The 144,179-nt window shown below is 41.2% G+C and overlaps 3 protein-coding genes, 1 non-coding gene and 1 pseudogene across 11 annotated transcripts in view; 2 read left to right on the plus strand and 3 right to left on the minus strand.

The window, feature by feature from the left end:
- Positions 1 to 3,113: 3,113 nt before the first annotated feature.
- Positions 3,114 to 80,897, minus strand: ampd2 (adenosine monophosphate deaminase 2). 5 transcript variants are annotated; one of them, XM_008109428.3, is made up of 18 exons: positions 80,737 to 80,897; positions 41,083 to 41,213; positions 37,019 to 37,149; positions 36,007 to 36,075; positions 34,333 to 34,444; positions 33,444 to 33,630; positions 32,263 to 32,404; positions 30,403 to 30,492; positions 29,263 to 29,392; positions 28,354 to 28,548; positions 27,580 to 27,711; positions 25,622 to 25,785; positions 14,464 to 14,590; positions 13,551 to 13,714; positions 13,176 to 13,296; positions 12,116 to 12,289; positions 7,691 to 7,801; positions 3,114 to 6,923 (listed from the first exon to the last, which is right to left on the minus strand). In XM_008109428.3, exons 1-18 carry the CDS (start codon positions 80,744 to 80,746, stop codon positions 6,708 to 6,710), a joined length of 2,406 nt encoding a protein of 801 aa, XP_008107635.1. In that variant the 5' UTR covers positions 80,747 to 80,897; the 3' UTR covers positions 3,114 to 6,707. The 5 variants fall into 5 exon arrangements, with proteins under 5 accessions (XP_008107635.1, XP_003220280.1, XP_008107638.1 ...); XM_003220232.4 differs by lacking the exon at positions 80,737 to 80,897 and adding an exon at positions 72,356 to 72,576; XM_008109431.3 differs by lacking the exon at positions 80,737 to 80,897 and adding an exon at positions 55,310 to 55,704.
- On the plus strand, positions 9,703 to 12,083 carry LOC103278673 (vesicle transport protein SFT2B-like; annotated as a pseudogene).
- A 3,087-nt stretch (positions 80,898 to 83,984) lies between the features above and the next one.
- Positions 83,985 to 120,931, plus strand: gnat2 (G protein subunit alpha transducin 2). 4 transcript variants are annotated; one of them, XM_008109434.3, is made up of 12 exons: positions 83,985 to 85,327; positions 86,092 to 86,211; positions 87,295 to 87,358; positions 97,179 to 98,804; positions 105,675 to 105,717; positions 107,992 to 108,133; positions 110,558 to 110,715; positions 112,887 to 113,015; positions 114,425 to 114,554; positions 117,317 to 117,470; positions 118,870 to 119,076; positions 119,974 to 120,931. In XM_008109434.3, the coding sequence occupies exons 4-11, from the start codon at positions 98,687 to 98,689 to the stop codon at positions 119,058 to 119,060; spliced, it is 1,065 nt and encodes a 354-aa protein (XP_008107641.1). In that variant the 5' UTR covers positions 83,985 to 85,327; positions 86,092 to 86,211; positions 87,295 to 87,358; positions 97,179 to 98,686; the 3' UTR covers positions 119,061 to 119,076; positions 119,974 to 120,931. The 4 variants fall into 4 exon arrangements, with proteins under 4 accessions (XP_008107641.1, XP_008107642.1, XP_003220231.1 ...); XM_008109435.3 differs by having other exon boundaries at positions 98,601 to 98,804; XM_003220183.4 differs by lacking the exons at positions 83,985 to 85,327; positions 86,092 to 86,211; positions 87,295 to 87,358 and having other exon boundaries at positions 95,569 to 97,346; positions 98,601 to 98,804.
- Positions 120,932 to 121,800: 869 nt separating this feature from the next.
- gnai3 (G protein subunit alpha i3) overlaps positions 121,801 to 144,179 on the minus strand; it is a 31,848-nt gene continuing 9,469 nt past the window's right edge. The window contains exons 2-9 of the mRNA XM_003220182.4: positions 142,700 to 142,742; positions 141,931 to 142,072; positions 140,148 to 140,305; positions 137,687 to 137,815; positions 126,775 to 126,904; positions 125,698 to 125,851; positions 123,164 to 123,374; positions 121,801 to 123,076 (exon numbers count right to left, since the gene is read on the minus strand). Of these exons, the coding sequence (XP_003220230.2) occupies positions 123,184 to 123,374; positions 125,698 to 125,851; positions 126,775 to 126,904; positions 137,687 to 137,815; positions 140,148 to 140,305; positions 141,931 to 142,072; positions 142,700 to 142,742 (947 nt within the window). The 3' untranslated portion in view covers positions 121,801 to 123,076; positions 123,164 to 123,183. The remainder of the gene's footprint in view (positions 123,077 to 123,163; positions 123,375 to 125,697; positions 125,852 to 126,774; positions 126,905 to 137,686; positions 137,816 to 140,147; positions 140,306 to 141,930; positions 142,073 to 142,699; positions 142,743 to 144,179) is intronic.
- LOC134299081 (small nucleolar RNA SNORA57) lies at positions 135,656 to 135,796 on the minus strand. Its single transcript, XR_010006219.1, has one exon. It is a non-coding gene; the product is annotated as a small nucleolar RNA SNORA57 (small nucleolar RNA).

The following is a 144,179-nucleotide window of genomic DNA, read 5'->3' on the forward strand; positions in this document are numbered from 1 at the left end:
CCATCAGCGTTGCCTCTGAGAAATCCTGCAAATCTCTTGGGAAGACAGGCAGACAAATGTCAGTGTGCTGGAAAAAGCAAAGACCACTAGCATTGAAGCAATACTCCTCCACCATCAACTCCGCTGGACTGGCCACGTTGTCTGAACACCCGATCATCGTCTCCCAAAGCAATTACTATACTCCCAACTCAACAGCAGAAAATTGAATGTTGGTGGACAGAAAAAGAGATTTAAAGATGGGCTTAAAGGTAACCTTAAAAACTGTGGCATAGACACTGAGAACTGGGAAGCCCTGGCCCTAGAGTGCTCTATCTAGCTGGAGGCCAGCTGTGACCAGCAGTGCTGTGAAATTTGAAGAGGCACGAATGGAAGGTAAAAGGGAGAAGCGTGCCAAAAGGAAGGCGCATCAAACTAACCTTGACCGGGACCACCTTCCACCTGAAAACCGATGTCCTCACTGTGGAAGAACATGCGGGTCAAGAATAGGGCTCTACAATCACCCAAGTACCCACCGCCAAGACACTACACTTGGAAGGCCATAATACTCGGATAACAAGGGATTGCCTAACTAGATCAAAGTTTTGAAAATATATACCTCACAAGCTCTGAGGATGCCTGCCATAGATGTGGGCAAAACCTCAGGAAAGAATACTTCTGGAACATGGCCATGCAGCCCAGCAAACACACAAGAACACTGATTCCGGCCATGAAAGCCTTCAACAATACAACTTGGTTTCAGGTCACATGTTCAGGCTTTAAGATCTGGTCTTATCTCATTTACAGTGGCACAGTGTTGGCAATCCCAAGAGGATAGAAGATGGGGAATGCTTTGTCATTTGTGATACCGTGTTTCCCAGAAAATAAGACACTGTCTTATATTAATTTTTGCTCCCAAAGATATGCTAGGTCTTATTTTCAGGGGATGTCTTATTTTTCCATTAAGAAGAATTCACATTTATTGTTGAACCAAAAATAGAACATTATATACTGTACAGTGGTTGTCATCACAAACCAACATAACCGGACAAACTGTAAATCCTATTAAGAATTTCTTGTTACTACCATTATTTTCATGTACAACTGGTATATACATTTACCAATTCTGTATGCTCTGGTGTTCTGATTGGCAGACGCTGGGCATGCTTCCAAACAAAAACCTTGTTTTTACCTTGTCTTACTTTCAGGGGAGGCCTTATATTTAGCAATTCAGCAAAACCTCTACTAGGTCTTATTTTCTGGGGATGTCTTATTTTCGGGGAAACAAGGTACCTCACAAGAAAAGTGTAATGCATTTTGGAAGAGCAAAAAGTACTTGCAACCAATAGCACTAGTAACATTTTTTCCAGTTGTTTTCTTCATAAGATCAAGAGAACAGATCTTCACTCATGATTTCAAAGCTTCAATCAACAGTTCCAAAGAACATCAGCACTGACTCTCTAGGTCTGCTTCAGAAAACCCTGAGCACCATCTTCTGGCAGTATGGGAGCACAAGTAGGAAACTGCAACTCCCCCCCCCCTTTTTTTTTTTTTACAAACATAGAGCCTACCAAAGTTTCTTTGCTGTAAAACAAATTCTGAATACCTACTACAAAAAAGCAACATGATTGCTCCATCCTCAATGTGACATCCTTTAAAATATTTAAACATTGCTATTGTGTTACATCTTAATCATTTTTTTCTCCAGGCTAAACATACTTAGTTCCCTAAGCTACTCCATATTTTGTCAAACATGGACAAACAAAACTGTGGATACTGGTAATGCTGATAATGGTGTTCATAGAATATCTGTGCAACTGGATGAACTAAAGATCACTGTGGATAAAAAAACAGAACACATAACCCACAACACAATCCATGTATACTATTAAGTGTGAACACTGAGGTCAGTAACAGTTCTACACTCTCCAAGCCTTTGGAAGTTTTTATATACAGTTCATATTTCCTTAAACCTGCAGGTGTCATAGAATGACTGTTAACTACCATTTTATCTATGTGTCCCATTTCTTATCTATGTGTTTTCTTGGGTCAAACTCCATTAGTTCATGGTATTACTACAAATGATAGAGCAAAGTGTCTGTTATATACATAAACCTTGGTTTCATGCAGTTCTGAGCTCTCATAATAGCTTTCCTGAGTAGAACACAAGGCAAGCACAGCACTAATGACAGGACTTTTTTCTTATCCCACATTTTTAAAGGTCATTCATAAGGTTGGTTTCAATATAAGAGAATATTTTCAGTTATATTTATCGTATCAGAAGCAAAACTGAGGGTACATTTGTAATTAGTTTAAAAACACAAAGTTAAAAACTTGGCATTATACTAAACGTCTTTTGACCAGTAGCTGGCCACTTGAAGTGCCTCTGGTGTTGCTGTAAGAAGTCCTCCAATGTGCATGTGGCAGGGCTTAGACTGCATTGTAATAGGTGGTCTGTGGTTTGCTCGTCTGCACACTCGCATGTCATGGACTTCACTTTGTGGCCGTTTCTTGAGGTTGGCTCTGCATCTCATGATGCCTTCCAAGTGCCTTCCAAGCTGCCCAGTCTTCTGTGTGCCCAGGAGAGAGTCTCTCATTCAGTGATGATATATTCCAATAACCTTTCTGGGCTTTTGGGAACAAGTAACTATTTAAAGAAGCTCTTGTATCGATGACCTCTTAAGTCTAACTTCCTTCTAAATGAGAACAATATAAGATAAAGAGCGTGTAAAAAGGGACTTGCCAAATTGAAAGTTATAAATACGGCAAAGCAGTGTTATCAGTATTAGTCAAGACAAATCACTGAATGTGATGTGTCAGCTTAATATAAGTATGCGAGTGTGCGTTACAAGAAAACCTTTCCCTAATCTACAATTGTTGTGAGTATTCCCATGTGTGATACAGTATTTATATATTGTAGCACCCCTTGATTATAATTGTTCCTCACAACCAATTCCCTTCTATCCACTGGGTGGCTTTTCAGATGTTTATGGACCATAACTATCATCAGCCAGCCAACCATGCCAGGGGCATCAGAAGATAGAGTCTGAAGTCTAACAACCCCTTGGAGAGCCACAGCCTCCCCAATCCTGCAGTAAGCCAAGAAGGAGGAAAATTAATTCACTCAGAGACAATGGTTTAATTAAATAATTTTAATGATGTATCATGCTGATGCTTGATAGGATTTCTTACACCACATGTCAGCACAAACAAGCATAGAAGTCATCCAAATGACACAGAATTACCAGAATGAAAAGGATACAGTGATGGTCAGCAGGATACAAGTTCCATCGCCCACTGACAACAAAGCAAAAAATTAACAAGGCGCACATACCTTCAAGGTACCAAAGAGAAGCAAGGCAGGTTCTGGCAAGGAGGACAGAGATGGGACTGGTGCAGGGAGACAGGATGCTCTTAGCATAGAACAGTTATATTCTACTTGCTGGGCCAGACTAAAACTGTTTTTTCACAAATGACCCTTTTTGAGACCAAAACATTGTGGTTCAGATTCGTGAGGCACACCTGCTGGTTACAAGACCTTCCCACCCCAGGCTCTCCTGGTACTCAGCAAGATCTCAAACAAAAGCATAGAAATGCAGAGAAAAGATTTCCTCCCTCCCAAACCATGGAGGTGGGATGCCAGACAGACAATGACCCTGTAAAATGGGGGCTCCCACACGCATGTACGCTCTCACAAGACAATATAAAGCACACATCAATTTCAGAGGTAGAATCACACTGGAGGAAGATCTACCCTGTCTTGGCACACTCCACGCACAACTCTAAACAAGGCACTGGCTACAAGACAGATTTTGAGAATTTGGTCCACAGCAGCCTAGAGGGAGGGCACTGCAAGTTCTCTGCTTACTTTGGAGGCATTCCTCAGCATCTGTCACTGTTGTCCCCAAAAGGTTTACGAAATGCATTTTGTACTGAGTTGAAACTGCAAGGACAGACATGGTAGCGGCAAGAGGGAGGCAACCTTTAGGAAATGACTGCTGCTTTTGTTTTGGGGCTGAGTGGCACAAAGACTCTACAAAGCTAGTCTCCTACTCTAGGAGGGAATAAGGAATTCCCTATTACAGCTGATCTGAAAAGACTGGTGAGGCTTAAAAAGTTGTAAATTAGTGAATCATCTGTCCAGAAACCTGTGGACGATACTCTTAAAAGGAAAGGCCTTACACTGGCTATGAGCATTTCATTGAGCAAAACTCAACATGCAAAGCGAAGATAGTTGAGGTCTCCTGACTCCTGATCACACAGCTTCAGAAGAGGGCAGATGCTGCTGCAGGTTCCCTCTTCAGATGTATATCAGCCAACATGAGGCTTTAGTCTGCTCCTAGAACAGCAGCAACTTTGCTGGTAAGAAAACTGAAATATTTCTATGGCTTTTATTCTTGCCAAGATTGAAAGAAGATACCTGTCTATATATGCATTATTCAGGGAGAAAAAGAGACCTGACCAGAGGTTGCCTCTTCAACCTACTACAGTCAAGAAAAGAAGGTTGCCTTGGTGGCGAGTACAAGCATGACGAAGAGAGCTAGACATTCTCCCCAGTCCCAAGTGATTGGGAAGCAACCTATATTCTGATAGAGGATAGATTAGTGCAAACCATTTCCTGTAGAGACATGCATCAGGCAATAACCAGTGGCCCAAACAGAGAGGTGAGTAATCCTTCAAATTTTTTTTAAAAGGAAATAAAAGTGTTAAAAGCAGCTCCAGGGAGAAATATTCAAACAGTAGTGCTGGTATTATCATTACTCTTCCTTCTGCACCATTTATAAAAATCTCAGTTCATTTCTCCAAACTGCTACTGTCTTTTAAAACAGAAAACAACATTACAGATTTAATGCAGGCTCCTGTATTCATTGTTCTTCACATAAAAGAATTTTGGAGGAACAATTTAGATCAGGGAAATTGACTGAAACTGCTCTTCCCTAATCTAATGTCTTCCAAAGTTGTTGAACTACAGCCCCTATATTCTTATGCTGACTGTGGGATTATGGGTCCTGTATTCCAGCTGCTCTAGAAGGTGCCAATGTAGGGAAAGCTGGGTTCACATTTTCCTCCTCACTCCTCCACTGATCTGTTTAAACTGGAGCCAATGCAAATCAGAACTTGGAAATGTTACATTTTGGACTCTAATTCCCAGAATCTGCCCAGTGGTCATAACAGCTGGATGATCTTGAATCTAAAGTTCAGAAAAGTAACTTTTCAAAGTTTTGCTTTAAAGTTGGGTTTATGAAAGAAAACAAAACTCTGAAATGATCACAGGTTTTCTGCAGTAGATCCATTTTGCTCATAGCACAAAGGCAGTTTCTCTCACGTTGTATAAGCATCTTGGTTCCAAGGTTCAACTGTTGCATCTGATATAAAGGAAGCAGCCTTAACCCTTCAGTTGCAGAACCACTGTTAGCTGACATTCACAGCATTAATAAAGACATGCAACAATTTCTCATGTTACATGACTGTAGAGAATGTCAAAGAGGTTCATAAAAGAAACACAATGGTTAAAAGTGACAGATATCTGGCACACAAGTTTCTCTTTATTATAGTGAGCAAGAATAGAGGTTTGCTCCTTTCTGCTCCCAGTAATCTACCTCCTAAGGCTGGGGTTCAAAGGCTAGGGCTTTCCCTGAGCCAGAGAGACTAAAGGTTTAGAGCAGGGGCAGATAAAGTGCAGCCTGCAATCAGTTCGTGTCCTACAGGGTCGTTTTTAAGGTTGATAGAGCCTTTTAGAGACTTCCTGATCTGCTCTATCTTAATTTTATTTCCACTTATTAGAAATCATGTTTTCTACTTCTGAAGCAATTTCAGGAGCAATGTTTAGTCTTTTTCAAGGACAGAGCATCTTACGCTATTTTTGCAGGGTGATGGTGGTTCAGTGAAGGTTTTGGAGGCCAAAAATGGTCACCAGACCTTCCACCTTTGCCCACCTCTGGTTCAGGAAGTGGTAAAAGCAAGGCAAAGTCTCTTGTCTCTTGGCCATATTTCACTCACAGTGAGCGGCTTTACTGTGTGATAGGAACTGTAGTGATAGGTTATGCTGATGGCAAAAGGTTGCCTGAAAAGAAGTATTTTTACTGGCCAATAGGAAATAGTAGCTAGAAACAGCCAAGGAGAGGACATAACATAAAAATACATGTAAGTCAGCAGAATGTGGCATAAGATGCTTTAGCTTCTGACTTGACCAAATACACAGTCTCTCATTGCAAACATAACCAGGATACATGCTTACTCACTGGTGTTTTGTTTTGCCTACGTGCAAGTGTGCACACATTCTATAAGTTGTCACAGGTCCCTAGCTCAAGTTCTTCCATTACTTTTGACCTCCACTCACAAAAAACACGGCCAGATCTTCCATCCATTTGCAGAAAGTTCTTTCTCTCTCTCCCCCTTCCCTAGATCTCATTCTAGACTCCAGTGGGAGTTACGAATCATTTACAACCCATGGTCCACAGATGATCCCCTGTCCACAGACGATCTCCTGCAGTTCCACTTCATGAAGGTGAATGCAATGTAGTAGCAGCCAAGAAATGATTACCAAGTGCAAACAAAACATTAAGGCTTTTCCAGGATAAGAGAGAGAGAAGGTAACAGTATGCTTTGAAATGGAAACACAACAGGAAATTAAAAGGGTTCATGGGGCAGGAGTGGGTGGGTGTCCAAGTTCTCCTCATGCCTGCAAAACGGCTTCACCTTGGTGGAGCCAAATAGGAAATTGTAATCCTTCAGCGAGCATCCAGACTGGAGCTCATAGTCAGAGGGTCCTCCTCCTGGATGGTCTCCAACTCCTCCGTCTGCACAGCCTGAGTGATAAGAGTCAGCTCCTGGCAGAGTGTCTCGTAGCGGTAAGCCACCCGGATGTCTGGGACATTGGTGCGCCGGATATCATTGCCCTCTGGCCCCTCCTTCATGTAGTTGGGTCCAAGCCAGTAGCTCTTTACCTGGACAATAAAAGGCAGAGGCCAATCCATGATTAGAATAAGGGGAACCTTATGGTTTTTCTTGATCCGTTCAAATAGGAGAACACTCATAGAGCCCTTTAACAAACATATAAATGTCCAGCACAAGGGACTTAAAAAAAACCTTTAAAAAACAAGAAAGGCCCGGGAGTATTTCTTTCATTTTATATATAAACAACAATCCCACCTGATTTGTGACCCTTAAATACGCTCCTCCACTTCTTATTTCATTGTAAGATTTTTTTGAGGGGGAAGGACAACTATGCACCTTTCCCACTGATTCAACGTGTCCACTTTAGTTGGAACCAAAAATTGGATTAATCTCAGAAATATTTTCAGAAAATCACTACTGAAATATATATGCTTGTATGCCAAGTTTTTGCTGGCTGAGAAATCCCAAAGAGACCCTCAGTTTCAGAAGCCAGATGGGTACTACCAGTGCTTAAACTTACACAGACCCCTAACCTTACAATTTAAGAGTATTAAAAGGTGAATACAATAAATGTGAGCTCTGACAGCTTGCTGGGTGGTGAATTCACTCTAGATTTGAGTCAGAATTTTAAAGAAGCTACTGAGGGTGATGAACTTATTTTAGGGTCAGGATTCAGCACCTTGGATAGCTCCTTTAGGGCTCAAAAGTCAAAAGCTGGAGCAGATTTGATGTCCTACTGAAGTAGTAGCTCCTCCCGATTCTAATGTGGAATCAGGTTATGAAATCAATTTCTTTGAGAAATTATTCAACTTTTTACCTTGTGGGAGAAGCCACTCATAAGCACACTGTTGCGTGCAAGTTCGCACATGTCACAAGAGCTGAGCTTCCACACCTGTGTGGCAATGCTGTATTCCTCCATCAGGGGCTCCTGTAAGAGAGACATTGACCATCAGTTTGGTTAATAGATGACTTCAAATAAACACATGCAGAGTAGTAGCTAGCAGACAAAACTCCAAGCCACTTGCAAAAATGCTTTTAACTAAGTGTAGGTAGTAGTAATAATAATAATAATAATAATAATAATAATAATAATAATAATAATAATAGCTTTATTTATATTCTGCTCTCTCTCCCCGCAGGGACTCGGGAGTGGCTCACAACAATATAAAATCACAGAATATATAATAAAACAAATAAATGTTTCAAATCAAATACACAAACAATAACCAATTATAAAAAATAATCAAAACATAATAGATAGAAAAGACATCTTACATAAATAAGATAAAATACATAAATGTTATCCAGTATATCCAGTCAATACCAAAAAAGCTTTTCACATCTAAACAAAGTGAGAAAATATGTGGTCAATATAATAGATAGAAGAAGTATGACTTAACTCCCCTGGCAGTACAGCTCTAACGAAGTCAAACTCAAAAATACTCTGAGTCCCATCAGGGAGCTAGGGCAGTATATAAATAAAGTTTTTATTATTATTATTATTATTATTATTATTATTATTATTATTATTATTATTATTATAAAAATAAAGCACATTCAAAAGCTTGGAAATACTAGTTTCGGACTACCGCCTATATAAGAAATTCTGAGAACTGTAATATAACAAAAAAAAAACTCCATAATATTTCCATGCAAGCTCTGTTCAACACTTTAGGCCATATACAAACCTTGACTGTTCTACTACTGGACAGAAATGAGCCAAAAGAACAGGTCACTAGGTGGCAGCATCTATACTGTCACCATCAACATTGAAGAGTGGAGAGCAGCAGATGGTAAGTTCTGGCCCAAGTGTACAGCACATTATGTACTTGTACAAACAGCAACAAAATCTGAAAATTATATCTCCAGAGAAATGTATGTCAAGACATGAAAAAGGCAAATATGACTAAAAAGGAGAATAAATAAAATTATTTTTGGGTAACAACTGCTGAACACATTTTCTGTCCTCTTCCATAAGCCATAGGCTGACCCATGATACTCTGCTAGCGAAAATAGAGCAGCCCCCAACCTCCAAAGTCAACAAACACAGTGTTCTCAGCTGGTCAAGTGCTTTGGTTCCTGAGATAAAGCACCCCATAGTTCCCTCTCACTCTCTTGGTTATAAAATGCAATGAATAGTAAATGAAATAATAAAACATGTTTTTCTCCTTTCCTAAAACTCAAAATCAGCAGTTAAGGAGGCCATCTCACTCTGCTTTGGGCACAAAAAAAAAACCCTCAGATCTCAGAGTCAAACTCTACAAGTTATTGGGCATGAGGCATATTATGGAAAAAGCTAGACTTTAAAAAACAAAATGAAACTACGGTAGATTATAGGCACTTAATATAAAAAGGAGCTGATGCTAAATATAAACAAAGGCTGCTGAGCAATTTTTAAATTGATCTTTTCATGATTTGTGGAATGCAGGTCTGACAAGAGCTGGGGACCTATTAGTTCCAATTGAATTAGCCCTGGAAGATGAAGGCTTCTGATAATTCAAATGGAAACTGTGTAAAATTAGGCCAGTATATGTTTACTATGCAGTAAAGTATGTAGCTGGACAAACATGCCAAAGGGCTGCAGGGGGAAAAAACACATATAATAGAGGGATTGGAGCCCCCCGTAGTGCAGTGGGTTAAACCGTTGAGCTGCTGAACTTGCTGACCGAAAGGTTGCTATTAGCCCCCAGAGTCGGACACGACTAGACTTAATGTTAGGGGGAAACCTTTACCTTTACCAGAGGGTTTTGAAGAGAGACATCATATAGATTTTCCATGTCATGAAAAAGGAGGAACCCTAAATCACAGAAATGCATGCAACCCATGAAACCTCCCATTTTAAAAAAATTGTGCAACTTTCATACAATTAATGTCTGAGAACTACACAGAAAGACTCTCCCATCCTCTACACAAAACACAATTTTTACCCCCTACACTCCTTTTACACTGCAGTTCCTCTCAAAATAGTGACAGGAAATTGTCTGACCCTATTGTCATCCCTCTGTCTTTCTCACACCATCTAGCCACATGAAGAGTGTCGGTCACTTTCCCCTCCACCATAGTCCACAAGGCTTTGCGCTGCTTATGGAAGTATGGTGGTTTTGCACAGGGTGAGAGAAGATAAGCAGTGGTTCTCAACCTGTGGGTCCCCAGATGTTTTGGCCTTCAACTCCCAGAAATCCCAACAGCTGGTAAACTGGCTGGGATTTCTGAGAGTTGTAGGCCAAAAAACCTGGGGCTCCACAGGTTAAGAACCACTGAGATACAGAATAGACTCTCGTGCCCTGTTCAAAATAAAACATTAGTGCATGTTAAGCATGCATATATCAGTAACAAGAGGCTGGTCTTTGTTTTGGAGAAAACTAGGCATCATGGAAACTTGGCAGAATGCAGAGAAGAAAGAAGATTCCTCAAGATGGGCCAGAATGGCATGAACTTTATGCAATAAAATGGGCAAGCAAAGCATGGCACTGGGGCTGCAGGCAGTCTTTAAAGGCTATTTTTGAAGTATTCAACTCCTCATTGACCGATATGAACTACCACCTTAATATATATTTTTACCACACTATACTAGAGAACAGAAATGTACATTGTCAGATGTTCTAAAGAAAAGTGGAAAAAAAATAGCATGAAGGAATGGACAAGCTGAAGTGGGTATTGCGCGGGCAAGACGCGGAGGAGTCAGGCACCTTGCCCAAGGTGGTGGATGCATCTTCCTTAAGCTGGAGCACAAGACCGAAAGGTTTCATAGCTTGTTCCGCTATTTGAGTTCTTTGTTCTATTTTGAATACTGGCCTGCTATGTATTCTCAGAAAAGGACTAATCTTGTTTGCAGTATTTTATACCTTTGGAAATATCCGATCCATTAGAAGTACAATGTTCCTTATGGGACCTATGAGGCAACTGAAAAGAATGTTTGAAATGACTCGTTTGATAGCTACTATTGTTATGCTCCTCTGTCCTATATTAGCACTATATGAAGCTTTCTGGTGGCATAATAAAGGACTTGCACTAATCTTCTGTGTTTTACAGTTTTTTTTGCCTTAGCATGGTACAGCATTTCCTACATTGCATTTGCAAGGGATGCTGTGAAAAAATGTTTCACAGTATGTCTCACATAATAGGCAGTTAAACAGCTTGGCCAGCAGGATGTGTTTTATCTCCATATGCTGAGGACTGGAAGACCTGGACAACCATGTGGCCTTTGCATCAGCACACACCTGGTCAGGAGCAAACCTATTAAGTTTGCTAATCAAATCTGTGAAGCACAGGAAAATACCAAATATTATTTGACAAATTATAACAACCTTTGTGATAAGCCCCAAGCTCAACTCCATATTCCCTTTATTTGCTTGTTCAATTATGTTGTCTTGCGCAAACGTGTCCTTTTCAAATCATGCAATTTTGTTAATGGATTGGTGATTTTAATAGATGTTTTAATTAATGTTTAATTGTATGGTTTTAATTGTATCTATTTATTTTATATTTATATGTATCGGCATCAAATTGCTGCCTGCTGTAAGGCTGTCCTGAGTCCCCTTTTTAGAGTGAGAAGGGTAGAATACAAATATGTGAAATAGATAATAAATTTGCATTACAGTGGTATTAATTTTCATTGTAATGGCAGAAAAATGTTTAAATCTACTTGCTTCTATGTACAGTAGTCTCACTTATCCAACATAAACGGGCTGGCAGAAAGTTGGATAAGCGAAAATGTTGGATGATAAGGAGAGATTCAGGAAAAGCCTATTAAACATCAAATTACATTATGATTTTACAAATTAAGCACCAAAACATCATGTTTCACAACAAATCGACAGAAAAAGCAGTTCAATACACGGTAAAATTACGTAGTAATAGCTGTATTTACGAATTTAGCACCAAAACTTCACAATGTATTGAAAAATTGACTACAAAAACACTGACTACTAAAAGGCAAACTGTGTTGGCTAATACAGAAGTTTGGATAAGCAAAGGTTGGATAAGTGAGACTCTACTGTATTAGAATACACAAAACTAATCAAATGTGACTCATGGAATTTTCAGCCTTGCTAAGCAGGCTGAATTTTTTCTTCTTTGCAGGTTGTTCCCAAGCAAGTTTGAGAAATGCACAAAAGAAACCACATGTACCAGAAAGGGCCAAAAAGTGTTTTACTTGCAATAGTAGAATTATTTTATAGGTTAGATGCTATAGGAAGATGGGGACAGCACCTTTCCTTGGCTGCTACTATGTTGCACTCACCTTAGTGAAGTGGAACTGCAGAGGATCATCTGTGGATAGGGAGACCACGAGGCCCCGGGACAGGTATTCTGGCAGTGGGTTACGGTGATAGCTCAAGAACAGACTGTTGTTGCTAAGTGGAGACATGGCAATGCCAATCTGGGCCAGGTAGTAGAGGTACTGGAGCACAGGTGCCTATGGAAAAACTTGGGAGTTAGACAAGACCTCCTACAATTTTTGAGTTTCATCTGATGTAGCAGGAAGGGTACAGCAGAAATGCAAGTTTCCCCTCCTTTATCATATCCATAAGGTTCTTTCAACTTATCCAGAAATCTCATTATGATAACAATATAACCTGTAGTATTTAGACAGAACCTTCTGATTAGGTTCCCAGCTGTTGGATAGTGTCATCCTGAGTCAAGTGCATGGGGAGCTGAGGAATTTGCATCATGTTAACTGAGACCATTTGCAGATCTTGAACTACATTCCTCAGAAATCCCCAGCTACTATGGTTGGGAAATTCTGGGAGCTGTCATTTTAAAAACCACACATTTCCAAGGTCTGATCTTTGTTGTAACTATTGCTTATTCTGTCTGATATTCGCTCTCTAACATCTTATATTTAGGTCCTTATGGCCATCTTACTCTTTTCATCAGTTGGCAGGTATACGAGATGCTGGAAATGCACACACATTTAAAAATAAACAAGTCTTGTGGCACGTTAAAGACTGTTAGGTTTTCTCTAGTGTAATAATATTTATTTATTTATTTATTTATTTACAACATTTATACCCCGCCCATCTCACCCGAGGGGACTCAGGAATTGCAGACCACTTTCATGTGTGGCACTAGATTTCGGAAGCTAAGAGGGATCCTGTCTAATTAGTACATAAATAGAAGACTACTACGGAATACCAGGAGCTGTCAGCTGTATTTTAGAAGTAGGCAATGGTAAATAATCCCAGAGTATTCACTGCCTAAGAAAACCTTATGAAACTGATGAGTCGTCATAAGTTAATAGGCATATTGAAAGTACATACACACATACCATGTAGTACCACACATATTTTTCACTATCTCACCTTTCGCAGCAGGAGGCCATGCGATATGTTTTCTGTCAGCATGAAACCTGACACCAGATGATGGATGGGCCCAGCCTCCCCACAGTGGGGGCGCAGCACCAAGGTGTGGAAGCCTCTCTTCCTAGACAATGAGAGAGAGAGAAGCAAAGCTTAGTCAGTGCCATTAGCTCATAAACCATTATCTTACTGGCGGAGATAATAAAGCAATAGGATAAGAAAAGAAGAGAATCAGAACACCAAATGTGGCACCATCAGACCTCAGCATCAGATTTTCCAATATGCCACTGTCTAGCATGCTGCATGTAGAGCTAAGGAAATATGCTTTGAGAGTCCCTGAAATGCAGAATAGAGAGGGACATAAAAAGGGTAATTTACCTGCGCAGGTGATTCAGTACCACCATATTGGCGTACGTGTAATAAAGGTAGTACGAATAGGGTGGGTTGTCTTCTTCCACCCAGTTGCCTGGTAAGGGGCTATCCAAGTTGAAGATGTGGTGTTCTGGTTTGGACTCATCATCCACACTGTCAAAGCCATCTACCTGCAAGTTCAAAAAAAAAAGGAGAAAAAGAGATTGAAAAGTAGGCTCCCTTCTGGAGGAAATAGGAAACCTACTCCGTTGATCGAAGCCAGCATGGTGTTCTGAGTTGGCTGATTTTAAAGTAGATATAACTGATTTTAATGTTTGTGTATATTTATAATTATTTTATGTCCCGGCATGGAGTGATTGCTGTATATATGTTGTGCTCTGCCCTGAGTCCCCTTTGGGGTGAGAAGGGCTAAATATATGTTTTAAATAAATAAATGAATGAATAAATAAATCTGCTTCAGAGATACTTCTGAATTCTCTTGCTCCAGATATCTTTGCAGGGATATCCATCAAGACTACCAACATCATCAAAAAGAGCAACCAAATCACTTACAGTGATTATAACAGAGACATCCACAAGAAAGCAGATGTTTAAATGCTGGAAGACCTGGTATTTTAAGTGCATTCCACCTTTGCAAAGTTAGCCAAGCTACATTTGTATACTGCTCTTCTTCATTTATTTTTTTTATTCCCCGCTTTATCTCCCCCAAAGGGAACTCAAAGCAGCTTAACATAAAAACATTAGCATAACCATTTAAAATATACAAATATACGAACATTAAAGTAGGATTAAATATAAACAGTATTTAAAAATTCCCAGTTAAAAACTATTAAAACAAATTCTTCACCCTGCTCCAAATGCAACAGCCCTCCCTGCCAAATTTTGGATGATGTTCCTGGCATTTCTGTCAAACACTTACATGCTCCAAGAAGAGATGCAATTCTGGGTGGCTTGCAGGATGGATTGTAGCTTCAAAGAGAGGCAGGAAGATGTTCTCCAGCATCTCCTGGAAGTTGGCCAATTGCTTTTTTGTCTTGTATACATCACTGTTGGAAACCAAGAGATTCAAAGACAGGGATGTCATTTGCTGAGGTTCAAAAAACTGGCAACCACATTGCTCCATCCAGAAATCTCCCCTTTCACGTGTCTTTTGGAACTCCATTTCTTAGTCTCTTAAACACACACACCATTCATTCTGCTTTCATTACATTGGTAGCCTAGTGATTAACAGACACAGATAATCCTACTTCACCCATAAATTTGCTAGGACACTGGTTCTGCCTTTACCCCAACCCAAGTCTTCCATTCAATGCACCACTTTATCCATCTACCTCACCCATCGGGTTTACAATATACACTCCTCATACTTTGGCCCAGTTTGCTTAAGTTTAATTCCTGTTTTGCTTTTAAACTATGTTTTAATATGCTATTGTTACTATTTTATTGTTTTATCATGCCACTGTGTATAATTGTGTTTTTCCTTGTTGCATTTTTACCTGCTGATGACGTGTGTTATGTATGTATGTATTTTATTTTATTCCATTGTAATTACCTAGGCTTGGCCCAATGTTAGCCGCCCAGAGTCCCTTCAGGGAGATGGAGACGGGGTGCAAAAATAAAATTGTTGTTGTTGTTGTTGTTGTTGTTGTTGTTATTATTATTATTATTATTATTATTATTATTATTATTATTATTATTATTATTATTTAGCCTTCCAGATGTTTCAAACTACTGGCCCTACTGTCTGGGACTTCTAGGAGTTGAAAACCCAAACAACTGGAGATCTAAATGTGAAAAACTACTGTGCAGGCGAGTTAATGCTTAGGTAGGTAATATATATACCTCTTAGACTTAATCTCCTCTGAAATACAGGTAGATAACAAGTATGAGTACATTGCACATTAATGAAAAAAATATTAATTTCTACAAATAGTCATAAATTAACAATCACTGGGACTAACATGGGTATTTCTACTTTAGCTAGTATCACAGCAACACAGGGTAAGCTTAACATAAAGTGTTACTAGCAAATAATACAATTGAATAGTTCTGAAGATTTGGATAGTGGCATTGCCTCTAAACAACTTAAACATTCTAGGTTGTTGTGAGTTTTCTGGGCTGTATGTTCCAGAAGCATTCTCTCCTGACGTTACGCCTGCATCTATGGCAGTCATCCTAAGAGGTTGTGAGGTCTATTGGAAACAAGGAAAGTGGAGTTATATGATTATCTGTGGAATGTCCAGGGTGGGAGAAAGAACTCTTGTTTGTATGAGGCAAGTATGAATGTTGCAATTGGCCAGTTTGATTAGCACTGACTAGCCTTGCAGCTTCAAAGACTGACTGCTTCCAGCCTGGGGGAATTCTTCATTAGGAGGTGTTAACTGACCTGATTGTTTCCTGTCTGAAATTCCCTTGTTTTCAGAGTGTTGTTCTTTATTTACTGTCCTGTTTTTAGCATTTTAAAACTTAAAAGATGTGTGAAAATTTCTTCAAGGATGTACTTTAGCAATGCTGTACTACTTATTCTGGAAAAAAACCCTAAACATCATAGATTAAAAATGGCATATGAACCAGGAATATTTATTATGGAATGCAAAGAGAACATTTGTGAGATAGCTTGGATATTCTAAAGCACTCTTCCCCAAAATTTTGCCTTTGGATGTTTGGACTGGAACTTGAATCTATACTCAGTGGGTAAGAAAGAGATGATAGGGTTGTTGTCAAGGACAGAACGCCACAAGATTCAAAGTAACAGAGTTTATTAGATTACAGAACTCAAAAATGCCCGTAAAACACAAGGGCCAGGCAGTTTTTGCCTTTAGGAGCAAAAAGGGGCAAAAGTAAATGTTCAAAAGATAAACCGGATTAAACCGGAGTTTAATCCGGGTAAAAACAAACTGCTTGCTTCAGCCTGGGTATAAACGAAACGAAAGCCAAGGAACAAAAGATACAAAGAATGCAACTAATTGGCAGCAGATTCCTCTCTGCTGCCAACACTGTGCTTAGAGTAACTTGCGTCGCTCCCCCACACACACAGCAGACAGGATCTCCAACACGAGTAAATCAGCCAAGGATTGTAGCAGTTGAGTAGACCAGTTCCGTTCCGTAGATCAAAGCCAGAAGCAGACGTTTGTAGTTTTTCCAAGTCCAAGAAGGGGGGAAGACAAGCCGTGGTCAGTTCAGTCCGAGTTCTCAAAGCAGGAGATGGCGTCCGTCAAGAAGACGACGGAAGGTCAAGCTAATAAGAGTAAGCACAGGTTTGCACAAACAAATGCCCACACAATCCCTCCCGCCGTCTGACCCTGGATTCCAATCAACTTACGTCACAGCACAGGAAAGCACACAAGTCTTCAGGGAAGCGTCCCACACACACACGGATCCCAAGCGTTTGCCCAGATTACCTTGCCCAACGCAATTTGCAATTGCTCTCAAGCCCCATTTTATGCCAGTTACAAATCTTCATCACTGTCAGCTGTCCTCCTTAACCCGGGCGTTTCCTCATCACTTTCCTCGTCAGAGCTGGAACACCTCTGACTACGCCCAACAGCATCTCCAGCTGTGGATCCCGTCCCATCCCTCCAGCTAAACCATGGGTCTAATCCTGAAGGTCCCCATTCATCTTCTGTCCCATCATGGCCAGTGGCACCCACTTCCTCCCTTACCCGAGTCCAATCCATCTCATCCTCCTCTGAGCTAACCAGCCCCTCCTCCATTCTCTCCGTAAACCCTTCGAAAGACTCCTCGTCAGATGGTGCTGCAAATATGTCTCGCAGTCTTTTTCTCTCTCGCTCCTCGAGAGTATCTGACTCTCGAGGAGTCTTACGCCCACGTCTGTCAGTAACAGAGCCATGAGGCTCAATCATAACACTATCCCCTCTCACAAAGGCCTCCTCCCCCGATGGCGGAGAAGTGGCAGTGATACCCTCCGCTATAGCACCACGACGACTAGAGGTATCAAGTTTCAACAGCGAACGATGAAAGACTGGATGGACCTTTAAACTAGACGGTAAACGCAAACGAAACGCAACAGAAGAAATCTTTTTAACGATAGGAAAGGGACCCAAATACCGAGGCGCAAACTTTCCCCCAGCCTGTTTAATATGTTTGGAAGATAACCACACCAAATCCCCTTCTTCCAACTCCTCCCCTGCCTGCCTGTGGCGGTCAGCCTGAGTCTTCTGCGTTGCCTTAGCTTCCAACAGTAAGCGACGGGCAACATCATGCAATGCAGCCATTTCCGAAGAGCGGTACACAGGGTCCGAAGAGACCACATTGGTCGACGGCGCCACACCTCCCCGTGGGTGAAAACCATAAGTTAGCTCAAATGGCGTATGCTGACTAGACGTGTGCACCGCATTGTTGTAAGCAAATTCCGCCACCGGTAACCACTTTACCCAAGCCGTGGGTTGATCTAAACAAAAACAACGCAGATACTGCTCTAAGAGCCCATTAACCCGTTCCGACTGTCCATCCGTTTGCGGATGGAAAGCTGAAGACACGTTTAACTTAGTCCCCAAACACTCATGGAAGTGTTTCCAAAAGCGTGACACAAATTGCGGAGCCCTATCTGAAATAATCACCTCGGGTGCTCCGTGCAAACGATAGATGTGCTTTGTAAATAGTAAGGCCAACGTAGGGGCCGCCGGAATGGTTGAACAAGGAATAAAATGAGCCAGTTTACTAAATAAATCCACCACCACCCAAATACAAGTATAACCCCCAGACTTAGGCAAATCTGAAATAAAATCCATGGAAATGATTTGCCATGGCCTCTCCGGAACAGGTAAAGACGATAACAACCCTCTAGGGCGCCCAACAGGCGTCTTACTCTGCTGACAAACGGCGCAGCTGTCACAAAAGCGCAGAATGTCTTGCCGCATCTTTGGCCACCAGTAGCTCCTGGTGATAAGCTGTACGGTCTTGAACCTGCCAAAGTGCCCAGCCATGGGTTCGTCATGGTGGGCTCTAATCACCTCCAACCTGAGGGTCCCTACTGGTACGTAAACCTGCCCCCTACGCACCAATACCCCGTCTTGATCCTGGAGATGCGGCAGTATGGTACGGTTACCTGCAGAGAGCAGCATCAGTTGCTCCTGAGTCCACACATCATCCTTCTGAGCCTCAAGGATCTGGTCATGTAACCCAAGCTCATTATCTACAACACACAGAGAGGCAGTAGGCAAGATGGTCTGACATACTACCTGCTCATTGGTCTTAAATTCCGGCTTGCGGGATAAAGCATCGGCCCGCAAGTTTGCCTTCCCCTCCACGAACTGCACCTTGAAGTTAAACCTGGAGAAAAACAAAGCCCAGCGGATTTGACGCTGGTTTAACTTCTTTGCTGTTTGCAAGTGCTCTAAGTTCTTGTGATCAGATCTGACCACGATCTGGTGCCGTGCCCCTTCAAGCCAGTGCCGCCACACCTCAAACGCCACCTTAATCGCCAACAACTCCTTCTCCCATATGGTATAGTTCTGCTCGAAGGGTGTTAGTTGCCGCGAGTAAAATCCACAGGGACGCAAGGTCCCTGAGGAATCCTTCTGAGACAATACAGCCCCCAACGCGTAGCTAGAAGCGTCCGCTTCTACCACGAACGGTCTGTCAACATCAGGATGGGTTAGTATGTTGTCCGATTGAAAACTAGACTTTAGTTGTAGAAACGCCTCGTGAGCTTCCCGCCCCCACACAAATGGCTGTTTCTTGCGCAGAAGCTGCGTCAAAGGTACCGTGAGCTTTGCAAAATTCGGAATAAACTCCCGGTAGTAATTAGCGAAACCCAAGAACCTTTGTACATCCTTCTTAGTCTTCAGCTCCTGCCATGAGTTGACGGCGTCAACCTTATGTGGGTCCATTTTAAGTTCCCTACCTGACACTACATGACCTAGGAACTCCACTTCAGGCACATGAAAGACGCACTTGGAAGCCTTGGCGAAAAGCCCATTAGCCCGCAGTCGGTGCAGAACCTGCTTGACATGTTGACGATGTTCTTTCTCGTCCTTAGAAAAAATCAAGATATCATCCAAATAAATCACTAAAAATTGGTCAATTAGGTCCCTGAACACATCGTTCATGAACCTCTGGAATACCGCAGGAGCATTACAAAGCCCAAAAGGCATGACTCGGAACTCGTGGCATCCGAAACACGTGTTAAATGCCGTCTTCCATTCATCCCCTTCCCGTATACGGATTAAGTTATAGGCCCCCCGCAGGTCAAGCTTGGTAAAGACCTTAGCCCCTTGCACCCTTGATAACAGTTCCGAGATTAAAGGGAGCGGGTACCTATCCCGAATGGTGTATTTGTTTAGGATCCGATAGTCACAGACCAGCCTAAGTTCCCCAGTCTTTTTGGCTACAAAGAATACTGGTGCCGCAGTTGGAGAACTAGATGGGCGAATAAACCCCTTGGCTAAATTTTCATCTAGAAACTCCCGCAAAGCTTGCCTTTCCGGTACAGTCAAGGCATACAGCCTCCCTGCTGGCAGTTTCGCACCTTCTGCCAACTTGATGGCGCAATCATATGGCCTGTGCGGTGGTAATTTGTCCGCTTCTCTTTTACAAAATACATCAGAGAACTCCCCATACTCAGCAGGCACTCCCTCCATATCAGAATGAGTAACATTTAGAGTGCAACAATCCTGCCTCTTTAAGATCACTTTACGTGTTGCCCAATCTACTTGTGGGTTTACTACAGCTAGCCAATCCATCCCCAGGATCACATCATATCTAGGCAAGCTCGTAATATCCCACACAAACGTTCCCGTTACTCCCTGCACCTCCCACGTTACTGCTGAGGTTTCATGGTTAACCACCCCAGTCTCCAGCAGTCTCCCATCTGCTCCTTCCACCCACACGTCGCATGCCTTGCGCACTCTAGGAATGCCATGCTTCTTAGCAAACTCAATATCTACATAGGAGACCGTAGCCCCTGAGTCCAGCAGTGCCAAAGTAGAAACAAGTTCCCTTCCCCCAACAGATAATGTAATGGGTACGAAAACATGCTTCCTCCCCTCAGTTGACTGCTTGAGGAGCCCTAGTGCGTTGGACTCACGTCGCACTAGGGCTGGCCTTTTCCCGAAAACTGGGAAGGTTTCACATTACAATTTTTGGCAAAATGCCCAGCATTCCCACAGTACAAACACAAGCCCAGCTGCCTCCTACGGCTCTTTTCCTCTGTAGACAGCTTTTTAAAGACCCCAAGCTCCATGGGCTCTTCCCCCATCACCACAGGTGCCCTGGTTACATGCATGGGTGGCGCACACAATGCTTTTGAGTGTTTACGAGCCTCGAACCTTGCGTCTAAACGCAGCACCTTAGCTACTAAGGCGTCCCAGCTTTCAGCCGGCTCCAGGCGTGCTAATTCATCCTGGAGCATATCACTTAACCCGGCAGTAAATAAAAGCATGAATGCATTTTCCCCCCAATCCAGCTGGTGGCGATACAGGTTAAACTTATTTAAGTAATCCAAAACAGTCCCCTTTCCCTGTTTCAACCGATACAGAGCCCACCCAGCGTTCTCCGTGCGGAGAGGATCCCCAAAAGTATCAGTTAACAACTTTTTGAAATTATTCAAATTGTCCTTGACTGGGTCATTTCCCAAAATTAAATTAGTGGCCCATTGTCCTGCGGGACCGGTCAACAAACTCAAAATAAAGGCCACCTTGCTAGTGTCTGTAGGAAAAGCATGAGCACTGAGCTGAGAAAAATAAAGCTCCACTTGTGCCAAAAAGGTTGGCAACTTGCACCTGGTTCCGTCAAAGCGTTCAGGAGTCAAAACATGTCCTTTCACAGCCTGAGCTGTTTGGATAACGGTAAAAGCCGTTTGCAATTGGTCTACTTTGGCCCTTAACTCATCCATCGTCTTCCTGACGGGTTTATTGCTGCAATAAACTTTTTATGGGCGTTGGGCAATCTGTCAAGGACAGAACGCCACAAGATTCAAAGTAACAGAGTTTATTAGATTACAGAACTCAAAAATGCCCGTAAAACACAAGGGCCAGGCAGTTTTTGCCTTTAGGAGCAAAAAGGGGCAAAAGTAAATGTTCAAAAGATAAACCGGATTAAACCGGAGTTTAATCCGGGTAAAAACAAACTGCTTGCTTCAGCCTGGGTATAAACGAAACGAAAGCCAAGGAACAAAAGATACAAAGAATGCAACTAATTGGCAGCAGATTCCTCTCTGCTGCCAACACTGTGCTTAGAGTAACTTGCGTCGCTCCCCCACACACACAGCAGACAGGATCTCCAACACGAGTAAATCAGCCAAGGATTGTAGCAGTTGAGTAGACCAGTTCCGTTCCGTAGATCAAAGCCAGAAGCAGACGTTTGTAGTTTTTCCAAGTCCAAGAAGGGGGGAAGACAAGCCGTGGTCAGTTCAGTCCGAGTTCTCAAAGCAGGAGATGGCGTCCGTCAAGAAGACGACGGAAGGTCAAGCTAATAAGAGTAAGCACAGGTTTGCACAAACAAATGCCCACACAATCCCTCCCGCCGTCTGACCCTGGATTCCAATCAACTTACGTCACAGCACAGGAAAGCACACAAGTCTTCAGGGAAGCGTCCCACACACACACGGATCCCAAGCGTTTGCCCAGATTACCTTGCCCAACGCAATTTGCAATTGCTCTCAAGCCCCATTTTATGCCAGTTACAAATCTTCATCACTGTCAGCTGTCCTCCTTAACCCGGGCGTTTCCTCATCACTTTCCTCGTCAGAGCTGGAACACCTCTGACTACGCCCAACAGCATCTCCAGCTGTGGATCCCGTCCCATCCCTCCAGCTAAACCATGGGTCTAATCCTGAAGGTCCCCATTCATCTTCTGTCCCATCATGGCCAGTGGCACCCACTTCCTCCCTTACCCGAGTCCAATCCATCTCATCCTCCTCTGAGCTAACCAGCCCCTCCTCCATTCTCTCCGTAAACCCTTCGAAAGACTCCTCGTCAGATGGTGCTGCAAATATGTCTCGCAGTCTTTTTCTCTCTCGCTCCTCGAGAGTATCTGACTCTCGAGGAGTCTTACGCCCACGTCTGTCAGTAACAGAGCCATGAGGCTCAATCATAACAGTTGTAGTCCAAAACATCTGGAGGTAACTTGAGGAAGTATGTTCTAAAATAATTTATGTCATGAATATCATCAATATGTAAAGCATTTTTTTCTTCACACCTTGTACCAGGTGAAACTATCTTGCCCTGTACCCTGAAGTTTTGGGATCATGGTGAATTTCCCAGTTCTCACACAGAGATACTTAATCTTTTTTAACAGGAGACGCTAGGAGATATTGGGCATCTTCTGCACAGCTAAGTATCCCTGAACTATAGTCTAACCCTCACATTATGTTTCGGTCTGCCTCCTGTTTGTAAGTTTCCTTAAGGAAATTCTGGTTTATTCCACTTTCTTGGTCAGAAAGATCGAAGCATGTTGCAGGCCACACACAGCATTAATAAGATAAAGCCTCCTTGCTTTTGCATTGTCAACTGGGAAAAACTCCTCCCCCTTTCTCTCTTTTTATTCAAACAGAAAGGTTTCCAACACGCTTCCCTTCCCTCCCCCAACCAGTGAAACAGGTGTTCAGCTTAGAACATGCAACCCTATCAGCATTGCTTGCAAGTTGTGTTGACAGTGTAGCCGAGCAGCTAAGCTTCCAGGGTGCTCCCTCAATAAGCTGGGATTACAAACATGGCTAAAGCAAATATATGGATCTAACAACAGACAGATGAACAGGCCTTTAAATTTCACCTCAATATTTTTTATCTCCCTTGATGCTGAAAATGAAAAGGAAGCTACTTGTGGTTTTAAAACTGTGTGAGCTGAGGAATAATTGGATGTATTTCTGTAACATGCAGTTTACTTTTCAGTGATAATATAAGAGCCGCTTGTACATTCTGTTTCCTTTTCCTTATTATCAACACTATAACAACAGAAAATGCAATACTAGTCACATGTGCCTTGGAGAAACAACGTGACTTACTCCTGAGTGGGCACCTATGGCAATGTACTATTAAAGGATTACTAAAAAAAAAGAAAAGAGAAAAGGAAACACACATTCATAGACAATTCTGAGTATGTCTATTTAAAAATAATTCCCACAGATATTCAATATATTGTTGAAGGTTTTCACGGCTGGAAGCATGTGTGGTTTCTGGGCTGTATGTTCCGCCTGCACCTATGGCTGAATCCTCTTGACAATGCCAGCCACAGATGCAGGCAAAACATCAGGAGAAAATGCTGCTAGAACACAGCCACACAGCCCAGAAACCACACAGCACCCCATTCTTACAGAGTTCAGAGAGATAAGGCAAGTGTGCACAGAATGTCAGTCTGAGTGGCCTAACCTTAAGAATACCTGCTTTAATAGGACTGTTTTCTACACAGAAAGGTTTTATTTCTGTAGTAAGCATTTCCACAGGATATGGCTGATTTAACACTAGAGGAAGCTATTGTCCCGTTTATACCCTGTTTCCCTGAAAATAAGAACTCCCCAAAAAATAAGACCTAGCAGAGTTTTTGCTGAATTGCTAAATATAAGGTCTCCCCCGAAAGTAAGACCTAGCAAACTATTTGTTTGGAAGCATGCCCGGCGCCTGCCAAACAAAACACCAGAACTTGCAGGATCGGTAAATGTACATACCAGTTGTACATGGAAATAATGGTAATAATATATTAAAATGTTATATTATTTATATTTATACAGTAGTAACAAGAAATTCTTGACAGAAGTCATAGTTTGTCTGGTTTGGTTATGTTGGTTTGTGATGACAACTACTGTACAGTATATAATAAATGTTCATTTTTTTTGTTCAACAATACATGTGAATTCTTCTTCATGGAAAAATAAGACATCCTCTAAAAATAAGACCTAGCACATATTTGGGAGCAAAAAATAATATAAGACACTGTCTTATTTTCAGGGAAACACAGTAATAAAGTAGCAGTGAGTATTTTCAAATCCCTTTTTAAAGCAATGTATGCCTACTTCCCCCCCCCCCCCCCAGAAAAGCAGTAATCCCCCTCATATAACTAAAACAAAACATTTGTTATTATCTACAGACACAATAATACTTGGGCAACTGGAATACAAACAGGAAAAGAGGAAGATGAATTGATTTACATTACAGATGAAAGGTTTCACTCAAGGAAGCTGTAGCCCTGAGTTTACAAAACGTGTGTAGAATAGTTAATGATCTTAGAGCTTTTAGACTCATAATGTCACCATAAGACAAAGCTGATTTAATAGCAAGCAAGAACAACAACAAAATTGTCTGAAATTGTCATACAGGAGAAGGTCAATCATGTCATGTGCAAATTTGCATGCAGTGGTGTGCATATGAGTAGTGTCTCCCAGAAGATTAAGCTGAATCATTTCTAAAGGAAATTCACTTCATATTCTGACATTAAGGTAAAGTAAAGGTTTTCCCCTGACGTTAAGTCCAATCGTGACCGACTCTGGGGGTTGGTGCTCATCTCCATTTCTAAGCCGAAGAGCCGGCGTTGTCCGTAGACACCTCCGCCGGAGCAGTACCTATTGATCTACTCACATTTGCATGTTTTTGAACTGCTAGGTTGGCAGGAGCTGGGGCTAACAGCGGGCGCTCATTCTGCTTCCGGGATTTGAACCTGGGACCTTTCAGTCTGTAAGTTCAGCAGCTCAGCACTTTAACACACTGTGCCACCACCAGGGGCCCCGTTTACATTCAGTGTATTTATCTGAATTTAAAGGCGCGATTAAGAGTGCTTAGGCCTATTATAAAACAGACATATTTAACAGCTTCTTTAAAACTATGACTAAAATAAGAACAGATTCACAACCCTACTGACATTGAAGTCATCGCTTTGATCCGCAAGTCTATATATACCATAGCAAATTTGATCAAGAAAGCCACAGCTCTGTTTGAACAATTTAGCAGGGCTGTTGAGAACTGGGGTTTAGAAAGTCTCTCAGTCATAGGTTTGCAAGCAAGTTAAAGCTAACCTGATAATAAATAACAACAATATTCTGGAACAAGCAGTTGGACTTTTTGTGCCAGCCCAATGAAATAGGGATTTCCACCTTGTTTTCCACAATGCAGGAATGTGGTACTCACAAGAGACGTGGCACTTGTACAAGCCAGCGCACATTGTTGGAATGCACCTTGTGTGTCACAGCCCACTTGGCCAACTTGTCCCACTCATCTCGTGATCGGCCGTAGATGGAGAGACGTAGTTCTGCATTCTGGTACTTACTCTCTTCTAGGTCAGACATCACTTCCTGCCAGAAAAGAATGTCTTTGTTGGTCTTAGCAATTTTGCAGAAGAGCAAGCTTGGAAAGGAAGATAGGGCAGCAAGCATTCTTATGAAACACACACAGTGACATCTTTCATTTCTTTGCTCTGGAAACAACATGAGGTAGGAGCCATAAATCTATACAGAACCCTTTCATGTGGTATGTGTTTAAAACAAAATATTTGCTTACAACTCTCCCTTTTGGCTTCTATAACAATTAGAAGTTTATTATCATCATCATCATCATCATCATCATCATCATCATCATCTTTATTTCTATCCCACCTTTCTCCCCATGGGAAGTCTAATCAAAGGGTTGGGCACCTTTGGCCATCCAGAGTTTTTAGCCTACAAACTCCAGCGGCCTGAGTCAAGAACAGTCACTACCAAGGCAAATGCCATGTTAGGCAGATACATGAATTATTACTAGTCTACTGAATCTAAAAAGGGGTGAAGATTCTGAAATGTAGAATGTCATTGGATCTACATTCCCTCCTGACAGAAAGGCGAAACTGCACACCTATTGTGCGATGAATAAAAAAATCAGGGTGAAATTGGACTCTACTCCAAGTCTTCATTTTCTTTGTTTAAGCACAGAAACTGCTGCCAGCTGGAAATTTTGGCAGCTTAAGAATGCAAAACTCTTTCAAAAGAAACTAACAATCCCTCATAATTACAGGGTGGGATAGAGCAGGAGTGTACAAACATGCAAGACTGACCTAGTAATGGTCCCATAATCAAACCATAAACTGAAAACCATAAACCTCCAATGGTCTTTACATCTTCTTGCCCCTTTTAACTCTTACATGCCCTGCCTAAGCTTGAAAAAAACAGGAACAAAAATGCACCCATAATATGTTTACCTGGCTTACTCAGACCTAATTGAAAGCAATAGTTCCAACTAGAGTACATACACGAAATCAAATGTATTCAAATCAAATCAAAGACTAAAAACTGGGGCGAGTTACAGGGAGAGATCCACTCCCTTGTTCAAGGAGCTCCACTGGCTGCCGTTTATTTTCCGGTCCCAATTCAAGGTGCAGACCATCACCTATAAAGCCCTAAACGGTTTGGGACCCACCTACCTTCGTGACTGTATCTCCTATCATAAACCTGCCCGATCCCTTTGATCGTCAGGGGAGGCTCTCCTGTCACCACTGCCAATATCTCAGGCCCGCCTTATGGGAACAAGGGAGAGGGCCTTCTCTGCTGTGGCCCCCCGATTGTAGAACTACTGCCCGGTGAGATTAGGCAAGCCCCCACACTAGCAGCCTTTAAGAAAGACCTGAAGACATGGCTCTTCCGTTGTGCCTTTGGAGAGTAATCACTACATACATCCCTTTTGCTGCTCTCCTTCAATATTTGTCCTCCAGATCGCACCGCCACTTTATGACTCTGTCCTCTGTGGTTTTTACTCCTACTTCCTTTCTCACCTCGAGTTTTAATCTAGTGTTCATGTGGTCCGCCCATGGTTTTATTGTTCTTTTGATCTTGTTTAATGTAGTGTATATTTTTTATTGTGTTGTTTAATGTGCTATGATTTGTTGTTCTATTATATTTTGTTATATTGTATTGTTCTGGGCATAGCCCCATGTAAGCTGCCCCGAGTCCCCGTTGGGGAGATGGTGGCGGGGTATAAATAAAGTTTATTATTATTATAAAATGTGTAATTTTAAGGCTGTAGGTGGATTTATGTTTACTGGGATTAGCAACTGGATACATCACTTTGTTTTTAAGCATCTGCTCCATAATATATAGTAAGAGCAGGACATAACTCACCTTGATGATATGAGCAAAGTATTTTCCAGAAACCCTGTTGTCAGTCTTGATGAAAATCTCCCGCAGGACGGACTCACCAATAGGGTTATATTTGGCATTGAACTTGTCAAACCGATGGAAAGTATTACGGTCCTATTCAAAGAAAAAACCATTGCAGTTAGGTGACCTCAATGACAAAGAACCACTATTCTTCTACTCTTCACCTAGTATCTGCAATTACATTTAAACTACTTATCAGAAATGGCCTCCATGTGGCATTTTAGTTCTAACAAAACTGAGGTTGTTCTGGAAGTTGGACTTTTCAAGCCAAAAGGTAATGCTCAGCCTAATAAGCATCTCCAACTTTCACATCCCCGCTAAGGCAAAGGTTACTACCAGAAAATGTAGACAAAATGAGGTTAAGCTTCCTATTGAGAAAAACCTAGAGAATAGAGCAGAGGTAGGGATCATGTTGCCTTGTTGGCTGCAATTCCCAGCAGTACTGTTTTGGGTTGGTGGGACTTACAGCACCAAAGCCTCTGGAGGGCCACATGATTCCAACCCTCAACTAGAGGGAGAATTGGGAAGTAACATTCAACATGAAAGACAGGTATGTAGATGAACACGGGGAAAAATTAGTATCCAGCTTCATATGTTTTGAGGATAATGGAAAGAGTCTCCATTCTGCTAACCTCATCCTCAAATAAGTACGACATTCCCAAACAAGACAACAGCATTCAACACTATTTCAAAGGCAATGAGTTTTATTCTCTTTGACATGAGTATTTCACATACCGCATGGACATCAAGTGTGTCTACACTGAGATCATAGGCTGTGAGATTCATGGTCTCAAAGACCTCCTTTAGGGTTTGCTCCTTGCCCTTCTCCACATGAACAATCTCCTCCAGGTGCTTCTTCATTGCCCGTTTGATGAATCGCAACAGATGCTTCTGGTTCATGCAAGATGATGCATGGATGTGTGTGTCCACCTGCAAGGGGTTAATGGGTAAGCCAGAAAAAATGAGTTCATTTCTTAACTTAGCACTTGCCTTCAGATGATCTACTATCTTTCAGTCAAATCCCTCAGTCTGTAAAACTAGGATAATATTGACCGATCTTATAAGGTTTTTGAAATTTAGATGACTGGGCTTTTAAAAAAAACATTATGTAAATTGGCTACCATTTGAACATCTCCCAGGCAAGATGACATGAGACATCATAAATCTCGTGTCATCTTGGTTGGAAGATGCCCAAAAGAAACCAATTCTTAGTCAACTTGCATGAAAAAAATGAGAAAGGGAGAGAGAGAGATAGAACATTATTAAAGTTATCCCTCAGTTACCAAATAGATATTTTCATGGGCATTGCTTCTTTACGAAAAATTTTGGTACAAGAGGGAAATACCATGAAGTGAATAGAGATAGGCAAGAGAAGCTTGAACTTTTTATCCAGAACTAAATATATGAACGTGAAATTAAATAAGCAAATCCGGTCATTCCAGTAGGGATGGAATTGGTGGAGGATTCTGACAGTTATAGTTACCCAAGAGTACAATCTGTATCCTACATGATTACAACTCTTGTACTTTCATGGGCTGCAACTCTCAGAATTCCCCATGAACATGAATGCTAGGGGATACCGAGAGGCCTTTTAGATTCCAGTTCTATATGGCTCTAAACAACAGTAACAAAGAGATCTGGCACCTTCCGGATGTTGTAGAAATCACGATGCGGCACCCTCTTCTGGGCTGCCAACTCTTTCATCTCATTCAGCAAGACATGCATCTGAAACTTAGAGCTTAAATATTGCAATCGTCTATAGCAGAAGGATTTTCTGTCAATCAAATTGTGAAAAAGACAACAGGTTAAGCTTTACATGCTTCTGATCAGCCTTTCTCAACACAGGAGGACATCAATATACAGCATCAAAATCTAGTTGTGTAACTCTACCTCTATCAGTGGTCAAGTAGAAACATTTGTTTCACCCTCAACCTTTGGATAGGTGAACAGTTAGGTGCTACTTCCAAAGTCTGGGAAATTACAAGTGATGTCATAACATCATAACAAAGTATTGCGCTAGGTCAAACTACTGACCTATTAACTCAAAACAAAGACAGAATGAAGAGGGATATTAGGAAAGGAGGTATGCTCCTTATTATTAGTTAGAAATCTTGCAGTCAAAGGGGTAGCATTTATCAGTATGCAGCTAAGTATTTCACTTCTAGAAAGCAACAATTGTAAGATATACATCTCCATGCAATTATTTAATATTTTGTTAAAAAACTTGTGTGTGTGTGTGTAAAAGCTGTTGATGCAAACATAATGTCCTACTATGAAAATCAGTTTTAAATGAGACCATGTTTGAAATAAACCTGACGTGAACCAGTCAGATTAAGCATAATTCTGTTTGGAAATGGAAACTGTTAGACCTCTGGCTGAGAACTATCGCTGTACTCGGGCCCTGTTAGTCCATGTTGGCCCAACGGTCATCACTACCTACACAATCAACCTATATGGCTTTGTGAATTTTGGTTTGCTACTGTAAATCAATGTGGATGTTTTATGTTTAGGTTTTATGTCGTAATACAATTTTATTTGATTATGTTTTGTTTAATTTATTGATGTTAAGTTCTAATTTTATGTTCACATGTGGGGTTATTCTGGATTATTTTGTCGGCACGTGTTTGTTTTATTAAGACATTTAATGTTTGCCTTTTTGTATGTTGGAATCCACCCTGAGTTCCCCTGGGGAGATAGGGCCGAAAATAAATAAAATTTTTATTATTATTATTTATTTTTCTTGCCCATGCAAACCAAGAGAGCAGAAAAAACACATTTGCTTACATGGGACCATTGATGATGAGAGCCATAAGGACATTCATGTCAGCAACAAACTCTTGCAGGTCAGGGTAAGGTAAATCCAGTTCTGTGCTCCTTTAAAAAATCACCAACAGATCAAATTAAACATTGGGCACAGATGCCATCCATCTAATAGCATCCTGAAGAACACAGAAAGAAATCAGATGAGTGTCTACCTGTGTAATGTGAAATGTAAGACCAAGAGCATTCCTTTCTAAACCATATTACAAATGAAAGCTAACCTTGATTAGGTGAAATCAGGCTTTGGAAACAAGTGTTAGACTGTGATTCCCATGATCCTTTGCTACTAGTTCCTCATCTGGCTAGAGTTGCAATCTAACACTTTCTGAGGGTCTATACAATCACCACACCTGAACTTGATGATGGAAGATTTTGGCTCATTAAAACTTAACAAGATGCGCTTAATCCCCACCACCATCAAATTCAGTATTACGTTGGTTTGTATTACAACAGTTTCAAATATAAATAGCAGGAAAATTGTGTTCAATAGTGTGCCAGTTCTGGTAATGAAGGCATCTCACCTTAATCACTGGTAGAATGGAAAATGGTACAATTTTAAACTTTCATTTTCAAATGTTGTAGTAGTAATACTGGTAGTAGTAGTACCACCACTACCACCCAAAGACCAAAATAACAGCTGTCACTATTGGGGAATTAATTTTAAAACATGGTTTCAAAGTAATGGATGTGTATATGTGGAACTATTTCGATGGAGGTATGAAATCACAAGATTCAATCTTGTCCATAGCGCTTTAAAAATCTATATGCAATTACTCAAAGGGACTGTCAAAAAAGAGTCATCAATATGCTGATCACACCTCATTCTATTTTTCTTTAAATCAAAATCCATGAGCAGCTGTTAACACTGTGCCTCTGGGCTCAGCTAAGGTTGGGTGAAGCTGAGTGAACTGCCAAATTCAGACAACATCTAAATGAGGATGGTTTGGGGATCTTGTAACTAAGACACACACACTGGAGTTTCCTTTCTAGATGCAAGTCAGACACAACTAGTAATTTTTTGAATAGCCCATAGAATTAAAGTGAGTAACTAATGAATTTACATAATTCAACAAATCAAACCATTTAAATTATAAACATTAAAGACAATAAATTAATATTTCATTTCTAATGGTCAATGTTAACAAATTAATTTTCAATCCAATGGTGTGTAATGCCTCACTGAAAACGAGGAAGAAAGTTTTTATCTTTTTTTAACTGCACAATGTGTTGAATGTGTTAAGTGCATTCTCAATGTTTACACATATTTGATTGATTTGTTTATTTTGAAAATGGCAGATATTTCTGCATGCAAATAACGAACAGTCCCGATTAAAAGAGGATTTGTTCATTCAAGGCTATGTAAGTCACTGTCAATGACACCCTTTCACCAAACCGTGTTTTAAAAATGCTTCTTGAAGGTAGACAGAGACAGGGAAATATGTATGAAATGTCTACTAGTTTTTGGTAACAGCTATTCCCAGGAATCATATGCATATAAATAATCATTTACATGAAAAGTATACGCCATGTGTCTAGTTTATCATAGGCCTACATAGGTCGGCTTCCTAAAATAATAGCCTTAGACTGGGATAATTACAGAGGAAAGTTTCACTTTTGTTATGTATGTGCCATCCTTGCTTATTCAGGCAAAACATATAGGATCAACAATTGCAGGAAAAATGTCACAAAATATGCTATTAAATTGGGTATGGAAAAAAGGTAAATGCCTTATATGACAACTGATGATCTCCAAATTTCCTCCATTACTAAGGAGCATCCTCTCTTAGGAAGATTCAGAAAAGGCACACTCCCATTCCTCCTTACTTGTCTATGATGTCTTGCTTGGTGTACACATGAACCACCCCATTGACCATCTTGAGGCCAAATCCAAGATCCCCAGGCATTGATGCTGGGTCACACTTCTCATAAGGGTGCTGGTCTGTAAATGGTGGGTGTACTGGGGCATCTGCAGCACAAAAAGAAGAATGGTGGGTATTATTATTTTAACAGAAAACTGGAATAAAAATAATATCAGCAACTAATATTTGGAGCCCTCTCTTTCATCAAACCCTAAGACATAGTTTGTCAATGCAGCTTTTGCCAGAGTTAGTGACACACACAAGACAGCACTGTGGTGGCCGGAAAAAAAAGGAACACAAACATATCAAAATGTGAATATAGAATGCAAATCATCCACTAGTACACAACCCTCCCAATACATGAAAAATGCAAATTATGCAAAATCAAATGAAATATGCACACATGGCTCTTGGACGAATGAAAACAGATAAATGAATTTTCCACAAAAAATGAATTTTCTTAGCATAAAGGAAATAAGCACACTTAAGTCTTGTCCTCATCCTATATCCCTGCATCCCTCTAACAGCCAGCTCTACCAGTTCTTTGGAGCTATACAAGCTTGGAGAGATGGCATATTTGTTCCTGAAGCTAAACATTTTTCCTCCATGTTTTACTGGCTGGGGAAGCCAGGGAGCAAATTAACTTTTCTGGTGTTTGGTCCTATGTATCCTAGACTATTGACAACATAATGCATATTTCTGTGGTTTTCAGTGGTTACCAGAACTGAAAAGTTGCTCTTTTGGAATACAATTGTGTTAATACAGCAAAAAGATTCTCGAAGATGTTATCCAAAATGGAAACGTTTTCAAACTATGGTTATGATGCAGCAATGGTTCCCTAGCCTTGGTCCTCCAGATGCTTTGGATTTCAAATACTAGAACTCCTGGTTGTTGACCAAACTGGCTAGGGCTTCAGGGAGCAGGAGTGTAAAACTACTGGAGAACCAAGGTTTGGGAACCACTGTGATAGCAGATAGGAACTGCCCTGGATTATGCATTGCATCACCAAGGCCTTGACTGCCTTGCAAGTAACCAGAGACCAATATAAACACTCTTTCCCCCTTCCTTATCTGCCTCTTTAGAGTTCTCATTCACTGGATACCGGTAATGCCCCTTCTCAGCCACATGCTCAAACCACAATCATACCTGCTGCCACAGGGGTTTCTGGGATCTCCTCATACATCCTGGGAGCCAAGGGCTTTTCAGAAAGGTCTTGCAGGAAGCGAGCAGTGGTCTTGCAGAAGCTTTGCAGAGAAAACCCCATGTACTTCTCCCGGATGAATAGGGCCTTCACTACACTCTTGGCAGCATCCAGCAAGTCTGTGAAGGGAACCTGAAAGAAGCATAATGCAGGCGGGCAGTTAGATGGATCCTATCACAGCTAGCAGGCAGACTTAACAGGCTAGGAAGCCAACTGGTAGGGATAACTGGCAAGAATATGCAAACATACAAATAAGACAGAAATCATATTAATGTACACAATGATAATTGATTCCAATCAACTGGAAGCCCAGCTGACTCCTATGGAAAAAAAACATTCCACTTCAGCAAACATGTATGTACAAAATGCTGTCTGTTTCCATTCAATTTTTTTTAACTCAAAATAGGGATGAGAGAGCTCTCACCAAAGGGCTATCTGTTGATACTTGCCAAATGTTTGCAAATCCTTGGGCTACATGCAAAACCTTAGTTACTAATTGTTAGAAAGTATCTGAGGAAACGTCCCACAGAGTATCTGTGCCCTAGAGAGTACTGTACGACACAGCAGTCTGATACAGATTGAACTGCTGAAGCTCCATGGAATCCAGAAATGTATAATTTGGTGAATTTGTGCTTCCTCCTCTTAATTGTAGAGCTAGAGTTCTCTGCTAGAGAATTCTAACCCCTCACTGAACTACAGGTCTCAGGATTCTCTAAAAGCTGCAAAGTCACATGAAATCATAACAAAGTGGGATGAAACTGCTATAACTCTAATGCAGATGCACTCTCTGCCTCCAGACATCTATGAACTAGAAATAAAATAATTTAGTTTTACCCCACACGTCTCTTCTCCAGAGATAGTGACCCTCTGGAATTCCCTCTCCAGAAGTACATCTCGTTCCTTCGGGAGATGGTCCACCACGTCTTCACCCTGCTCCTTGAACAATCTGTGTGGAAAGTGGGGAAAGGGAACAGAGGGAGAGGCAAAGGAGCAAGAGGAATTGACAGGTTAGGCTCTACCCACTACCTGCCCTGCTCCAGAACGTCCTCTGTTCAAAAAAGTCACATGGAGACATCAAAGCAGGACACACTGCACACAAACACGTGCAACACAGGGGAATCAGACTCCCTCTCCCCCCGCCCCAAGCAGACTGCTTCAGATCCATGGGCTATGTACAGGAAGGGAGCACACCTGGAAGGAAGATTGCTCAGAAGTGGAGGGAATAATGATTCCGCACACCATTATCCATTATTCCTATACTATAACTTGCATCCCCATAACGGCATGCACACTTATCTCTTTAGATGGAACACAGGGGGCTATTCTGCTCTTGTGCTCTCTCCATAAACTCCCCATCCCCAAAGCACCTGGAAAAGCTGATGCTGCTTCTTACTAGTGTGATGGAAAGGCCAGGGGAAAGCAATTCAGACCACAAAGTCATGGTTGCCTGGAAGGAAAATGAAAATGCACCCCATCCAGGAGCACACCCTTGTTTTTTTCCCCTTTTCTGGTTGAACTGAGCCTAGCTGCTACTCCATGGCCCAAATCTCTTTCCCACATTATAAGAAGCAAAAGAAGACCCTTCTGGAACTTGACTGTAATGGGAGAAACAGGGACACAGAATTGTGTCAGTGGAGGTAATAAGATGGACAGAACCAGAAGTCAGGATCCCCAGAGCTTCAACTTGGTGGTGATTGAGTTAAATAGGCTGGTCCATATGTTGCCTTTCATACAATGAAATAGGTCTGGTCTGACTTAGCTGCTGGGCTTTATGATATCTGAGCTGTTCAGCTGGCTAATGAAAAGTGAAAAAGGGTGTGAATGGGGGAGAAAATATCAACACAGAGAAAAGAGACTGTCTCTATCCACTGTGGCTGCCATAAAAAGACTAAAAAAGACTCAAAAAGACAGGAATGAAATGGAGCTCAAAGCCAAAGAACAAAGGATGGTGGCCGGCAGACAAAAGTGAGCTATTCCCCACCTATTAGTGTCAAGACACTGTGGATCAAGGGCACTCTTGCCCAGCATGAAAAAGTTTTGCAGCTTCTCTACTATGTCTTTATCTCAGAAGAATTTTCCAACATGAGCACACAGCAAAATGGCAGCTAACTTTGTCCCTCCCTTTCCACATCTGTTTTCTGCTTTTGCATGCCACTGTTTCCTTCTGCAGGTGAATGTACTTTTCAGCTTTGGTATCCAGTTTCAAGCCTGCTTCTTGATAGCTTCACATGCTCCCCATACAGCTGCTTGGGAAACCAACTTTTTGACTACTGCTCTCAGAAATCCCTCCAGTTCTGAGAACTGTAGTGTAAAAAATGATTTTTTCCAAACTCAGCTCAATACCTGGATTCATGTAGATTACATTTTTCTCCATTAGCAGTCCCAGTGATCACAAGTCTGACAAGGTGTGGGGGCGGGTGTGAGGATGGGATGAAAAGTTCAGCTTGTGGGGTGTTCCCGCACCCACCACTGAGTCAAGGGCAGAGAGAGTTAATGCCAGGCACTCACTGTAAGTCAGCAGCACTGTCAATTTTCAGGAAGTCCTGTTTGGCTCTGAGTAAAATGTCGGGTTCTAGTCTGAGGACAAATGGGAAGTGGAGGCCAAGGCCGAGGTAAGGACAAACAGACGGACAGAGAAAGAGAGAGAGAGAAAGACAGGTGAGGAAATGGTGGTGGAAGAGGATGAAGAGAAAAAGAAAACACTAGTATTAATGCAGAAACCAACACCAGAAATGGCAGACACTATGTAGTAATATTCACTAGCAATAGGATCAAAGAGAATGAGTGCAAGAGGCCTGGGTCAGACATGATGACCAAACCATGGTTCAGCTATCATGATATTGATGATGTTACATCAGGACATTTTCAGTAGCCAAACCATGGTTTGGACAAGATATCTGAATTGTGTCAGATTTTTCTTATTTCTTTCTCCTCTCCAGTTCTGATCTTTAAAGGAGAGTAGGCAACAGTGGTCTTAGAGAGCTGAAGGAAACCCAGATGACAATTGTCAACTGGAAAGGTGGCTTTGTGAAGAAATCCTTCCAATGAAAACCTCAAAGCACCCAAGATGGACTGTGTACAGGACAAGCAATAGTATAAAACTAACAATCATACATACATACAAACATAATACATACACACCTGCAACTATGCCAGTGGTACATATATAGCTTTGAGTAGACCTTTTTAGCTGTATTGTTGCTTTCCTCTCACTAATTGCTACTATCAGTAGAAAGAAGGGGTTATGACCGGGGGACGGGGAATGGATACACAAAACTAGAAACTGAATGCTTATTTGGCCAACCTAGTTCCTTGATGAAACCAATGTATTCCTGTTATGATAAAAAAAAAAAGACTCTCGGCTGGTTTCTTGCCACCTCTCTAATTGCCCCAGTGCCAATGTTCATTCCATCGTTTTTGTCCTCAGATTCTTATGAAATGCTCTTTCTGTCCCTTGGGAGAATCCAGATAAGAAACCAAGAGGAGGGCAGGAGAAGACAAAAAAGCCCCAGCCACTTACTTCACATCTTGGCTGATTTGACGCTCCAGCCGCTGACGTCTCTCCTCCAGCTGCTCAATGGGACTGTCTTCAGGGAATTCATAGGGAGCACTGCGCATTTCACTATCAGCCAATGAGCGGCAGAATAACTCCTGTGGATAGAGCAGCACAGCGGTGCAGCAGTATGTGTAAATGAGTAGAAGAAGGTGGAGAAACCAAGCCTACCACAGAATACATCCTGGATATGCAACACAGGCAACTCTGGGAAGCATCCATTCTGTTGAGAAGTACAGCCGACCTTCCACATTTGCATGTTTAACATCTATGGATTTGATTATTCACATATTTGATTAATACATTTTGTTTGAGAATCTCTAGGTCCTCTAGTACAACTCTATGTCCAACTTCTGCAAATAGCTGAGTATATAGAGTCATGATGGATGACCTAGAATTCCTAGAGAGAATACCTTTTTTGGGAATCTCAAGGGTCCTCTGAGGCAATTCTATGTCAACCTCTGGCAGATGTTGACCTTAGTCATACAGGAGGACCTAGAGTATCCAAGTAAGGCATTCTCGCAAGTGAAAAAAAATTAACTTACTATTTTTCTAGTTTTGTGGGGCACTATACCCAACCCCCACAAAAGTAGAGGCCTGGGTGGATTATGAGGATGGGACATGTGCCACAACATTCTCCTATCTAGGCCAAGATTGGAAACGTTATTACATGAAAGATGTGATTACAGCTGCCATACCAGCCCACAAAAGAGTCTGAGAGTTACTCCTCTCCCACTCCCCGCAAAAAAAACAAAAAAAAAAACATTTTTCTAATCACTATATTGAAGATGGGAATTCTTGTGAAAATCGAAATCGCAGTGATCCAAATTTGCAACTTGGTGAGTTTTGTTGTTGTATTCTCATCATACAAACCATCAAAAGGTGTGTTAGTGATTAAACAACTCCAGGGACCATCCTCCCTTGCTTTCTCCTGCATGTTTCTGACAAATGGATCTGTCAACATTAAAAAGTTATGGCCGCTAAGTTATTCAACAGGCTTTTTGCCTCCCAAGAAACTGAGATGGAAATCAGGATTTCTTAATGCTTAAATATTTTGCCTCTCTTTCTAGGAACATTTCCCAGAATACAGTTTTAACCAGATACATGTTATAGATCTACTTTGTATCCACTAAAAGCAGATGTGAGCATCAGGGGGCATTTGAAATGTTGTGGAACTTTAACTCTCATCAGTTCTAGCGAGCTTAGCCAAATGGGGAGGAATTGTGAGAGTTGTGATCCAATCCCATTTAAGAACACATCCCAACACTAAAATGTAACAGTGCATGTGCAACCCAGTGAAGCAGAACTAACAAATGTTCTTGTGGCATATGGAGAGCATTTATGCACTGATGCTATTGTGGTTTTCATGGGTAAGCAATAAAATGGTCTTTTAAGATTATATTTCTAATGCTCTTTAGAGGGAAGATATGATATGATAGCAATGATCCAGAAACCCAGAAACCTTCAAATATAAAGAAGTCAAAATACACATTCTCAATGTAGCAGAAGAGAATTGCTAAATTTCATGGGTATTTTAATGAAGTACAGCAAATTCCAAAAAGAGCTGTTTTCAGAACTGGGAACAAATAACATCATTAAAATACCTCTCCCCTTGAGTCACTGCAGCAGTTTTGCAATTGGAGATTTTTATGGTAGTGAGTCTGGTGGAGGAGGGGAATTTATCATATATAAACACATGTATGAAGTGGTTCCTTCGTATCATCTGTGATTTGATTTCAAGACCCTATAGATACTAAAATCAGTCCATAGTAAAGGTAAAGGTTTCCCCCGACGTTAAGTCCAGTCGTGTCCGACTCTGGGGGTGGGTGCTCATCTCCATTTCTAAGCCGAAGAGCCGGCGTTGTCCATAGACACCTCCAAGGTCATGTGGCCGGCATGACTGCATGGAATGCCGTTACCTTCCCACTGGAGCGGTACCTATTGATCTACTCACATTTGCATGTTTTCAAACTGCCAGGTTGGCAGAAGCTGGAGCTAACAGTGGATGTTCACTCCGCTCCCCGGGTTTGAACCTGGGGCCTTTCGGTCTGCAAGTTCAGCAGCTCAGCGCTTTAACACACTGAGCCACCAGAGGCTCCGGAGGCTCAGTCCATACTTAAGTCAAATTATATACAATGGCATAATGAAATCAAAATAGGGTGCCTTTTATAAAATGGTCAAAATAAGTTTTGCTTGCTGAATTTTTAAAATATTTTCAAGTGGTAGGTGGTTGAATTTGTGGATGCAGAATCCATGGATATGGAGAGCTGGCTGTACTTCTTTTTGTGAGCTTTAAAAAGAATCCTGCTGCATCACAAGGGAAGGCACATGACAGAAACAATTTACATGTGTTTCAAAAGTTGCAAAGTGTGGGCGGAGAAAATAGCAAAGCAGGTGATGAATGCATGACAACATTCTAACAATAGTTATCTATTGTGCTTATATCCTTCCTTTCCTTTAGTGAGTACAAAGCAACACCGATGGCTTTCCTTCCCTCTTTATAGTCACAGCAACTCTATAAAGCAGATCAGACTGAAAAAGTGTGCTTGCCTAAAAATTATCCTATGGGTTTCATGACTAAGTGTGGGACTTGAATCCGGATCCTCCACATTCTAGTTCAGCTCTCTAACCACTCCTCCATATTGCTTCTTTTCTACCTTTACCTATGACTTATGTGTATCCCTGGTCTACAAAGCGAGAAGGCATTTGGACACACAGGTTCAGCCTTTTATGGTCTCTGATTGACCTCTTGTGCTACCAGTATTTGTGAAGGGACAGCAGATGCAGAAGGAATTATTTGCTGACTGCTTTTCCCTGCTGTTTGCAATGAGCCCTGAGGCATCGGCAGAAAGGATATTGTGCAAGAGACAGCGCTGTGACCTGGGAAGTGCTGAATCAGGCTTACTCTACAAGGGTTTCCCCTAATAAATCAGACAGGCAAGTCAATTACTTAGCCTCTGCTCCATCAAAAAAATGTATTTACAATTAATTCACCAGGGACCTGATTCTTGAAATCCCTGCCTGTGGTAAAGCTACATTCATTCTTGAAAAGTAACTAAAGGCAAGAAGCCAAATGTTAATGGCAGTTATTACAATGGAAGCACTTTTTAAACATAAAACTTAACAGGCAGCAGCAGAATCAATTACAAGACAACAGGAGAATCTTTGGCAATAACCCAAGACAGATACAGAGTTAAAATTTTGGATCCTTTGAGCCACTCCTATTGAGAAATTTGCTAAAGCTGTTCCTCCAAAGTAGATAAGAACCTATCCATACAAAGTCTAGCTAAAGCGCCGCTGGAATCACTCTCCTTAAGAAGGTCCAGTGCATACTTCTGCAAATGACTAATCTCCTGTTGCTGGAATTAAAATGGATTCCATCCAACTGCAACTTGGAACTCGATCTCTCACTCAACAAGATGAAAATGTGAGCGTCCCCTCTCCCACTGCCTCTAATGCTGCTCCACTAACTAACAATGCTATCTAATGCTATCACTAACTAACAACATATTTCCCAGATCCTAGCAATTTCAAAAATTATATTAAAATTAGGAATGAACAGCATTGCAGCCATAAATGTTCTTGGATTACAGTTCCTATTCGTTCTTCCTATTATAATAAATGGAGGGCCAAATAGGAGTCTGAAGGTCCAGAGCTCCACACAATTGTGAATGACACTCCCATGCTTTTGGGCCAGATTGAAGACAAAAACCACAACATGCCGGGCCTAGGTTTGGAAGCAGAACTGTCTCCAGTACTAGAAAAATCACTTGTCTAATCATCCTTCCATCGCTTGGTTTATTTATATCCTGTTCTTCTCCAGACTCAGCAATACCTTAAAACAGTCTGTGTATATAATCAGACATAAAAGAGAAGACAATAAAAGGAAATAATTAGACATAAAAGAGAAGACGATAGAGAGAGAAAAGGAAACTCGAGGCCACTGTGCATCACTCTGATGCATTAGTGCTATAGGTCTTGTCGCAAGGTTATCATATATGAAAGCCACAGTAGGGAAGGAGAAAGGGTACCTCAGCAATCTCTTTGTACTTGCCATCCATGGAGGTGCGCAAATCAACAGGGAAATGCTTCAGGCAATGAGACGGCCCTGGAAGGGAACGCGCAGGCTGCAATTGGCGGGACCGTGGCACTCCGTGGATCTCTGTGGAAATATAGACGATTATAGTCAGGGAGATAAGAGAAAGCCATTGGCAGGTGGTTCTGCCACAGAAATAGGAGGAAAGAACAGAAGTCTGGTAAAATGTAGCCTACAGAACAGCTTTGCTTCTTTATCAGAATTAAGACCTGTCCCCAAAAGTGTTCCATTTATTAGGTCTTCTTCAAAAAGAAAAGACTTCCATTTTTTTTAATTCAAGGATTGCTGAATATTACCATTCTTTGCTCCCTTCTCAGCCCACTGCATGCATTTGATAGAAGCAGTCAGTAGCTTAAGAAGATTGTATCATAATATATAATAGTCTAAGGCAGTGGTTCCCAACCTATGGGCCTCCAGGTGTTTTGTACTTCAACTCCCAGAAATCCCAGCCAGCTTACCAGATGTTAGGAACTCTGGGAGCTGAAGTCCAAAACACCTGGAGGCCCAAAGGTTGGGAACCACTGGTCTAAGGGGATCATTCTAAACCCTTTAATTCTTCTGCTTCAGAAAGTGTCACAGGAACACCAAGGATTCATGTTGAGATGTTTGGAACAATTAAAAGCACAGGGGAAAATGACTAGTGTATAAATCTCTGCCAAACACACCATTCTTGGAAGAATAATACAATTATCAAGCTTGTTCCATGAGAATCCTTTCCTTAAAGCATTTCCCATCTTTATGCACTGAAAAATATGATGCTGCTGGGACTCTAACATGGAACAGGTGGAGCAAAGTTGCTAGTTAACCTTTCAAATGAGAAGCAAAATTACTCTACTATTCAAATGTCTAATGTCTAATAACTGGAGGTAACCCTTTGGGAAGCCAGATTAATTTCATCCTGTTTCCTGGCCTCTGTAACATAGTCCAGTTCATCAATGCATGAGCTCAATTCATCAGTTACAATCACACTCAAAACAACTATGAAATTGATAGCTAGAGCATATCGGACACTCTTATCCAGTTTGCTCACACATCCCTAAAGTCCATCTCAAAAGGTCAGTCAAGCCCCACAACTATATAACAGTCATCTGTCTTTGTCATACATTCTTAGATTTGTTCTCTTAGAAATACCATGAGCTATCTTAAGCACCAACTTCCTCCGTTTGCTATTACAGCTGTTCTGATATCAGATATAAACACAATGTCCAACAGACTCTATTCTCTATCTTGTCTAAAAGTTTTCATCCTAGTGCCATAATGACAGTTCTTTCACATCACATAATTTATATTGTCAATATACAATTGTGTATTAATTTCCATATACTATATGAAACGTACAGGCATTACCTTCTTTATCCTCATAAAGCTCTATGAAGTATGATACTCCATTCCCTTTTCACATACAGGAGAAGACAGGTGAGACAGGTATTTGCCCAAATTAGTGAATTTTCAACACCAAGGTGGGATGTGAAATCAGACTTCCAGACAGACCTGCTAATTCACGTGGTTTTTCAGAGGTAGTTCTAAAAGTTACACAGCCATAAACAGAGGTGCCACTGAACTGAAGACTGGACCTCGTGTGTTCATAACTATTCATTACAAACTGGCATAACCAGAGTCAGCCCTACTATTACGTAGACAGAGGGAGTTGTCTCATTTGGTAAATACAACAACAAGGTGCTGAAGGGAAAGAATTGTTAAAGAAATTATCCGTCATTTGTACACCAAATGAGAGCAAATGCCACCCAGTTCTTTGCCTCTAGTAGAAAGCCAGTGTGGTGTAGTGTCTTGAGTGTTGGACTACAACTGGAGACCAGAATTCAACTCACTGCTCAGCCATGGAAACTCACTGAGGACCTTGGGCAAGTCATAGATTCCTAGAAAACACTTTGATAGGATCACCTTCGGATTTCCATTAAGTCGGAAACTGCCCTGAAGTCACACAACAACAAAACCATGGCTAGAACCAATGCTGGGCATCACTATTTATTCCTGGAAATCGAGACATGAAGATATTTTCAGTAGCACCTCCCTACTGAACAGACATGACAGAAACCCCCAGCACTCAAGTGGAAACAGCTCTAACGATGTATTTCTGGCAGTCCTGGGAACTGATTTTCTTAACTATAATGAGATGATTACATAATTGCAGAATATTTTGATAAATCTGTAGAAAGAAAAGGCTCAAATTTTATTCCCTTTCATAGCACATTTAAAAATGCCATATATAAAAGCTGTAAGAAATACATCCCAAGATTATGGAGAAAAATGGCCATAAAAATGATCAGGCTATGGGAATGCGCTTGGAGTTTGGGGAAGTATGGATTACAGCCCCCAGAATCCCTCATCTAGCACAACTACTGGCCAAAAAAGTAACTGCTCCAAGCTATGGATCTGGTTTCATGGGAAGGGAATGCTCTTTGTCCTGTTCACCAGCTTGAATAGTCAACTGCGCTTACTGAGCAGCACTCCAAAAGTAATCTTTCTCTGTGAAGGTTTCCATTTATAGGGCCAGAAAACCTGCCCCTTGCCACTGGCTCAACGATCCATACCTTTTGTCAACTTAGAGAGAGACCAGAAAAGGGAACAACACTTCCTTTGTTTTCCTAAAAAGAACCTGGCAAAGGCTCTTTGCCAAGGGATACAGCGTCTCTTTCTCGTTCTCTCCTTTTTTGTGACTGCAGAGTCTGACAGCAAACACGAGAGATAGATCAACCCAACCTTATGCTGAGCAGGAGATGAACTGCTCAAAGTCCATTTTTATTGGGATGACTGGCTTTCAACTCTTAGGCCTCAAGGCTTTAATGAGAGTCAACTGGTGGCAGACCAGACCTTTCTGTCATGCTGCCATGCTTAGCTTCCATGCAGAGGACAGAAGGAGCCTGCTGGGGAAATCAATAACAACCCACAGTGGCCATTCCGGCTTTTTGTTTGCTGTTGGCTGGGATTTGCTCTGACGTGGCTCTGCGGCTCTTTGGAGACACACAGGAATCTAGGGGTGAATCAACTACCTACATGCCACACAGCATGGAGGCAAAGTGAACTGTGAAAAACACAGAGCTAGAGGCAAATATTGTGCTCCCTTTCCCTGTAATTCGTGCCATCATAATTTACGGGTCAACCCACAAAATGCCTAAAAATAAAACATGGTAAACAACGTGAATGCCAGGGGTAAGGGAAAGAAAGAATGCAGAGTTGCTTAATAGATTTTTAAAAGCAGAATATAGTTCCAAGATGCTATGTGGTCATCTTATGGGTAGTAAAATGTAATACATCACACCATAAGGAATCTTTCTCAAACATACACACACACACACACACACAGATATAGCACCCTCTTTTTCTCCCAGTGAAGAACGCCAATACCTTCCTTCTTGCTGACCACAAAGTCCTAAAGAAGAACCTGCATTAAGATACTCCTTGGTACCATTTTGCGTCTTTTCAACAACCACCTGATATGTAGAAATCTTAATTCTTGAACCATTCTGCATCACTAAATATAGCTGAAAAGGCACAAAACTGCATCTGCCCATCCTGCCCATGAAAGCCATGTTCAACTTTAGCTGAAGCTCTATTAAATCTGCTGTTATTAATCTGTTATGTCAACGCCGGTGAAAACTCTAAAAGTAACCAAGACATTGAAGCTGTTTGCCTGCTCATTAAACTACTATGCTCAGATTCTGTTTGGAAGAATCTTACCTTTTTAAAAGTAGAAAGGAAGCTGAAAAATAAGTAAGAATGCCACAAAAATAATCATTAATTGCTTCCATTAAAGTATATGATAAAAAGTTGCTTGAAATGCTTTTGGTATCTCTCCAGACTGCTTCATCCAAAACAGAAAATACAGCTCCCCATTTCTCTTTATGTCTCCATAGTGGTTAAAAATAACATGATAAACCTAAGTATATGCCCTCATACTGTCATATACTGGCCACACGGGAATCCATCTTTTCTACAGTGGTCTAGTGTAGATGTTAAGAGTAAAGACCTATCCTGTTAGGTGGTTGTGAAGATGATGCGAGGCAAACAGAGCCAAGTACATTACTCTTCACTGGAAGAAAAATTGGATATACTGTATATATTTATTTAATGCTAACTAGGGGTGTGTGTGCATATGTGTGCATGTGTGTGCAAGCAATGGTAAGGGAGAAATTGAGGGATCCTGCAATCTAGAAGTTCGATTAGACCAGTGGTTCAAAACTTTGATTAGACCAGTGGTTCTCAAACTGTGAGTCCCCAGGTGTTTTGGCCTTCAACTCCCAGAAATCCTAACAGTTGGTAAACTGACTGTGATTTCTGGGAGTTGTAGGCTAAAACACAGGTGGAGAACCTCTGGATTAGAAAATGGCCAGCACTCATATCTTCACTGGGCCTATATGCAAAGAAGCCCCAGGAAAGAAGCAAAGTTATACCTACTGAGCATAAGCAACAGGAATAGATCAGAAAGAAGAAAAACTTCACAAACAGAGTTTTTTAAACAAATCTTGAGTACTTAGAATGCTATCAACAGACAACTGCATCATCTGACAACAACTAAATCTTCTGATAATATTGATTACTTTCAAAAGTCAGAAAATTATGTCAATGAGGTATCATCATGTACCTTTATCAGCATTTCATTTAAAGTCTTGGTAATCACAAACAAACATTCAGCCTAATGCCCAGAAGCATTTGTGATTAGCAAATGGAACAATCCAAGCATAACATGCCACATGCATCCTCCTCATACCTTCATGTAAACCAAGTATGAGTCAATACGTTGTGGCTATTGGAATGGGGATGGGCAAATGCAGTTCACATCAAATCAATGATCTTTAGGCCTCGGGGTAATCCTAAACCTCTCAAGGGGCCAGTCCTACCACTGATCATTGCTGACAGAATTTGGATGTTACAGAACAGCAGCAGATTGTTACTTATTTACCTTACTATTATATTTTGACTGGCAGTGATGTGGAGAGGCACTTGTCAGATGTTCTCCCTCAGTTGCCAAAAATAACTTGGCTGGCTTTGGGTACTACGCATTTTCATCTGGATGAGTCATGTTATGTGTGTATGCATCACTTGTGCTCTGTCTCAAATAGCAACCTTCTTGGGTCAGCCCTGGCTTGTCACACTTTCTCAACCAAACCTACAGGATTGATGTGGTGCTAAAAGACAAGGAGAGAAGCAACAAGGAAAAAAAGTTGATGCATATCACCCTGAATAAAAATGTCATAATCAAGAGACACTTTCTTGCCAGACCTGTTGCCCCAGAAAACATTTTTCACCCTACACCTCATGTTCACCCTTTTTAATGTCATAGCATGTGTCATAGTCTATTTTTTGGAAATGATTATATAAATATATTTCTTCATACAAATACATGGCTAACTGGCACAGCTTATTCTATATCACATAATACTTCTTGAGTAAATTTAACAAATTCCAGCTATCATTTCTAATTTCATCCACTATCATTATCTTCCCTTTCAAATTTAGACTTATTTTCTATAGCTGTAGGCCAGCTAAACCAGTACAACCTATCTGCAAATTTTGGTTTCCCTTTCTCACCTCTCTTGGCACAATTCAGAAATACTACTTCAACTGAGAATGGGTGGAGGAAACCATGAGAGCACCGAAGGCGTTTGAAGATGAGCTATTTTTTCAGTTATAGCAGGAAGAGGAAACTTGTGAACAACTACAGTTCTGGGGCTATAACTTTCATCATCCCTATCCAGCATACCTAATGCTGAGATAACACATTATTGCAATCCAAAAACAACTGGTAGGCCACATAAAATGCCCAACTATGATTCATAATTATCTCTAAACATCTCTCAGAAATACAAAGTACGGTTTAGTTTCTTCAGAGGAAAGTTCTCAAGACAACTTACATGGAGGTAAAAATCCCAAACAAGAAAATATGGAATTGTTTTATAGTGAGTCAAATCACTGGGTCTGTCTGGCTCACCACTGTCTACACCAGTGGTTCTCTCAACCTGTGAGTCCCCAGGAGTTTTGGCCTACAACTCTCAGTTGACCAGCTGTTAGGATTTCTGGGAGTTGAAGGCCAAAACATATGGAGACCCACACGTTGAGAACCACTGGTGTACACTGACTGAAAGCAGCTTCTCAGAATTTCAGAATAAGGTCTAACCCATGTCTACTTGGAAAGGGAAGGCATTAACTCTGGAATTTGATGCACACAAAGCTGCTGCTCTCATCCTGAGTCACAGCCCTTCTCCAAAGGTTCTGGGTATAAGTCCAGAGACCCTACTCTGTTTCATCTAAGGCAAAAACAATGGCTCCACTTTCCTGTCTGACCCATGCATTCAAAGATAGCAACCAGGACTCCAGTTTAGGATGAAGACACATGAGCCAAACAGTGGACTAATAGGCTAAAAGATAATTGAATGAGAAAGGTCTAAGATCTCTTTTTATCTGAGTAAAAAGGATAAGAGGGAACTAGAAGCTGTCCTCTAGCAGCAACCGTATATGCAAGCTGTCACCTCAAACATATTTTCTAGAATATCCACATGGCGTTGTTATAAAACACAGATGGACAACTGCAGTGGGACTACTTGGGGGCCACACTTCAGAAAATATTTTAGAAAATGTAACAATTATTTTATTCAGGAAAGAGAAATGGAAGTGCTTGGGGAGGAATCAACAAGGTTTCTATTGAAGGTGGTTGAGCAACGAGGATTTGAAGCAGGGATCTGATAAACTGAGATGACTCATGAAGATTTAAAGTAGGGATATGATGAAGGCAGCTGAGCAAAGAAGTTTTAAGTCAGGAATCTGATGGAGGGGTAGAGCAAAAGGATTTAAGGCAGGGTTCTGTTGAAGGGAGTTGAGCACTGAGGATTTAAAGCAGGCCTTCTGTTAAGAGGGATTGGAGGGACTAACAATATTGCTGCTTGGAACTCTGGGTGGCGGGGCCGCAAGGAAGTGAAGCAGGAACCACAATGAGGGGGTAGAAGTAGGGGGTGGGAAGATGCGGGAGCATCTTGGTTGCTGTGGCAAGCAGAGGGCTGTTTATGCCAATGTAAAGAGGGTCTCTCCACTTTTGCAGGGGAGACTTCACTTTTTTGAATGCAAGTTTTTAATTTTCACTATCGTATTACAAAGATGACATTTGATCAAAATCAAATGTGAAACAATGGGATGATTGCTTCCTCTCTTTCCCTACTCTCCCAATATCTTCTATATCTATATCTATCTATATACATATGAAGCCCCTGTGGCACAGCGGGTTAAACCATTGAGCTGCTGAACTTGCTAACTGAAAGATCAGCAGTTTGAATCTGAAGAGCAGAGTGAGCTCCCGCTGTTAGCCACAGCTTCTGCCAACCTAGCAGTTTGAAAACATGCAAATGTGAGTAGATCAATAGGTGCCGCTCTGGCAGGAAAGGAACAGTGCTCTATACAGTCATTCTGGCCCCATGACCTTGGAGGTGTCTGCAGACAACACCGGTTCTTCGGCTTAGAAATGGAGATGAGCACCAACCCCCAGAGTCAGACACAATTAGACTTAACGTCACGGAAAAACCTTTACCATTTCCTTATGTATACACAAACACTTTTGAATAATGCTTACAACAATTGCTCTCCATTATATTATTCCCTCCTCCTGACCATCCTGTTGCAGTAACCTCCCATCTCTTGCGTCAAAACATATACAACCCTATCCCTTCTTCCCAGTGAAACATTCTCCCATTCTTCCCGATACACAGTGGTTCCCAACCTTCAGTCCTTCAGTGTTTTGGACTTCAACTTCCAGATATCCCAGCCAGTTTACGAACTGTTAGGAATTGTGGGAGCTGAAATCCAAAAGCACCTGGAGGACCAAAAGCTGGGAACTAGCACAATAGTTATCTAATAATCCCAAGCAAGAATTCTAACAAAGACCAAAATAACTTTTTCCTCTTTCCTTCTTCCCACAAAATTCAGATATAGTTCCCATGCCCTGTGAGTTTTTCTTAATTTCCTCCCTGTTCATCATAACCAATTTATATACTTCCCTCATTCTAAAAACTTTCACTATCCATTTTCATTTTTCTTTCCTTTCCTTCTCCTTTAACCATAACTCTTTGTCCTACCTTCCTCCCCTTTTCTCTGGTCTTGCATTTTATTATAATAATAATAAGTTTATTTTTATATCCCGCCCCATCTCCCCAAAGGGATTCGGGGTGGCTCACATGGGGCCAAGCCCAACAACATACAATAAAATACAACAGTATAAAATACACAATATAAAATACAACAATATAAAATACATAACAATCACAATAGTATAAAATACACAATATAAAATACAACAATATAAAATACATAACAATCACAGTAGATCAATAACACAGCTTCAACAGAGTAAAAGCATGGCCATTAAAAGAGGCGATAACATGGCGCTTCAGTCCATAGTCTTGGTGGAAAGGTAATTTCAATCGTGCAGCGAATTAGGAGAGCTAATCATGGCCATCTGTGATAAGGAACAAAAGGCTGTGCTATAGGAACAGGTGAGGACTCAATCAACTGTTCACCTCAGTCGAAGGTAGCTTGAAAAAACCAAGTTTTCAAGGCTTTTCTGAAGGACATCAATGTAGGGGCTAATCTAATTTCTCTCAGGAGAGAGTACCAGAGCCGGGGGCGCCCTGGAACTCTTCTTGCATCTGGTGATTTAATAATAATAATAACTTTATTTTTATACCCCGCCTCTATCTCCCCAAAGGGGACTCAGGGCGGTTTACATGGGGCCAAGCCCGAATAAAAACAATAGCAATATAATTTAGCTCTTCTCTTCTTGCATCTGGTGATTTATCTAGTTCAAATTGTTCCTTTCGTAAAATTATTTGGGTTTTATTACTGAGTCTAGTATATATCTTCTGTCTTGAAAGTGTAGAAATATACCTCTATATACTAGATTGAAATCTTTTTCAAAGTCTACTTCCTCTCTTCTCATGAAATTTGCCATAATGTTAACCATCTGTTTGCATATATTTTCATTTGTTTTTTCTTTTATGCTTAGCTTAGTTTTCTTTTTTGTGCTTCCATAAATGTACATTAGCCCATTAAATGTTCTTTTTTCCTATTTCTCCACAACCGTTGGTCTTCCTTCTGACTCTTGTACTTTATAACCATCATTTTAATATCTGTACTCATCTTGGTAAATCATTGCTTTACTTCTTTCAGTTTTGTCTTTACTTCATCCTTAATTTCTGCTCCAATCTGGATTAATTGATCTCCCATTGCTTGGATCTCTACCAGAATTTTCTGGTGTGAATCTCCTATTTTGATTGGTACTTCAGCTGCCATTCTTCTTTTCTTCTTTTCCCTTTTCCAATGTACTAACTCTTGATCTTGTGGGGGGTTCACTTTTGAGTTCACTTGCACTTTGTCCACCCTTGTTTTAAAACAATCTGTAAGCGTCACATCTGAAATACGATACAATTATTAACTTTCCCCCACCTGGCTTTCTTAGCAATTGCAAATAATATTTACTTTTGGATTTCAGCCACCTACCATGTAATGCAACACTGAACACTTAAAATAGCTGAGGATTCACCTTAGAAACAGCTGCCTCACAGAGGTTAGGGTGGTACATTTGTATGTATGAAGAATTTTCAATATTCATTCTTTCGGAAGTGAGACTAACCAGCATTAGCAGTCTCTTCCTGAAAACCCTTGGGCACTACATCACCATTCCTGGGACCAATTTGCCCTCATAGTGCCAACTAGATTTCACAAGAACTGCAACTGTATCAGGAACTGAGGTGATATTATTATTATTATTATTATTATTATTATTATTATTATTATTATTATTATTTAATATATTTATATACCACCTTTCTCACCCCTGGGGAGACTCGAGCTGGTTTACAACATTTTAATTGCAAGAATTCAATCATAACATACATGTAATAAAAATCATAATAGCTAAACACTGACATATAACTATAAACTAAAATTATTAAAACCATTTAACACAGGCATAGGGTAAAGGTAAAGGTTTCCTCTGACGTTAAGTCTAGTTGTGTCTGACTCTGGGGTTGGTGCTCAACTCCATTTCTAAGCTGAAGAGCCGGCGTTGTCTGTAGACACCTCCAAGTTCATGTGGTCGGCAGGACTGCATAGAGCACCATTACCTTTCCGCTGAAGCGGTATCTATTATCTACTCACATTTGTATGCTTTCGAACTGCTGGGTTGACAGAAGCTGGGGCTAACAGCAGGAGCTCGCCCCATCCCCGGGATTTGAACTATGGATCTTTCGGTCAACAATTTCAGCAGCTCAGTGGTTTAATCCACTGGGGGCTCCAAACGTAGACATATACACATTTAAACACTAAGACAAAGCATTAAAAACAACCTAATATAAATATTAAAATTACATGATCCAGAAATCGTTTGCTGTGGCCATTCCGATTGTCATTGCACATATTTCCTAATTATTCTTTGCACTGATTTGTGAACCAAAAGCCTGGTCCCACAACCATGTCTTTGATACAGGAACAACTAATCCAGCCTCTATGTTTACTCAAATCCTGTGCTCATTGGAGATATTTCAGAATTTTACAAGCACTCAGAACGACAAAAGGCTGTAAAGCACCAGCGTTTGGGAATATTACTTTTTTGGGACTATAACTCCTAAATTTACCCTAATCCCAAATTAGCTTTTCCTAGCTCTGCAAAGGATCGCAGAGGAAACGTCAAGCCCTCTTCAAGCACAAGCAGCATAGAGCTGTCAAGTGTCACCTCTGATTCAGGGTGCTTCTGTCATCGATGCTCCTGGAGGCCAAGTCTCCACTGCACAGTGGTGGGAATGTGACAGGAAGAATGGCTTCCTCTGGGGTCCTGCTGTCCTCCCTCTTAGGCAAGGGCTAAAGACAGACAGGCCCCTGTGTGCCTCACTAATGACCCTCACATGTCTCCCTAATGGGCTCCCTTGTACACAGGGCAAACATTCAATTCAGTAGGAAGGAGGAGGAAAAGCAACAAAACTGAGGAACAGCCAGTCCAACTGCAAGGGAAAGACTTGTAAGCCTCGAAGTCAGCATGTGACTTTAGCTCAGGCATGGGCAAACTTCGTCCCTCCAGGTGTTTTGGACTTCAACTCCCACCATTCCTAACAGCCTCAGGCCCCTTCCTTTCCCCCCTCATCCGCTTAAGTTTGCCCATGCCTGCTTTAGATCAAGGGGACGGGTGCAGACACGTCTAGCTCCTCCAGGAGCTCCAACTGATATCTGAGCTCTATCATGCTTTCAACAAAAGTGTTTCAACATTTCTACTATGGCCATATAGAAATATGAATGCTAGGTTAGGTAAGTTGGGGAGCTTGAAAAAATAATTTTCTAAGGGTTTCTTGGGAAACAAAGGGGAAAAACATTTTTCCCCAGAAAAAATGGGTGATAAAAGTTTCCCCATTTTCCCCCTGTGCCTTCACACCCCTAGCCCATCATCAACATCTGTTTCAAGCCAAATCCTCAATGGAACAAAGTCCCTCTTACACAACAGCCAAATTTGATAGGGTGGGGAATGGAGCCTTCTCTTTGTATAGTCAAGTGATATTTATATGATAAAATTCTTCTAAGGAACTCAGTATATAGTCCTCCTTGCCATTTTTATTTAACGAAAGGTTTCTTACCCTGCTTCCCTCACTAGCCTCATTAAAATATAATTTGAAACAGTAGTTATCTTCCTGCAGGTTACACCTAGCAACCTGGGACCTAATGTGCATTAACACTGTAGAATTAGTATAGTTAGACACCACTGTGATTTGTAGTTTGGCAAGGCGCCAATAATCTGTGGCAGAGAAAACTAAAGACCCTAGAAAACTAGAATCCCCATGATTCCACATCATTGAGCCATGGAAGTTAAAATGGTGTCAAAGTGCATCCATTCCACAGTGTAGACGCACCCTTAGTCAAACTCTTGCCATATGCAGAAGTTCCTATAGTAGGATTATGATCTTATTCCTCTTAGTCGTCCCATTAGATAACTGGATTTAAAAAAGTGTTGACTTGTCATTAAACAAATAATACAACTGGTCTGCTTTGGTTGGGGCCATCTAAAGGGTTCAGGTCCAAAACTACTGGTGCTGGAATAGTCACGTGTCTATCTGGCATTGATTTCGACACCACTATCTAGGTAATCTGATTTTCCACCTCATCACAGATGCAAGAACATGGCTAATTCATATTCCCCCTCTAAACAAGATCCCCTCATATGATGTAATCATAGTTTCTTAGTACCTAAAAAGTGAAAAGCTAGACATTGTGTATTACTAAAATGCCTTATTTTTGCTGGCGGGCGGGTGGCCGGGGTGGGGCAGCATCACAGGAAAAAGTTGTGTTCCATAAATGTGAAAAGCTCAGAGTGCTTTACTGGGCGGTGTAATGAGATTTAATGACTTTGAAAGAAGAATTAGGCCCTTCCCAACAGTAATGAGTATGAAATAGTAACAGGGCAATTACCTTTTTTTAAATAGTTTTTTCATGTCAGGAGCAACTTGAGAAACTGCAAGTCGCTTCTGGTGTGAAAGAATTGGCCGTCTGCAAAGACGTTGCCCAGGGGATGCCCGGATGTTTTGATGTTTTACCATCCTTGTGGGAGGCTTCTCTCATGTCCCTGCATGGGGAGCTGGAGCTGACAGAGAGAACTCACCTGCTCTCCCCACATTCGAACCTCCAACCTGTCAATCAGCAATTCTGCCGGCACAAGGGTTTAACCCAGGGGTCCCCAAACTATTTAAACAGGGGGCCAGTTACGATCCTTTGGACCGTTGGAGGGCCGGACCGCTGGAGCAACAACAACAATAATAACAACAACAACAACAATAAAAAGAGGGTTGGAAGAGACCCTTTGGGCCATTGAGTCCAATCCCCTTGTGCCTTTGTGCACCGAAAGCACAAGCAAAGCACCCCTGACAGATGGCCACCTAGCCTCAATGTTAATAAATAATAATAATAATAATAATAATAATAATAATAATAATAATAATAATAAAGAGGGTTGGAAGAGACCCCTTGGGCCATTTAGTCCAATCCCCTTCTGCCTTTGTGGAACAAAAGCACAAGCAAAGCACCCCTGACAGATGGCCACCCAGCCTCAATGTTAACAACAACAACAACAACAACAACAACAACAATAATGGTTGTAAGAGAAGAAGAGACAGCTTGGGTCATTTAGTCCAACCCCCTTCTGCCCTTGTGCCATGGGGGCCGGATAAATAGCTTCGATGGGCCGCATCCGCCCCCGGGCCTTAGTTTGGGGACCCCTGGTTTAACCCATTGCACCACTGGGGACTCCTTTAGTATAGTTAAACTTGTTAGATTGCTAGCACCAAACGTACTATAAACCTCAATGAATCAATTATTAACGACAACAAAAAGACTAAGGATACCTTAATGATGAAAACATCCTATTATAGCTGTTGAGCACAGCCCATTTCATCAAGTTTATGCCAAATAATATTTGTTACACCTTTAACACTTTTTCCCCTACAAGAATAGTGACAGTCCACATCCTGGAAAATCAATAAGCTTTTGCCATTTATTTGCATAGTTTGTCCTTTTGTGTTGAACATTTCATGGCACCAAAACAGTAAAACAGAATGTAAGGGGGGAAATACAGTAGACGGAGACACTCTGCTCTTTGTAGATTCTGACATATTTTCCCAAGGTTAAGAATAATTCCTGGGAATAATAGGATGGGAATGCACACACCCCAAAACTGCAAACGATACTGTGGCATTTAAGAAAAACACACACACACCTTAGCATTTGTAAAACACTATAGCCTCCTCAAGTGATGAGGAGTCACTTAATGAAGCTGCAAGCACAGTTTCATGGGCCATCATAAAAAATACATTTCCCTTACCAGAGTTTTGGATACACTTCATGCAGTCAACTCAGGACAGAACTTGCCAGTTTTCCCATGCAGACTTTGGGCATTCAGCAAAGCTTGTTTTACAAGAAGTCTCTGCATGTATCCATCTCATGCCAAGAGCTTCCAACTGCAAGTCATTTAGACATGGTTCTTGCCACTCCAATTCATTAAACAATCAGAGGGCTTTGCTTATCCTTCAAGCATCTTATAACTTCTGACTAATATGAGCAGCTGCAGCTCATACCAGGGGGACGGGAAGAAAAAGGAACACTTACATTTCGAAACACTTACAGACCTGGCAATGTCAGGGCCTCCTCATTAAGCTGCCCTCTTTTCCCTCTGGAAACCGAAAATCTGAGAAGCTTATGCAAGGAGCATCCCCTATCACATCCTACTCAAGCATTGATCCAAGAACCTCAAGGGGAACACTTGGGTGGCCCAGTGCTCACAAGACGAGGGCAGTAGATGGATCAGGTAAGGGTGCCGGCTATCCCTGCTGCCGCTGCCGCCGGTATTTCATAGCCTCCTCTCTTTGAGCTGCAGTCCCACAGGATTCCAGCTCCAGAGCCGGCTTGGACTGTACCAAGTGCAGCTACATGAGAGGGGAGGAAGAGACCAGAAAATAACAGAAAATGACAGGCTTTTCCAGGAGACAGTTGGATAGCAGAGAAACCAAGGAGAGCCCAGTAGCAGAGCTAACTCCGGGTCTCAAAGGAAAGAGGAATTAACCCCTGAAGTGCCAGTCACAACTGTCACTTGCTCTTTCTGTGTGAGCGAAAGGAAGCTACGACAGAGACTTGCTCACACATCAGGATTTCCAAAAGCATACAGCACCACATACTGGTCACTGGGTTTCACTGGAAAAAGGTGAGCCTCAAACAAAAGCTGACTTTCAGCATGCATACAAACATACACATAAACACACATTGTAGGTAAGCAGACATATATTTCTCTTTCTATTATGAGCTGATAGTAATCTGAGATGTATGCAGACACAGATAACACTTGGTGAATACTCAATTCACAAAGTGTTATTCTTCACCCTGCTCAAATATTTAACAGCACTCCAGCATCATCCCAGGAGCTCTGCTCTTTCACTCATTTTTTTCTGCATGAGCTACTAAAATATTGGCTTCTTCCTGTCTTCCTCCGTGAATTCACAAAGCACATAATTCTAACCATTATGCATTACTTCTTTGGATACAGTGCAGGATAGTCTGACTTCCACATTTGATACCCAGTCTACAAATGCGGTGGCGGAGCGGGTTAAACTGCTGAGCTGCTGAACTTGCTGACCAAAATGACAGTGGATAGAAACCAGGGAGCAGGGTGAGCTCTCGCAGTTAGCCCAGCTTCTGCCAACCAGCAGTTCGAAAGCACACAAATGTGAGTAGATCAATAGGTACCGCTCCGGCACGAAGATAACAGCGCTCCATGCAGTCATGCTGGCCACATGACCTTGGAGGTGTCTACGGACAATGCCGGCTCTTCAGCTTAGAAATGGAGATGAGCACCAACCCCCAGAGTCAGACATGACTAGACTTAATGTCATGGGAAAACCTTTACCTTTACTTACAAATGCATTAAGCCAATTCTATGTTGGAACTGACTGAGTTTCAAGAACGGGCATGGAAGAACTGAAGTTGTGCTGTATGCAAAGTCAGGGCTCAGCATGAGATGAAAGTGGTAGCACTGGCCAAGGCAGATGCTCCCAGATGCATCAACAGCCCTTGGTTCATTAAGAACAAACAAGAAGCTATGCAGAGCAGCTGCTCCCTTCCTGCTCCCCCAGGAGTTAATGGAAGTGCCTGGCTCTGACTCTGCTGTCACCGTGATGGAGACTGCAGGCGAGACAGTGATGGGCATCTCATTCCCCAGGTCATTCTTTGAAGACATACATCAGGCTTTGAAGCCCTGCCTGGCACTCCTTCCCTTGCTGGAAGTCAGTAAGAGGGCCCCTTGATGATGCCTGAGTGTGCGTGCATAAACACACTGCATCTGGCTCTCAACAACTAGACCACATCTCCTGCCCACAGGCCCTGTTGTTAAGGGGAATTACAGATGGATCTAAACCCTAACAGGCTATTTGCAAGTAAATTCACTTCATCACCCCACAACAACAGGAAACAAGGTTTTCAGGGCTGGCACTGAGTCAGCTAAGCCCAAAAACAGTACAAAGGGTGCAGCTAAGTCCAGAAATAATGGGGACACAGAGATGACAATAAGAGGGGCACAGAACACATCAGATCTTGACAGCTGCAAAATCCCTGTAGGCATTTCCAAAGTGAATTGTTTATATCACATTTTTGAACCCAGTGAGGTAAAATTTTCATGAGTTTTAGTTGTTAAATCAAAAACAAAGTAATGTTCCAGAAATAGTCTTCAGGCAACAAGGACTGTAGAAAAATATGTACCTTATTATGCAACTTGCACAATTTCTCCCCGTATTTTTGCCAACTACACAGTACAGCACAGCTAATCAAGAATGTTTCTCAATCAAAAAAGAGAAGGCCAATGTTTTTGAGTGAGAGCTCAATTCTTTTATTGGGATTTTTTTTCTGTCATGCATGGCCCAACGGCTTATCCAATGAATTATGTTGGGGAGCTATTCCAAGTATCACAGCTGCTTTTGTCAAAGAGTTGAAATTTTTACATTTACAGTAGAGTCTCACTTATCCAACATAAACGGGCTGGCAGAATGTTGGATAAGCGAATATGTTGATAATAAGGAGGGATTAAGGAAAAACCTATTAAACATCAAATTAGGTTATGATTTTACAAATTAAGCACCAAAACATCATGTTATACATCAAATTTGACAGAAAAAGTAGTTCAATACGTAGTAATGCTATGTAGTAATAACTGTATTTACGAATTTAACACCAAAATATCATGATGTATTGAAAACATTGACTACAAAAATGCATTGGATAATCCAGAACGTTGGATAAGCGAGTGTTGGATAAGTGAGACTCTACTGTACTTACATCCCAACATACATTGTAACGCAAGATATAAACAAAGACTCTATAAACACATCCTCTTGGTCCATATATCTTTTTCCTTTTCCAACTCCATCTAAATACTGAACTAATAAGAATTATTCGACTGAAACATATAATAAACTGAGGGACATTTCTATAGCCTGTGGACATCATTACTGAGAGGGAAGAAATATTTTCATGCTGTACCAGTTTTATATGACAAAATCTTCCATTGTCTTAACTACAAGTCTGCCACTCCTCCCTTGTACCATGAATGTGGAATACAGATTTATCCCCAACAAACACAAGGAAAAACTAGACAGCTGATAAGAATTCTGACTTAAATGCTGCCTGCATATTTGTTTGTTGCAATACCAAACATGAAAGACAGTGACAACGTAATCCCACACATATATTTGTGTGTGTATATGCCTTCAAATCACTTGTCAATTTATGGTGACTCCATGAATTTCATAGATTTCTTAAACAAAGAATATTCAAAGGCAGTCTTGCTTCTGAGAAATACCTTAAAGCACCTGGAATATGTTGTAGGTTTCTCATCCAAGTAATATCTTGAGTTAACCCTGCTTAGCTTCCAAGATCAGATGGGATCTGGTGCATTTGAGGTATTTAGTCCCCCTCCCCATACATATTTATTCAGCAGTAAATTCCACTATTTACACCAAAAAAATCCCCTTTGTAAAGTGTGCTTAGGACTTCAAAGTCCAAAGAAGCTTGCAGCATGTATACAAAAGAAAAGCAAACAGCCCAAGTTTGGCTGCAAGCAAATACATATGCTCGGCAATTCTCTTTAGTGTCAGAGATTTACATTCTATAGCAGGTTTTTATAGTTTGTCAGGAAACCAAATCTGTTTTTCCCTTTGACAACTGGACCATTCATATTTCATGGGCATGCCTGTTTGCTACAGGGAGCATCATCTAATGCAGAGAGATAAGGAAATCACAGCAAACTACTCTGAACTATATATGCTATCCCTTGCTTCCTTCCTTGGCCATGGGAAGGCTGAAATTGGAAAGCTTCACTTCTTCAAATTTCTTCTTGTATACTGAAGCCCTACCAGAAAAGGTGGGAAATGTGTCATGCATACATCTGGAACCAAACACCACAGCTGTATAGAAATAGGACATGTAGGGGATAATTTATACAACATGTAACCAGGTGGCTGTTTATTTGGTAGAGGTTCCTTATTCCAATGCGAGGAACATTTTTTGGTCATGGCTCTCCCATGCATCACATCGTCTTCTATATATATAAAAATGTAATGTGCTGTTTTAGTATGGAGTAAACAGCAAAACCACCAAACCAAATCACACCAAATTTGGCCACAAAAGACATAGTCATCCAGGCTATGTCTTTCAAACAAAACAAAAAAACCCTAGAAAAATAAAGCTCAAAGTAGATGAGAAAGAGCTGTTTTCCCCCTTTAGAAAAGGCTCAGAAAGGTAGGCCCACCCCCTTTAGGCCCCGTCCCCTTTGTATCCTAGCAATTCCCTCCGCCAAAATGGTGCCCAGGGCACAGGCAGAGTGCACTTAGGCCTCATCCACACGGCCTATAAAATACAGATTATCTGATTTGAACTGGATTATATGGCAGTGTAGACTCAAGTCCCTCCCACACAACTATATAACCCAGAATGCCAAGGCACAAAATCCACAGTATCTGCTTTCAACTGGATTATCTTGAGTCCACACTGCCATATAACCCAGTTCAGTGTGGATTTTATATAGCTGTGTAGAAGGGGCCTCATGTAATCCAGTTCTAAGCAGATGATATAAGATTATAAATATAATATATAATATTTACTGTGGTATAATAATACAGAACAATATAATCTCTAAAATCAGGACAGTAAATAAAGAACAACACGCTGAAAACAGGGAAATTCCAGATAGGAAACAATCAGGGCCAGCTAACACCTTCCAACAAAGGATCCCCCCTGGCAGGAAGTATCCAGGCTTTAAAGCTGCAAGGCCATTAAATGCTAATCAAGGTGATTAATTGCAGCATTCATACTTGCCACACCAGGACTATTAATTGCTATTGGGCCCGGGCTGTGGCGCAGGCGGGAGAGCAAGCCAGCTGCAATTAACTGCAATGAATCACTCTGACCAGGAGGTCATGAGTTCGAGGCCCACTCGGCGCCTATGTTTGTTTGTCTTTGTTCTATGTTAAAAGGCATTGAATGTTTGCCTATATGTGTAATGTGATCTGCCCTGAGTCCCCTTTGGGGTGAGAAGGGCGGAATATAAATGCTGTAAATAATAAATAAATATTCAACCTGGGCAACCAAGGATTCCACAAGGTAGAAAGCGGCCAGGTTTTTAAGCTGCAAGACTATTCAGTGCAATTCAAGCTGGCCAAACAATGATTCTCCTACAAAGGAAGTAGCCAGGCTTCAAAGCGGCTCTTTGATTGAGAGTGCTACTCCAGCTCACCAAACAAGGATTCCCCTAGGTATAACACAGCCAGGCATTGAAGCTGCAAGGCTATTCAGTGCAATTCAGCCAGACCAACAAAGGATTAACCTTGGTAGAAGGCAGCCCAGCTTTGAAGCAGTGATACTACGTTGCACTATTGAAGCTGACCAACCAAAGATTCCCCTAGGTAGCCAGCCAGGCTTTGAAACAATGAGGCTATTCATTGCAATTCTAGCAGCCCAAAAAACCATTCCCCAAGAATGCAAGTACCCAGCCTCCCAAGCAGCAAGCCTATTCCATTGTATTCCAGCTCACCAAACAAGGATTCCCATAAGAAGAAAACAGCCAGGCTTTGAGGCTGCAAGTTTATTAACTACTATTCCACCTGGCCAACAAATGATTCCCATAAGCTACAGCAACGCGTAGCCGGGCACAGCTAGTTAGTTATTATTTTGCTACCAATGGCTTTGTAATTCCTCTCAGAAACAACTGTTTTTACAAAGCATGCGTGGACACTCTACTCTGCCCAAGGCCTTTGGTCTCATTTCAAAAGCCCTCTGCAGATTTCTGGCAAGAGCTGTCCCACAGCCCTGAAAGCTTGTCAGGCATTTTTAAAAAGTAGACCTGGAGGAAGTAGTCCCCCTCAACTGCTGGCTTCATTTCCATCCCCTACCAGTACATGGTCCCTGGCAGATTACAGAAAATGCAAAACCCAGGGAGCATCCAACTTGAACCTACATAGAAGAAAGACATTTCAAAATGCTACAAATCTATGTTTATTGCTGAAAAGCCCTACACTTCTCACCTTGTTGATATTTTAAGAGCTTCCCAGGAGGATAAAAAATGAAAAATTCCCATTAAAAGGTATAAGTGAGTTGCATCAGATCTTATCATCAAACATTGCTACAAACAAAAATTTCTGGGGATAACTGGAAGACAGTCTGAAGACAGAGGTGGGCAAAGCAAAACCCCTGAAGCCCCTAAAGGTCATTTTTTCAAAGACATGCACCAAATGTTGGGTGTCTGAATGGACCAATACACCCAGCTGCAAATGTATGGTTTTCTTCCTCCAACCCACCTTCCCCCCAAAAAACAAAAAAAAGGGCTAATAATTGGCCAATGCACTGAAATGCAGAAAGGGAAGTGAGAGGGACTCCTCTCCTCACTTTGCAGCTGCTCACTTCTGTCTTAAAGTATGAATATGCTGAAATGCCTAATAGTTCTGCAGATGGCTCTCTATGGTACCCTGAAGAAGACATAAAAATATCAATAAGCTAAGGTATTTATTATTTTCAGTAGAGAAACTGGATATATCTTAAAAATTCTCAAAGTTAGTTGTTTTATTAGTCTGGAAGCTCAACGTGTTTCAGCCTGTTTGAATTTTTGTGGTCTCCTTCCAAGGGCTATATAAAATCATAAAAGGACAACATGTGAATACATATCTTTGCATTACATACAGTCATAAATGCATTTGTATACTGCCTGTGGCCTGCACATACCTATTTAAGAACTAAAATTCAGATTTTTTCAGCCAGTAAATCTTGGCACATTTCCAGGACAAGTGAAAACAGTACTGTTCCATTATTCGGGCGGACTCTAAAAGGGGACCTAGACAGAGAAGAATAGTCCATTTTATGGGGAGGAGGGAGTTGAAGGAGAAAAAACATTTTACTAGTTATTTCCCATATCACAAACAAGGGGGACATGGGTAGAGGGAATAACAGGAAAGGGGAAAATGTTTTAACTCCTTCAACCACCTTTCCCCCTGTCTAGCACCCCCTTGTGGCCTCCGCCCAGATAATGGAACAGTACTCTGAAAACCCATTGACCTGAAAAGAGGACTTAAATGCAGACACAGCCAGAGAGCCTGGCATGTTTCAAGACAATAAAACAACCATCTTTTAAATATCTTAAATATATTTTACTATTTTCTATTAAAACCAATTCAATTGAGACATTCTCTTTCTGACAGATATATCCTAAGAAAAAAAGGGAAAGAAAAATTCCTATCTTTTAAAAAGCTTGTTTCAGAAAAGCTTTTCACAATTTGCTTCCCAGAAATTTATTTATTTATTCCTGTTTTAGATGTCAACTCAGGTCATATACATCTGCACTGCAAACTGCCATCTTGTTCTATGATAAATGCATCTATCCAACAATGCTATGAGACATTTTGCAGAACAGAAACAAAATTCAACAACTTGGAATGAAGAACCCAGCTGAAAAGATGGATCATCAGAATTTTGTCACAGCTAAAATCTATCTGCTTATACCATCTGGACTAATTATGCAGCTGTCACATTATACAGAGGAATGTAGCAAGCAAAATTTATTCTGCTGAAAAAGTCAAGAAGAGGATGGTACAACATTTCAGTTTTGTACCGAATAGCATTTGCAGTTGACTGCTATTTCTATACTTCTAGAACATGGATGCACACCACATAACCCTTCAGATGTTATTGTACTGTAAGTCCCAGCATTCCTCACCACTGGTTCTGCTGGTTAGGACTGACGTGAGTTGCAGTCCAGCAACTTCAGGAAGCACTGTTTCCTTTTCATCCCTGTTCTAAATGAATTCTTCTCTGAAAGTCTTCTTCAATACTTGGCTTACAACACAAGCTATTCTGTACATTTGATTACTTTTGAAAATATGTGTTCTTGTTAGACGGGCACAATAGTCTGTTAGACGGGCACAATCCTGTAAGATTAAAAACACACATTTTGAAAAAGGCATTTAAAAAAACCCGTATTTTACAAAAGAACACTAAATGAATAAGCTAAAGACTAGAGAGACCCAGATTCAAATCTTCACTAAACCATAAAATGTACTGAGTGTATTTCTTATCACAATCGACCTCACAGGATGGTTTTGACGATCATGCGGGAGAATGGGCAGATTATTCAGATACTTTTAATTTCACAAAAGAGAAGGTAGGATACTGGTATAATGGAATGGAAATCCAGTGGGTTAAACCGCCAGCCATAGAAGATCTTGCAGACTAGAAGGCTGGCAGTACAAAGCCGCAGATTGGGGTGAGCTCCCACCATCAGCCCCAGCTTCTGCTTACCTAGCACTTCGAAAACAACAATGTGAGTAGATAAATAGGTACCACTATCTCCCCACTTCTTGGGGAGATAGAGCGGAATATAAATGAAAATTATTATTATTATTATTATTATTATTATTATTATTATTATTATTATTATTATTATTATATAGCTTTCTAAGTGGTGATGGACTGTAATTTCCAGGTGCTCCAGTAAGTAAAACCAGTACTGAAGAATGCTGTATGCATAAATGGGTCTGATAAGCTGATCCAGTTTAGTGGATTTATGCCACATGAAAAAACAAGGATTGCTAAGGTTGGAAGCACTCCCATCACCTCAGTTGTTCCACACCACCAGAACCATTTCTACACTGAAGTTCTGTTTTTTCCTCCTGACTTGCTTTAAAACAACTGTTCTTTTGCCTTTCCATTTCACTTAGCTGATGAATGATGTTGCTTTTTCACCTGCTTGATCTTTGTTTACTGATTCAGCATTATGCCCATATTAATACTGCCTTAAGCTATAATTAAATAAGGAAGGAAGAAAGAATCATACTGGAAATTACCTTACAAAAAAATATTATAACATGAATTAACACTGCGAGACAAGACTACAGTGACCCCTCTGCCAAAGCAGCAAATGCTCCGGGGATGCTGTTGGATTCCAAATTCCAACAGTCGCAGACAGACCGCAAATTGCTAACCTAGACTGCAAATCCTATCAGTCCTAGCCAGCACAGGTTGATAGGAGCAGTAATTCAATAATATCTGGAGGGCCACACATAAAAATGTACATAGAATGTCTAAAATCAAGAAACACCTTTACTCTTTGACTGTAACTCTGCAAACAGACAATTTGTTAAAGGCTCTCTTTCACCATCACCCTTCCCAAAAAGCATGTTATGAAACACTTGTTTAATACCTACATTTCCATCACTGGCACATATTCCTTCTTCTGATCAATTGCACTACTTCTCCCAGTCCCAGAAACAAGCCCATGCCTGATGGCTCTCTAAGTCCTCTTCAATCTCGGTTCCATTTATTTATTTATTTATTTATTTATTTCCGATATGTTCCTCTCCACCCCGCTGCATCACATTACTCCAAAATCTTAGTCCCTATTTTGTTGTTGCTGAGTGCCTTCAAAAATGTTTCCAACCTACAGTGACCCTATCACAGGGTGTTCTTGGCTTAACCATTTCGATTGTCATTGACCTCCTCTGAAGCTGAGAGAGTGTGACCTGACCATCCTCTTTCCCCAAGGCCCTCTTTTTCATTTCAAATTGTGCCTTATCTATTTGTACACTGGACAGCAGCTACCAATTCCCAAATCCTGCCATTCTGTATTTTTCTCTGAAGTTCAGTCTGAGGTTATTATTATCACTGGGACATAGCTGTGGCCAAAAGACCCAACTCTGGTTGTTATGCCACTGCAGCATTTGCATTTCATAAAGATTTCTTGGATCACACAGTATGATCACCCTGTTCTCTAGAAAATCTTCTCCCATGAGACCAGCACAGTAAATATGATTATGATCTCAGCATTTTATCCCAAGAGGAATAGTTAATATTGTTTTTGTTTTGTTTTTAGAAACGGCTCTGAGAAAAGGTTTTGGCTGCCCAAGAAAACAAAGTTAAATGGTATGATGTGCTTCAGTGTTTTTCCATTTACTTCGTTGTGCAAAGAGCTGTGCATATCTCCGCCACCATCCATAGATACCAGTTTCTACTCTTGCCCAATGAAAGAAGTCTTTGGTTAATCCAGATCAAGGATGAGAAACATGAAGTTATGTACATGTTGCTGGAATTCAACTCATATGACACCTCACCATTGTCTATGTGACATGGGATGATGAGAGGTGCAGTCTAATATCACTTGGAGAACTATAATGTTCTCCAAGAGAACTATAATGTTCTTCATGTGACTTAAAGCAGTATGTTGTTTTAAAATGCATTTTATAAACGTTTTTTCTTATTTCTCAAATATTTGCTATAGTTTTCATAGCAGATCTTTAGAGCATTTTTACTTTTTTGCATATCACATGTTTTTTCCCTAGACAAATAAATATTGTTCTTACTCTGCCTTAGGTAACAGTCTTAATGCACACTTTCCAGACAGCAAGCACCTTGGAACACAAGTATAGTAGCATCCTGTCTCCTGCTTCAAAAGATAATTAATACATCTGCCAACCTGGCACATTTGTACAGCTCCAGTATCACACAGCCTTAGGGGACTGGGACAGGTCATTTAACAAAGAAGAAGAAAGCTGAGTCAGTAGTTAGACTGAACAACTAATCAGATTTCAGTGCTTTGCTCTATGCTGTTTCTGTGTGATTCTGGATAAATCAAGGACAGGACAAGTCCCAAAGTGCTCCACATTTGCACTTAAATTGAACTTAGTTGCACTGATAATCCAAGAATGTAAGCACCAGAACAAAAACAGCAGCTGCACTGTACAGCTTGAATGTAGGGTGTTTATAAACTGAGGTCTCCTAATGTTACAGTTCAAAGGGCCCTGTACAACTACTCACAGATTGTCTTAGGTAAAAGAAAAGACAAAAGAAGCAGAGCAAAAACAGGAGAAGGCATGAAATATAGAACAACCCCCAATTCTATACTTGAGGCTGGGCAACTGCACAACAGAGCCCCCCGCCATAAATCCTCAACTTAAAGAGTTTCCATGCATTATGAATACAGTGTTCCCTCACTACTTCACGGTTCACTTTTTGCTCCATTGCTGTTTTACAGGTTTTCAATAAATATTAATGTAACCATTTATTGCAATATTTTCACGGTTTCGTGGGTTATTGCGGTGTGCAAAGGGTTTTGGAAGGGGGGAAGGGAGAAATAAAGGGAGGTGGGAGGTAGGGAAGGGTTAGAAATTAAAAAAGGGTTATTTATCTTCTCTGCCGGTGTGCTTTATATTGTAACTGCTAAAATAAAGAACAGACTGTATTGTAGTAAGTGGCCTGTGGTTTGCTCTCCTCCACACATAGAATAAATATAGTGCCCCTACTTCGCGGATTTTCACTTATTGCAGGTGATCCTGGAACGTAACCTCCGCGATAAGAGAGGAAACACTGTAGATACCATATAAAAGTTAATCTCATGTACAAGCCGAGAACGGGTCTTGGGCCCACATTACAGATTTTTATATTTTCATCATTATGATGTTTGTTTATTTATATACCACTTTTTCTCTTCACAAAGGAGACTCATGCTTGAGTTGACAGTCATTCTGTAGTGAGAGGAAAATGCCAGCACTGCATTAAAAAAACCCAGAGATGACAGCTCAGCGGAGGGAATAGAGTCAGAGGTGTCAGCATTGTTTTCTTTTGTCCCAGGATGGACTAAGCTCTCGCCTCTAGCCACTATTCAGAGAAATGAATGGTGTTTTAAAAATAAGAGCTAAGGTACAACACTACTTACACTAATACACAGATTTTGGAGGTTGATTATTTGTCTAAAATTTCTAGACTTATACATGATACGAGGGTTATCTGGAAAGTTCAGACATTTTGTCAAATATTGGAGAATTAAAGAGTAAAGAATCTGAGAACAAGCAGACTTTGTTTTTGTTGTATGCCTTTATATGGACTCTAAAGCAACCCTGTCACAGCATTTACTTCATAAGACTTGCTCAGAGGAGTTTGCTGTTGCCTTCCTTTGAGTATATTCTACAGGATCTAAGCTGTTTTGGACAATGTTTTTCCAAGTGGCAATCCATGGACCAGTGCTAGTTCCCCAAGTCATCTTCAGATGATCTCTAGAGAGCTTCCAAGATAGAAGAAAGTGTGATAGACACAAATATTGTACCAGTTTCTGGTACATTAGAAGAAATCAATCACATTAAGAAACACTTCTTTAGGTGTACTGAATTGCCAGCTCTTATTACTGGGAGTCTTACTCGACCTTCCCATGACCTGCCAACTTCTGAAATTCCATGTAACCTTAAGAAACGTCCTATTTGAAGGAAAACAACAGTCATCAGCAAATCTGATTTGGTGTCTTCTTTCCAACTATATGCTTGCACAGCAATAATGTATCCTTGACATTTCTCCTATCTCACTAAAAGCATAAACTGGAACTTTAGAGATACTGTACTATTGTATTTTGGAGTTATTTTCAAATTTCTGTAATACTGTTTCTGCCGAAATCCTGATGGCCATTTTGCTACTGGCCTTCAAGCAAATATTACAGATCTATTTGTTTCAAGTCACTTTTCTCATCAAAGGTAACATTATGCTGAAATGTGACTGACCCAGGCTGCAAGGAATGCACTTTGGGAACCAGGAAGCCCAACATTACTCTAGTGATGTTTCTGCTACCTGGTGCATGGGTCTGGGCATTGGACAAATGGTGCAGCTACACCAGGCATGGGCAAATTAAGGCCTGCGGGCTGGACAAGGGCCTCTGGGTGGTTTTGTCTGGCCCTAATTTTCCCCGTCCTCTGGGCATAAGAATGCAGCGGCATTCAAATCCACATTCAATCATGAAAACTCACTGGGTAACCTTCGGTAAGTCACACTCATTCGTCCTTTGAAAAAATCAAACCGAACAACTCTTACCAGAAAATAATAATAATAATATTTATTTATACTCTGATTTTTCTCTTCACAAAGAGACTAAAAAACCTACGATAGAGTCATCTTAGGGTCAGCATAATTCATTAACAACTTGAAATCACACCACCACCACCACAACAACAACAACAACATTATGACATGTAAAGCTCTCCACTCCAGAGAAAAAGAAAAGTCATAGAGGACTGCAGTAATCCAACTTTGTCCAATGTTTATGGAATCCTAGAACTCTGTTGAGAAGGCAGGAAATAGAAATTTCAGGAAAAACACATAATGAAATAACCCTCTTCACAAAAAAGCCCTGAGAAGCAGTGGAAATGTGTATCCCATCAACATGTGTGTGTGTGTCTGTGTGTACACAACTTCCAATTCCTAGCCCACAGAACCTGGTATTCACTGGCAGTCTCCCTTGGAAGTACACATGTTACAAAAGGCAATTCAGTTCAGGACACTACATAGCATTTAACTCCACAACCCCCATCTGCAAAAATATGCAGCCCTACAGTTCTACACACCAAGCCATCCAGAATATGCACCATCTTTATACACAGATTAAACAAGGACAGTATATTTTTAACTACCAGCTGCCTCACTGCTCCATAGGAAGAAAAGCCAGAAGCTTGTAAGGATGCATGACACAAAGCCAGATGGAGCAGAAGGCACAAATGCTGTGCTCCCCTATCGTTCAATTGCAGTCCTCACATACCGACACAATGCAGAGGTACTAGTAACCATCCAGGAAGCTGTGTGAAATTAAGTTTTTAAAAAATGCAGACTTTCACATTTTTCACAAAAGACAGAGATATTGCATGAGGCAAAACATTCAAAGACTGGGAAGTCTGTAAATATCAATTCTGTGCCTGGTGTTCTCACAAATGAAATGCAAACCTCTGCAGACACTAATCCGCATACTTCGAACTAAACAGGAAGGCAAAAGCCAATGTATCAGGAAAGTCCAGCTGGTCTTCATTTTTGGTGGGGTTCATTTGTGCCAAAGGATAACCTCTGACCCCAGTAGTACAAGCTGGCTGTCATTGCTTACTAGGCTTTTTAAATGCATTTTCTATATCCTTAGGCACAACTTCATTTCTATTTTTAGAAGTCTAATATTTAAAACACATTATCATACTGACCTTAGACAGACCCTGATGTAATTAAGTCATAGAGTTTTAAAAAAAATACCAGTACTCAAGAATTTGTATTTGGCAGTTTTTTACCAATGCGTATTGTCTTATACCAGACATGTATAGTTTGTATTAATGCTTGTGAACAATTCTAAGCAAATTTCCCACAAATGACATGTTGTTGGAAGGGGGATGAAATGAACTGTTATTTCCCCAGCTTATAAGAAAGGGGAAATCTAGGATGCATCTAAGATAGGAACATATACATTACTGTACTCTCCCAATCCTTTAGGAGCAACATACAAAGACACCCCCCACCAATGGCATCCTCATCTAGCATCTTAGGGCTCTCTCCTCAAAGCTTAAACCAGTTATCCTTGAACAGATGACTCAGACACAAATGGTTGGTTTTCACAGCTGTAGTGATTAGTATGCTGCAGCATAACAAGGAGAAAGGAAGAAAAGAAGGAATTTAGCACGATTCCCCATTCTGTGTATGTGTATGTGCCTTCAAGTCACCTATTAACTTATGGTGACTTCATAAATCCAGAGGATTTTCTACAGTAAGACATTTTTTTTCATTTCAGGAGTGACTTGAAAAAATGCAAGTCACTTGAAAAACTGCAAGTCACTTCTGGTGTTAGAGAATTGGCCATCTGCAAGGACATTGCCTGGGGGATGCCCGGATGTTTGATGTTTTACCATCCTTGTGGGAGGCTTCTCTCACGTCCCCACATGGGGAGCTGGAGCTGACAGAGGGAGCTCATCCACACTCTCCGTGGATTCGAACCGCCATCCTATTGGTCAGCAGTCCTGCTGGCACAAGGGTTTAACCCACTGCACCAACGGAGGCTCAGGCAAGACATAATCACAGGTACTTTTACCAGTTCAGTCCTCTGAAACATAGTTTGCAGGACTTCTTTATTCATACATGGCCTCCCATCCTGTACTAAGCAGAACTGACACTGCTTAACTTCCAAGATCAGACAAGAGCTGGTGCCTTTAGGGGATTCATGCCTCTGGCATATAGAGCTTTAAAGGTCAGGACTGGCACTTTGAAACAAATCAGTTGCCAGACACAATCACGTGTCTTTAGGGATTTTACTACATGTTCACAAAAGGAACCACCTCTGAGCAGGATTTGTTTTTTATACATGAATCCTAAAAGACTCCTGTAAAGATCTGAAAGACCTGTGTCACCTCACACTTTGAAGGCGAGGGTCACCCTTTGCATCTTTCTGAATAAGATCACTGGCCAACACACAAATATATCTCATTTCTGGGTATACTTGATCTGCTGATTCCAAAAATTGCACCAATCTTCCCCTATCAGCTCTAGTTTGTGAGATAAAGAACATATGCCATATACCAGTGGCCATCTGCTCACCCATAGAAAATCATGATAACCATATCTAAGAAACTAGAGCTGATGTGGTTTATCCAACGCAAATTTCTGAATCAGCGGTCCAAATAACCCCAGGAGCAGGCCTAAAAACCATGACACCCAGAAATAAAATTTCTAGTTGGGCTATGCAATCTACCCAACAGCTGTCTAAATAAGATTAAGAATCTGAGGCTTTTATATCACTATCTGAAAGAACAGATTGATATGATGAAATATTATGCCAAGATTAAAAAATCAGTCATAAAGATACTTTTCTATCTCCTTCTTTCTCTTTTCCATTAATTGTAAAGGATAGTCTACCGTTTACCATGCAGCTGTGGACAAGTCTACACAGGGACCACAAAACGCAGCATTGCCCAAACACGAATCAAGAAACATGAAAGGCACTAAAAACTAATTCAACCAGAGAAATCAGCCATAGCAGAGCACTTGATGAACCAACCTGGACACAGCATATTATTTGAGAACACAGAAATGCTGCACCATTCTAACAACTATTAATTTGTATGGGCATCTAATGGTTGCCACTGTTGTAAGCCACCCTGTGTCCCTTCGGGTGAGAAGGGCAGGATATAGATGTAATAGATAAATAAATAAATAAATAATAAACTACCATATCAGACTACACAGAGAAGCCATTAAAATACACAAACATGTGGACAATTTCGACAAAAAGGAGGAAACCATGAAAATAAACAATATATAGCTACCAGCATTTTTTAAAAAAACTCTAAAATCAGGACAGGAAATAAAGAACAACACTCAAAAACAGGTGAATTCCAGACATGAAAAAATCAGAGCCAGCTTATCACCTCCCAACAAAGGATTCCCTTTGAAGCTTTGAAGCTGCAACACTATTCAATGCTAATCAAGGTGATCAATGGCAACATTCACACTTGCCTCAAACAGGCAAGAGTTCTTTCTCCCACCTTGGACCTTCCACAGATATATAAACCCCACTTGCCTAGTTTCCAACAGACCTCACAAGCTCTGAGGATGCCTGCCATAGATGTGGGTGAAATTTCAGGAGAGAATGCTTCTGGAACATGGCCATACAGCCTGGAAAATGCACAGCAACCCAGTGATCCTGGCCATGAAAGCCTTCGACAACACAAGGACAGGATTGTCAGCTGCCTCCTTCTCCAGTTCAAAAAACAAGCATGTAGCTTTCTAGGTTTTTCTGTCCTGTCCATTCAAATGGATCCCTGCTCTACTATATGTGTGCCTTGAAGCCACAGACACAAAAATAGGGTAGCATTTGGATGGTGGGAGGCTCTCCTTCCCATTTTCCATCATTCCTGGAGGCTTGCTGTCCTATATACCCAGTGCCCTGAGCGTCAGCCTTGATAAAGGATGCCTCTACAGAGCCAGTGTAGTTGGGCACCACTTCCATTGCCCTTGCTCAATGCTACTGGATCCTCGGAGTTTGGTGAGGCACCAGCCCTCTTTGGCAAAGAAGGCTACAGACCGTGTCAAGCTACAATGCCCAGGATCACACAGCCTTGAGCCATTGCAGCTAAAGCGGTGTCAAACTGCATTCATTCTACAGTATAGATGCACCCAGAGTCTGCTCAGCCAAGCATCCAACCAACTGAAGGAGCAGCCATTAGCCTTTGGGAGAAGGAAACACAGCAGGGAAATGCAGAACAAGGGGAGGAAGAAGAGGGGAGAAATGGGGGTGCTTTCTCATGGAGAAGAACCCCCAGCTTGGAAAAAGCGGGATGGGGGAGAAAATGCCATCCACCCACGCTCACCTCCTCCTCCTCCTCCTCCTCCTCCTCCTCCCACGCCGGCTTGAAGGCTGGCCCGCTTCCTCAAGGGAGAGCCGCTCTTGGGGGGCGCCGCTCCAGACGACATCTTGCTCCCTCCCGATGCTTCCAAGAGAAGCCCCCGGACACTGGCCGAAGGGGCGGGGCCTCAGCCTCGCCCCGCCTCCCAGGGATGATGGACAGGCAGGGAGGAAGAGAGCCGGCGATGGGCGCAGGAGGAGATCCGGCGTTGGGTTTTTCCTTCCTCCGCCCCAAGACGCACCGGATGGGAGGGTGAGGCAAAGAGGAGGCCTAAAGCCCAGCCTCCTCCAGCTACATTCCTCCCGGGCTCGAGCCGCATCTACACTGCAGAATGAACGCAATATGACACCGCTTTAAATGCCCTGGCTCAATGCCTGGGGGTTTTAATCGGCTGAGGGATCAGCACTCCTTTGTAGAGAAAGCTTTGTACAACTACAACTCCCACGAGTCTATAGCACTGAACACTAACAGTTAAAGTGGTGTCAAACTGCATTAAGTCTGCAATGTAGATGCAACTGCAGGGCCCTTCCACGCACCCATATAACCCAGAATATCAAAGCAGAAAATCCCACAATATCTACTTTGAACTGGGTTGTCTGGCGGCCCTTCCACACAGCCCTATATCCCAGAATATCAAGGCAGAAGTTCCCATATTATCGGAGTTCTTTCTCCCACCTTGGACCTTCCACAGATATATAAACCCCACTTGCCTAGTTTCCAACAGACCTCACAAGCTCTGAGGATGCCTGCCATAGATGTGGGCAAAACGTCAGGAGAGAATGCTTCTGGAACATGGCCATACAGCCTGGAAAACTCACAGCAACCCAGTTTTTTTTTCTGTGTCAGGAGCAACCTGAGTCGCTTCTGGTGTGAGAGAATTGGCCGTCTGCAAGGACGTTGCCCAGGGGACGCTTGGATGTTTTGATGTTTTTACCATCCTTGTGGGAGGCTTCTCTCATGTCCCCGCATGGAGCTGGAGCTGATAGAGGGAGCTCATCTGCGCTCTCCCCGGGTGGGATTCGAACCTGGCAGCCTTCAGGTCAGCAACCCAACCTTCAAGTCACAAGGCTTTAATCCACTACGCCATCGGGATTCTGATTCTGGCCATGAAAGCCTTTGACAACACAAGATAATTTGGCTTGTTGTGGAATCAAGGACTGGTGATTCAACTTCAGTGGAGACCCCCTTTCCCCATGATAACTCGGAAATTAATTTCCCTTCTCAGGAATAGGTTTCTCTCACTTTCCGTTGTCTCAATCCCGATTTTTGTAGCTCAGGGACTGCCTGTAATTCAGTTTGATTAGCAAACCAGAGGTGAATCCAATCTCTTCTACGAGATACGGACACATACATAAAGTGTAATAACAAAATGTACACAGATTCAATATATCTCATGAAAAGCTTTTTAAAAATTTATAACTCAGAGGCTTTCTTGTGACATTTGTCTGCCACACCAACCGACTGCAGCCGACACACTGATGTGTCACAACAGAGTTTAGAAAGCTCTGCCTTAATAGCTGATGACCTCCCACTTCTATGCATGCATTGCAAGGATGGTTTATTATGTTTCCTTTGTTTCTGAATAAAAATTAGTCTAAAAAAAAACATAGTGGGGAGGCGGAGGTACTTATGCTGTCATTCCCTGTTAGTATTCTCTGCAAAGGCAGGAGGGCCTTAAAAGCAGGCATACCTGTTGAGTAACCCAGGTTCAAGCCATCCTGAAAGCAAGCCAAAAGGACTCCAGGCTTCCGCAGCCCAGGCTGGCATTCCCAGGGCAAGGGCAAGCTTCAGCCTCAAAGATATAGGGCCAGCAACCTTTCTCTTTCAAAGTATTGTTGGGTAGCAACTCCCATCATCCACCCATGCAATGTGTTGGCAGCTCATGACTCCCTGGTGACTATTTTGGGAAGCATTGAACCGTAACAGTAAAGACGGTGGCAAACTTCATTGTTTCTCCAGTGGAGATGCACCCCAAAAAACATATTGTAACACATTCTTTGGCTTCAGAGGGCAGCTCACTTGAGGAAAGCACCAGATCCCATCTGATCTTGGATGATAAGCAGGATCAGCTCTGGCTAGTGTTTGGATGGAAGACCACCAGAGAATGCCAAGTTCAGCAGGCTCTATTTCAAAGAAAGAAACTGGCAAAACCACTTCTGAGTATTCCCTTGTCTAAGAAAACCTTATGAAATTCATGAGGTCATTATAAGTTGACAGTAACTTGATGGCACATACACACACCACTGGAGGGGTATCCACATTACATTGTTACACCAGTTTCTCACTACTTTGTACAAAAGAGATAAAACCTTGTGATCTGAAGCCACATTAAGGAATCTGGGGGTGTGGGGCCCTTCCACATAGCCATATAGCCCAGAATATCAAGGCAGAAAACCCCACTACCTTCTTTGAACTGGGTTATCTGAGTCCATATTCCAGTTCAAAGCAGAAAAGGGGGGATTTTATTAAGCTGTGTGGAAGGAGCCATGGAGTTCAAGAGAGTGAACCAGACAGTGACATTAGATCTTTATAATTTCAGCCTGGGACAGCTGTGAAATGTTCAGGGATTCTGGCAGCTGAAGTCCAAAATACCTGAAAGGTGACAGAGATGATGAATGATCTCCAAGGGAGAATCTCAAGTACCTCATGGAACTGTACATCCTAGAAGATGTTAAAATGGAGCTATGGGTGGCTATGATTGTGTAATCAGATATACCTCCCGAATAAAGAGCCAGAACTGCCCACTCCTGCTTCTAACCAGGGCCACATGTGTCATTTGGACACTGCACTTATGAACCGCCTTCAGTCCATGGGTACATCTACACAGTAGAATGAATTCAGTCTGACACCATTTTAATTGTCATGGCGCGGTGATATGGAATCATGGGATATGTAGTTTGGTAAGGCATCAGCATCTTTGTCAAAGAAGGCTAAAGGCCTTGTAAAACTATAACACCCACAGTTCCACAACATTGAGCCATGGCAGTTATAGTGGTGTCAACCTGCATTCATTCTACAGCAGGCATGGGCAAACTTTGCCCCTCCAGGTGTTTTGAACTTCAACTCCCACAATTCCTAACACCCTACTGACTGTTAGGAATTGTGGGAGTTGAAGTCCAAAATCCCCAGAGGGCCAAAGTTTGCCCATGCCTGTTCTAGAGTGTAGAACAAACTGCAACCCTCCAGCTGTTTGGGCCTCCAACTCCCAGAATTCTTGACTACTGAACAGGTTGGCTAGGGCTTCTGGGAGTTGGAGGCCCAAACAGCTGGAGGGTTGCAGTTTGAGGATGCCTAATCTACACTCTAGAACAGGCATGGGCAAACTTCAGTCCTCCAGGTATTTTAGACTTCACCATCCACAATTCCTGGTGTAGATGCACACAAAGTATTCCCTCCCCTGTTTGAGTATCAAAGAAAATGGGAAGGACCTGCATTGCTTTGGAATTGGGTCCACTGTCTGGTTAATGCTGAGCAAATGATTGGCCTTTAAAAATACATGGATTTAAAATGCAAATAGATGGACCTTTTTGAGGCCTCTTTCTCTGGCCCAGCCTCTCTTCCTCAAGCATTTGTTCCACTTTGGGAAGCTGGGGGCCTCAAGGCATGCCTACATTTCACAATTGGCAGGGAAGTCAAGACACAAGCCCAGAAATAGGAAGGGGCAGGGAAAGCATCTGGCTGTCTTTCTCCATCAACCAGGCCATTCTGTAGCCAACAAAAAGGAACTGACTTGACACAATGGACCCAACTTTGGACTGTGTGACTCCTCCCCTTCAGGTCTGCCTTGCCTGGCAGTTTCCGCAAAAGATGCTGAGCTCGGCAAGGGAGAGGCGGAGTCTGAGATCGACCCCGCCCGCCCATCTCAAATTGATCCAAGTGGGTGTATCTACGCTGCACAATGAAAGCAGTCTGATGCCACTAACTTTGCAGGCTTCATACAGTGGAATTTTGGGATGTGATGGGGTTCTCTGCATCCTCACCACAGAATGAATGCAGTTTGAGACCACTGCCATGGCTCGATGCTATGTTATCCTGCGATAAGTAGTTTTTACAAGGCCTTTAACCTTCTCTGTCAAAAAGTGCTGGTGCTTCACCAAATTACAAATCCCAGAATTTGAAAGCATTGAGCTATGGCTATGAAAGTGGTATCAAACTGCATCCATTCTACAGTGTAGATGTACCTTAAGTTCCAAGTTTCTAGATTCACCTGCAGGAAGATAATTATAGTGTCAAATTAATTTGTAATGCAGTTAGTGAGGGAAGCTCATTAACCAATGGTGGCAAAGTGCATTAAAGCACTGAGCTGCAGATTGAAAGGTCCCAGGTTCAAGCCCCGGGAGTGGCGTGGGCAGCCAACCTAGCAGTTCGAAAACATGCCAATGTGAGTAGATCAATAGGTACCGCTCCGGCGGGAAGGTAACAGCGCTCCATGCAGTCATGCCAGCCACATGACCTTGGAGGTGTCTACGGACAACGCCGGCTCTTTGGCTTAGAAATGGAGATGAGCACGATACCCCAGAGTCAGACATGACTGGACAGGGGAAACCTTTACCTTTACTACTCCCTTAATTGGATGCTCATGGGTGCTTGGGACACATCTACATTATAGAACTAATGGACCTTAACTGCCATTGTCCTGTACTATGAACTCATGGGAGTTGGTAGTTCTACAAGGTCTTTAACCTTTTCTGCAAATATGTGCTGGTGCCTCACCAAACTACAGAGCCCAGTATGCCATAGGATGAAGTCACAGCCGTTAAGGTAGTGTCATTCTCCAGTGCAGATGCACCCAGAGAGGAAAAGGGAGTTAATCCACTCCCACTAAACTGCCATTCCTCAAGGAAGTAGCAAAGTCTGGAAGAGTTCCTTCTTTGGACAATTTTTTTAGAATTAAACTGATGTCATCCTCAATCCCTCTAATTTTTCACAGAACCCTGGTGCTTTCACCACAGCTCACCAAACTAGAAACTCCTGGTTGCCAAAGTATGGAACCATGATAACACAATCCAAGAATAACCAAAAATAAAATAAATGGTGTCTTGGTTTTTAGGCCTGTTCCTAGAATTATTTGGGATGCTGATACAGAAAACTGAATTGGATAGACCTCATGAGCTCAAGTTTTCTACCTGATGGAATCCTTAGTTGGGAGGTGTAAGTTGGTCCTGACTGTTTCCTGTCTGGAATTCCCCTGTTTTCAGAGTGTTTCGTGTCTGAAATTCCCATTTTCAGCTAACACCACCCAACAAAGGATTCCCTCAGGCAGGAAGCAGCCAGGCTTTGGATGTGCAAAGCCATTAAATGCTAATCAAGGTGATCATCTGAAACATTCACACTTGCCTCAAACAGACAAGAGTTCTATCTCTCAACCTGGACTTTCCACAGATATATAAACTCACCTTGCCAAGTTTCTAACAGACCTCACACCACTGAGGATGCCTGCCATAGATGTGGGCAAAATGTCAGGAAAGAATGCTCCTGGAATTTGGCCATACAGCCCAGAAAACTCACAGCAACCCAGTGATTCTGGCCATGAAAGTCTTCCATGAAAGTTATCTGTTTCTAGTGTCAAATATACGCAGAAACTAGGCTTGCTCAAATAATTCGTTTTCCCCGTTAACCGTTATTAATTCGTTATTTTCATTTGTTTTGAAGCAATTTTGAAGCATTGGTTGTCCACACGTCTGGATATCGCGGTTTCGAATCGCGAGAGGCCGTTTTTTCGTTATGTCGTCGTTTTTTTCGTTAGGAAAAAAAAGCTTTTGCAAATCACCCAAACTCCCACCATTCAGGCCCTTTCCTTTTGCCCCACAGCAAAAGGGGCGTCACGGGCTCAGCCAATGGGAGGGGGCGAGGGGGAAGGAGGCCGAGGAGGAGGAGGAAGACGGAGGGGGAAATGGCCGCCCCCGCCGCCGCCTCGCCTCAGCTCAGGCCTGGTGTCTCTCTGTGAGGCGAGAAGGCGGCGGATGGAGCCGGGAATGGAGAGACCGAGAGAGACAGAGAGGGGCCCGGCGGTGAGGTTTTGACGTCTGTGCGAAGCTAGGCAAGTGGGGTTTATATATCTGTGGAAGGTCCAGGGTGGGAGAAAGAACTCTTGTCTGTGGGAGGCAAGTGTGAATGTTGCAATTGGTCACCTTGATTAGCATTGAATAGCCTTGCAGCTTCAAAGCCTGGCTGCTTCCTACCTGGGGGAATCCTTTGTTGGGAGGTATTAGCTGGCCCTGATTGTTTCCTGTCTGGAATTCCCATTTTCTGGGTGTTGTTCTTTTACTGTCCTGATTTTAGCTTTTCTGTAGCTAAAAATGCATATAAAATTGATTCTATAGGGAGGATAAATGATTGGATTTCAACTCCTACAGCTTAGCTTTCTCTGCCAATAATGGTACCATATCAAACTAAACCTCCCAAGATTCTGTAGCAGTGAGCCATCTTGGATATTGTAAGGGATTTTTTATTATTATTATTATTATTATTATTATTATTATTATTATTATTATTATTATTATTAGACCTTGCTCCCAGGAAGGTGCCTTCGCTGTGGCTCCCAACTTATCTATCTACCTTTCCACATATTCTCCACATTGTGTGTATGTGTATGTATATTATATATACATGAGCCCCGATGGCGAAGTGTGTTAAAGCACTGAGCTGCTGAACTTGCAGACCGAAAGGTCCCGGGTTCAAATCCCGGGAGCAGAGTGAGTGCCCGCTGTTAGCTCCAGCTTCTGCCAACCTAGCAGCTTGAAAACATGCCAATGTGAGTAGATCAATAGGTACCGCTGTGGCGGGAAGGTAATGGCACTCCATGTAGTCATGCCGGCCACATGACCTTGGAGGTGTCTATGGACAACACTGGCTCTTGGGCTTAGAAATGGAGATGAGCACCAACCCCCAGAGTCAGACATGACTGAACTTAACGTCAAGGGATACCTTTACCTTTACCTATACACACACACACACACACACACACACACATTATGCAGGGACTATATATATATTATATATATACACAGTATATATCACACACACACCAATTTAACAAAGTTTCAGCCACAAAAACAAAGTTTCTGAAGTAGAACAATGACTTTCACAGTAAAGACAACCCAATTTAACAGGAAATAAGACTTTCAAATCAGGAACAGATTTCTGCAATTATTAAAAAATGGTTTATTATAAAAGCTATGAAAATTCGCCAAAAATCAGAGGATAAGGGAAACGGTCCAAATTTTGGTGAGCTATCAGTGTTAAATGTGTTCTACCACTGTACCAAGTTGGAAGAAGATCACTCAAAAATGAGGGTGGGAGAGTCCTGTAAAGTCCTCTCCCTCTGTGCTGTTTTTGGGAATTGCGCATGCGCGTCCGCCATTAACGAATTAATTTAGAAAATAACGAATTTTCGTTAATTTCGAATTTTTTGGGGGGCCAAATTCGGAAATACCATCAGAAACGAAAAGCTGCCCCCCTCTAGTTTTGAAACGAGTTTAGAATCAAATTTTTCGTGGATCGATCAAGCCTAGCAGAAACAGGGCTAACATTTAAGGCACCAAAATGTGTCTTGGCCAGTGGTATCAAACTGTTGTAACCATGCAATGTGGAAAGTTACAGAGTGGGCAGGCAGTGCCTTTTTCGCAATGGCTTTGCAAGGCCACAAGGTTTGAACACAGCAGAAGAGGAAAGGAGGGCGGAATCTGACCTTTGCAGAAATTTTGCAATAGACCTGGGGGAGGAGAAAGATCTGTGTCTAAAAAAATACCACAGTGAACGGTGCTTTCTGTGCCTCTTTGGCCCACAGTTGGGAAATTCTTGGCTAAAAATTCCCCTGCAGGCTGAGATCGCAAATAGAAAGTCAACTCCCACCACAGGCGCTAGAGATGTAACTAACTGGCATCCGCTTCCCTCCACCCGGATGCCCCTTTGCCAAGTCGAGTAGTACTTTCTCCCAGGGAGCATCTACACTAGGCATGGGCAAACTTGGGCCCTGCAGGTGTTTTGGACTCCAACTCCCACCATTCCTCACAGCCTCAGGCCCTTTCGCTTAAGCGGCTGAGGAGGGAAAGGAAGGGGCCTGAGGCTGTGAGGAATGGTGGGAGTTGGAGTCCAAAACACCTGCAGGGCCCAAGTGCATTAATTCTACAGTGTAGAACTGGCTCTTGGCCGGAGGGTAGCCAAAGCTGAGAAGACCAAAGTCTGGAGAGAGTTTAAATGCAGCATTACATATAGACGATGTGGGAAGTGAGAAATTGTGGCAGGAAAGCCCTATATCTACACTACATTATCTGGCAATGTAGATGCGGAGCCAAAGTGTTAGGGAGGCAAATACCAAGTTTGCTTTGTTGCCAAGCCTTCCTTACCTGAAGCCATGCCAAAGGGCGAGGGATTTCACAGCCAAAGAAGACGACTTTTAGACCCGAGAAGGCGCCTAGACGGAGGGAGAGTTGTCGCTGGAGTGAAGCAGAGGGAGACTTTTGCAAAGTGCGAACCCGTTGTTCCTGGGCTTGCCTCCTTTGTCAAGTCAAACCCTGGCGCACAGGTCAAACCCTTGGGAGCATTCGCCTCTGAGCTCGAAGAAGGGCGCCCCCTGGCGGAAATATTTTCCAAGTCAGCTTTAGGAGTGGAAATAAAAGTTGTTGACCTCAGGAAAATCGGGGGAGGGAGACGGCTCTGCCCCCCTGCTTCTCTGCCAGGCGTTGTAGAATGAATTCAGTTTGATACTGTTGTCGAAGACCATCGGATCTATAGCTTGGGGATCTGTAGTTTGCTAAAGGGCATCAAGCTGAAATGGTTTAAAATAAAAAAGGATCTATAGTTTGGGGATCTGTAGTTTGCTAAAGGGCATCAAGCTGAAATGGTTTAAAATTAAAAAAGGATCTATAGTTTGGGGATCTGTAGTTTGCTAAAGGGCATCAAGCTGAAATGGTATAAAATAAAAAAGGATCTATAGTTTGTTGATCTGTAGTTTGCTAAAGGGCATCAAGCTGAAATTGTATAAAATAAAAAAGGATCTATAGTTTGGAAGCTTTAGTTTGCTAAAGGACATCAAGCTGAAATGGTGCCTCTTTGGCCCACTGTGGCCCCTTTTATACCATTTCAGCTTGATGTCTTTTAGCAAACTACAGATCCCCAAACAATAGATCCTTTTTTTATGTGGGGGAGGGGTGGTATTGGCCACCTTGCAAAAGGAGTAATAGCAGCAACGATCCCGTTCCCATGTTAAATCTGTGTACATAAACGACTCTGCTATTGTGAACCGGTTTTTTTTTTTCCGTGTCAGGAGCGACTTGAGAAACTGCAAGTTGCTTCTGGTGTGAGAGAATTGGCCATCTGCAAGGACGTTGCCCAGCGGACTTCTGGATGTTTTGATGTTTTTATTATCCTTGTGGGAGGCTTCTCTCATGTCCCCACATGGAGCTGGAGCTAATAGAGGGAGCTCATCCATGCTCTCCCCGGGTGGGATTCGAACCAGGCAGCTTTCAGATCAGCAACCCAACCTTCAAGTCACAAGGCTTTAATCCACTACGCCATCGAGGGCTCCAGTGAGAGACATTCATATACAGCAGAGCAGGCATGGGCAAACTAAGGCCCGGGCGGTTACCACAGGCCCTCCTCATTTTCTCTCTTGGCATAAGGACACCTTGGCCCACCACATCCGAATGCCAAAAAGATGGAGGAGGAAGGCACGCAGCAGCTGAGAGCCCCCTGGAGCGCTCTCAGCCGCTGCATGTCTCGCCCTGCTCCTGGCATAAGGACGGTGCAAGTGGCCCCATCCTTATGCTGGGAGGACAGATCAAAAAAGGTACGTGGCAGCTGAGAGCCCTCCAGAGCACTCTCTGCCACCATTTGTCTCACTCTCCTCCTGGCATAATGTTAAGAGAACAACCTGAGGATCAGGGGAGGAGGATTGGGGCAGCCGTCCTGTGTCCTGCCTTCCTTCTGGCATAAGGATGGGGCAAGCAGTCCCGTCCTTATGCTGGTGGGACAACCTGAGGATGACCCTGGCCCTGCCCTGCCCCCTCCTGGCCCCACCCTCTCCCAGACCCTACCCCTTGTGGGCCCGCCTCACCCTGCCTTCGAATAACCCCCCCCCCCTCCTTCCCAGCTCAGCCCTGCCCTGCCCTCCAGGCCGGCCCGCAATGTGGCCCCAACTGCACCTCATTAGCCTTTGCTGTTGGCTATGCTGCCTAGGGCTGATGGGATATGCAGCTAAGCAACATCTGGAAGGGGCCACCATTACACAGAACATACGGTAACTTATGAAAATGCATGGCTCCCTTTCATTTTGAATTAATCTGAGATTCAACCACATGGTTACAAACTTGAGCCTAGTTGTAGATAAGGCCCTTCCACACAGACATATCACTCAGAATATCAATGCAGACAATCCCACAATATCTGCTTTGAATTGGGTTATCTAAGTCCACGCTGCCATATATTCCAGTTCAAAGCAAATAATGTGGGATTTTATTCTGATGTGTGGAAGGGACCACAGTGCCATTTAAATCTATTTATTAGTTCCAAGTAGAGTAGACCTATTGAATAAATACAATTGACGTAAGTGCTGACTTCATCCACTTAATTTGGGTCAACTCTGTTTGGGACTAACACCAGGATTTAGTTCGTAGCCTTGCAATTATCACAGATGCTCATTAAATAAAAGACTCATAAAATCTATATTCCTATCCTATCCTTTTTATTACCCGAACAAAATCTATATTGTGTGTGCAAAAGTCAATATCAAAGTTCAGGTGCAATAATAAGTAGAGGCAAGTCCACTGTATCATGGGACAATAGTTAATCACTAATAGTTAATAGTTAATAATAATAATATTATTTATAACCTACCCTATCTTCCCGAGGGAATTCAGGGCGGTTTCCAACAAAGGATGGTAAACATTCAGTGCCATAAAACAATACAAAATGAACAAATAGCCTCATGAATAAAACATGTATAACAAATTATAACAACTACTCACAAAGTTTAAATAATTAAATAAAACATATACATCTATTAAATCTATGAAGTAACAAAGCTAATTTGTTTAAAAATAATTAAATAAAATTAAATAACCATTGTCATATAATTTGTCCTGTTAAATGGTCAAACTTTTAATAATGATTCCATGGAAAGAAAGAACAGGCAGTGAAACCACATATCTAGTTTTTATATTAAAATGTAATAACTCAACACTTAGTTTCTTAAGACATACTTTGCATTTCTGGGGGTTTTGTTAAGTAATCATCGGTCTTAGGGAGACAAAGTTGATAGCTTTAATGTGCAGTTCGTATTTTTCCATGTTATTGGAACACTGGATCAGTGTCTATTCTTTTTTTTCTTGTCTCATGCATAAAGAATGTAAATTGTTCTAGAGCTCTACCTTAAGCTGTGCATACCACAGAGGAATGATTAGCATCTTAATAATAGCAAGGGATATACAAATGGCAATTTGGTTTAAGATTTAAGCTCCAACCAAATATAGTGTGAATATTAACACTACTTCACGGTTCGCTTTTCGCAGACTCACTGTTTTGTGGGTTTTTAATAAACACTAAAATAATATTATAAATCATAAAATAATATTATAAATCCCTCTTTTACTTCCTTCCTGAGGAGAAGCCTAAGGAAGGAACAAAGGGAAGCCGAAGGGAGAGAAAAGGAGGCTGAAGCAGCTTTGTTTTTGCCTCACAAGGCAGCGGCAGCGGTGGGAGCGTCCAAATATAGCGTCCCCACTTTGTGGATTTTCAGTTTTCGCGGATGGTCCTGGAACATAACCCCCGCGATAAATGAGGCAACACTGTACTTGGTTAAATATGGAATGTGCTACCATAAAATGGTGTGACTTTCAACTTAAGACAGTTTAAAAAAAAATAGAAGGACTAGATAAGTTAATGGGGGCTTGACCATGGCTGTGTTGAAATGGCTAATATCCAGCTTCCAGACTGAGGCATACTCTGCTCCTGAACTGTCTGGTATTATCGGATATTCTTCTTCCAAACCAGCACTTTAAATTTAATCTAGGCAGTGTAGATTATACAAAATTGATGTCCCGTGCTTTGGCTGTCTGACCTCTACAAGCACCTGCATTTGAAATTTGAGAACAAGAGTTCAATGGGCTTCTGGCCAGTCTATGTTCTTACTGCCTGGTCCACTATAAGCATTCTTGTTTCTGCATTATTTACCACTAAATTCTATTAGAGAGACAGCCCTGTATAGAATACTGTAACCTACCCTGGATGTAATCCGAACAGACTGATAAAACTGGCAAGGCAGCCAAAGCCGGTAAAAGGAACTCCTGGTAACTGGTATGGCCTGTATGTTGTTTGTCAATAGTGCTATGAAGCTCTGTTTGTGCCTTTCTAGCCAGATCAGCACAATATGATCCCATTGCCAATGCTGGTTCAGCACCTTTTCTGGAGTTTCTATCTTGTCTCACAATCCAAATTTCACAAAGATGAGTTATCTATCTCCTTTAATACAAAAGAATTCAATAACCACCTCTCTCTATAATTTTAAAAAATTATAACACCTAAATTACACATTCTAACAAAATTATCTGTTCTTTGTACTGAACATTAGTAGAATTACTAACCTGCATTCTCTAGAAATTACGCATTTTAAATAATGTTTGTGAAGTTTGATTTAATTTGTTTAAATGATCAGAAGTTTAGTATATAACATAACTGTGTTGTGTACTTTTCTTTCCAGCAGATTAATGCAATGCAATGCAAGAGAGCCAGCCATGGTATAGTTATTTGAGTGATTGACTATGGAAGAACAGAGTTCAATCCCTTCCTTGGCTGTGAAATTCACTTGGTGACCTTCAGGTAGTCATATTCTGTCAACCTCAGAGGAAAGCCATGACAAACCTCCTCTGAACAAATCCTGCCAAGGAAATGCTATAATGGGGTCACCTCTCCTTAAGGCTAAAATAGGAAGAACAGGCAAAGGTAAAGGTTTTCCTCTGACATTAAGTCTAGTTGTATCTGACTCTGGGGGTTGGTGCTCATCTCCATTTCTAAGCCAAAGAGCCAGCATTGTCCATAGTCACCTCCAAGGTCATGTGGCCGGCATGACTGTATGGACCACAGTTACCTTCCCACTGCAGAAGTACCTATTAATCTACTCACATTTGCATGTTTTTGAACTGCTACATCAGCAGAAGCTGGGGTTAACAGCAGGAGCTCCCCCTGCCCCCCGAATTTGAACTGCCGACCTTTCAGTCATCAAGTTCTGCAGCTCAGCGGTTTATTAACCCGTTGCGCCATCTGGGAAGAACAAGATGAATATAAATATAAGTAAATGGATTCAGAAGTGAATAATTATTGTTGTCATGTGCCTCCAAGTTGTTTCTGACTTATGGAACCCTAAGATCAACCTATCATGGAGTTTTATTGGCAAGATTTGTCTAGAGGAGCCTCTGCTCTGAGGCTGAGAGAATGAGACTTGCTCAGGATCACTCATGGCCAAGCACTGATTTCAACCCTGGTCTCCAGAGTAAAAGTCCAACAGTCAACCCACTAACCATGCCAACTCTTTCCAGTTTTAACAATATATCAACATAATACTGTAGTAATGTTATCAGTGAGGGAATAAAATAATGAATTTCATGCTACAGTTAATTCAGTAATATGCACTTACAAATTTGGCTTTGGAAGCATGTTTATCTATACTTTTGAGAGCTTATTTCACTGTAATGCAACTTATGTTTTAGATTGTATTTTCGACTATATTAGGAGAGTGTTGTGTTTCAATACACAAGTGGTTGGAAATACAAGATAACACCAGCAACCATTCTGCTGTTTGGAAGACAGATTTCCCAGATTTTGTGGTGGTAAGTGTGTGTGTACCTTTGAATATGCTTCTTCCTTGCTTATCACTGTTTCTCAACGCAGCAGGCCGCAAGAGATAACTAGGGGCCCTTTCACACAGCCATATCACCCAGAATATCAAGGCAGAAAATCCACAATATCTGCTTTGAGCTGAGTTATCTAAGTCCACACTGCCATATAACCCAGTTCAAAGCAGATAATGTGGAATTTTATACAGCTTTGTGGAAGGGGCCTTGGTTCTCCTGTATAAGGTTGGCCACCAGTTGGGGCTAGAGGGCATCTTCCTGAAGCACCTACTTACCCAGTAATGTGTGGTTATTGTTGGCGTGTGGTTATTGTTGGTTAACTAAACTATTGCTTCTGGAAAGAGAGAGTTACTCTCTTTCCAGAAGCAATAAAAGTACTGTACACATCCATTGCTAATGACCCTAAAAGAACACAGGGGCCTACTGTCATCTTTTTGATGTAATTTTACCCCTGTATTTTTTAAAATAATCTATGTCACCATTTTAGTAGATAAACCTTTCCTCTTAATTCAGTCCTCCTCCTAAGAAAAAAAATGAACCTGCCTAATTTGGGGGTGCTCAGCAACTAAACAGGTCAAAGTATCAAAATATCCATGATCTATCTAGAGCCATTGCCTTCTTAAATAGTCACCAATTCTGAATCCATCAAAGAGAATATTCAGGCAAGCTAGATCCCGTCACTAAGAAACACAGAGGCAATTTGTTTTAATATCCCTGTATCACTCTAAAGCAATGCTTCTCACATTATCTGGGAACAGAAGTAAATTTTTGTCTATGAGTTTACCCTTAACAATAGGAATACAAATTTTCTTCCTCAAAAATGTAAATAATCAATATAACAACAAAATGCCTACAACAGGTATTATGGTCGGGGCAATTATTGATAGGACTTGAGATGTGAAAGAGATGAAAAGCACTGATTTGAAGTATTTAGGGAACCACTTGAACTTCACCAGTTCCTCTCTGTAGTTACATCGTACTACTGCTTTGATGTTGTTAAAAAAAAAATTAAAAATGTTGATAAGTGTTTTCCCCTGCCTTTTTCTGTCTCCACAACAGGAGGATCCACAGAGAAAGCATAGTGATGTAGCCAAAAACCTAATTCGGTTACATCAATACGATGGTATGTGAAGCCAGTAAGAAGACGGGATTTCAGTGTGGGGATTAGAAACCTGTTCTGGGCCATTGCTTCACAAAATCACTTTAATCCTTGGGCAGTGAATGGGATATTTTTAGAATCCAGATCTAAGTAAAGGGAATTCCATATAGTCAGACCTGCGTCTCCTTTTCAAAGTTTTGTGGCAACATAACTACATCTAGAATAAAACTAGAGAAGCAGGTCATAAAACTTTTATAGTAACAAGATTAAATAGAATGTATGATCAAATTATGCAAAATATTTAATGGCCCAGGAAATGAGCACACATGAAAGAAAGCTGAATAAGAAGCCATACTTATTTTTGGGAGAAAAATCACAACATGGGCCTCATATGGAACATACTGTTCTGTACCCCAGGCTTGCCAATGTTGTCACTTGGCAACATACGCTTAGTCTCTAATCCATTGTTTTTGTATCTGCAGATAGGAAACACTTTTGCAAAATAAGATTATCTTCATTTCTTTTGTCCACCGCAATTGGGAATGTGGCATGCCCATGGCAAAAAATAACTTAGTTATGGCGAAAGTCTTACTTCATGACAAAAGAGTAGGGTTCCAAAAACTTCATATATGTGTTAAACAAATGACCTCAGCAATGTAAATTAATGGAAATGGCAGTAACAGTATAGGTAGTTGAGCATACATGACATTAACCCTACAAAGCATCCAATTGATATTTCTGAGTGAAGGAGAAACTGGTTATTATGATATCCCTTCACTGTATTGTAATGGTGTTTTTCAACATATGTGGTTTTATTCTCTCTTTTTTTAAAATAAAAAACAAAAACAAAACAGAGGGACCATGAAAGGCTCTGCAACGGTGTAAAGTAAGACATTAAGAGTTAGAGCTAAATACAGTAGAGTCTCACTTATCCAACATAAATGGGCCAGCAGAACGTTGGATAATCGAATATTTTGGATAATGAGAGATTAAGAAAAAGCCTATTAAACATCAAAATAGGTTATGATTTTACAAATTAAGTACCAAAACATTATGTTATACAACACATTTGACAGAAAAAAGCAGTTCAATACACAGTAATGTTATGTTGTAATTACTGTATTTATAAATTTAGCACCAAAATATCACGATATATTTAAAACATTGACTACAAAAATGCGTTGGATAATCCAGAACGTTGGATAAGCGAGTGTTGGATAAGTGAGACTCTACTGTAAAAGAAATTAGATCATAATTTCAGGCATACTTATCTTAAACTCTGCATTTGGCTCTGAAACACATTAACTGAAATTCTGTAGGTTAGGTTCAAGATTACTTTCCTTCAGTGGCTTGTTGAATGGTAAGTCAATACATACATAAATTCCATTGAGTCAATAGGTCTACTTTAGGTAGGAGTAGCAACAGAAACCAGGCCATGTCTTTTAATAGTCATTTCTTTTAAATGTTTGTAGTCTTGAACTTATGTGGAGGTTTCAAAATATATATTTTATTATAATTATATTCTGTTTTTTACTCCAGGAGTTGAAGAATAGTGCCCGTGGGCCGGATGCAGCCCTCCAAGGTCATTTACCTGGTCCCCACACTCAGTTTTAGACTTAGGCTCGCCCAAAGTTTGAAATGACTTGAAGGCACACAACAACAACAACAACAACAACAACAACAACAACAACCCTAATTAACTTGATTATCTCATTGGCCAGAAACAGGCCCATCCTTCCCATTGAAATCCTAATAGGTTTATGTTGGTTAAAATTGTTCTTATTTTTAAATATTGTGTTGTTCTTTCATTGTTGTTGTTTTTGCACTACAAATAAGACATGTGCAGTGTGCATAGGAATTTGTAGACAGTAAGGTATGTATGTTGCAGCAGACCTATTTGTGTATCTATTTCTCTTTTCTGTTTTGTTTGGCTGTCATCTGAGTCTTTCCACACACACCCTCCCCCGTATGTATGTATGTATGTATGTATGTAGTTTGTATATATAGATTACGTGTGTGTGTGTGTGTGAGAGAGAGAGAGAGAGAGAGAGAGAGACAGAGAAAGAAAAAAATAAGGTAATGTGTTTGTTCATAATTTCCCTGCCTTTGTGCTGTGGACTATACAAGAGGAAATAAACAGTGGAAACTTGTATTTTTCTGCCATGGATGAGATACTCATTTTTACTTCTAGAAAATGACTTTCACCCAGATATAGTTTTTTAAAACTACATTCAAGAGTTTTCTTTAAATGTGTTTGCATATACACAAATGGCCTGTTTTGCATCTAGAGAGGAAGGTAAAGTAGGGCTCCCCTTACTCGTGTGCCAGTGAAAACCCATCAAGGCTTTCATCCAGTCCTGCTATCTGATTACCTGGTAATCTGATAGCTGTGAAACTGTAGTTTTCGTAATTTAACAGACGTAACTACAGCTCTCCTGCAAACAAAAAGAACACAGACTAACAACAGTAAGTGTTTGTGCTACTGGGAACTCTGCTTCTAGTACAGCAATTTCATGAACACTGTCTGGGTGCCTCCCCCCCCCCCCCCACCAAAAAAAAAACCAAACATTTTACAGATGAAAAGTGAGATACATGGCAAAATTTATTAATGAGGGAGAATGCACAAGCTAGGAAAGGTTGCAGTAGTTTGCTTTTTCCTGCACCTACTGGGAAGGAGAAGATTCCCCCTCTCCTTTTGCAGAGTTGACTGAGACCAAACTACTCTTATATTTTGAACTCAATTTGCAGGAATAGAGATGAGTTGAGGACAAAAGGGGGAAGTGGGTGGAAGAGAGAGAAATGCAGCTGAAAATGTCAGGCAATAACAAATTAATCAGGACTGTCCCTGTCAAACTGGAACAGTTCAAGGACATGCCACCTGAGCCCCTGGGCATTATCATTTTTTCTGCTTTAATCTTATACAACAGTTTTAAGTACTGTACACATATTTTACTCTCTCGGGTTTCAGTCCAGGGGTAACATAATCGTCTTGCCACTACCATACACTCCAGCTCATGGTCTTGCCTAGGGCTCCTTAAACTAGCCCACTGTTGAGAAATGACTCCATGCTAACTGCCCTCCCAGGGTTTGTAATTTGGTGAGGTACCATAGCTTTCTGGTTGAGAAATCACAATTGGCCTTTTAAATTACAACTCCAAATAATCCATAGTGGAATCATAGTGCTACAATCGTGTAATATGAAAGGGCCTTCAACTTCCAACTTTAAGGAAGAACAAAATAAATCTGTCATTTAAAAAAAAAATCACCAAATTTTACCGAGGATCTAGGCATGAGAAATGAGGTCCAACAAAGCTCTGAGTGTATTCAGATCTCTCTTCCCCCACCTAGTTGTAGCTGCTCTTGATCCACATATTTGGGATAAAGGACACCAACTTTTAGCTGACTTGTGATCTGTCATCTCATTTGATAGCAGACCACACTAAGCCCAGGAAGCATCTTCTGATTTGTAACCCAACAGGGATGAACATTAACTACTTTAGCTCAAATGTAACTGTGACCCAAAGAAGATATTCTATTATATCAATTAGGTTTGTCACCTGGCACCTCAGACCCCATTTGCAGGAAGGTTATTTGTGGTTATCGGATATTAGCATGTTGTGAAGTTCTCAGACAAATAGACACCCTCCCAGGATATGCATACAATTAACTGGGGAAGGTTCTTTGCAAGATAGATAGGAAAAAGAGAGAACAGCCTTTAGCAGAGTTAGTGCTTTGGGAGCAGTAATGAGGTAGTATAATAGAAAAGGTTACAGTCCTGGCTATTAGATAAGTTAAGGCTAAACTAGATGTGGCATTAAAGATGGCATTCAGTTAGTGAAAAATAGAGATATAAGTTATGCCTGTTTTGATCACCCAAAGCCCTACCAAAAGCGTCACAATGAACAAAGGCTCCAAAGCACTTGCCTTCCTCTTGGTGGGGTCCTTTTTTGGTCATTTAACTGGCCAGTTGGAGAGCAAGGATCACTTCTATGGCCAGTCTTGGAATAATAATGCATTTCTCAGGATATCTGGGAGATGCTCTGGAGGCTGGAGGATGATATTGTCATTGTACACCTCATTATAGGCGCAAAGTCAGATAGTACTGTGATACCTCCCATTCTCCACAGACCATGAAATGGCAGGAGTTGTGCAATTTTATGGAAAGGGAGAGGGAAAACATATTTTAATTATAGGTAGAACATTATTGTACATTCTCTAATACACGATCTTGGGTGAAATGTGGCTTTATTCAAGCATTATTTATTTTTATTCCAAATAATAAGACATGGAGTGTACTATGCCTGCCTCACTTTCATGTTGCTTTCCTCATATTTGCAATGAGCTTAAAGAGAAAGGATTCTGGCACACATGCAGAATTTCCATGAAGGCAGGAAAATCGGTATTCCTGCTTATGTGAAGATCCATGCATACCAGAGCCTCTCTTCTTCATACTTTTTGTGGGTGTGGAAAACATGACAATGGAGCAGGGCAGTGCTATTGCATTCCTCTCTTCTCATGTTGGATCAGCATAGTCAGGAATTCCTGAATAGGGCTTGTGTTTTTGCATGGAGCAACCATGGAAAGAAGTTCTAAACTAAATGTAGGAAACCATTTTCAGCCTGATAGCTAAATTCAGTTTCAGAGTCATCCTGGTAGATGGTGGAGATGGACAGTTTGGGAATTCTGGTAATGTATGAGGTTTCCAGTAATACAGAGGGTAAGAAAGACTCATGGAAGCCTTTTCAAAATTGTCAAATGGAAAGAAACCGCACAGAAGCTAGAAAATAGTATCATAGTAATCCTGGCAACCTCAGTGAGCTCCATTGATTGTAGTTCAGAACACCTACTTTAACCTTTTAGGACACTGATGAAATCCTGTGATTTTGATTCTAGTTGATGGTGATAATCATAGAATCATAGAATCATAGAATAGTAGAGTTGGAAGAGACCACATGGGCCATCTAGTCCAACCCCCTGCTAAGAAGCAGGAAATCGCATTCAAAGCACCCCCGACAGATGGCCATCTAGCCTCTGCTTAAAAGCCTCCAAGGAAGGAGCCTCCACCACAGCCCTGGGGAGAGAGTTCCACTGTCGAACAGCTCTCACAGTGAGGAAGTTCTTCCTGATGTTCAGGTGGAATCTCCTTTCCTGTATTTTGAAGCCATTGTTCCGTGTCCTAGTCTGCAGGGCAGCAGAAAACAAGCTTGCTCCCTCTTCCCTATGACTTCCCTTCACATATTTGTACATGGCTATCATGTCTCCTCTCAGCCTTCTCTTCTGCAGGCTAAACATGCCCAGCTCTTTAAGCCGCTCCTCATAGGGCTTGTTCTCCAGACCCTTAATCATTTTAGTCGCCCTCCTCTGGACGCTTTCCAGCTTGTCAACATCTCCCTTCAACTCCCTTCAAAATTGGACACAGTATTCCAGGTGTGGTCTGACCAAGGCAGAATAGAGGGGGAGCATAACTTCCCTGGATCTAGACGCTATTCCCCTATTGATGCAGGCCAGAATCCCATTGGCTTTTTTAGCAGCCGCATCACATTGTTGGCTCATGTTTAACTTGTTGTCCACAAGGACTCCAAGGTCTTTTTCGCACACACTGCTGTCAAGCCAGGCGTCCCCCATTCTGTATCTTTGATTTCCATTTTTTCTGCCGAAGTGAAGTATCTTGCATTTGTCCCTGTTGAACTTCATTTTGTTAGTTTTGGCCCATCTCTCTAGTCTGTCAAGATCGTTTTGAATTCTGCTCCTGTCTTCTGGAGTGTTAGCTATCCCTCCCAGTTTTGTGTCGTCTGCAAACTTGATGATCGTGTCTTCTAACCCTTCGTCTAAGTCGTTAATAAAGATGTTGAACAGAACCGGGCCCAGGACGGAGCCCTGCGGCACTCCACTTGTCACTTCTTTCCATGATGAAGATGACGCATTGGTGAGTACCCTTTGGGTTCATTCGCTTAGCCAATTACAGATCCACCTAACCGTAGTTTTGTCTAGCCCACATTTTACTAGTTTGTTTGCCAGAAGGTCGTGGGGGACTTTGTCGAAGGCCTTACTGAAATCCAGGTACACTACATCCACAGCATTCCCTGTATCGACCCAACTCGTAACTCTATCGAAAAAAGAGATCAGATTAGTCTGGCATGACTTGTTTTTGGTAAATCCGTGTTGACTATTAGCAATGACCGCATTTGTTTCTAAGTGTTCGCAGACCACTTCCTTAATGATCTTTTCCAGAATTTTGCCTGGTATTGATGTGAGGCTGACCGGATGGTAATTGTTTGGGTCGTTCTTTTTTCCCTTCTTGAAGATAGGGACCACATTCGCCCTCCTCCAATCTGCTGGGACTTCTCCCGTTCTCCAAGAACTCTCGAAGATAATTGCCAGTGGTTCTGAAATAACTTCCGCTAGTTCCTTCAGTACTCTTGGGTGTAGCTGATCTGCCCCTGGGGACTTGAATTCGTTTAGAGAGCCCAAGTGTTCCTGGACAACTTGTTTCCCTATTTGGGGTTGGATTTTCCCCAATCCTTCGTCCATTCCGTGTTGCTGAGGTTGAAGATGGCTTTCTTTTTCTGAGAAGACCGAGGCAAAGAAGGCATTAAGTAGTTCTGCCTTTTCCCTGTCCCCTGTCACCATCACCCCATCTTCTCCTTGCAATGGCCCTATCGCCTCCTTTTTCTTCCTTTTTCTACCAACGTAAGCAAAAAAGCCTTTTTTGTTGTTTTTTATGTCCCTGGCAAGCCTGAGCTCATTTTGCGCTTTAGCCTTGCGAACCTTTTCCCTACAGGTGTTGGCTATACGTTTGAATTCTTCTTTGGTGATTTCTCCCCTTTTCCACTTCTTGTGCATGTCACTTTTGAGCTTTAGCTCAGTTAGAAGTTCTTTGGACATCCATTCTGGCTTCTTTGCACTTGTCTTATTTTTCTTCTTTGTTGGCACTGTTTGCATTTGCGCCTTGAGTATTTCACTTTTGAAAAACTCCCATCCATCCTTAACTCCCTTGTTTTTTAATATCGGCGTCCATGGAATGCCGCTCAGTAATTCCTTCATTTTTTGGAAGTCAGCTCTCTTAAAGTCCAGAATGCGTGTTTGACTTGTCTTAGTTTCAGCATTCCTTTGTATTGCAAACTGCAGGAGCACATGGTCACTTGCCCCTAAGGATCCAACCACTTCAACTGTATTGATCAGGTCTTCCACATTTGTTAAGAGTAGATCAAGAGTTGCTGATCCCCTTGTTGCCTCTTCTACCTTCTGGACCATAAAATTATCTGCAAGGCAAGTGAGGAATTTGTTGGACTTTGTACTCTTGGCTGAGTTTGTTTTCCAGCAGATATCGGGATAATTGAAATCGCCCATGACTACTATATCTCTTCTTTGTGCCTGTTTGGTCAGCTGTTGACAGAAGGCTTCATCAAGTCCTTCATCCTGACTCGGAGGTCTGTAGTAGACACCCACGACAAGATCTTTTTGAGTCCCGGTTCCCTTGATTCTTATCCAGATGCTTTCAAGCTGGTTTCCCGGATTACAGTCTTGCATTTCTTCTGCAACGTAACTGTTTTTGACATATAAAGCTACTCCCCCTCCTCTCCCCTTTGCTCTATTTCTGTGAAAGAGGTTATAGCCCTCAATGGTTAAATTCCAGTGATGGGAGTCATCCCACCAGGTTTCAGTGATGCCTATGACATCGTATGTGTGGTGCTGTGCTAGGAGTTGGAGTTCGTCTTGCTTATTTCCCATGCTCTGAGCATTAGTGTAAAGACATGTAAGCCCCTGTGACCTCCCCCCGAACTGTTTATTTGGGATTATTGTGCTCTCTGTACTTGGTCCTTGCTGTGTTTGTGCAGCCCTCCGTTTAGCCTTTTGGCGGTTCCCTGTGGTCGTGGGTAATATAGTGTTCGCCAGGCTGTTGTTCCCCTCCCCCAGTGGATCTAGTTTAAAGTGCGCCTGATGAGGTTTGTGAGTCTGTGTGCAAAAAGATGTTTTCCTACTTGTGTGAGATGCACCCCATCGCTTGCCAGTAGTCCATCCTCTTGGAAGAGTAGACCATGGTCAAGGAAGCCAAAATGCTCCTCTTGACACCATTTTCTGAGCCAGTTATTGACCTGTACTATTTTTCCGGCCCTTGTAGAGCCGTGTCCTACAACGGGGAGGAGGGATGAAAAGATCACATGTACATTATACAGTTTTAGCTTTGTTCCCAGAGCTCGAAAATCATTTGAAAATCATAATATTTATTTGTATCCCATTCCCCTCTCCCAAAAATTGGACTGAAGGTGGTCCACAATTTAAAAGAAGGAAACAACTGAAAGCATACAAAAATAAATATTAAAACAGAATTAAATAAAATTTCATGCCAAGAGAGGGGATTTCTCCCAATCCAAAAACAAGCTTCAGAAAGGAATATTCCTTTGGATTTCAGCAGAAGAGGAAAGGGACAAATTCCTCCTAAACTGATATTATTTTCCCTTTAAAAGGAGGTATAAAGCAGTGCTTCTTAAACTGTAAGTCTCAACCCTTAATGGGCTCAATGTAGGGGTTCAAAAAAAAATTGGCAACAGTTTCCTGAACGTCATCTAGTGGTTGTTTAAGACATTTATACACATCTGTTGTGCAGTGTTTACAGTGGACTCTACAGGAAATGCTTCAGCTGTATTTCATTAAAAGGATCATCAAACTGTTTGGCAAGTTTTGCAAATACTGAGTTATCAGCAAATGTTTGATTTTAATATCTATTTTATATACCTATACACCCATAGTCACATAAATATTTTTTGGGCCAAAAAGGGTCCTGAATGGAAAACTTTAAGAATCCCAGGTCTAAAGAAATCTTTGCATTGTTGCTGGGCAGCATGTTAACTGTGCTGCGGAAGAAGAGCACCAACTACTACTCAATTTAGCAAAATTCCAAATATTATGGAAGGACTTTCACCAGTATGCAACATCGAGCAAAACAAACTGACTATCCTGCTGTCAAGAAATACATGCCCAGATTTTTTTTTCTGTGTGTGTGTGTGTGTGTGTGTGTTGGGGGGGGGGGGGTCAACACCTTTTGGGATTTTATAACCCACCTATACTCAGGTTCCTCTGAAGAAAATGTGATTTAAAAAGACTTCTGCAGAGAAATAGTCCATAGAGAAATTTACTGGGTGGTTAAAAAAACAGTTTGGGGAAAAAATCTGCCAATGGGTTTCTTCGAAACTACTGGGAGCGTTAAGCAAGGCTCTTTCAGCAGGCGTCACCATGGCACAGAGACTTCCTGATCTTTCTAGAATTGCAAGCTGCCTCAAATGTAGGAGTTTGTTACAGGAGGGGGAAGGAAAAGGGATTGTGCAAGCAAAGCTAACACTTTAAAGCGCTTAAGTGACACGATGGAAAGAGGCATGATGAGTGTGTGCAGTTATCCTTGCTAGCACTTAAGGATTAAATGTACTTGTTACCCACCTCAATGAATTATTTTATTCCTCATAAAGAATAGTGTTGCAAGGAGAGGGGGAAAGGAAGAAGGAAGGTTGTTCTAAAAAGTAGGGGGAAAACATCATCCATAAGGTTGTGACCAGAAACAAGGGAGCATAAGATATGTCTCCCACTATTTTCAAATCCAGTGATTTCTAAAATTAAAAGAGCAGGTATTGTTGAAGAGAGAAGTTAGCTTCCTTTGTTGTATGCAATCTGCAAGACACAACTAGCATATAGAAAATACAAGAAGGTTCCTCTTAATAAATGGAATACAAGCAGGATGCAATTTTAATTGGCCCACTTTACAGCATTTCAGTTTTACATTTCCTCAGAAATATATTTCATCTAAAATGCATACAGGAGGAAAACAATTACACTCTTGCTTTGCTTGAAGGAAATGGTTTCCTTTGCCTGCTTAGAAGCGGGAGCATGAGGACAAAGAAGAAACTGCAACTCCTACTGCTAGCCGGATGGGCTTCCTTTGTCCCTTAGAAGGAACATGAAGAGAGACAAAGCTGGAATTTTGCATCAGAGGAAGGGGTTTCCTTTGTGTACTTAGAGGGTATGTGCGAAAGCGATGAAAAAACTGGAATTTTGAGAATGTTGGTGTTGCTTGGGTGGGGATGTGCAGCTGGACTACAAATGATCTGGTGGGGAAGGGTTGCATAGCTTGGAAAAGATAAACTCTGGTGATTAACTCTTTAAAATTGACAGTAGGCTAAGTAAAATTGCTAACTTTGTAGCTACTTCAGTTCCATAAGAACACCATTCCCCATCAGTTTCCAAGTATCCTCTATGAAACTGACCTTGCTTTCTCCTCCCGGTTTACATCAGTCTCAATGTAAATCACAATATAAATTGAGGCTTATTTGTTTTGTTGCGTTTTTTTGTCTTAAGATCAATAGAAAGAGTATACTTATTAGAATAGCTGAGAATGGCAAAACCCCATTCATCCAGCTGCAAGGGGGAATGGGAAAGGCACTGTCAACCTTTCTAGATCTGAAAGAGGTAGGAGAGATGTAGATGTTCTCATTATTCCTCACTATTCCTGCCTGTATGAAGCAGAACAACAAGAGAACAGAAATAGCTACATCCTCTCACTCATACATTTCAATAATGCCATCGGCATATTTCCTAAGAAGCACCTGTTTGGGAAAGCTGCTGTTCAGTTTACTGGGTTGCAGCTGTCAAAATGAGGTGATAGGTATATGCATTTAGTCCTCAATTAATAGTTAGTCTTATGTTGTCTTCCACATCAGCTCTCAGTATTCCCTCATGGGTCTCTTGGGAAAGAAGAGGTGGGAGATGAGGAGGAGGAGGAGATGAAGATGATATCAATGCAAACTCAGGGCCTCATCCTTTGGGATTCACAAAATTGGCAGTAGCAGTAATCCTGCCTTGTATGTACGTGAAGAGAGCCGTTAGCTCGTTGTCATGTTATATAACCATCTTCGCCATACCACACAACTTGGGTTCAATGTTCTTCTTTGTCAGCCATTAATCTTTGCCATCTTGGGCTTTTATAATTGGATTTCCCAGGTCACATGGTGAGATAAAAAGTCCTCAATCCAGTGTAACAAAATTGGGTTATCCATGAAGACTTAAGAGAGGAGGTGGGGGGAGGTGGGAGAAAGAACACAGAGCAAGGAGAAAGGCTTTGATGCTACCTTCTTAGCAGTCTTGGACCAGCAGCCTTTCAGGAGACAGCTCCGGAGCAAGACAGCTCCGTAGAGCATCTTTTTTTTTTATTCAAATGCTGTAGGATTTGGCAAAAACACTTTTATTTTGCTTTCTCTCATTCTCACCACCCAACAAGGGTGAGTTAACCCATCTGAAGAGCTGGAACGGCCAGAAGATATAGAGAACCTAGAGGTCTCAGAGGAGGAGGACGAAGAAGGTGACATGGGGAGTGGAGCAAGCGCTGAGGACAAGGAACTTGCCAGGAGGTCCAAGGAACTGGAAAAGAAGCTACAGGAAGATGCAGACAAAGAGGCAAAGACAGTCAAGCTGCTTCTGCTAGGTAGGCATACTGGCCCATTCATCCTTTGTGCCCAAGCTCTTTTAAGAAGGGGGAGGGGGGATAAAGGTGGAGCCCATTATTGGTGATAATGAGCCACTTATCCTTTATAGAACTTGTTTAGCTCTTTGAAGGCATGGTCCTGGAGGGTCATCTGCCACTGCCAAAATGGAGAGTGGAAACTAACTGTTTAAGAACTAATTAATTACATGTGTCCTTATGTACAAGCAGTCCCTGAAGAATTCTGAAGTAAGATTCCAGATATTCTGTCTCAATGACAGCAGGTGAGATGGTATGAGGTCAGTCAGGGTTTACCAGAGGTGGCGGACAAAATGGTGGTCCTCTCCATTTCAAGCATAGATGTTGACTGGACTGGTAGTTGAATGAGACTTCAATTCTGGAGAACTAAGGGTGTTCATGGCAAACTGTATGGCACACATAGCTCTAGTCTCTAAAGCCATGCCACCATTTCCTGCCTATTCGAATTTGCTACCTGAGGTTCTCAATTGGTTACAAATGGCCTTGGTGTCCGTGAGAGAAAATGAATGGTGAAATGTCTTTTGATTCTGATGTGGCCAAAAAGCTTATGGTATGGGCGCTGTTAGACTTCTGTACACTGTTCTCTGAGATAAGTTTCCCCAAGGACTAAAGGTCAAACATTGTGGTTGAAAATGATGCCAGGTAACAGTCAACTGTAAATGGCCAAAAACATTACAGAATGGAAGAGGTTCAGATGGATTCAAGTTTATTTCAGCGCACAAAAAGAAACATCATTTAAAACAAGAACATGGGAATGTCTCTTGCTAAGTTGCACCAGATGGTTTCTCATTAGCTTGGTGACTTCCTAAGACAGCCGATTAGCAAGAACGCAGATATCTCAGCCCATTGGATGCAGCAAAAGGTCAACAAGCACCCTCTTCAGCAAAGCAGTCCAGGGCACCAATGGCTGTCAGAAGAGATTAAATGTTTCCAAGAAGGGATGACAGTTAGAGGAGGGACAAAGAAATCTGAGACCCATGTTATTATCTTAGGATATGCAAAATTCTTGCCTTTTGCTTTCAAAAGAAGATCTAACTTCTAAAATAGAATTGTTTATCCTGGGATAGTTCCCTATCCTCAACATAAAAGAATTTAGGAATCCACAATTCACTCTGCAAAGATAATGCTCCTGACGACTGTCCATTCACCTACCATATCCCAGATAATCAATCAAAGACTATTTAAAAAAAAATTCCCACAGCAGGAAAATGTATTGTCCCTGCTGCTCTTTAGCTCAGTAAGCACTAAATACAAGGAAATGGAAATCCCAGCTATGAACTGCAACTGGGAATAAAAATGTCCTTGCTCTTACAGCATGGCTTTGTAAGACAGCGCTCCCCTAGAAAGAAGAAAAGTGTTCCTCAAATATATGAAGGAGTGTCAATCAAACAGCAGGGCACAGGCTAGCAGCAGGTAGTCTGTACTTGCCTGTGCAACATGGGTTCATCCAGGTGACAGCAAGGAGGTTGGGATCAGGGCACTTAAGTCCTAATTCTAAGCAGCTTCCTGTTTTGGAATAAGCAGCTTAAAGTGATGAGATGAGCAAACATACCATGGCCGTTGAAGAAGACTGAAGGGCAAGAGAAAAAAAAATCACAGTTAGGAAAGACAGAACACCTTAAGAATACATGCTTATAGGCTAGCATTGCTAGAATGAGGAAGCTTATTGATTTGGAATTGCATATAAATTGGCCCCTACTGGGTTCATAAAAGTTTTGCAGGTATTTACATTTTTTTTTCTTTAAAAAGGAAACACGAGATCACTATTTTAATGGCTCACATTGTCATCAAGTTGGATCATCCTAAGGCTACCAATTTTAACTCCAGTTAGAACTAGAAAATTATGTACAGTTGTGGACAGAGAAGAGGAATATTTATGGTTATAACCCTATGCATGTTTTGTTGTTGTGTGCCTTCAAGTTTTTTCTGACTTAAAGTGACCTTATCATGGTTTTTTGAGGGGACACAGAGGTGTGACTTGCTGAAGATCATTCAGTGGATTTCTATGGCTGAGTAAGGAATTGAATCTTGGTGTTCAGAATCATAGCTCACCACTAAAATCACTGCACCAAACAGGCTCTTTGCAGAAGTAAACCCTACTGAATTCAGTGAAACCCACTCTCATTGAACTGGGTAAAGAATTGCAGCTGAAAAATATTATTTTCATTCTTTGCAAAAGTTAGATCACCCCATACAATGAATAACTGATCTGAGGAATCCTTATAATGGGTTGAGTTGTGGCCAATATTTGCATTGTATCAATCAGATGTCACTCAGAAATATTTTTGTGGATCTATACTTGTCCAAATATTTTATCCAAATATGTGATTCACATTGCTTGAAGAAAGTAACCTTCTGTGGTGTGCTGGGGATTCAAGGGCAGTTCAGTTCATAACACTGTCCTTTCCAGCCTGCATGAAGATTCCATTTTGCTAATCAGTTACAAATTAGCATTGCTGTAGAATTCCAAAGGCTATGGAAAATGGTCAGAATAGGCATGTAGTGGATTTAATGTACACAGGGTATTTTCAAGCTGATAGCAACCCTTCCAGTTCTCCAAACTAGCATTTTTCTTCTGTGTTATGCTTGCTTTCATGCAGCATCAATCTCCAAGTATCAGAATAGCTGGCAACTTTGCTGAAGGGGGATGCCTCTACTCCTGTTGGTATCTGATTCAGTGCAGCGGTAGCACATACACCTCTAATTGGCACAATAGGAAAGTGCTGAATCTCTCAAGCAATAAATTAAATTATAAAAATTTATTTTAAAATCACTGAAAGGTACAAGTGATTTGAGAAGGGTGAGCAGGGGTCAATTTAGGGAGGACCGAGGATCGTTGTGACTCCTGACAGTTTATGTTTCCTGAATTATACCTTAGGGCCAGGGCAGACTATTATTATTATTATTATTATTATTATTATTATTATTATTATTATTATTATTATTATTATATACACCCTTTTTCTTTTCACAAGGAGACTCAAAGCAGCTAAGACAACTTGTGGCCTTTCATATGTTGTTGGACTATGATTTCCATCACCCTTACGCAAGATTGTAAATGGCGAGGAATAGTGGGAACAAGTTCAGTAACATTTGGAAGGTTTTGAATTGCAGATCCTTTTTAGGAGTGCCCATATTTCTGCATACTATAAGTTGTAAGAAGCCTTTGCGTTTCTAGGTGATTTGAATGTTCACACCCACAGTCCTTTACAATTTTTGGTCAAAACATCTGAATTGCCAACATTTTCCCAGTTCTGAAACAAAGGGCAAACAGGTAACAGTGGCAAATATTTATAATGGTTAGAAATGTCTTGGAGTTAGATCTCTGTTATAGCTGAGAAAGACCTTCAAAGCCTTCTCACTTCATGCACTATCTACCTCAAGAAATGTAAAATGGATACCTTGGACAAAGTTACACAGCTTGCTTCCTAGGGACGTAAGAGGTAGCACTCAATACATGCGATGACTGTCACGTGGTGCTATTACACAAGTTGTCCTTAAGCACATGGGCCATGTATATGAATGACAAGAAGGGAAAAAGGACATGTGGACAATGAATAAACAAAATCCAAGGGAACAAGACTCCAGGAGATCTATCTTTTTATAAAAGTGGCCATCATGGACACTGGTAACACCAAAAGCATCAATCAATTCTCAGCTTTGCCTTTCACCTGAAGAGTGGATACCACAGTGGGAAATGGATCAAGTGAGGAAGAAATCTGAAAAGCTTCAAAAATTGAAAAGCCAAGTATTAGGAGGAGTGTTGGTACAGGAGGCTCTTTTCTATGGAAGAAGCTGTGTGGCTGCTTGCAAAGCACAGCATGAGGTCGGGGCTCAGTATAATAACTTGTCCTATATCCACTTCTATTCCCATGGTAACTTCCTCCTTAGTAATTATGTTGCCTCGTTTTCTTCTTTTTTGACCGTGTGTTGTAGCAACACCCACAGCCATGCCTATTCTTTATCACATTTCATGCTGGGAGTGGCATAGCCCATATGGTTTTGCAAGCAATGAACACAACAATAAAAAATAAAGAATGTGACATTTCAGAAGACTTTCTGTTCCATAAAGATAGTGGACATCACAGTGTTCTTTCTTTCTCTCTGCATGTAACTGCTGCACTGTTACACAAGCGACAGTAGTCTAGTTGGCTAAAATCACCACAGCTTTTCCTAAATTGTTATAGCCGAGATATACTGTGCTACAGTTCCAAGCATCCTGGCCAGGGCCATATTTACTGGGACTGGGGATAGCTATTATCCACTTCTGAGAGGGCGCCAAATTAAAGAAGAATGTGTTTTGTTTTGTTTTAAATCCCTTGCTTGGCACTAGGGGGAGCTTTGTCTTCCCAAGGAAACAGCTGTGATAGGTATACCACAATTCCCAGAAATCTGAATGTGAGATTTCTTCTCGTGAGACAGATGCTCTGATGAGACTATAGTGTAGCCCAGACTCTGACATGTTTAAAAATATGTCTACCACCAAAGCTGCTGTGAAACACAGGAAAAAGGGAAATTGCCTCATACTGAATAGAAAATAAATAACTTTAACTCCCTTTTAGGACCCAAGGGGGAGAGGGGGGACCATTTGGTCTGGTAGCTTGGAAAACAAGACTAATATTTTCATTGGCTTCTGATGGTGAAAGGGAATTGTTGTCTATTAACTACTTAGACCAGTGAATTTCCTATTACTGCTACAAACAGCTTTAGTAGAAATATATTATATAACTAGTAGAACTCTTTTCTGTTTGTGTATGTAATTCTACAAAGTGGTGATCTTTAGATGTATTTTTGGGAGGATTCCTGAGAATCACAGATCAACCCATCTGAAGCATAAGAGGTGCAGGGAGAGCAAAGCAAGTTGCTTGTGAGAATGGTTTTTCAAGTTCAACTATGAACTTAAAAACTGGGGTTTCTGCAAGTGCACAGGACCATCTCTGGGCCATGCGAAAGCTGAACACAGTTTTTTTCAGAAGAGACTTGTCCTTGTCCTCAATATGTACTCGTGGGATCTTGATGACAAGAGAACAACCTAAGCAAGAGACAATGGTGGCATGCTCATTACCGAACACACATACTAAAAATGAAAGTGGCATTTTCACCAAAATTCAGCCCATTTCCAATATGTCTTTATGCAAGTTCAAGATCAACATGGGTGGGTCCCCAGTGACCATGGAGTTGACAACAGAGTTACAGAGTTAACTCACATGTCTTAGCACACTTGTGGTACAGAACTGCTAAAATATAAGGCCCATTTTACATTGGCAGCAGAAAGAGATGGCAGAAATGAATATATTGCTTCTGGATGCAGGATAGTAGGTGCTATTTTGTAATGTTTTTCCACTTCTTAAAAATCCTTAAAATACAATGGGGTGGTGCATCAGGCAAGGAAATACAAGAGCAACCTGTATCTTACTGGTTAATTTGCTATTTGTTTTGAGTCAGTCTTGCTTCTGAGCTAAACATGGAAGAGGATTTTCAATATGAATTCCCACCTATAGTATCAAATATTGCAGTTCTTAAACTCAAAGCAGTTCATCTTGATGCATGTAGGATTTCAGTACAGAGAAAGCTGATTAGTGGTAGTAAAACATATCATTTGTTAATGGAGAAATAATGTACTGAGCCACCAGGCCCAACAGCAACAAGTTTTATTGACATTATCAAAACAGTTACAGACAGGTCCTATTCAAACAAGCCACATGCCAGTCTTTAGCTTTGGAAATTCTTTTCATAACTCATTTTTAAAAATAGCAGCAGTATGTAGAATGCCTCTAACTATGTAGAGATTGTCCTGCTCATAGCAGTGAGCAAACATTTCTCCTCATAAATATGTGGGATAGCTTCAAACCTGGTTTGAATCTCAAGGCAGGACAGTCATTGTCCACAGAATCCATTGAAGTACTGAGAAAATTCAGAGTAACATTTATTGTTAGCATTTGCAGGAGGAAGTCAACAATCCTTTGGATCGTATATTCACTGATTGAGGTTGTTATTCCTTCCTCTTCCTGTCCCCAACCACACCAATGTGCTCACATCCTTTGTAACCTTTACCATCTCTTTCAACATTATTGAAAGGTCTTGTTTCTGTAACTATATGTTGCTCAGGTGTCTCACAGCTGCCCACATGAATAGTTTGCTCACATTAGCATCAGAAAAGGAAGTGGTGGCTTTCCGGAGATCACTCCTTCACAGAACAGGAAACAGTGAAGATCACCTTCTTTCTATGATGCTGTACTATATACATGAGCAAGAGTTGACATTTATTGGCATGGATACATGAGGTGATGTAACATCTCAACCCATTTCTAGCTAAGACCTTGGCAATTGAGGCAGTTCTAGTAGGAAACCGCTACACTCTATCCCATTTCCACTACTGTATACAACCTTGGGCTTTAATATTTTGTACTGTATATGCCCTAAAACCACCAGATCCCATCTTGTATTGAAAGCTAAGCAAAATCAGTCCTGGGCTGTATCTGGATGGGAGACCACCAAGGAATACCAAATGCTGTAGGCTATCTTGCTGAGGAGAAACCTGGCAAACCCATTTCTGAATGGAAAAACACTAACATTACTTCTTTGACAACTACATAACATTTGTTAAGTCTTTACAGTGCCGTGTGGTTTCTTCTTGTTTCTTCTTGCAACAGATTAACAAAATTATCCTTTTGAGAGTAAATAGAGTGGGAGATGTTAGTTTTGAGCCTTTTGTTCCCAGAATCCATTGGCCAGCATGGCTATTCCCAGCTCAGAAAATAAGAAAAAATGAGCCCCTGTGTCTTTCTTTCTTCCTGCTCTAGCATTAATCTTCTTCCTTTTCCCTCCTTCCAGGTGCTGGTGAATCGGGCAAGAGCACAATTGTCAAACAGATGAAGTGAGTACCAGAGGTTGGAGCTGGGATACGCAGAGCCCAGGAGGCAGCGGTGCTCTTTAGGGTTTTTCTTCTAGGTGTTTGTTCTACATACAGGCACTTTCAGTGTTGCTGGCAACCAGGCTGGGCTGAAGCAAATAACATAATGAGATTATGGAAGGATTAAAACACAAATAAAAATAGCATTTAGTTAAAACTAAGCTAGGGCAACAGGGAGCAACTCTTTGCTTCTTCATCTGATCCTAAATAGGATAAGAAATAATTTCCTTTTCATACAGGGTCTGATCACCAATGAGCATTGATTTCTGTGCATATTTCTTCAGTACCTTTCTTAAGAGATTCAAGAATGTCAGTTTTCTAAGTTCTGTGAAATGCATATAAAAATAAAAATGTAAGTCTACTAGACCAGTGGTTCTCAACCTGTGGGTCCCCAGGTGTTTTGGCCTACTACCAAAAATCCCAGCCAGCTTATCAGCTGTTAGGATTTCTGGGAGTTGAAGGCCAAAACATCTGGGGACCCACAGGTTGAGAACCACTGTACTAGACACTCTTTTCCCCTAGGATGCCTGGATATTGGTTGGATACTTAATACTGAAATACTAGGAAAATGCAACCCATACAGAAGGAGATGGAATACCTTCATGGTACCAGTAACCAGTGTTGAAATGTTAGCATTAACAGTAAAGGAGCTGTTAAGGGTATAACATTGGTTGACAGATATGGTGTTTTGAGTTGCTAGAATCACAGAGTTCAATGGGAAGCATATTGGGAAGCATATTGAGAGGCATGAAAATTGATGTTAAAATTCATTTCTGGGGATAGAGAGACTAGTTATTCTTCCTAACACCCAACTTCTGGCCCAGAATGTTTTTATCGGCACCGAGGGTGCATTTACTGTAAAACTGATGCCGTTTGATACCACTTTCATTGTAATGGCTCAATACTATGGAATCATGGGTGTTGTCGTTTTACCAGATGTTAAATCTTCTCTACCAAAACCTGTTGGTGCCTTACCAAACTTCAAAGCCCAGGATTTAGGCAGAACCAAAGCCTACTCCTCACCCAAGATATAATGATTTTACTGTCAGGTCTTCAGGCAGGTCATAACCTGGTTTCTTCTACTGAAATCATTCCAGTACTGAAAGAAGAGCAGCAGTTGCCAGATGTTTTCTGGGCCACTTTCAAGGTGTTGCTTCCAAACTTTTCTACTTCTAACAGCCTAGAGACTAGCTGTCTAAGGAACTGCATGTCTTGGCATTAACCTACTTGGTTATTAAGGTCAGCAGGACCTTTGGCATTTCCTCCACCCATTAGCAGAGACCCACTTGTAGAGGAAAGGCAGTGCTGGATTTACACTCAAGCTAAGTAAGCTGCAGCTTAGGGCCACAGATTATGTGGAACTTTTAAACATAATGTACTCCCTGCCTAGATATATTATTTCTCCTTTATTTTTTCTTTCTGTTATTGTAGTATAGGCTGGGTTTCCCTTATCCAAAATGTTTGAAAACAGAAATGTTTGGAATTTATTTTGCATTTCGCCCCATAATTTGGAATACCTGTATGTGCATTTGGAATATCCTGGTGATAGACTCCAAGTTTAAACAGGAAATGCATTTATGTTTTATGTACACCTTGCACACATAGACTGAAAATAATTTTATACAATATTTTAAAATATTTTGTGCATGAAACAAAGTTAGTGGGCATGAAACCATCACAAAGCAAGGACATCACTGTCTCAACCATCCATATGGACACTTTTGGATTTGGGAGTGTTTTGGAATTCCAGACAAGTGATGTTCAACCTATACACTTTTTGGAAATACTATGCAGCCTCTTAAATGTGCTGTAGTAAAGGGCCTCTACTTGTTTTAATCTAGCCTTGGGAAAAAAGAGTTTTCTCCAGTGTTGCTCCTAAGATGAAGCGTTCCCCCTGGACTAGTCTCTCTGCAGTCAGGAAGGAAGGTGGGATGGGTTGGGATAGGTCTTTTTCATTTGCCTTTTTAATTTTTTCAAAACATATTTTTAATTTTATTACATTTTCATTTCAAAGTTTTAAAATTATTGTTTTGGAGGTTTTTTTGTAGGCTACCATGGTGAGTGCAAAATTGCCTTATACAAAATAAATGTTTATAGTATTGTGGACTACAGCAATTTTACTCTTTTCATATAAGTGAATACTATCTGTGTGTTTGGTTATATACAATTGGTACAAATTCAATATGTAGAGTGGCATTTCACATAAAAGAATTGTACTTTCCCCCCTTCTTTACACAGGATTATCCATCAAGATGGCTACACGGAAGAGGAATGTTTGGAGTTCAAATCAGTCATTTATGGAAACATCCTACAATCGATTTTGGCCATCATCCGAGCCATGACCACTTTGGGAATAGATTATGCCGATTCCAGTCGAGCGGTCAGTATTACCATAACTAGAAAAAGAAGGTTCTCCTTCAACCTGGAAGCATTATTGGCCATGTTAGCTAGGGGATTCTGGGAGCTTTGAACCCCTCCCCACTCCCCAATAATTTTTCTCAGTTCTAGCTGGAAGAGGGAGTGGATATATAATGTTGGAAATAGTTTTTTTGTTCAAAGCAGTTGGAAATGGTAATGTGTTGACCCATGATGCATATTGTCATTGATTTGATACAAGTGAAAGGGATAAAAAGGAGGAAGGAAAAGGGAACATGGTGGCACTCAAATGGTTTTGTTTTTAGCATGTTCTTTTCTGAATAGAAACCCATTTCACTGAATGCAATACAGAATGATATCTAAAGAAGTGGGTTTAGATCCACAAAAGTTTGTGCTAAAATAAAAACCAGTTAGTCTGAAAGGTTCTGCAACACACACACACACACACACACCCCCGCCACCGCCATCTCTTCTTCCTATGTTGCAATAGATCAGTGGTTCTCAATCTGTGGGTCCCCAGTTGTTTTGACCTACAACTCCCAGAAATCCCAGCTGAAGGCCAAAACGTCTGGGAATCCACAGGTTGAGAATCACTGCAATAGATTGACAGAACTGTAGTGGGCCCTTGATCTCCACTGGGAATTGATTCTAGGATCCCCTATGGATACCAAAATCCATGGATGCCCAAACCCATTATATATAATTGTACAGTAAAATTATCTTTCTTATAAACAATGGGAAAATCCAGGCTTGCCTTTTGAAAATTGTGTGTTATGTGTGTGGAGATATTTCAAGCTGCAGGCATGGAATTCATGGATATGGCTGGCCGATGAAAGTGTACATCGGGTCCTCAAACTTTTTAAGTGGAGGGCCGGTTCATGGTCCCTCAAGCTGTTGAGGGGCCGAATTATCATTTGAAAAAAAAAAAAAAAGAACAAATTCCTATGCACACTGCACATATCTTATTTGTAGTGCAAAATCCCCCAACAACTACTATTTATTTATTTATTTATTTATTTATTTATTTACTACGTTTATACCCCACCCTCTCTCATCCCAAAGGGGACTCAGAGCGGCTTACAAGTTGTATGTACATACAATATATTATATTATTGGCATAGCACAATATTAGCATTATATATTACTATATTGTCCTATACCACTACCGTAATATTATTAGTAATATTACATTTAACATATAATGTATAATTAATATTATTATATTGTATAATTATTAGTATTATATTATATTATAATATTAGTATCAATATTATATGTATACACAATATATTCGATTATTACCGTAGCACAATATTAGTAAATGAAATAACAATACAATATTTAAAAATAAAGACAATTTTAACCAACATAAACCTATCAGGATTTCAATGGGAAGTCTGGGCCTGCTTCTGCCCAATGAGATAGTCAAGTTAAGTAGGATTGTTGGTATTGTGTGCCTTCAAGTCATTTCAGACTTTGGGCAAGGCGAAGTCTAAAACTGAGGGTGGGGGCCAGGTCAGTGACCTTGGAGGGCCGCATCCGGCCCCCGGGCCTTAGTTTGGGGACCCCTGGTGTACATTTTTGAGACCTCTAACATATTTCCTTGGGTTGAAGCCACTATTGCATGATGCCCCCTGGTGGTTTAACAAAAGTTTTTGTGGCTTCACTACCGTAGTCTCTTCTCCATGGATTCTCAGGAGCTCAGTCACAAAGTTGTAGGACCAGGAGCAATTCCTCATGACATCTTGGTAGTTTTTATGGCTACATTCAATCTATCTCCAGTGGAGTGCAAAGTACTGATTTAAAAAGATTAATTTGGTGGTGCTGAAAATGCTGAGATGCTGTCCATCACTTGATGTTCACAGGAACGTGCTGTGTTGAGCCACTGCACAGATCATGTGATCATGCGAGGGCATACCTCTATGCATCTATTTCAGAGGAGACAATGGAATTCCTGATGCTATCCTGGTCCAGCTATTGTCCTATAGTAAAATTCCTGAGACTTTAGTACCATTGACAAATCAAATGCCCTTCTTCTCATAACACTCTACAGGAGTGTACTCAGACAAATCATGCATCCGCTGTAAATGTTTTACTATATCCAAGTCAAACCTGAACTGTTGTAATTTGGACTTAACTACTTCCTACCCATTCCCCAGAGGCCTTGGTAAACAAGTGCATTTATGTTTCCTGCTGTCTCTAAATAATTTGTTATGTTAAGCGGGAAAAAACATTTCTCTCAAAGTTACCAAGGATTAAAATAAAAACTTCCCAGTTTTTTTGGTAGAGGTGGTGAGATGCATTGTATGCATCTCCACAAGGTGAAACACTGACAAGATTAAATCCTTGAATCTCATTTTTCAGGCATCCTTCAAGACATCAAGGAAACGTGATCCCTTGACATGTCCTATCTATATTTTTTTTACAGGCTGATGGGCAACAGCTGTTCAATTTGGCCGACTCCATTGAAGAGGGAACCATGCCTCCAGAACTAGTGGACTGTATAAAGAAACTCTGGAAAGATACGGGTGTTCAGGCCTGCTTTGAGCGAGCAGCTGAGTACCAGCTCAATGACTCTGCTGCATAGTAAGTCTCTGTTTGCAGACTCATCTAATTGAAGAATACCATAATGGAGAAGAGAGATTTGTTAGGTTTAGACACAGGACTCATGTGAAAGTGATAAAGAAAATAGTATTTTTTTTTACCTTTTTTACCTGAGGGATTACCTCTCTTGCAATGTATAGGTCTTCCAGCACAACTTTGTGGTCAACTTTTTGCTGGATGTTGACCACAGAATCACATTAGAGAACGTAGATTCCTAAATAGGTGTTCTCTCTAGAAATCCCTAAGTCCTCCAGTGTGACTGAAGCAAGTTGACCACAGAATCACAGTGGAGGATCTAGCAATTCCTAGAGATAACACTTTAAATCAAATCTGTGATTAGAAAAATCCACAAAAATCAAAACTGCAAATATAGAGAAATGACTGTACTACTAGTCCAAAGGAGTGTGGTGAAATTTGGAAAAACAATGCTGTGGAATCTGAGGCCATCCAGATGTTATTGGGACTCCAATTTCTATCAGCCTGGTCAATGTTAAAGAATAATAGGAGAAGTAGTTCATCAATAGAGTGCCACAGGTTCCCTGGCTCTGTATTAGGAAAATCCATGTATGTTTGTATGTATTCACTAGACTAACTCAACCAGAGAAATCAGCCATAGCAGAGCACTTGATGAACAAACCTGGACACAGTATATTATTTGAGAACACAGAAATGCTCGACCACTCCAACAACTATCATGTCAGACTACACAGAGAAGCCATTGAAATCCATAAGCATGTGGACAATTTCAACAGAAAGGAGGAAACCATGAAAATGAACAAAATCTGGCTACCAGTATTAAAAAACTCTAAAATCAGAACAGTAAATAAGGAGCAGCACTCTGAAAACAGAAAAATTCCAGACATGAATCAATCAGGGGCAGCTAACGACTCTAAGCAAAGGATTCCCCAGGCCAGGATGTAAGGCTGGGAAGGCCATTTAATGCTAATCAAGGTGATTAATTACAACATTCACACTGGCCTCCAACAGACACGAATTCTTTCTCCCCACCCATGTAACTGATTTAGGATAAAAAGCAGAACAAGGCAGATATATTCTGCTAATGTTCTATGCATTTTCTAATCAAAACAAAATTTCAGTTATCAGTAACTTTATTACTAGGACATAGATCCTGCTTCAATGAAGTTACTGCATCAGTAGGAACCTTTTTTGTGATACCAGCAGTGATTTTCCCCAACCTACGTTGAGTAAATACTTGTGCACTGCTCCCAGGGACCACCATACAGTATAAGCCAATTATTACATGAGGTTTCCCCCCCTTGCACTGCTCTGAATTACTATACACTTCAATTTCTAGTAGTAGTTGAAAACATTAAGAACCAACTGTGCAAACTATGTTCACAGAAGACAGTTGCAGTTCTCCCAGCTTCTCGCTGGCATAATTGGTCAAGAAACTGTCTTTTTGCTTTTTATTATCATCACCTTAAACATATTGAATCTATGTAAGGGTGCTTTCTAACAGAAGCAATCAGCTGTAACTATAACTAGATCCGAACAAACAAAGCAATACAATACATTGCATAAGAAATAACTCACACAATGCTTACAATAAACTAAAGTAAACATATTGGTAAATGTTTTCATGTCTTTTACGTCACTGAATTACAAAAAGCTAACCATGTCCACGTCAAACTAATTTTTAATCCATTGCGTACTAATTTGGTACATGAAGAATGATATCAATCATTTCCTAACTGTTGCCATGTGGTTTTCTGTTTTTGTTTTGCGCCTTCAAGTTGTTTCTGACTTATTGAGACCCTAAACCTATCCCAAGATTTTCTTGGCAAGATTTTGTTCAGAGCCTTCTTCTCTAAAGCTGAGAGAACGTAGCTTGTCCAAAGTCACCTTGTGGGTTTCCATGGCTGAGCAGGAAATCAAATCCTGGTCTCCAGAGTCGTAATCCCATTTACAGGAGGCAACACATTCACAGTCTTGGATCATGCCTGTCTTGTTTGTGTCTTTGGAATGTTATTATTCAGCAAGAATTCTGCAGTAGTTTGAATTTGTAAGATTCAAAATCTATTTAGGCTCTAGAAAACTTTTGCTGAGAAAATTTACCTCTCCTTATGAGTTGTGAGATTTCATCAATGTATGGGTGGAAATGATGAACGATTGCTTTGCTTTTTTGTACACAGCTACCTGAATCAACTGGACAGGATCACAGCTCCTGGCTACCTCCCCAATGAACAGGACGTATTGAGATCACGAGTCAAAACCACAGGTATCATAGAGACAAAGTTCGGTGTCAAAGATCTCAACTTCAGGTGAGCAACCCAATATCTTCTGTGAAATTCTTGTTGTCCATCTAACTGTAATGGCCTCATGCCATTTGTTCTGCCCAAAGTGCAGCATCTTAATTCTTTTGAACCATAATGATTGGATCTTGTGATGTTGACTTTTTTGCACTCAAATTTGTGAGGTCCTGCTCAGTGCATTTTTCCTGAATGAAACATAGCACATCCTTATTAGTGGCCCTGAAGAAATACCCATAGAAGCATATTTGGTCCCAACATTTTTGTCAGGCATTAGGCAGATCAAGTTTTTCAAAAGACCTTCTGCACCTGAGGGTTTAATATTTACTATGTTTCTTCTGAGGCAACAACTAGGTGATTATGTTGTTTTGTTACCATTTCTCTCAGGATTTGTTTATTGCTATTTTTGTGGTAGTTAGGTGTTCACTGTTTCAGAGACTTGCATTTAGTTATTTCAATGAAGAAGAAAAAATAAGATATATATTTTCTCAGGAGCCAGAAGGTGTAGTAGTTTGAATGTTAGACTAGGACTCCCAGCAGACCTGGGTTCAGTTCTCTCCTCAGTCATGGAAACCCATAACATGACCTTGGGGCAAATCTCACTCTTAGTCTCAGATGAAGGAAATGGAAATCAACTTCTGAGTAAATCTTGCCAGGAAAACCCCATGACAGGGTCACCATAGTTTGGAGTTGACTTAAGGTACATAACCCACATGTTGTTTTTTTCTCTCTAAATATTTTATCCAGCTATATGTTTTTCTTTGACCATATAATGTCTTCATCTATGTCAGGGGTGGGCAAATACAAAAGACATGAGTAGTGCATGAACCCTTTAGGAGATCTTGGAGGGCTGGAACCCCTACTATATCTGCTCCTGATGCCATCAAACCCCTATAGATGACATGAGACATGGCTTTGGACCCTCCTGGGCTCCTGGAGGACACTTGACATTTTGAGACAAAACTTTTTTGAAAAAAAAATGCAAAGATGTTTTGACCCCTGTTCGCATGCAGCCACAGAGTACATTTTCCCACCCCAATCTATATATTATATCATTTGAGATTGTTTTTATTCTGTCACAACTGCTATGTTGTTTATAACTGTTGTTGTTTTATTCTGTTTTATGATACTGTGTATGTATTTTAATGTGATTATATTCTAGGATATTGACAGGGCTCATCCCCACGTAAGCCGCTCCGGGTCCCCTTGGGAAGATAGAGGCGGGATACAAAAATAAATTTATTATTATATTATTATTATTTGTCTTTAAACAACCTGATGGGTAATAAAGCATACAGTTATTATACCAAGCATGTGTTCCTTTAAACTACATATTGGGTTTAATTTGGGCTTGTCCTCTATGGTGGATTGTTTCAAATAGTGCTAAATAAACATCTCAAACACCGCTCTTTCTTCAACAGGATGTTTGATGTGGGCGGACAGAGGTCAGAGCGCAAAAAGTGGATTCACTGCTTTGAAGGGGTGACCTGCATCATCTTCTGTGGAGCACTCAGTGCTTACGACATGGTGTTGGTAGAAGATGATGAAGTGGTATGTTTTCTGGTTCAAACTCTATGTCATGCACAGAGAAAAAGGAGGAAAGCCCTCTTTGCAGGTGTCAGCTAGGGTTCAACCCATGGGCTCCAATAGTGGCTGGAAAAGGCCACCAGAGAGTGACAGGCTATCTACCACTTTCTATTCTGAACTGAAAGGTATCCATCCCCAGGGACCAGTGGTGACCTGGGAGTCTCCAAAGGATAGTTTTGCTTCTAAGCCTAACACCTAAAGTTCCCAAAACAAAGTGCAGGGTCAGTGAGTGCTCCACTGCGAATCACCTCTGTCTGTGCTGCAAAATTCAAAAACTAGGTTGACGCAAACTTCACCTCAGTCAACCACAACATCACCACAGAATATACAGTGGTGCCTAAAACCTAGCCTTAAGCAACCTGCTCAAAGTTGTGCACAACACAGAGAAGAAAATTAAAGAGCCCGCAGGTACTTACTGCTTTATTGGCCACATCATGCTGCTCTGATGCAAGTCCAAGAAGCAGAACAACATTATCCTGACATTGGCTTAACCCCTGCCTGAAATTAAATGTCTTTCAGTAAGCAGTTAACAGGTTGGGAGGTGGGATTAGCTTGTACAGAACAGCTACAACCAGTAACTACTTCATTCCAATCTTCTATGTGCACTATAAGGACAAGGAGAACCTCATCAGCCTACGTCAAAAATGACATCAGCATTAATGAGACAGAGCAGGCTTTTGCGAATACATGAATAATAAGGTTTCCTTTTCTACTTATATCAAAAGATTCCTGAGAGCCAGAGTGGGAAGGTGATCTGCTCAGTTCCTTTAAAACAAGGAGAACTAGAAATACTGTGTTGATTTTCAAAAGGGAAGTGTAACTGATATAGACTTGCCCATTTTTACAAAAGTTTGTTTGCCTCCGTTCAGCATTAGTTCCCCGAACTGCACTAAAGCAGACAAGAAAATGCAGCCTTGTGGTATTTGCTTAATTTTGTTTTTTACTAGGACTCTGAGATCCATGAACTAGAGCCAAAGCTCTACATAGTGGCTAAATGGGAGAAGCAGAACTAAAGATAAGAATAAAGTGAAACCACGGGGGGGGGGGGGGGGGGAATGTGATTTTTTTTTGTCTGAAAACATCAAACAGCTAAAAATTAGTGCTCTATTCACCCGCAAATTCCCAACACAAGAAAAATGGCTGAGAACAAAGAAGCACATTGCAAGTGTATTATAGCAGTACAGAGGTGAGTGTAATGCCCCACTTGCCAATGCAGTTGCCCATGCCTTCTCTCTGTGATCTGAGGCTTTGTTTATTGCCAGAACAGAGTGTCCAAATAAGGTATGTATTATGATAGGGAGGGAGAAGGCAGGTATGTTTAAAAACAATTAGAAGTCACCATCCTTGCCAATCTGCTTTCTCTCACCTGTACCTCTATCAGTATTCTGATCTAAATTATGCCTATCCCTACCCTAAAACATGGCTAAATGCTATCTTCAGCAGCAGCATTAGACTGTTGAAAGTCTAACCAAAAGAAACATCAAAGCGGTTCACATAACAAGTTGTGCAATTTTTATGATTCAGTGATCTGGCCCTGAAGCCTGTTGACTACAGCCTCTTCAAGGCCAATAAAATTATCCAGTTTTCACAGCCCAAAGTAGCAAACCTTACCTTCCCAAACAAGTGCCTATGACTGCTACAACTTTGTGAGAACAAAAATATTAAGGAGACTCAAATAAAATATGTGGACTTTTCTTTTTTATTTTCTGTTCTAACAGCTCTAGAAATTACTGCCTTCCTTTGTTCCCGCACTCCCACTTCTAAATATTTGTTTTTCCAGATGTAAACAGTATAATCAGCATGTGCAGCTCTGTTTTCCATTCTTAATGCTGCACCAACATGATTGAATTCTCCACCTGCCCTGTCCCTATGTGCCCTGCAAACAAACTCCTGAGGGTTTCCCTGCTTGATGAAGCAGGTCTTTGGGGTGCACTGAAAGTGGTTGCAGCATTTTTGGGAAGGGAGAAAACACTGGATGCTGCTGTTCTGCATGTTAGATCCTATATTGTGACTAGAACTTAGCGAACTAGTCAGCCCTCCACATTTGCAGATTTGACTTTTGCAGATTTTTCAGATTAAAATGTTCTCTGGGAATCTCTAGATCCTCCAGAAGCTGACCATAAGTAAGTCCTATGAATCTCTATATTATCCAGTGTGATTCAACCATCAGGTTCCAGCTGTAGTTAACTATAGAGCCAATTGGAGGACCTAGACATTCTTAAGAGAGATATTTTCTGAAGTTATAACATTGCAATTTTAAAATTTGTAGTTTTTATCTTTTGCAAGATCCTGTGTCTCTAACTTCAGCAAATGTGGAGGGCTGGGTGTATACGATCTGCTTCAAATACTAATTGCTACTTTTTACAAGCACACCTGGAAATGTCCCTGAGTGGTGGGGAAAGGGAATACAATGAAGGCTCTTCAAAAATCAAGATTTTCTTACTGAATATCTCAGGATCCACAGAACTTAGGGGTCCATTACTGCCTTACCTGTTTTGTCTGTTTTTGTGCCTGCAGAGCCAAGTAGGGTAAATGTCACTTTGTCCTGCCCGTGTGTGTATTTTTTAAAGGTGTGTTGAGAGCCTGAAATGCCAATAACCAAGCCTTTAGGACCATGGAATAGTTTCTGATGGAGTCTAACAGTGTATTTTGAAAACAAAATGAACAGATACTTGGCACAAAATGTTGAAGTTTAATTGTTTAAAAACTTGTTGTCTTCTCTGTAGAACCGCATGCACGAGTCTTTGCATCTGTTCAACAGTATATGCAATCATAAGTTCTTTGCTGCTACCTCTATCATTCTGTTTCTGAACAAGAAGGACCTCTTTGAGGAAAAGATCAAGAAAGTACATCTCAGTATTTGTTTCCCAGATTATGATGGTGAGTTGCTCTTTTCCTCATTTCTATTTTGCTTAAGAAGGAAGCCAATTCACAAACGACAATTTTCTACATTGCTGAATGCTATCACACTTGAAAAGGATGTTTTCAATCACTAACCTCCTTTTGCTCTTGTATAAATGGCTTTAAGTATGACTAACTTTCCTCTTAAAACAGAGTTAAAGATTGAATTGTTGAAACAAAACACAGCAACTAATTTGTGAGAAACATATATTTGAGTAAACTTCTTGATGCACGAAGTCATAATTCACTCCCCTCATTCCAAATTGCAAAAACAATTTTAAAAACTGCTCAGTTTACCACGAAGTATACAAATTCATTTCCATTTTTACTCCTTTTTATAGAGGCACAGGGTTTTTATTTATTTTTGTCCCATGTACAGGCAGTCCCCAAATTACTAACAAGATAGGTTCTGTTGATTTGTTTGTAAGTTGGAACAGGTACATTTTTGTGTAACTCCAGCCAAAAATATATTTTTTAGATTTGGATAGCATAGGGAACATCCTTGTGGTGTTTGTTTTGCAGTCTGTATTCCTGTTCAGAAGATTTCACCTCACTTTCAGTCTCTGAAATTTAATCCACTACGCCCCTGTGGCCTAGTGGATTAAAGCCTTGTGACTTGAAGGTTGGATTGCTGACCTGAAGGCTGCCAAGTTTGAATCCCACCCGGGGAGAGCGCGGATGAGCTCCCTCTATCAGCTCCAGCTCCATGCGGGGACATGAGAGAAGCCTCCCACAAGGATGGTAAAAACATCCGGGTGTCCCCTGGGCAACGTCCTTGCAGACAGCCAATTCTCTCACCCCAGAAACAACTCAGGTTGCTCCTGACACGAAAAAAAAGTCCCTGTGATAATTGGATTTTGAAAAATGTTACTTATGGAAACAAATTTTGGTGAAAAAGCTTCAGTGGACACCTTTTCCCCATAGCTAGATTTCTCTCACTTTCTATTGTCTCATCCCCATTTGTAACTATGAATCATATGTAAGTTGGATGTTTGTAATTTGGGGACTGTCTGTAGTTGAAAATCACTTTTAAAAGTACTGCTCAAGAACATGTGTACACACTGAAGAAATTTCCTTTCAAGCAAGAGATGAAGTTGCAAAACACAAATACGAAACTGACTTGGAACATCAGGGCAGAACTCTACTCACAAAAAGCTCTTTTTGGTGGAGTTTTCCAGGATATTGTCCCTCTGAAATAGGGTAAGAGGTAATAGAGAGAAGAAGGAATTATTGAAATCGACTTCCTTTTCCCTTCCATCAGCATCAGATTTCCTTGGATAAAAGGCCCTTCCTTATGGAAAGATCCAAGCTATAATTTTCAAATAAACTAAGTTTCTTTGCAATGTTTCCATCTGTCTCATTTACCTTTGGCAAACAGGTCCCAATACATTTGAAGATGCAGGCAATTACATTAAGCTTCAGTTTCTGGATCTGAACATGAGAAAAGATGTAAAAGAAATCTACAGTCATATGACTTGTGCCACAGACACACAGAATGTCAAATTTGTATTTGACGCCGTCACAGATGTCATCATCAAGGAGAACCTCAAAGATTGTGGTCTCTTCTAAGTCTTCATTTTTAAAGGTAATCTAAAGGTAATCATCCTACAGGACATAATCTGTTTTAGTGCTTTTCTGGAAAAAAAAATAGATGACTTTACAAAGTAATGTTTACACCTGATCTTGAATTCAAATTTATCCCAGCAGTCCAAAGCTATGATCATTACTGCCACAAATACTCGAACCAAGCACATATTTTCGCAGCACCTTTGCTCTTCTCAGATTGGAGTTTTAGAGGTCTGCTTTAGGAAAAATTAATATTGCTTGTTGCAAAAATGTCCTGAATAAAGTGGATGCGCGATAACTGAATTCTGAGATGGTATTTCCCAGTTGGTTTCCATGTGATTTCATTCGCATAGTTATATAGCTAAAGAAGAGAACTGGGTCACATACCAAGTATCTAGTAGTAAGCCTAAGTTGGGAAAACAATGTTCATTAGGAAGAAGCTGTAGAAGTGTTCTGATTTTTCTTCTGCCTAGCTGACACACCTTGGGTTCAAACAAAAAGTGAGAAGTCTACCGAATTCCTTCTACAATGATATAAGCCTGCACGCTGACTTTGCTTTGCCTCTTTGTAGCGAGCAGCTAAATAATCCACATACTCCCAGTTCATGGTTTGTTTGTCACAATATCTCAACCTAGCCTGTGCTCTGGTTCATAACTACTTGCCCACTTGCCCTGCAAATGAATGTAATCAAGCATCAAAAGACAACAGGGTGGCTTTCTTATGAGCTGCATGAAATCACATCAGCATTTACACTGTACCATTTGAACACATCCAATAAGTTGGATTCAGGATGTGCCTTCAGTGGATTGGTTTTATCAGTTTTTATGTTTGGAAATACATTATGAAATTTTAAAATGCTGCAATGTAATTTTTGTTTTATTTCTCAAAATACTCTTTCACCTTCTTCATCAATTAGGAAAAAGGACTTCCAGATAGCTTCACTTTTCTGCTGAGCAGAGCCAACGGAGTAAATAGAAGTCACTCGACTGTCCACACTTTTCTATTTCCTATCCATGATGCAAACTATGTATCTGTAGTAACATGATTTTCCTCCTTTCTTATATACTCCACAATTCTTTCATTTTGTTCAACAATATGAACAACAGCCCAAACCATCTTGTCTGGAAACAAGGAATCATGTGACAAACACTGGATTTTAATGACTCTATACAACTATGATCATAAAAAGTATCACACTTCTGTGGGAAAAAACACAGTGCTTTTGTGGATTCTGTGGCAGAATGGTACACTTCCTTTATCTACAAATGGTCTGATCTGTGATCATGTTGATTGTGAAAATCATGATCTGTTAAAACCCAAGTCCAGTAATTCCTATATTTTATATGTGGTCAATTAAACACAGAAAGTTGGTTGACATTTTAAAAATCTGATTACATTTGATCCGGTATGTCCTCACAGCCTTAACTAGGTAATTTATCTTCTTTCCAGTATTCAACTCCATCAGTACTGAAGGGGTAATGAATCCAAACCAACTCTTTCTCTCCACACTAACGAAACCCACAGAATATATCCCAACCCAGCTGCTTTACTTTTTGCTGTGGAGACAACTGCTCTAGCTGTTTCATTGTCCCTGTTATTTAAAGGTCACAACAGTGTACAAAACAAAGCTATGCACACCATAGGGTTAGAGAATTTTTCCTCACATATAGAAAATAGAAAGGATTCAAAGTGGAAATTGTTGTCAGGATTCTCATTTTGGTATTTAGAACTGTATTGTTCTTGACCATTTGTAAATAAGTCTCATGTTACTAGACAAGATTCTCTTTGTATTAATATTTATTGGGAAAAAAGGCTTATATAGCTTCAACTAAATGTAGAAAATCCAAAAATAAAGAAATGTGTATTAAAATGTTGACAGTATTATCTATTTTGAATTTTTTAAATTTACTACCTCAACTTTTATTTTTGTTTCCAAAAATCATCCAATACATTTTCATGTGGCAAACACTGTGCTTTAATGTCTTAGGTATGAATGCCTCAGAGGATAAGAAACAGTATAATACAATGTTTAATAGTGTATTTAAAGTGCTGGAGTTAAATTTTATCTGAGCCAAAAATCCCATGCATATCCAGTGGCTACATCATTAAAGTGTGGCTTGCATATGTGAAATCTTCACAAAGCAAAGCTCAGATGTCAAATATGAGTTTAAACACTTCTTTTCATCTAAAACATTTAGCTTATGTAATACTGTGTGCTTAAACAGGCATGTATGAAATCAGCACTGAGTGTCATTGGACAAGTTACAGCTAATTCATCATGTGAAAACTGAGTACATCGCCTTACAGTGCTGGTGCAAGCTAAACACTAAATTACCAACACCACTGTACCAAAGTGTGCAAAGAAATGTAGAAAGCCAGTCATCTGAAAACTCTTTCATGTGATGAAAATTTGTATTTCACTTCAGCTGTAATTTGAATCATTGTAGCCTATAGTAAATAGCCACTGTAATATCCTACAAAGTGCCACCTTCCCGTCTCAGTCTTATTTGAGTAAGACAAGGAACTTGTGGCTTGCCAGATGTTATTGGACATCCCTCATTATCAACGATGCTGGTGAGGGCTGAGGAAATTGCAGTCAGCATTTGGAATGCCATATGCTTCCTTGCTCATAGCGTAAGCTATGTGTATCAATGCTATGGAAACCCAGTAACAGAACTGTTCAGAAAAGGACACAAAAGGCTCCAGAGGTATTATTACACAAAAGGTTAGCAGTAAGAGCAAATTTATCTAGCTAAAATCTTTATTTGCAGAAAATGGAAATGCAATGAAGAGAAAAGTGGCAAATATTTCTAGATCACATCTAGAAATGCCTCCAATAACGTTAGGAACATTTAAGATTTTTAACTCACCTTTTTAATATTGCCAATTATTACATCAGGTTGAAACTGTACATGACAAAGTGGGTAAAGTCTCAGTGTAATGGTTTCCAGCAAAGAAATGTACTGACTCTGCTTAAGAACATCACTACAGTAAAAACAGTGGCAAACAGGAACTTGGCACCACATTTACAAAGTAAAGGCATGCTGTTTCAATATACAGTTTTGAAATCTCAGAAGACGAAAGGCCCTGGTAAATGCAGAACAAATTGCACCATCAACGAAATTCCCCACTGGTTTAAAACCAAACACACACACACAGACAGACAGACAATTAAGTGGTTGATTAAGTAGCTATGCAGCAGTACATACTTTCCCCTTCTGTTCATAATATTACAGTTCACCTTTCAATTGGAAACCACTCTGGGCATTTTATGTAATCAGATTTCCACCGTCTACACTAGCAGCACACTCTGGAGATTTGGTAATCAGCATAAACCAGGCAAACCCTACCCAACTCGTAAGTCAGAAAAAAAGCCTGTCGCCCTGCTACATGAAATCTATTTTTGGGGAAAGGGAGAAAGCCTTACAGTGTTTGTAAGCAGAATTGTAACAAAGGATACACCAGAAGAAGCCACAGCTTTAGCCATAAGAATTCTAAGGCCCTTTTAAGTCATTGCAGTAATATGAAGTCCTGACCACACCAAGATTAAAAACAAAAGGTTCCTGCTAAGAGGAATACTTTCTGCATGATCTGGTCACATGTGCATAGTTAAGTGTTTGTTTTTAAAACAAGATTATTTGCACACACAGAAACAAAATTTAGTTGAGATATAGTATTGACAGAAACTTCTTAAAAAAAGAGCAGAAGTGACTTATTAAAGAAAAAAGGAAGCTACATACTAAAGTTCTGGGATATTAACTTCGTAACATCTGTACATTTTTTAAAACTTTACTATCCAAGAGGATGATAAAAAAAAATACCACATTTAACAGTAGTTCCGATTTTTGGATTCTAACTGCAGCATCCCATCCCAATAGAAAGGTCCCTAGTACAGAAGATTGTGCTAAAGAATGCAAGGTTTTTGCATGCTGTTTTCATTCCCGTCCTGTTCATGCTTGCAGCTGTCCCACAAGGCAGCAAATAAACAGTCCATTTCTTAAAACACTATATCCTGAAATCTGAAAGAAAAAAAGTTCATATTAAAGCCTGGTAAAAAATGTATGCAGGACCAAAACTCAGAAAATGTTATAGAACTCATAATTTACCTTCCATGGTCAGTCTTCTTTTAGTAGAGTCCACATTCCTTCAGGTTGTTTTTAATTATAACATCTGTAACAGCATCAAAAACAAACTGGACATTCTTGGTGTCAGTGGCACAGGTGAAATGGGTGTAAATTTCCTTGGTGTCTTTTCTTCGGTTGAGATCTTCAAACTGGCACTGAATGTATGCAGCTGCTTCTTCGTATGTGTTAGAACCTAGAAAAAGAAGATACGGATCATAACAGCTATCTTGATGGATCAAATCAGAGACCAATTTGATACAGCATCCTGTCACTTTACAGTAAAAACCCAAATATCAGTTAAGAAAGAACACAAGTGGGCTACACAATTCACCTGTATCCCTAATCACTGGCATTGGTAGACAAACGTTTTCTTTTGGGGGTTGGTGGGTGATGTGGCCAAGTGTGTGTCCATACACATGCACACTATGATTAGAAAATATCTCTGCTATTCTACAGACATTTTAAAGGTCCTTCAAGTGAATTTATAGCTCTTTTGAAAAATCTGTCTTTGGCAATTATATTTTGTTCAACTACACTATTATTTATGGTGATGTTTCAATATGTTCCTTGAAAAAATTGAACAATGAAATATATTTGTCCTGAAGGGACACTTTGAAGTGCATACAGGCAGTCCCCAGATTACAAACATCTGACTTACGAATTACTCATAGTTAAGAACCTACAGAACCTATCTTGTTCACAATTTAGGGACTGTTTGCAATGTAGTTCCATCTCTGATGTTAAACAAGGCTATTGTTGGTTAGTATGTATCTGGGAAGTACACTATAAAGTAGGCCTGCACAATCTGTGGCCCTCCAGGTGCTGTGGATCTCCACTCCCAGAATGCCTACCAATTAGACAAGCTGGCTAGGGCTTCTGAGGGTTTGAGTCCCAAAGACCTGTACGGCCACAGGTTATGCAGTTGTATCTCAAGTACTATTAAGAAAGCATGTGAAACAGCAACCACAAATAAGCAACTAGTAGTGTTAGGGGAACAAAACGAAGACAGGTTGCTTTAATCATGGTATGGTAAGTTGGTGAATACAGTGAGAAAATAGTAAGGATTAATTTTTTTGGTTAAAGTTGACTGGCAAAACATTGGAAGAGTCTCAGGACCCAAACCATTATCTCAGACATTGAGAAATTCAGCCTACTGGACTACAGTAAGTTCTGCTCACTGCCAAGTTTCAATCCTCTTTAATGTAAAGTTCCAGTTCCATAATTTCACTGTGCATACCAACACAAACCATAATTGCAATTGAAATAATCCTGAAAGGCTTGTGCTAGCAAACTGTAACACAATCACATTCCTTAAAAAATAAATAAATAAGTCTATTAAGACCAATGAGTATATACTGTTAGGTTTATAACCCAATCCTTCTGTAATGACAGGGTGCTTAAACTCAATGAACTGGATCCTGCCACAGTAATCATTAGACTAGACCCAATGACATGCAACTCATTTATTTTAATAGTCTTAGGTAAAAACACTGTAGAATAGTTTATCCATGTGATAGCGGCACTATGTGATAGTTTATCCATGTGATAGCGGATAGTGACCTGGAAAAAAGAGCTTGCCATGCCACAGAAAGGATCATAAATTAAACAAGGATAGAGCTCATGTGGTTTAGCAAAACACAAGTAGCAGTACAGAAAGGATCAGGAATTAAACCAGGACAGGGCTTACGTGTTTAATATAAAAGCAGTAGCAAGCGCAGGCAACAGGGACAGGAAAACACAGGAGGAGGAGATGTTTGCATAATGCATGCTTACTTAATTTCACAAACACTCCTTACTGCAGAGATGTATGTGCCAATACCTTGCATGAGTCTGGCACGGAGATGGAAAGGTTGTGCAGATAGAAAGTTGGAAGGAGAAGCAAGAAATCTAGCAGACGTCTACTTCTATGAGAATCAGGTGACAGAAACATGACTAAAGTCCTAAAACATTGTGACACAGTAGACACTGTGATTCACTTAAGGAAGAAAAAACACTAGGCTGCCACCTCAGAAGCATAGTCATATGAATGTTTACTCAAAAAGGCTACAACATAAACCTTCAACAAGCAAAAATGTTTACCTAAAAGAATTGGTCTGCAAAACATCTGTATTACACGTCTTTAACTTTTTATTTGCTTAGTGTGAATGGTACTGCAGCCAGGTGTGTCATTCATGAGATATCAGACTGCCCCCTCCCCCCAAGTCACTCTGTTTATTTGATGCTCTGACAGATGAAAACTGCAGGAAGAATTTCAAAAGCTGCAGAAGTAAAAGCAGGCTTTATTTACAAAAGCATTTTTAAAAGGACACTTGCTTCTAGCATATGCTGGTGGTTTTCCTTTTTCTAACCTGTTTTTATTGAAAGATTTTAAAAATTATATTAAAAGTTAAAAAAGAGAATTAAGACAGTAAGTATAGAATAGAAAGACACAAAGTGACAAGAAAACAGAAAGTAAACAGAAAGAGAAATAAATGCTGGTCATTTTCAACATATTGTTCTAACTCTTTTGACTTTACCTGGATATTCTGGATAGCAAATTGTTAGTGGACTCCTCCTTATCTTTTCCTCAAACAAATCTTTCTTGTTCAGGAAAAGAATGATCGATGTATCTGTGAACCATTTGTTATTACAAATGCTGTCAAAGAGTTTCATGCTTTCATGCATACGATTCTGGATGGGGGAGAGAGTAAGAAAGCAGACTGAGAAAGTAATATCAATGCAATTATAACTAGAACAAAGATTTAATGCAAATAACATGAATTATTCAATTTTATGCTTACATTAGAAAGTACTTTGACTAAACAGCTGAATTCCAATGTAAAAAAATCAAATCACAAAAAGATCCCGATTTCCCCATCTTTTAATTATTACAATTACAAAATTTATTTACTGCTAATGAAACTGTACCTTAACCTTTCTGATATGATTAGAGAGAGTATTTTTTATTTTCTCTTGCAAACCAATTTAAAAAGTCACACTGCCAGCTGCTATTGTGAGAATTGTGAGGAAGCACACAAGCAGGAAAAATTAAAAATTTCCACAAAACAGTAATTTGAAATCTTTTTATAATTAGTAATTTTAAGGCAACTATACATCAAAAAAGTAATTTAACAAGCTATACAAAACTTCAAGTTCATTTCTATTGTCGTTCACACTGTGCAGAATGTAAACAGAGAGATAGCAAAATATAATGGTTTCAGTGTCGGAGTATGACTATGGAGACCAGAGTTCAAGCCCCTCCTCAAGCACGAAAATTCACTGGGTGATATTGGGAAACTCATACTATCTCAATTTCAATTAAGGCAAGGGAAAACCTCTTGTGATCAAATTTTGCCTAGAAAACCCCATGATAGTTTAGCTAGAGGGTTGCAGTAAGTTGGAAATACTGGGTTGCTGTGAATTTTTCGGGCAGTATGGCCTTGTTCCAGCAGCATTCTCTCCTAACATTTTGCCTGCATCTGTGGCTGACATCTTCAGAGGTTCTGTTGGCAGTGAGACATGTGGAGTGTAAACAATTCCTCTTTAAGTTGGAAGCAACTTGAAGGCACACAACAATAAGAATGTAAGTTATGGTTACGTCTATGGCAACATACCATTTCTTCATCCTCAGCAAGAACAAGATCATAATCACTGAGAGCGACACAGAATATAATTGCTGTTACTCCTTCAAAGCAGTGAATCCATTTCTTACGTTCTGAACGCTGACCACCAACATCAAACATCCTGGCAGAAAATAGAAGACTTGAAGATTATAACAAAATGACAGTACTGTCTGCCTGCTCAGTACCATCTTATGCATATATAATGGAGGTTCTTTGCTTGTAGAAGAACCTACACATGCTGCCCAAATTCACATTACATGTCTAAAAAATGCTCACTTTCTAATCTTTTCTACTATAAATAAACATATGGAGGATTCTGTCAACAAAAGCTGAAATCAATAAATTAAGAGGCAGATGAGTCACAAAGATAACCAATGGCTGAATTAACTAAGTGGAGATGACGAGGGGCAGAAGGATGAGAAATGTCACTTATCTCCTTAGTCAAAATGTATATTGCAGAAGCTGGGAAACCAGTGATAAGGGAGGGCAAAATTTAATAAACTTAAGGAAGATTAGAGTAGCTAACTGCATATATATTAAGACATTATCCAACCATATGCGTAACTCGTAGATATTTTCCAAAGACATCTAATGAAAGATAGTACTTTATTTAACTGCAATACATATCACATGGAAATAGACTGAGAACTCTTAAGGGGCTCATGATTTAGCAAATCTAATATAAAATTACTGCATCACCAAGGAAGTGTTTTTCAAAGAAGCATTAAAGGTAAATTTATACTTCTAAATTTGAATCTCTATAATGTTATAGCTTGTCTCTAACATCTCCTAAAAAGAAACCATAACTTTCAAGTTTCAAATTCACACATTCTTTAAATGGCATAAAACAATAATAAAATAAAATTATAGATTACTGCTAGAGTGCATTGCAAGAAAAGCACTACCATGGTGACATACAGATATTTCTCATTATGTCCACTGTGGAATACAGAAGGACATTACTGAATGCACAAGTGGATTGTTATGCTATTTAGCATCCTCTGTTTCCAAGCAGCAGAGCACACAAACAGCCTATAAACATACTGTTCCAGTAGCAACTTTTGATTATATAATTATGATATAACTGCTCTACAAGACGAGATAAGTAATGCATTTTTACAACACAGTTGCTGCAGCCTAGCTAAGCTGCCATAAACAGTTATATGCAGTACAGTAAAGTTTAAGTTTCCCTTTATCAATTCTGTAGAATACTGCAGCCAGCTAAGTGATAGCGCATAACTTTATTTTACAAGAGAAGTAATTTGAGAAATCACCCAGCTAAGAGCCAAAAGGACCAACATGCAGTCCATTCCCTCAAGGCAATCTCATTTAAATTAAGAAATACATAATCAACAAGATTGCTTATGAACATCCCAACATTGTGTTTTAGAAATGCAATAACATTGGTGGAATTCCCCTGTGCAGAGAGGTTGTTATTTATAACATTTTAACAACTACTAAAAAGTGCTTTGATCTTGAGACTGAGGATTCATGTATCTAAATTGTTTTAATGTAAATACAGTGGGGGGAAAGTATTTCGTCAGATACCAATTATTTATTTATTTATTTACAACATTTATATCCCGCCCTTCTCACCCGAAGGGACTCAGGGCGGCGTACAAATTGGCAACAATTCAATGCCTACACATAATTAAAACAGCAATGAAAATCCAATAAAACAATTAAAACAATATAAAAATATAAAACATATGATTAAAATCCATTCCTCCAAAATCCTCGTGCTGTAGCCGTAAATCAGTCCGGGGAAGTCGTTACCATTTAATCTTCGAAAGCCTGGGCACATAGCCATGTTTTCAGGGCTTTTCTAAAACTCAGAAGGGTTGGGGCGTGTCGTATTTCTCTGGGGAGGGTGTTCCACAGCCGGGGAGCCACCACCGAGAAGGCCCTGTCTCTCGTCCCCACCAGCCGTGCCTGTGAGGCAGGCGGGAGTGAGAGCAGGGCCTCACCAGATGACCTTAGGGATCTTCCTGGCTCATAGGAGGAGATACGTTCGGACAAGTAGATTGGGCCAGAACCGTTTAGGGCTTTATAGGTCAAGACCAGCACTTTGAATTGGGCTCGGTAGCATATCGGCAGCCAGTGGAGCTGGCTTAACAAGGGGGTGGTACGCTCCCTGTAAGCTGCCCCAGTTATTAATCTGGCTGCCGCCCGTTGTACTAGTTGGAGCTTCTGGGCCATCTTCAAGGCAACCCCACGTAGAGAGTGTTGCAGTAATCCAAACGAGCTGTAACCAGAGCGTGGACCACCGTGGCCAAGTCAGACCTCCCAAGGAACGGGCGCAGCTGGCGCACAAGTCTTAGTTGTGCTAAGGCTCCCCTGGCCACCGCCAAGACCTGGGGTTCCAGGCTCAGCGATGAGTCCAGGAGAACCCCCAGACTGCGAACCTGTGTCTTCAGGGGGAGTGCGACCCCGTCCAACACAGGCTGTAACCCTATTCCCTGTTCGGCCCGACGACTGACCAGGAGGACCTCTGTCTTGTCTGGATTCAGTTTCAATTTGTTGGCCCTCATCCAGTCCGACACAGCGGCCAGACACTGGTTCAGGACCTGAACAGCCTCCTTAGTGACAGGTGGGAAGGAGTGACAGAGCTGGACATCATCTGCGTACAGATGACACCGGACCCCGAAACTCCAGATGATCTCTCCCAGTGGCTTCATGTAGATGTTGAACAACATGGGGGACAGTACTGAACCCTGCGGGATCCCACAAGTCAATGGTTGTGGCACCATCTGGGAACGACCCTCCAGGAAGGACTGGAGGCACTGCAAAACAGTGCCTCCGAGCCCCATCCCAGCGAGGCGCCCCAGAAGGATACCGTGATTGACGGTATCAAAGGCCGCTGAGAGGTCCAGCAGAACCAGCAGGGACACACTCCCCCTGTCCAGTTCCCGGCGTAGATCATCGACTAAGGCGACCAAGGCTGTCTCGGTACCATGCCTCGGCCTGAAGCCAGACTGTGCCAGATCCAGAAAATCGGTATCTACCAAGAATGCCTGGAGTTGTGCGGCCACCACACGTTCCACGACCTTGCCCAAAAAGGGGAGATTGGAAATAGGCCGAAAGTTCTCCAATTGAGTGGGGTCCAGTGATGGCTTCTTCAACAGCGGTTTGATCACAGCCAATTTGAGGCTCGCTGGAAATATGCCTTCCCGAAGGGAGGCATTCACCACCACCTTCACCCACTCGGCCAATCCCCCTCTGGCTTCTCTCACCAGCCAGGATGGGCAGGGGTCTAGGATGCATGTGGTAGCCCTCACCTCTCCAAGCACTTTGTCCACGTCCTCAGGCTGAACCAATTGAAATGAATCCATCAAAATAGGACAAGCAGGTGCTCGTGTTACATCCTCGGAGACTGCCGTTAATATGGTGTCAAAGCCAGAACGGATCAAAGCGACTTTGTCCGCAAAGAACCGAGCAAATGCTTCACAGCGGGCTGCCGAGTTGTCAGGGATCCTGTCTTGAGGGACGGGATATAACAAACCTCTGACAACTCGGAACAGTTCTGCCGGACGGTTCTTTGCCGACGCAATATTAGCTGCAAAGAAAACGTTCTTTGCAGCATCTATTGCCGCGGCATATGCCCTAAGATAGGAACACAGCCGTGTTCAATTTGGCCCGCTCGGCTCCGAACGCCACACGCCCTCTAGTTCCCTCTTCTTTCGCTTCATCGCTGCCAACTCCTCAGTAAACCAAAAAGATGGTTTAGCTCGGGTACTCGAGAGGGGACGTTCTGGAGCGATTGTGTCTATTGCCCTAGCCGCCTCCTTGTTCCAGAGGGTGACCAGAGCATCAACAGAATCACCAGCTGAGGTGCGGGGAATTCCCCAAGAGCCGTTAGGAATCCATCCGGATCCATAAGCCTCCTGGGGCGGACCATTTTAGGTCCTCCACCCCTGCGGAGGTTGGGGGGTGCAGTGAGTCTAAACCTGATCAGGTGATGGTCGGTCCATGGCAACGGAGCGATGGTGAGCTCCTCCACACCGCCACCTTCCTCCCATCCCTGGCAGAAAACCAAGTCAAGTGTGTTCCCCGCTCTGTGGGTAGGGCCAGATACTAGTTGGGACAGCCCCATGGTTGCCATGGCGGCCATGAAGTCCTGAGCCGCACCGGAGGGAGTGGACTCGGCATGGACATTGAAGTCCCCCAGCACAATGAGCCGTTGGGACTCCAAAGCCAGGCCCGAGACCACCCCGGCTAGCTCAGGCAGGGTGTGATGTCTCATGGGCCTTGTAGTCCCGTTCCTAGTACCATTGTGGCAGACGAAGAGGAAAACATGGGATTTCCACCGGTTCAGCCAGAATCGGAGCCCCTGCACCTGGAGGATGTTTGCCCTCAAGAAGTCAGCCAAACAAGCCTTGGGCAGAATTCTCCCCCGTTTTCCCGGAGAGACAATTATAATAGAGATAGAGGAGCTAGGGAGGCGAATCGCCGGAGTGCCAGAATCGCAGCCAAACAATTAGCTGATTAGGTCTGCTTCCCTTGGGAAATTCTAAGGAGTCATGCATCTGGACAGAGTGGTTTCACTTCTAGTTCTCCAGGGAAAGTGTTCTTCTGGCGGGAAACGAGACCCTATTTAGGTGTTTTGCCGCAAAGGAAATCTTGCGGAGTCAACTCGTCAGCTTGAGGAGTGAGATCGTGTGTGGACTTAGTAATCCCAGTTCCTTGTTTCCCGGACCAAGTTCCAAGCCTGCCTTGCTTCACGTTTGACCGCGGACCTCGCCACGGACCTTGTTCTTGTTTCTTGTTTGCCTCGTATCAAGTCTTGTTTCGCCAAGAATCTAGTTTGTTTTCCAGCCCTGTTGTCAAGCTTCAATGGACTAAAAGACCTTGTCATCTCCCCACACTATTGCTTGGCAAAGTGTGTGTTTCGGTTAATGGATTATAACTTTGGACTCTAATATCTCATATTGGACATTATTTTCCTGGACTATATTTGACCTTTCCTGAAAGGTCTACTTCTGAACTTTATTCTTCACTTGTTTTTATTGACTTTATATATTCCTAAAATAAAGATATTAGATAGAATCTGGCCTCTGCGCATGGTTATTGGTGTTCTGTAGCCTGGGTCCTGACACAGGGAGACTGTAGTGCAGCGGGGTGATCGGTACACTAGCAGAATCCCTAAACTGTCCCGACTCCCTACCCTCAGATGAGCACACTCAAACAAGGTAGACTGCGGGATGGGGCACCTGGTCAGGGGGATGGACTCCTTATAGACCACTGCAACCCCTCCTCCCCTCCCTCCAGATCTTGGTTGGTGCTGCACGGTATATCCTGGTGGACAAAGCTGGGTGAGGTTAACTCTCCCAGCCTAGTCCAACCAGGTCTCTGTTATGCATGCCAGGTCTGCCCGCTCATCCAGAATGAGGTCCTGGATGATTGCAACTTTACCGTTGACAGACCTGGCGTTCAGCAGCACCACCTTCAGATCGGAGGGTCCGCCAACCTGGGCACCCAACTTTACTATGTCAGGAGGCCGTTTTAGATCTACAAGCACTCTATTTTTCACCCTAGGCCGAATTAAGTTATGCCTCCCTTTCCCGTATCTCCCCCTCCCCTGGATAACTTCGATGGGGCCCCCCCAGCTGCTAAATGCACACCCTTTCCCTACATGGTCTACCATAGTGGTAGACTCACTTTCACACACGAGGATCATATTACCCCTGCTTCCTACTCCTACCTCCTTTGAGGGTTATATTGATGTTCTGATTGGAAGCAGTAGTATACTAAGCGTAAGGAGTTAGGATGTTAATTTCTTTACCCCAACCCCTATAGAAGTGCTCCAGTGCTTCAGTGTTGTTATCTGTGGATGGTAATTGCACTGGCCCAATAGCCTCTAACCACTGCCCTCCTTCCCACCCTCCTATTAGCCCCCCTGACCCTTAATTAATACCCTAGCTACTAACACACCTTGATCACTACAGATGTTGACTGTGGTTATAACAACCTCAGTGCCAAAGTGCTATAGTGCTTAATTCAAGTCCAAAGGAGGGTCCAGCAATAGGTATTTGATGTTATCATAATAAATATTTGATGTAATATAGGTGGTAAGCAGTTTAGTTCATAAAGTGCAGTGCAGCAGTTTAGTTCTACTGGAAAGTACAAGTTCTCCCACTTAAAAAGATGAGAGGCCTGTAACTGACATCATAGGTAGAGCTCAACTATGAGAGACAAAATGAGAAAATAAATCCAGAAAATCACATTGCCTGATTTTTCACCAATTTATTTGCAAATTATGGTGGAAAATAAGTATTTGGTTACCTACAAACAAGCAAGATTTCTGGGTCTCACAGGCCTGTAATTTCTTCTTTAAGAGGCTCCTCTGTCCTCCACTCATTTCCTGTAGTAATGGACCCTATTTGAACTTGTTATCAGTATAAAAGACACCTGTCCACAACCTCAAGCAGTCCCACTCCAAACTCCACTATGGTGAAGATTGAAGAGTTGTCGAAGGAAACAAAATTGTAGCCCTGCACCAGACTGGGAAGACTGAATCAGTGATAGGCAAGCAGCTTGGTGTGAAGAAATCAACTGTGGGAGCAATAATTAGAAAATGGAAGAGATACAAGACCACTGATAATCCCCTCGATCTGGGGATCCATGCAAGATTTCACCCCGTGGGGTCAAAATGATCACAAGAACGGTGAGCAAAAATCCCAGAACCACAAGGGGGGACTTAGTGAATGACCTACAGAGAGCTGGGACCAACGTAACAAAGGCTACCATCAGTAACACACTACGCCACCAGGGACTCAAATCCTGCAGTGCCAGACATGTCCCGCTGCTTAAGCAAGTACATGTCCGGGCTCGACTGAAGTTTGCTAGAGAGCATTTGGATGATCCAGAAGAGTATTGGGAGAATGTCATACGGTCAGATGAAACCAAAGCAGAACTGTCTGGCAGAAACACAACTCATCGTGTTTGGAGGAGAAAGAATGCTGAGTTGCATCCAAAGAACACCATACCTACTGTGAAGCATGCCATAGGGTGGCAACATCATGTTTTAGGGCTGTTTTCTCTGCAAAGAGACCAGGGCGACTGATCTGTATACATGAAAGAATGAATGGGGCCATGTATCGTAAGATTTTGAGTGCAAACCTCCTTCCATCAGCAAGGGCACTTAAGATGAAACGTGGCTGGGTCTTTCAGCATAACAATGATTCCAAGCACACCACCAGGGCAACAAAGGAGTGGCTTCGTAAGAAACATTTCAAGGTCCTGGAATGGCCTAGTCAGTCTCCAGATCTCAACCCTATAGAAAACCTTTGGAGGGAGTTGAAAGTCAGTGTTGCCCAGCGACAGCCCCAAAACATCACTGCTCTTGAGATCTGCATGGAGGAATGGGCCAACCGACCAGCAACAGTGTGTGCCAACCTTGTGAGGACTTACAGAAAACATTTGACTTCTGTCATTTCCAATAAAGGATATACAACGAAGTATTGAGACGAACTTTTGTTATGGACCAAATACTTATTCTCCACCATAATTTGCAAATACATTTGTGAAAATGTGTTGTCGAAGGCTTTCATGGCCAGGATCACAGGGTTGTTGTATGTCTTTTGGGCTGTGTGGCCATGTTCCAGAAGCATTCTCTCCTGACGTTTTGCCCACATCTTTGGCAGGCATCCTCAGAGGTTGTGAGGTATACATACAACAACCCACATTTGTGAAAAATCAGATAATGTGATTATCTGGATGTGTTTTCTCATGTTGTCTCTCATAGTTGAGATCTACCTATGATGTCAATTACAGGCCTCTCTCATCTTTTTAAGTGGGAGAACTTGTACAATTGGTATCTGACTAAATACTCCCCCCCCCCCCCCACTGTAAATGGGTGTGTAGTCATTATAGGAAGATGCACACATCACAGGCAGATATAGGTTGCTCTCACTACGGCAAGAAGCAGCAGCTTGTAAATGAGTGTGATAACTACTCATCACTAAATTTGCAGAACCATTTCAGAGATATAATGTCATACCTATTACCTATTATTAGGTAATAATAATATTTACGCTGCCACCCCCTTATCCATGGACTCGATATTCAAGATTTCACTGACCCACATTCCAAAAAATCTTACTTCTTAGAAGTGTTTGTGAGCCTCTTTACGCCCTGCAGGTCTAGTCAATAGCATGCTTTCAGCCTAAGTATAGTCAAAATCTAGGGTTCATATTATTCATAGTTTCAGGTATCCATGATGTGTGTCTCTGTGTGTATGTGTCTTGGAACATATCCCCATGAATAAGGAGGGGGTGTCATACTTTACATTTGAATAATACTGCAGATAAAGGGAATTTCCAGCAGATAGTTCATACAATGGGAAGCCCAAGCATCTCAAAAAGAATGTATTATTTCCTTACTCAAAAGTATTTTTTTTAAAAATGAGCAAGATACATGTTCATTTAAGTGTAGCAACTCCTGAAGTAGCAACTCCTACTTTAGTCCTATTTCACACAAGAAGAATCCAGACTTGAGTTAAGTATAAACTCACTATGCGGCCAAAGAAAGGGTGAGCAATTTGTGGCCTTCAACCTAATTTCTAACAATCAGCGCAAACTCCTGGGCAGGCATAATCTCTCTTTTCCCCAGCGGCCTGCTGAGTGGAATAAGAGACAGAGAAGAAAATTATGGCAGAGAAGGGGGAAAAAGAAGTGGGTCCACCTCTTTCTGGCTCCACCCAGTGCCAACTTCTTAATTAATTAAATGTCTTATGAAAATTGCTGCACAGGACATACATTCTCCAAAGAGCATTGCAGGTCAAACCATCCTGTACTTGGAAGCATCAGAATTCATTGCTAAACTCAAGTTTTTTCAGCACGATGCAATCCCAGAACGAACAGGAAATGCCACTTTTTGTCCCAGTGCTTGAGGATAGAACCAGCAGATGGCAAAACCGCTGGCACCGAAGACAGAACACTGGGCAGGCATTCCTTTTCCTCCAGTCATTACAGAACCAGGCATGGCAAGGCCTGTGCCTGCCAAGAAAAGGAGGTGTTACTCCCCAGAGAATGGGATCCCTGACAGAAAAGCAGTTCTTTGTCCTGCGTTAAGGAAGAGAGAAAGAGAAGAATTTGAAAATATTTGATTCACTGGGCAAGGTTAAAGATGCCAGTTATACTACATTCATAGAGCACTTTAGCATGCCCATGTCAGTGTGTCTAATCAATATATGAGAAGTTACCATTATTCTAGAATTACATATAAGGTACAAAGGCTCAGTTAGGGGCCGAAATCCAACTGCTCATTTCAATCAAATTAAACCCACCGAATAAATACAACTTCAACGCGTTAATGTATCAAGTTGCAACAGATTCAGTGGGCTCACACTAGGTGGGATTTAAGCCATGGTATTTTTATCTAAGGTCATTCTGTGACAGTGATTAGGATTCAAAGTCCAGGACCAAATTTAACATTACGGTTTGACCTTGGTATCCACAGGGGATATGTTCCCAGACTTCATATGGATATGCAAAACCAAGGATAATAGTGACCCCTATTGAAAGGCAGGACATCTTGCCCAATAATACCATAAATCCGCATTAAGAGGACCTAGAAAATCCCTAGCTGGAGATGGATGAAACCACAGATATCAGTTCCTTGGATAGAGAGGTCATATTGTATTTTAGATTTTGCTATACCTTTATAAAATGATAAAAACATACCATAAACATCCCAATCACATAAAAAAGCCATATGTAAGTAAGTCACATCAGCAGAAATCAAACCAGAAGTAGCAACTCACTTTTCCATATTTATCAAAACTTTATAAACTATCAATTGCTTCTATTACAGAGGGGTTGAGACAATGCACTCTTGACAATTCTAGTGTAACACACACAATCAATTCATCTAATACTACGGTGACAGGCAGGGAGGTTGTGGGCTTCACTGCATCCTCATGGCTGGCATGAAGGATAAGAAGTAAGGAATTCATACTGAAAGAGATACTGCTTAGGCCAGGCGGATTATGTTGGTGTGAGCACATGCTTATAGGAAAGGTGCCCTACATTTTTCTCAGGCAGAATATCTAAGATTTATTAATTCTATGAGTGACAGTAGCAATGCTCCCCACACACAATGAAATCTTACATTAAAAGGGCTGTGAGCATTGTAAGTCCCAGTCATTCTGCATGGCATCGTATTTTATTATAATATGAGACTTGGCAGAGGATACAACAACAGAAGAGTCAAGAGGTTTTAAAGGATAAACTTAATGAGAATGAGGCAGTGTCTACAAGAATCTCTCTTAAAAGGTGGTGAGAAATTACTATGGAGGAACACAGGTTTTAAGTCTCCCGTGCTTGACTTAACTGTTTTATGTGTATTCCAATAGAAAATACACAGCTTCTGTCCTACATCAAGCACTAAGGGTGGCAAGCATTGGAATATCTGTGCATGCTCCTTGGCAATGTTTGGTACTACTAGCTGGTTAGTAATTTCTCTATAGTTTTGCTGAGAAAGCCATGCACAGTTCAGAGAGCCACATTAATTTCAGCTCCAACTGCAACACAAGAAAATATATGCATGGTAAATTGAAAAATATTATGGTGGGCCTTTTATTTTCCAAGAAAAATTATAAAATAGTAGCCAGTATCCTTTTAGTATATGTGCTCCTATGAAGCAAGGGTTCGGTACCTGTGTCTGTGATCCCAACATAAAAGCAGCTGAAAAAACAAAATAATGAAAATAAAAAGGTGTCCTTACACCAATAATATCTAGCAAAAACAGAATTTAATGACAGATATGTTGCATTATTTAAAGCTACAATCAACTAAGCTTTCAACGCCCTGAGCAGAAGGAAAAGTGGTACATATCATAGCAAAGGAAACTGTTGTGATTGTAAGAACTGGCAGCCTTCATTCAGCCTATCACATCTACTTACTTGAAGTACAAATCCTTGAAGGTGAAATGTGTTTCCACAATGCCTGTTGTTTTCACTCTGGTTCGCAGAACATCTTGCTGGGTTGGAATGTAGTTCTGCTGAGATATTCTGTCCAAGTCATTAAGGTAGCTAGAACAAGAAGTGGGGGGGGGGGGGGGAACAGAAATACACTCAAAGTCTTTTCTTAAATCTTTTAAAAAGTAGAAACCAAAGAAATAGTACACTGATGCATCTATTAAATTGATTCCACTTAGTGTACAGGCTAAAATAAACTGGAGCAAATAATGTATTTTGTGTTCTTCATGAAAGATTTACACATGAGCTGCCTTAGATGTTAAGAACTTGTAAAATGAGAATCTATGTTCACTGACAAGACAAGTTGTACACACTAACTCAGTGGTTTCAGAGCTGCCAGCAAATATCGCTTGAGACAGAACAGCCTTTACTAAAGACTGTTGTTCTCTAGACTTTATTTAATTATAACTCCACTGAGACCCAGATAGGATGGACAATGGCCATATTATGGGAACATAAAACATAAATAGTCTTAATATAGGTGATGCAAACACCATGAGTCCTGCAAACTGGGGCTAACTGAAGCTAACTTCCTCTTCCCAGAACTGTTTGCCTATACATGAGTGACTGAAAAATTTCTTGTATATCAGTGACCACACATTTTTAGAAAATGCCTGAGTGAGGGGCTGTGAAAGGAGAAAGCTTTAAATGGCAGGGTTGTGTGTTTTTTTGCATCGGAATTTGAAATTATAGGATGCAACACCAAGTTTGAAATAAAGACAATTTAGGTTTACAAATACTGAGGATGGAGTAAATGAATCTACAGTAGAGTTCTGTTATCCGACTTCCCGTTATCCAACCTACCATATTATCCGACGTGCTTGCCGGAGGGAGGAGACTCTTCCCTTCAGCAAGCAACCAGTTTAGGGAAGCCTGGGCTTCCCTAAATCGGGCGAGCGCTCACCAAGGGACGAGGCTCGTCCCTCCGGCCAGTGCCTGCACTTTGGAGAAACTGGGTGCACGTTGCCTAGCAACCTGAACTGGGCTTCCCAAAACAGGTGGGCGGTTGCCAGAGGGAGGAGGCTTGTCCCTCCGGCCAGCGCCTGCATTTTGGAGAAGCCGGGTGTGTGTTGCCTAGCAACACGCACCCGGCTTCCCAAAACCTGGTGGGTACTCGCCGGAGGGACAAGGCTTGTCCCTCCGGCAACTGCCTACACTTGCCGGGAGGAGATAATAGGGCCTCCCTATTATCCGAAAATTCTGGTTATCCGACATTTCGCCCGCCTGTTTATGTCGGATAACTGGAACTCTACTGTATTTTCCTCATTAACATAATTACTTAATTAGCTACATCGTTTTATAGTTAATATAAGTAATAGTTGTACATCTTGTACCATTTTTATGTTACTGGGGTGGTGACATGTGTTCCCATGGATACTGCTAAACTAGAACTATCATTTACTGAGTGATAGGGATGATGGGATTGAGAATTCAGAAAATCAGAAAGTCCATAGGAATGCCAAGGGAACTCTTGAGAGGGGTGCCTCTTCTTTCATACTATAGTTTTCCAACTGCTCTCTAATAACTCTCATTAGGTTGAGAATGAAGTAAATGAAAAATATCATAGCACCTTCACAACTAAGCCATTTCTTATACCATAGGTTTTCAGAGTTAAATTTATTCCTTTAGATGAATGAAGCGTGTCCCCTGGAAATAGTTAGACCAACAATATGTGAAATTCCTCACATATATTCAAGACAAAATTAAGGTAAACAGTCTGACAAAACAAAACAAAAAACAATTTAGAAGATGGCACTTTACCAAGAAAAAAAAAACAGTACTACTTTGTTCTGCAGTGCATTTCAATTCCAAGGAGGAGGGCTCAAAATGCCATTAAAAGCAGGTTGCCCAGTGCCATTAAAGCAGATAGCAAAAATGAGTATCGCTGGGAACAAAAACAAATCTAGCTTCTTCATTTGAGGAATACAGTTCACTTCAATCAATTAAGTATAAAGCATGGACTCTTCAAGGCCACACTAGATTACCAACTTCAAGGAATTTTCCAAAAATGCCTGTCATATATATCCTCACATCAAGAGCTTCTCCATGGCTGAGATATACATTTTAGAGAAAGATTTTAATTTTGTATGAGTATGTTGTGTCATAGTAATTATGTCGATATTTTATTATGGTTGTGTTATATGTTTTGTATTTGTAATTGAATGTTTTACCTATGTTGGAAACCGTCCTCAGTCCCTTTGGGGAGATAGAGCGGTATATAAATAAAGTTTTATTTATTACATTTATATTATAACTCATTTGTGTCACATTAATTCTGCAAAATAAACCACAGTTCTGAAAGGATGAATATAATACTTAATGTGAGTTGCTGAGAGCATGGTTTCAGTCATGAAAGTGCTTAAAATCTATAAATTGGATTTCTTACTAGGATGCAGAATCATTAAGTTGATATTCTCTTGATCTGCTGAAACACGCTTGAACTCCAGGGTCTCTCCATAACCGTTTTATCACTCCTGCTAGTTCAGGAGTCATTACTCCCTCTTCTGCACTTCCAGCTAGAACAAATAACTGACGGGCATCATCCTGTAAAGGGAAAACAGGTAAAATAACTATTATCACATGCAACAGCATAACATATGACTAAACCAACAACATTGCAAGAACTGTTTCTCAACATCAGTAAAAGTTTTATTTCCTGAAACTATCGCCATCAAAACTATCAGCTACAAATTACAAAAAGTATTTTACAAGGCTGACTGAAAGAGGGGCTCATGTAACAGGGTGTACTGACCAAGTAAAGTAAAGAAGGGTACTTTCTAGAAATTCTGAGAGAGTACAGTGGGCTCTTGGTATTCCCAGGAGATTGGTTTTAGGACCCCTATGCATGTTCAAGTCCATATGAAAAATGGTACAGAGCAGCAGTGGGGGTAATGAGGTGCTCCAGTTGCATTCAAGGCACAAGACAGAAGCAGGTGGCTGGCTGGTTATTTGGAGGCGAGGAAGCCCGAAAAATGTGGCATACTTAGCAACCAGGGTTGGTTGCCACCTCTGCTGCTGTTTTTAATAGGAGCTTGCTGTATAACTCTTGCCTGGTGTTCGCAGTCTCTTTGAAAACCTTGTGAGGCTTCCAGAGATACTGCAAAACTTGGCAAGGTTTATACAGTAATTTGTTATTAAAAATGGAGTAGAATAGCAGAAAAGGTGGTGGCAAGCAGCACCAGCCACCTTCTTCTGTCTTGCCAAAGAATGTTACAACCTTGAAGAAAGAAGCTGGCGCCTGTGTACATTTGAATCTGAGAATCATGAACCCACAGCACAGTAGTCACACTGTCTAGTAAAAGGTCACTCAAATTAACATCAATTATGAAAGTCACTGGGGGAAAAATCCGAAATCCAAATAGGAACTTTAGAAAGAAAAGCTTCATCAATACTGTATAATATGTCAGTGTCCAAGTTCTGGACAATTCATTATGTGGGTTTGAAAAACTATTGCTATTTATGACTGTCTACATAAGAAGAAAACAATTACAGATATACAAGATAACTAGGCAGAGTTCCAGTAGAGTGCTTTTCACTGAAACAAAATGCACTGAAACATTTACCTAAGTAAACAACATAGTGGCAAAGACAACATAATCAACAAACTATGAACTAATTTTGAGCTGCATGAGATTTTCATCAAAATGCACTGAAAAAATGCTGAGAAAACTATTTATTTTAAGGAACAGTTTACCTAAAATAAAGGTGAATTCAATTTAAAACAAGAAAATAATAGAAAATGGAGATCAGAAATTAAAGAGTAAATCAGGTTAAATAGTTCAAAAGGTCTGTACTTTTCAAAAAGGTATCATTTGGTAGCAAAATGGCCACCAAACTCACTTCCTCCTTGGGGACAGCATTCCCTAAGCAAGGCATTACAAGTAAAATGGGTTTCTTTTTAGTCACAACCCATCTAACCTCCAAAAGCATGAACCCAGAGAATGATTTTACAAGCAAATCTTAATGTGTAGATCGGTTTATGTGGGAGTCTTTTACATCTCCTGGAAACTGTCATTGCAACTAAACACTCAACACAAAATATTATGAACTTCAAAAGTTTTGTGATCAAACATACACTATCTCTATCTTTTTTCAATACTAATTTCATAAACAAATACCACCAAAACTTGTCATTACATCTAATACTACTGAGCTAACACAATACTTACAGCTCTGGCAACTTCCCCAAAGTCTATCTTTAGCCGTCCCATTGCTCTTATTATTGCAATTATTGACTGAATTGTATTGCTATAAACAACGACTTTATACTGCTTGCATTCTTCCTCTGAATAGCCATCTTCATGAATGATTCTGGAGAAGAAAAAAAGCATTATTAATTACAGTCACAACAGAGAAACAAGACTCTGTTACTGAACAATCTGTAACTGAATAAGTCTCTTTGTTAGTTTAACTTATCTCAGATTTCAGAGTATAGTTATAGAAATAAGACAAGGAAGGAAAAAAAATCAACAGGTGTCCTTTGCTCAAAGGAAGAACAGAAGGATAATATTGAAAAAAAAAAGTTCACTCCTTCATAGCTATATAATGATATTATATTAATTTCTGTCTACACTGCAACCTTTGTGCCAGCTATACTTGTGACAGCCTCTGAGCTATCCAGAAAGCTCCTCCATAAGATTGGAGGTTCCTCCAGAATCTGATGGGAATGGCCCAGGGAATGTAGTAGGAACGGCAAGCGAACAAAAAGTGAGGAGTCCTCCTTGTAGTGATAAAAGGAAACATCTAATATGGGCAAGAGCACCTATAGATCCATATATTTGTTTCATATAAGATCTTGTCATGGCTCTATCATAAATGCCTACATGGAAAAATGGATGATGTGAAGCTGAAAAGAACAAGCCCCAAAATGCAAACACTGTCTGTGATCCAATCAGAGTGCATCCACATTTTTTAAATCTAAAAGACAATTTTACTTACTTCATCTGCTTCACAATGGTACTTTTACCAGATTCTCCAGCACCTACAAAACAAATGTTATGCTACATGAATGAAAATAGAATTTCAATGACAAAGAAAAAAAAGATAAGTTTATCTATACCAGTGGTTCCCAAAGTGGGTGCTACCGCGCCCTAGTGGGCGCTGCAGTGATCCAGGGGGGCAGTGATGGCACCTATTAGTACACGGGGGCGGGGCTAGAGGAGGGGCCTCTTCCCAAGTGCCAGAGACAGGGCTGAGCACCTGAGGCGCCTGTTAGGACACAGGGGGCGGAGCTAGAGGAGTGGATGTGGCTTCCTCCCAAGAGCCTGAGACAGGGCTGAGAATATACCTCTCCTGAGGAATTTGTTGGGAGACAGAGGGTGGAGCTAGGGAAGGGGGGGGGCTCCTTCCAAGAGCCTGAAACAGGACTGAGCCTCTATACCTCTCCCGAGAGGCCTTTTAAGACTAAAGGGCGGGGCTAGGGGTTGGGCCTCCTTCCAAGAGCCCGAGACAGGGCTGAGCCTCTATAGCTCTCCTGAGAGGCCTTTTAGGACTAAAGGGCGGAGCTAGAGGGGGGTCCTCTTCTTAAGAGCGTGAGACAGGGCTGAGCCTCTGTATACCTCTCCTGAGGCGTTTGTTAGAACACAGGGGCAGGGTATAGAGGTTCAGCCCTGTCAGGCACTTGGGAAGAGGCCCCGCCCCTCCTCTAGCCCTGCCCATGTCCTGGCAGACGCTGCAGGACAGGGATAGCTCAGCCCTACCTCAGAGCTCGTAACTCCGCCCATCCCAGGCTTGGCCGCCCATTTGTGGCCCCGCCCACCTCCCCCTCCCAGCTCTGCATCTTGGATTAGGGGAGAGGCTCAGCCCCGCCCTCTTGAGCAGGAGCAACGCCCACCCCTCTAAGCCACGCCCCTTTCCAGGGCGCGCACGCGCTGAGTCATATTTTTTCTGGAAAGGGGGTGGCATGCCAAATATGTTTGGGAACCACTGATCTATACCAAAACAATTTAAGATTTAATGCTTCTCAGGCCTGGATTTAATTTGTTGTGGACAGTTCAAGACTGAAAGTAAATCCTAACTTTTCAACTACTATCTGGCTGACATGCATACACACAATAGATTATCCATCAAACTTATCAGAACAGTCCTGATCTCCTAAAGAAAGGTTTCAGTTCATAATGTGTAAGCAAGGTCCTTCTCATTTTGATATCAGCAACAGCCCAGGCTCCATCACTCAATTCTGAGATTATATTCCTTCCTAATAGTTTGTGCATTAACTGAACACAATTGAAAATATCATTTGGCAACCCCTTGTAAATATGTATGTGACTTTCATTTACTTTCATGTAAATATGTCCTTGTGACTTTCATCATTTTCTAATCTCGCTTATAACACTGGCCAACACAAAAATGACACACCAGTTCTCCTCTATCAGCCCTAGTTTTTGAAATACAGAACATATGCCATACACTAGTCATC

The sequence above is a fragment of the Anolis carolinensis genome, chromosome 4 (assembly GCF_035594765.1).
Source record: "Anolis carolinensis isolate JA03-04 chromosome 4, rAnoCar3.1.pri, whole genome shotgun sequence".
NCBI classification, from domain to species: Eukaryota; Metazoa; Chordata; class Lepidosauria; order Squamata; family Dactyloidae; genus Anolis; species Anolis carolinensis.

Bases quoted from the DNA above. Each gene is read 5' to 3' on its own strand.
- ampd2 (XM_003220232.4), bottom strand. From the start codon at position 72,455: ATGTCGTCTGGAGCGGCGCCCCCCAAGAGCGGCTCTCCCTTGAGGAAG. The intron at 28,549-29,262 runs GTGCCAGATCTC...AACCCCTTGCAG, and splicing joins ATTTCTACAACATCCGGAAG to GTGGACACACACATCCATGC. The intron at 6,924-7,690 runs GTAAAAAGTTGA...TTTATTGTCCAG, and splicing joins TGAGTGGCTTCTCCCACAAG to GTAAAGAGCTACTGGCTTGG.
- gnat2 (XM_008109434.3), top strand. From the start codon at position 98,687: ATGGGGAGTGGAGCAAGCGCTGAGGACAAGGAACTTGCCAGGAGGTCC. The intron at 98,805-105,674 runs GTAGGCATACTG...CCCTCCTTCCAG, and splicing joins AGTCAAGCTGCTTCTGCTAG to GTGCTGGTGAATCGGGCAAG. The intron at 114,555-117,316 runs GTATGTTTTCTG...TCTTCTCTGTAG, and splicing joins TGGTAGAAGATGATGAAGTG to AACCGCATGCACGAGTCTTT.